The following is a 144179-nucleotide window of genomic DNA, read 5'->3' as shown; positions in this document are numbered from 1 at the left end:
CATATTCTTCATGACCAAAGTTGGAATTGAAATAAAAAAGGAAAGTGAAACTTATGCTCGTCTCCCTCTCCCTCCGGTCCACATTAATACAAATGATCCCAATACGTATGATTGTATGAAAAGATCTTAAAATCAATACAAATGTATTTATTATAAACGTTAGTCCTTAACATCTATCACTGTGTATATCACCATTCAAACATCTTTTAAAAGTTGAACAAACCCCACACAGCTCAGTAAAGACTGTGAAATGTTGACTTTATTTGATCATTTCAGTAAAAACTAACGTTCATATTTCTCTTTTTGATTATAATACTGATGAACGTTCAAAACAAAGCACTTTGGCAACTTACCACATACGTTTTAAAAAGCTTAATAAGCACCGTAACTTTCATGATATCATTTCTCGTTCATAATCGGTTGTTTCCGTGAACGGCCGACTGTTGTGTGACGGCAAGGCAAATGCCGCGGCCGCAAGGCATTGTGGGGCAGCATTTTCTCCTCTCCTTTAGGTTAGGGAGGTCCAGTGGTTCCTAAGCTAAAGGAGGTTATAAAGGAAGTTTGAAACCTCCTTTCCTTTCATTTAGAGAATTGGAACGGCACTTATCATGGCTGCCACTGAGGGACTTCCGGGTCATTTCACTCCGTTAGGAAGGTTCTTAAGCAAATGGACTATTCGACCGCAACCTTGGTGTGAAAGCGCCTAAGGTTGTAACCTCAGCCATTTGATGTAAATATGATCCCATGTGCTCTTTATTTTGCTTAACATTTTTAAAATAGCTGTGGTGCATATACAGTCCTCTTATGTGGTCCTGTCCTTAAATTGTAACCTTTAAGGGTCTGTTTGAAGCAAGTCTTCTGGATAGATAAACCTCTAAATCCATATAATTTGTTCTAGGATTAGACTTTAATTATGAACGCAGACACATTTTTGAAATCATTCGTATGCTGCCCATCTTAAAATATTACAAAAATGCTGGAGGAAGACCTCGCTGAAATGTTTGCATAGTTGAACAAAGACAATGTCCATGAAAGAGGAATGGTTCAGTTTTATACCAGAATAAGTACACACATTAACGCAAAGTTGACTTTTCCTGCTTCTCCTTTTTTTTTGTTCCGTTAGCTGTTATTATTCCGTGGTTTTTGGTATGTTTTGTCTTGAGTGCAGTTCTTGTTACTGTATCATGACTGTTTAGAATTTTTAATATTGAACATGAACATGAACCTCAAAACATGCGCAAAACATGTTTATTTGACGTGTTCATACAACTAAAATAACACTGACCGCTGTAATAGATCAACTACAAATCTGTCTTATAACAGATCTATTGCTGCACATTAATAATAATAATATTAATACATTTTATTTGGGGGGCGCCTTTCATAGCACCTGTTAGCAGAGTAAGCATAACTTCATTGCTGTTTAGCATCCAAATAAGCGGAGGAGTAACGAAACATCAGAGACAGTGGCATTTCATTCAACGGGCCCTCCCATTGGAGGCGTGGCTTTATTTATACCCATCATTGACCTTTAACCTGTTACGCTATTGGCTTCCAGTCATGCACAACAAATAACACAAATTGGTAACATATTTACCTGAATGTTAACACCCCCACTTGATAACACATTTGTGGTCTTTTAACAAATAAAAACATTATAAGGTTCTCTACCTTACAGAAATTGTTACTCACCAAACATAAACTTTGCAAACTTAATCAACTTAAACTTTGGTGCAGGTTTTGTCATAACATCTGCCACCATCTGGTCTGTTGGACAATAAATCAGATTTGTTTTTCTTCTGTGACATCTTTACACATGAATCAGTTTGATCAAAATCAATGCCAAGGAAATGTTTTAGTTTCCCCAAGTCCTTCATCCTGAATTTAGCTGTGAGCATCTCTTTAACAACTTTCAATGCATTGTTATCACTAGCTGCAATGATTATATCATCAACCCATATTATCATTATCACTTTCCAGTTTTCAGTTTCTTTTGTGTAAACACAATGGTCAGCAGGGTTCTGTAGGAACTCATTTTCACTCAGATACTCATGTAGCATTTTGTTCCAATTTCTACCTGACTGTTTAAGCCCATATAATGACTTTTCTAGCTTGTACACCAACTTTTCACCTTTACTAGATTTGACCTCAAAACCCTCTGGCTGGTCCATGTATATCTCACAGTCTATTGGTGCATGTAGGTAAGCAGTTTTAACATCCATTTGGTGTAAAATCTGATTTTCCTGTGCTGCTTTTTGCATTAACACTCTGATACTGGTGAGGTTAGCGGTAGGTGAAAATGTCTCATCATAGTTTTCACCCCTCTTCTGACTGTATCCCTTGGCTCCATATCGTGCCTTGTATCTTTCGGATCCATCAACATTGGTTTTGATATCGTACACCCATTTACCCCCCACTGCTTTCTCATCTTGAGGTAAGTTGGTCAGGATAAATGTGTCATTCTCTTTTAGTGATTGCATTTCTTCATCCATTGCAATAACCCATTGTTTTGACTCAGATGAAGTTACAGCCTCCCTAAATGTTAAAGGGATATTGCACATTAATCTGTAACAATAGTCAATATTTGTCAGTAGCTGATCCTCACTCTCCTTACCACATACACTGTCACATAAGTAAGCTGGCTTCTTCCTCACTCTTGAAGGATAACGCCTAAGCTCACTCTTGTCTTCTGTCTCTGTTACAACAGGTATAGATACTGGACTTACGTTAGTATCACGTTTGTTTTTGCCAGATTTGTTCTGTACCTCAAAATCATCATCAGAGACGGTTTCTGTTTGTGTTTCTCTTTCTGAATTGGTCTTGGTCACAAACTTCACAAGTCTAGATTTTTGCACTTTTCCACTGTGAGGGAAATATACCATGTAGGCTGGACTATTTTTGTCATATCCAACAAAAATTCCCTCTTCACACCTTGAGTCCAGTTTCTTTTTGTCTTGCTTATAAGCATAGCACACTGACCCAAACTTGTGCATTCTGGAAAGGTTAGGCCGTCTACCTGTCAGCATAAAGTAAGGTGTCTGTTTTGTGCGGTTGTTAAAGCATCTATTCCTTACTACAGCTGCTGTCTGTACTGCATAGGTCCACATACTTTTTGGCATCTCATTTTCTATAAGCATGCACCTGGCCATGTCAAAAAGTGTGCGCCAATTCCTTTCAGCAGTGCCATTTTGATGTGGGGAATACGGTGCTGACTTTTCATGTCTAATCCTATTACTGCATAGTAATGCTTGGTAATGTTTCCCTGTGAACTCTGTGCCATTGTCTGACCTGATACATTTTACTTTCCCGTATGGGGCAGTATCGGCCAGAAATCTCTCTGTTGCTTGCACTGTGTCACTTTTGTTTTTAAGGAAATACACAAACACTGCACTGGAGTAATCATCTGTGAATGATAAAGCATACTTAAAGCCTTCTCTGGATTGCGGATTTATTGGTCCTGCTATATCTGTGTGCACCAACTCTAGAGCTGCTTTGGCTCTTACATCAGGCTCCCTGTTCCTGGTTTGGGTAAACTTCCCTTTAGTGCATACATCACAATGTGGAGGTTTGTTTACCTTACCCTTAACTGACATGCCATTAACAACATTCTGTAACTTCTGAATATCATCATAATTACAGTGTCCCAGGATCTCATGCCATGTCTGTAAATCATAACACCTGTTGCATTGGTCATCACATTCATCATTTACTGTGTTCAAGAAATAAAGTCTGTTCAATTCATAAATGTGAAATGTTGTACCGTCTTTGTGTTGCAGGACGTCTTTGCCCTGCTTGAAGGTTACCGTTGCTCCTTTGGTTGTAGCTGCTTTCACAGAAAAAATGTCTTGGGGGTACGATGGGATGTACAACGCCTTCTTCAGAGTTGTTTTGTGTCTTTTCCCCATGCTGTCCACCATAATAATAACAGCGTCCCCTCTTCCTTCTGCTACACCATTGCACCTGGTACCATCAGCTAATTCCACACAGTGGGACTCAGCCTGGAAGTCGTCATCAAACCTCTTGAACTTTGTTACATCCGTGACGATATGTGAAGTCGCCCCTGTGTCCACCATCAGTCCTCTCTCGGTGATGCTGCGTCCTGGCTGGACCTTGTTGTCCACGTCGTTGACTCGGAAAGCATACTCCTCGCCAGTCGTTTCATCCGAAGCTTTCCGCGCGTCGTCCTCCCGTCGCTGCTTCCGCCTGCAGGCTGCATCCCGATGCGTGTTGCTCTTACAATGACTGCACCACAGCTTACGTTGGCACGTTCCGGCCTTGTGTCCACTCAGGCCGCATCTATAACAAACAATGTCTGCACACTTGGTTCCTTTATCCCATGCTCTTGGTACAGAGGGTCGTCTCGCTCTCAACTGTTCCCGCGCCCTCATGACGTTGTCCTCTGGTGGCGGTGTGCGCATTCGCTCAGTATCCTCATAGCTGCGGAGCTTAGTCTTAAATTCAGCAAAACTTATTATCCGGTCAATTTGCGTGATGTGTATGGCGAATGGTTTAAATGATTCTGGCAGTCCCTTCAAAACCATTGCTACAAGAAGCCCATCACTTAATTTCTCCTCCGCGTTTCTCAAAGCGGTGATGGCGGTCTCTGCACGTATTATATACTCCGTCACACTTTCACTGCTTGACTTTAGGAGTGATGTCAGTTCAGTATATAGGCTGATAATACGTGGTTTACCTGTGCCTGCATAATAGTCTCTTAAAATCTTCAATGCCTGCCGACCATTATCCGCCGCCTCCCTCATTACAAGGGACAAACTTTTGTCATCAAGAAATTGGATAAGCTCTGCATAAGCCTCTTCATTTTTCCTTTCATCGTCCGCCTCTTCATCTTCCTCAATTATGTCCGTAGGACTCCTTAAAATAGTATTCTTCAGTCCCTGTAAGCGAAGATGGCCCAAGAATTTCGTCTCCCACAGTTCATAGTTCTTTTCATCCCCGTCAAACACTAACCGAGACCAGCGGGTACTGGAACCTGCGCCCAACCTGCTCATGGCGTTAGCTTAGCTTGCTAATCCACCACACGTGCTACGTTGCGACTTTCCATCGGTGGACAAACGCCGGAAATACTTATTTGGGTGTCTCTGGGCCCATAACCTGTTAGCAGAGTAAGCATAACTTCATTGCTGTTTAGCATCCAAATAAGCGGAGGAGTAACGAAACATCAGAGACAGTGGCATTTCATTCAACGGGCCCTCCCATTGGAGGCGTGGCTTTATTTATACCCATCATTGACCTTTAACCTGTTACGCTATTGGCTTCCAGTCATGCACAACAAATAACACAAATTGGTAACATATTTACCTGAATGTTAACAGCACCCAAGGACACCTTACAGGGCATAGGGTAATATAGGGAAAAACTGTGGATTTAATGAAATGTCAGCCGGGGTAAAACAAGACAAACAACAGGAAATGGACTACAAAAAAACACAGGGTACAGTTTATAATGAGAATGCCAGTTTGAACAGATGGGTTTTGAGTTGGGTTTTGAATGTTGTTATGGAATCAGACTGTCGGATATGTAGTGGCAGGGAGTTCCAGAGTCTGGTAGCCGAGCAGCTGAAAGCTCGAGCACCCATGGTGCTGAGGCGAGAGCTTGGGATGGTGAGAAGTCCTACGGAGGAAGAGCGGAGGGTGCGGGAGGGGGTGTACTCCTGAAGGAGCTCGGTGATGTAGATGGGGGCTAGGTTGAGAGCTTTATATGTGAGTAGAAGGTTTTTGTATTCAATACGGTAGCGTACAGAAAGCCAGTGTAGCTGAGTGAGAATGGGGGTGATGTGGATGAGTTGGTGCGGGTGATGATCCGGGCAGCAGAGTTCTGGATTATTTGCAGTCTATTAATGAGTTTGATGGGAAGGCCAGTCAGAAGTGCATTGCAGTAATTAATCCGGGATGTGACGAATGAGTGGACCAGGATTTCAGTGATGGGTTGGGACAGAGATGAGCGGAGTCTGGAGATGTTCAGAAGATGGAAGAAGGCAGTGCGGATGATGTTTTTAATGTGTGGTGCGAATGAGAGGCAGCCGTCCAGAATGACACCGAGGCTTTTCACTTGGGCAGAGAATGGTATGGGGAAGCCGTCGATGATGATGTTTGGAGCTGGGGTGTTTTGTGACTTGGTGAGGGTGGATTTATGGCGCATTTCCACTACACGGCCTCGCTCGGCCTCGCTCGGTATGGCTAGGCCTCGTTAGGACTGGCTCACTTTATGCTGCGCTTCCATTACAGTTTAGGAACTGGGGTAGTATCTATAGTAACGCAGTGTAGGCGGAGCCGTGACGTCATCTTCAATGAGAACCCCAGAAAAACAACACAGCCGTTAGCTGTTAGCACTCAGAGCTCACAGCTCCTCATATCTGTTCAGAAACTAGACAAAAGTTAAACAAGTACAAACCACAGACTGTCTGTGTCATGGCGAATACAGTCGCTGCTTTATTTATGTCTGTATAGGCCGTTGTTATGAGTGTGGACGGTCGGAGCATATACTGCGTTAGCTTAGCCAATCTCCATTCAGAAAACACGCATTTTAAAAGGTGTTTCGCCTGCCGTCTGTCTGCAGACTTGTCAAAGCATTAATTCATGGTTTTTACTAACCGGTATCAGTATGTTGTTACTTCGGCATCATTTTGAAACGTGTATTACAATTAAATCACGGTCAAATATGTCCATCTTGTTGTAGTTGTAGCCCCCTTGCCAGCGATTCTCTCTCTAGTTTAGCATACTCAGCCCGACTCAGCCTGGTTGTCTCTGGCCCTAGACCCACGATTTTATGAGGCCAGAAAAACTGTGAATTAAGACCCGCCGGCCGGTACTAGGCCAAGTGGAAACGCAACCAAAAACGGGCCGCTGACGTCACAGCCCTGTTAAACCGTGCTCCGCGCTGTAGTGGAAACGCGCCATTAGAGCCAATGAGCAGGGCCTCAGTTTTGCTACTATTAAGCTTCAGGAAAGTCCTGCTCATCCAGCTCCTGATGTCCTCAAGGCAGGTGGTGAGGGAGGGATACATTGGCTTAGTATACATGTAAGATAAGGAAACCAATGTGGGTTGATCCTTTAAATCATTTATTTTGTTTAAAATATATACCCTCTTATAAAATAGGTTTACTTTTATTAGGTTTTAAGACTGTTTTGAATCGCTTTAGGCATTGAGATCATCATTGTTCTTGTTCACACTGGCCGCATTCTGCGTAAATATATTGTATATTGTGTCATGCAAGGATTTTTATTTAGAGTTTACCATATCTGGTAGCTATTTTCGAAAAGATGGTCTTATTACAAAGTTCCCTCTTTTTGTTGCTTAGCTCAGCAAGGAAACTATTGAAATATAAAGAACATCATTTGCACTGAGACTTAAGAAGATACTCCCATGAGAGACAGTTTAAGCTAATAGAGAAACAATTTGAATGTTTCCTTTCTATCCATACCCTGGACAAATCTATAATATTGATCCATTGGAGTGTTTTACGTTTCCTGTTTAATTATGTAGCAGTTCAAACCATCAATAATTGACAGTAAAAGCATATCAGAAAGACTATAAAGAACAGGCTGGAGTTGTGTATAGTTTGGCACTGTATTTGGTAAACTGGGAAAATACCCCAAAGTTCAATGTAGTAAATGAACAGGATGTAAACAGGAGAGCTGTTAGAGAAGGCCATGTTAGCACCTTAGATTCTGTTGAATACATCTGACCAAATCTTTGTGTCTGATGTTTCTTTGAGCTTTATCTCTGGGTGTGTGTGCATTGCAGAGACAGTGTACAGGGTATACAGAAGCAGATAGAAGCTAGAAAACCATTAAGCAATAACTCCATTACCAGCTTCATATTTCACCATCATTAATACCAAATAAACCAGCTGCAGTGGTTAATGTTGCACTGCATTAGAAACTTTCCTAAAAACAATTTGGTTCAGCCAAATGCTGTGGCTGACTCAAAGTCTCTGTGATGCTTAATACTTTAGAATAAATTAAATAGAAACTCGATGCCATTACCACAAACTACAACATTCTGATTTCATCTTATTTATTGGGAGAAAAACGCTTTTCTGTGTATGGCTCACACTAACCACTAGTGATGGGAATTCCGGCTCTTCTTGGTGAGCAGGATCATTTGGCTCGGCTCACCAAGAAGAGCCGGCTCTTTCGGCTCCCAAACGGCTCTTCAGTTTACCACATATACATTTTATAATTCAATCAAATGTAGCCCTGTTTTGACTAATGATTTATATGTGTACACATATCACTTAAATTATTCAATACATCCTTTGTACTGAAGTATTCAAAAGTAAAAATGACATGTTTAATATCAATGATTTGCTGTGGCCAATTGTTTTCATTGCATTTACAGACCCTTGTAACTCTCTGATACCACCCAAAGAATGCACTGACTTGCTTGTAGAACCACGCTACACAAAGCAGCTACAGCTACTGTATCGACATTTTAAAATTATATTTAGAGAAAAAGCCCTGACAAAACAGCAGGGCTCTATTTCAGTATTATCTAAAGAAAAAAAGACAGCAACAGCTGACATCAAATCTTTGCTGAGCCTAAAGATAATCATAAATAAATAACATAGTGAAAATAAATATATTGCAATGCTCAAAACAGCAGCATCCAACCGTCTCTAATCCTTGGATATTACATGTCACTGCATGCATGCACGGAGCACCCGTAGCGCGGAGATCATCATATCATTCTGTCTTGTATTAAATGACCGCGTCTTGTATTAAATTACAAGTTAAATTACGGCTCCCGTCGTTCACTTAAAAAGAGCTCTTTCGCTCGTTCACATCACTACTAACCACCCGGCATTTTAAAAATGTTTTAAAGATTTAAAGATATTGTTTCTGCTTGGGAAAAACATGGAAGATCCGAGAGTATCCTGTATTAAAGTGTGACACAGGATTCACATCAGAGATCACATCATCTGTTTACAGATACTGGAGGGAACTACTGTAACTGTGTTCAAGTTTTCTAAAGACTTTTGTTACTCCATATGGAGCTGTGGGAAGTCTAATCAAATGTGTTGGTTAGGTCTGAGGTATGGGTCTCAAGATTTCAATTACAAATCGAAAATCGATTAAAAATGAGTTTTCAATTTCAATTATCAAAATTAAAATCAGGATCAGTGAGTCTCCAAGTATTTATTTTTCTCAAACCTGACACGCCCAAAGAAAACATTATGAGTGATGTGAGGTTACTGAAAGAGTCCCCTGTGAGACGACTTTAAGCCTCGATATGATTTCATCTGTTGGGCTGTATAAAGATTCAATGCCAGGACAGCAGCATGTTGACTCACCTTTGGAGCCAGGCTCAAGTGGCAACATCCTTCAGAGGAACCTTTCAGGAAATGCAGAGGTTTCTTAAGGTCATTGGCTGGAACAGTGGACAGCCTTCATCTACATTCTACATCACCAACCTCAGGAACACTTTATAAGCCATCAATTTGTACTTAACAAAGTGACCCTGCTACTGAAGAGACGAGTCTTTGTAAAACAGGACTCAACAGCTCCTTGAGTCAAATGGAAATGAATGATGGAAGAAAAGTAAATATATGAGTTAATGATAAACTTATTTATTGCTCAGGTATGTTGGAAACCTTTGAGTATAGTGATAACCTTTTGCTGCTGTGCACATCCACACATACCTTCCACATGACGAGCTCCCCAAATATACAATTAACATAGACAATTAAGAAGAATATTTTAAACCTTTTCCATATTACGGTAACAGACACATTTGAAGTGAAACATGGTGGTCACTCCCTCAAAAGCCTGGATTTATTACAGCATGATGATCTATATTTATTTCTTAAAATCCAGCGTTTGTTCCAGCCAAAGACCACTGAATCAAAACACTCACCACATCTGTGTTGACACATATTTTATAACATATTTCCGTCCCTCTAGTCTTTATTCAACCAACAAATGTAATTGCCTTGCTCTGTCACTACTACAGAGACATGTTGTTCTCTGGTTCAAATATGTGTTCAAGGAGCAAACATACCATGTACACACACACACACACACACACACACACACACACACACACACACACACACACACACACACACACACACACACACACAATGAAAAACAACAATGTACACACACACACAAAATCACATGCACACACAACACTGTTCCTGAGATCAAATACATTTATTTCGCTATTCGCTACTTGTCCTCTCTGTTAATGCATGTTCTCCATTCTACATGTCTTATGAGCTCTTACCCCCCCCCCCCCCCCCCACACCAACTGCCCCCAGTCTATTTCCTGTCTCTCTGTCTCTAATATTAGTATTTATTGTGGGACTATTCTTGACTTTGTTGGATGTAGCATGTTAATAATAATAATAATAATGGGTTCCATTTATAAAGCACTTCATATTCGAATTCAAATCCCGAAGTGCTACAGGCAGTGAGCAATGTTATTACTTTGCAGTATGCTAGTATTGTTGATTGTTAGTCATGTACTCCTGTAAAGAAGACATGATATCGCGGATCACATTCCCTGGCTGAAACATGTGAAGATCTTGCTTATTTTTAACAAACCGTGGTTGGGTTCTCACCTTGGGTCTTTTCCAGGTGACTGTGCCGATGCGGTTGTTCTGGTAGAACAGAGACTGGTCAGAGGTGGGGAACAGAGGGTCTTCAAACAGTCTTCCATTCTGCCGGCACTGCCTCCTCAGTGCAGAGAAGGACTGGCCCTCGTATGGAACCACCATGCCCTGCAGACGGAAAGTGAGCTCGATCAGTCCCTCTCATGGTTAACATCCATACTGAATCTGTCCAAAATGTCACCACTTCATCATTTGAACAGCCTTTTGAAACATTTTTGAAACTGTCAACTGTATCATATAAATACAAAAGTGATTTGTTTTGTAAAGTTAGTGAAATTGAATCTTCATCTTCTCCCCAAATGAATGTCAATGCACTTCATGCACCTTTTTTGAGATCTTCTATTGTTGTCGATTTACGACTCAGGTTTTTCAATCCTCAAATAAAAAATGAGGATAAGAACAACAGACACACCTACTGACTGTCCAACTAACTAAATATGGAAGCCCATGGTTGCAATGAGGACATGTGTTCAGATTGAAACTCGTAAACTCATATTCACTGACTGCAGATATGTGTGTGCCTCTGAGGCTCACTGTGGTGTGATCAAGATTAGTGAGCAGGATATCCTTCTCCTTTAAAGTAGAAGTCTTTTATCAGTGCCACACACACACGCACATGAAAGTCCAATACACATTACATTAACCATCCCACTGGTCATGTGACACCTGATCACAGTTTCATGCTGCAGCAGCATCAAGAGAAGGCCTGCAGAAACGTCCTGTGTGTCCCACCATGTTGAGCAGCAGATAGCAGGGTGGACATGAAAGAATGCTCTTCTTCTATGCATGATCACTTTGTTAGGGAGATATTGAAAAGGCATCCGTGTCACTGGTTTAACAGAGGTTTGAAAAACCCTCCTCATTGCAGCCTGTGAAAAAAACATTCTTCGTCCTACATTATCATTCCCGCAGTGAGACTGCGTTATCTCGCTGAGCAGGCCTCAGCCATCTTTATTATACTCTGTTATTCTGACTAAAGCCTGAAGAGACATTGAGACAAAAACACATCAAGGTCTGACCGGTGCTGACACACAAACACAAATCTGAAGCTACACATCCACACAGAGTAACACTCTGACAACAGGGTGGTATAGTACTCTACCTTCTGTACTGTATTAAAATAAAGCACAGTAATAGTACTTCAAATGTATACTAAAGTGTTTCCATTTTATGCAGCATACAGACAAATGAAGCAGCAATATTATCAATAATCATAACAAAACACTGAGAGGGAACATTTTACTGTAGTTTACTTTAAGTACTTCAATATTGCTGATAATGACGGGTTTTTACTGGTACTGCTACTTTTCCCTAACTACAGGATCTGAATATGTCTTCTACCACAGCCTGACAGGAAGTGTGGGGCTCAGTCAGTAATTACATCAGTGTCAATTAAAGGCACTCCACACTGATGCTGAACAGAGCACAGAACAACAGATCATATCATCTGCTGGGGCTGTCCGTTTCAATTTTTTTTTTTAAAACACCAAGAAATAACAAAGCAACTCGTCTTTCAGGAAACAATGTCCTGATATTCCTCACTCTGAACCGAGAAAAAGAATCGGTTGGTAATGGGGAAAAACCCTTTAACAGTGGGCATGGGCGGCGCCAGAGATTTCTTTTGGGGGTGCTGTGGGGTAGCTTGACGTTTCATAGAGGGTGCTCAAACATTTAGGGTTTCCCATTAAGGTACCGGGTGCTACAGTGGAATGTTCTACTGCAACACTCCCCACACGCACAGTATATCCGCGATCCCAGTGGGGGGTGGAGCTAACATCCTCTATGATCCCCCCCGGGAAGATTTTTTTTTAAATATTGAAGTTAAAAGCATCAATCTGGTGCACAAATGAAGAGATCTATGGATACATCTCAACACCCATATGAAACAGAACTGTAAACAGATTTTCTATTTCTTTATGGATATTTTACAAATCACTCCCCTTTTAAACTGTATTCTTGTTTTACTGTCATATGGTATTTCATACCTGTTTTTCATTTATGCTCTTATTTTTTTATAACTATATTGATCATATAAAGGTGTGCCTTGGAAATACTTGTTTACATAAATGGTGATCAAACTGTTTGAGACCCACTGAGATAACTTAGACCAGCGGTTTTCAAAGTGCGGCGCGCCCCTGGGGGGCGCCAGAGAGCTTCAGGGGAGGCGCAGCGTGAGAAAAAAATAACGAGAAACAGTGAAATCTAGCTAGTTAACTTCAGCTAACTTTATGCGAGCGGCAACATGGATCGATTTTTAGTGAAGTTAGGTTACCTAAAGTCAAAGACGCACTCATTGTTCCCACTAAAGGAGGCAAAGTTGACGTTCAGTGTGTTGCCGGGAGCATATAAGGAATTATCCACGATGTTGAAAATGTTAAAAAAAAAAATTAAAACATTTTTTTTTTTTTTTTTTAAACATAAAGATAAAAAGGTTTGAAAAAGTTGTTGTTTAATGTTTTAAGGAGGTGACGCTACTCAGCCAATCAAATTGGTGCAGTCAGTGAGTCAGCACGATAGATTCAAACACACAGAGGCGAGACAAGAGGAGAGAAACAGTCGGAGTCATTTCAAATGGTGTGCTCAAAAAAGAGAAAGGTAGACAGCGAAAACAGAGCATTTAATGACATGTTCTCTTACTGGACCTCTTTGAAATGCAATTGAATACCCCTGCATTATAGCAACAACAACAATAATAATAATAATAATAATAATAATAATAATAGCAATAATAATTGGGAGGGGGTGCATGGCTGTTCTTATGTTCTCTGAGGGGAGGCTCACCTTCCCACACTTTGAAAACCCCTGACTTACGCAGCGTCCACACGGCAGCGTGCGTTGAAGCTTGCCGGCGGGCGTGTCTGAAGCTCGACCAACAACCAATCACATGAATCTCCCGCCCCGGACACACAAGCACGCGGTTTGATTGGCTAGAGCTTGTACTGGCATATGATTTGATTGGCTGACGCTTCCGTCGAAGCTTGAAAAGTTGAACTTTTCTCAACTTTTGAAGCGAGCAACGGAGGCAAAGCGAAGCGACGGAACCACAATGCAGTTCGGCAAAGCGTGACGTCACCCCATTCAAAGTGAATGGGAAGCTGCGTTGAAGCTTGAACGAACGCCGCCGTGTGGACGGGCCGTTAGACTAAAGTTAACTAAACACTGAGAGAGTCCTTTACCTCACTGAGCTGACGTTATCTGACAGGAGGAGAGGACTTTCCCTTCACCTTGTTGTAGAAACAGCTTATAATATCCGTTAGCGCAGCTAGCTAACCAGATGCTAACAATCTCCGGTACAGGTGCTCTCTCTCTCTCTCGCTCGCTCACTCGTGCCAGACACACAGAGCCGAGCTTGAATGAAACACCCAGAAGTACTTGTACTGTACTGTACCATATCATTTTTTAATCAATCATTTTTCAAATTGTGAATTTCACATATATATAAAAAAAAACATACATTTCTTGGGGTTGCTTAGCAGTTGCTAGGCCAAATGTTGCTGTTGCTGTAGCAACTCCAAGCTACCGCCTGGCGCCGCCCCTGACAGTGGGAAAGTACTGTGGGGCTTAAAGAATGAAATAAATGTGCATCTGAAAAGGATGTAGGGATGATAAAAATCAAACTGTGCCAGAGTGAAGGTAACATTACAAAACATGTCTAAAGGAAACGACATGTTGTCTCAGAGAAGGAACTGAGCTGACCCGCAATAAAGCATAACTGGGGAATGACTCACCATCGCAGGGGGGGGGGGGGGGGGGGGGGGGGGGGGGGGGGGGGGGGGGGGGGGGGGTCTGTGCAGTTTGATACACATAAACAACACTAGTATTTGTCATGTTTGTCACTCTCACATGTGACAGTGAGACAGCACGAACCAACCCAGGAGTCTTTAACTGAAGAAGCTTAATGGAGCGCAGCCAGCGTTATTATTTACACATGTGATATGTCAGTAAAAAAGGCCTATTATATTGCATTTCATTCGAATACATAAAGGGAAACTCTCAACAATGACTTAACAAGCAAATAGTGTAGACAGGGTATGAGGTTACTTTCTCCCTTGAATGTTCCCTTAGATAAGTTTTGATTAATCCATGAATTGTGTCGTCTAAGACATCCCAGGAAAAGTTAGTTGCTTCGAATGTATTTATTTAATGTTCCTGACCAGCAGTCCAAAGATATACTAGATATATTTTACATTTACCATGATAGAAAACTGTACATTACTGGTAAACTGGGTTATTGCAAATTATCTAAAAACAAATCATCTTTAAATAATTCATCCAGCAACAATTTTTTACTTGGTCACAGTTACTCAAATGTAAGGATTTGCTTTTTGAAATTGTTGTTAACAAAAAATATTGTTTGATCAGACAGAACAAGCAATATATTTATTTTAGGCTGATTATCGATCAATAGTTCACAGTTTGACTTTTGGCCAAAACTCCCCCGGTGGGCAGGCCAGCTTGATTCTCTCTCAGAGGAGATAGTGGTTATGAAACTCTAAACTCGAGGACACCTGTTATTTCTGCCTGCACGGGTCTCTCAACAGTCTTTACAGTAGAGCTGAGAGTCTTGTGGACTCATAAGCCTGCATGTCTTCCTGTGTGATGATGCATGGGCCACATAGAAGCCAGCTAACAGTAGTGAGATTAGTTTTTGAACCAATCTCTATATAAAGAGTTGTTGTGAGAGTGAGGGTATTCAGACTGCACCCCAATCATTATGCCAATAAAGCGGTTTATGAGCAGTTTGCAGAAAAGAAAGGGCTAGAAATCCATTCAACAAAAAATGTGGTTCTTGTAGAAGTTTTTTAAACCCAATCCCAGCATGAATTTTCTTCAAGGTTTTTGTTTCTTCATTAATGGTATTTTTTACAATTTGTAATCAATTGTTGGGTCTAATGTTCTTAGCCCTTATGCACTTTTCACAATCAATGTTAATAAATTAAAAAGAAGTTTACCCTTCAGGTACCTCTGGTGTTCTCCACAGACACAGGGTTCGATTTTGGAGCGAGCAGTAAAGGAGGGAAACCAACCAAACACGGGTGTGGTTTCATGTGGGCACAGACCACAGAGATATGTGCCAGCAAACAACAATAATGCAGATTTCAAAATATCACATTTTAGATGATTTATTACATGAACGGCCTGAACATATTGGATGTACCCAAATGCAGCTGTAAATCAGTTTGCTGGTCTCAGTTTGCTCAAATTGACTTACCCCTAGATTCCACCGGGTCCGTCTGCGGCGCGTTACGGACGCGTTACGGCTGCGCCGCGGTGCTCAAGGTGATCGCGGCCACTCTAGTCAATGGGTGCTATTCCACCACACGCGGCGCGTTACGGCTCAGACGCGTCCCAGAAGCGGCTCGGCGCAGGGCTTTTCTAAAATTAGGATCGAATCCTATTTTTGTCGCGGCGCAGCCGTAACGTAAGGTCGGGCAGGCAGGAAGTGGAACGTTCAGAGCTATATAGACCTATATATATACACACACACAAACTAATTTTGCAGACCCTATCCCTCCGTAGTCTTTCAAGTAGGAGGAGAAATGCCAGCGTTCTCCTCCGGTTTACAGGCACTGTGTAAATTATATATATAGAATAATTATGATGATGAATGCATTTTTTTTACCACTAAAATACAGCAACACATCTTTGATTCATGTCGTTTATAACTGGAATATTACAGTTATTATTAACTTTGTCTGTACAAAGTAGCCTGACCAGGAAATATGCCCAAATCAACAAAAACTGCGAGCCAGCAGGCAAGACTCTCCGCTTCTGAAATGCTTCTGAAACGCGCCTGGTAGGGTATGACGCCGGAGGAGGCCGGACCAAAACCGCGGCGCAGCCGTAACGCGGCGCAGACGGACCCGGTGGAATCTAGGGGTTATAGACACATTTTGTAGAAGAGCTGTGTAAAGACACAATAACAACTACACCGGAATTTGGGAAATCGTTGCCTTCGCAGTAAAAGTGCAGTGTTTGGCACGGTAACAACAATGTAGGGAAATGGAAACATAAGCCGCTTTTAATACATTGTGACAGAAATATATTTTTCATTTTAGTGTACTTTCCTATTATTTTGCCTTTGATATCTAGTCTAAAATGTAGAAATACTGTAGCAATGTCATTACTGATGCATTCATATGTTCACAACCTAAACGCTGTAGCTTTTATTTCAGCCATTCTACATAATAAGTCCTTTACCTTTGGTATTCAGTATTAGTAGGTTTTAATGTCAATGCCGGTATCTCACTTTTAAGTATTTCTACACTATTATTTCTACTTTTACCACAGAACACTTCCTCCAGTAAAGCATTTTATTTTGAAGGCTCCTGGCGGAAGTATATTTGGTTCCACCAGTTAGCTTGAAAGATGGCAAGTTTTATTTTAAGTAAATTTTTCATCTTCTTTGAAAAGGCGGAAATCAAAACCTGGGACAACGTTTCATACTTTGTTTTATGATTAATAAGACAAAGTAGCGTTATTGTCTAACGCTACCAAGAAAAGTTTCATAAATCGTGTCTACATGCACTCATTTAGAGTTAAAGTGTTTCGAATTCAGCTTTACAAGAGTTGAAATAATTTTTCTTCAACTTTTCTAAAGCAGAAATAAAAAACATAGCGATGATGCTAGTAGACTTAGATTAGTGAAACGGCTTTATTAGAGCTAAATTACCTCCAACTACATTATATTTTTAGTTTTTACCTGAGGAAACTTTTGGTTTAAGGTCCGCTTCACGGGTGTCTCTCAGCGGCAGCTCCCCCTGTTCTCCCGGGAGGATGTGGAGTGTTTCCTCCTGTCTGTCGGTCCTCAGCTCGGCGGTGTGTGAGGAGCTTCTCAGCCGGGGTCCAGTTTATTAGTGTACAGCCTACAGCGGCCTGAGAATCTGACTGACTGAGGAGGAGGAGGAGGAGGGCGCGAGCCAGACCTGTGGTGCCTTCAGGTTCAGCACGGAAATATCGGAACCACTTACTACCAGTGGTGGAACAAGTATTTAGATTCTTTACTTGAGTAAAAGTACCAATATAAAATACTCAACTTCTAAAAGTACTACATCGAAGTACGATTAAAAGCAAAAGCAGCAAATCTTCACATTAAGAAGCTGGAACTGTTAAATATTATTTAACAGAAAAAACCTCTCAGCAAAATTGCTGCCAACTAATTTCCTGTTTACCCGCCCATGATTTTACTGGGATGTGATGTTGGATGGTTTGATCTATACCAAATAATCATATTTTAAAAGTCTTTCCTAAGTATTTTGTGTCAAAATCTGAATTAATAAAGTAACTAGTAAATAAATCTGTCAAATAAAGGTAGTGGAGTAAAAAGTACAATACGGTCTTCCAAAATGTAGTAGAGCAGAAGTACAAAGTAGTGTACAATGAAAATACTTGGGTAAAGTACTAGTACCGCGAATGTGTACTTAAGTACAGTACTTATGTAATTACTTATTTTCCACCACTGCTTACTTCTATATTGTTTTTTGGGAAAATGATACTGGCATCACCCAACATAAATATGCAATTTACAAAATGAATGATATATAAACAAATATACATACACACATAGTTAATTCAGTAGAAGCGAATTCTCACGTCTGTCCTTCCTCAGTGGGACCCTAACCAGTCTGACACAAGGATGCAACATCTGGGAAATGTAGCACAACATCTACAGACATATCCTCAGATGTTCACCACATGTTAAGCAGCTTTTGTCAGGTCATCTTATAAACAGTTATAACATGAAAGACCATGAATAAGTAGCACAGGATGAGTAGTAATAACCTACAAATGTTTAACCGAGGAGTAATAATAATAATAATAATAATAATAAATGGAATTTATAAAGCGCCTTTCACGGGACCCAAGGTCGCTGTACATGGTGGACAGACAAAACAAAACAGACAATGAGGAGCGAACAAAACAAGAACAAAATAAAATAAAATAAAGGAAGCCAGGGGACCAGGAAAGGACTAGGGTCCGAAGGCCATGGACCCTAGAGTAGCAAACCTTTCCCCTACATGTTTTAAATCATAGAAAAATAGTTTATATTATCAGATGATTTAGTCTTAAGAAATACTGTATTACCAATGTTTGAAGAACTATTAAGTTATTTCATTGTAAAAGTCGTATGCTACAAGAAAAGATCCTGCATTTTACGGATGGTGAAAAGTATTCATAGTAAAATATTCTAAAAGTATCAAAAGTAAAAGTAATGACCCATTTTCAGAATTATATTTATACTACTGATTTGTAATTATTGATGCATTAATGTGTTCATCACTTCATTTAAAATATAAAATTTACCATATGCTGCCAAAAGGATGCAACAACTGCACAATGCCAAACAACTTGCTTATATTAATATATGCATATTGGCAGTGATGATCTTTTTAAATGAACACATAGTATGTATAACTACACCTACAGGTAACCAACAGTGAAATAAAGTGGATGTGTAGTTACGAAAGTTGTCAGATAAATGTAGTGCAGCTAAAAGTAGAATATGTCGCTCTGAGATTTAGTCATGTAGAAGAATAAAGTTGCAATAAATGATAAATACTACAAGTACTTCAAAACAGTGCTTGAGTAAATGTGCTTTGTTGCCCTCCACTACTGTTGTTTACACTGAGAGAAATAAGCCAAACCAGAATAGAGTGCCACAGTGACGCGTCCTAAAACCCGGAAGTAAGTTTCTTCCGGTTCCCTCGACAAAACGCAATGCAATTTCTCCATAGGATTTTGGAAAATAGCTCGAAATAAGGTCTGTGGTTGACACACATTTAAGAGACGGATCACGTTTTGTTCATTCGGATAATCTCCACATGTCTACACTAGTTTTATAATTTTCGATAGATTTATGATTAGAAAATTATAAAAGTAGGGTACCGTAGACATGTGGAGATTATCCGACTGAACAAAACGTGATCCGTCTCTTAAATGTGTGTCATCCTCACTAGTGTCCATCAACACGGTCGCATTCACACCAGCCTTGTATAGTCCAGTTGAATCGAACCCTGGTGGTGCGTTTAGCTGCTTGGTGCGGTTCGTTTGGGTTGGTGTGAACGCAGTCCGAGACCTCTGAAGTGAATTAACAACCGGACTCTGGTCCGCAGGTGGTCTCGGAGTGCTTGCTAGTGAACTCTGGAGCGGTTCATCGCTGGTGTGAACGCAGTCCGCACCAAAACATAGAAAGTGTAGTATTTACACGTCACAAGAACGCGGTTGTTTAGTTAAAGAGTGAAGCAGAATGAAGTGTTGAATAGTGTCGTAACAGTAAAAATGCTCCGTCAACTATACATAAAAGTCAGAGCCACCTGTCGTCTGTGAAACCCCCCTCCTTACTGCAGAACGTCTCTCATTATGTGTTATAATTTTTTTAACGGACGTTGTCTGATTATATAATCATATGCGCGGGCCGCTAGAGTCTGTTGATCTCCAGATTAACAGCTGCATGAAAATAACCTGCCGAAAGTGCCGATGCTCCATGGCGGAGGCTCCGGTAGAAATTGTCGGGATTTGCGTTTTTACCCCCTTAATGTCTGACCAATGGTTGAACAGCATTTCCGTGCACATGACTTGTGCTTAAAGTTAAACAAGGGACACTACCTACTACTACGGGGAAACTAATGGCGCGTTTCCACTACAGCGCGGAGCACGGTTTAACAGGGCTGTGACGTCAGCGGCCCGTTTTTAGTTGCGTTTCCACTTGGCCTAGTACCGGCCGGCGGGTCCTAATTCACAGTTTTTCTGGCCTCATAAAATCGTGGTTCTAGGGCCAGAGACAACGAGGCTGAGTCGGGCTGAGTATGCTAAACTAGAGAGAGAATCACTGGCAAGGGGGCTACAACTACAACAAGATGGACATATTTGACCGTGATTTAATTGTAATACACGTTTCAAAATGATGCCGAAGTAACAACATACTGATACCGGTTAGTAAAAACCATGAATTAATGCTTTGACAAGTCTGCAGACAGACGGCAGGCGAAAAACCTTTTAAAATGCGTGTTTTCTAAATGGAGATTGGCTAAGCTAACGCAGTATATGCTCCGACCGTCCACACACACAACAACGGCCTATACAGACATAAATAAAGCAGCGACTGTACTCGCCATGACACAGGCAGTCTGTGGTTTGTACTTGTTTAACTTTTGTCTAGTTTCTGAACATATATGAGGAGCTGTGAGCTCTGAGTGCTAACAGCTAACGGCTGTGTTGTTTTTCTGGGGTTCTCATTGAAGATGACGTCACGGCTCCGCCTACACTGCGTTACTATAGATACTACCCCAGTTCCTAAACTGTAATGGAAATGCGCCATAAAGTGAGCCAGTCCTAACGAGGCCTAGCCATACCGAGCGAGGCCGAGCGAGGCCGTGTAGTGGAAATGCGCCATAAGGGTCCGTTTGAGTTTTGCCCGTGTGAACGCAAACCGAACCTTCTGAAAAATGTAACAATGTAACAAACTGTCGTCTGGTGCGCACCTGAAAACGGACAATTAGGTGTGAATGCGACCTAAAACAGGGTTTGTATCACTCCATCTGCTGAGTGCATGGTTGTGTTTACATGTCCATATATCACAGACATTGTTGTTCAAATCAACATGATTTTCTGGATGTTTGCTCCTGTATAGTTTTAAAACAATCACATTTGTACTTTTTGTCATTTTTATGACCTGTGTCCTGTTTTGTCTCTGAATGGATGTCCTGTCTGTCTGTAACTGTGTGTCCTATGCATATCTCTCTTGACAATGGCCGTATCTAATTTCTGGGATTTCCCCTCCTCGACTCCTCGGTCCTCCGGTAGTGACCCAGAAATGAATTTCAGCGCGCCATGTTGAAGGACATCTAATTTCTCTAAATGCACTTAGAGGACCGAGGATCGAGCGTCGAGGAGGCTCTCTGGAGGAGCTATAATCGAGGATACACTGATGGGTCCTCCACGGCTCCTCCGTGGATGCATTTCCGGCAACAGAGATGTTTCAAAGAGTCGTGACGCACGGCCGGACTGATCTCAGCCAATGACAGCCCTGCATGCATCCCCTGGATATTATTTTATTAACTGCTTTCATTGCGACGCGATGAGAGAACAGCTGTGAGGTCAGTGCAGAAAGCAGAGCAGTGTGTATAATATTGTAACGTTCGACAATAGGAGTCGGAAACAGGCTTCAAGTTATTGGGTTTAATAACTCCTTTGATCGCATACGGTTACAGGTTACAGGTTGCAGGTTGCAGGTTCATCATCACTCCGTACTCCACTCCCTAAGGCCCAATCCCAAACCACTCCCTCGACCCTACCCCTCCGGCTCCGTGACGGAGTGAACTCCGTCTGTAGCCACACTCGCAGCTGAATGAAGTTCCCTCCATTAAGGGTTAAGGGTATAAATACAGCGCACCGCATTGGGACGGCCTCCCCTCTCTCCGGCAGAAACAGGAAATGCCGCAACTGTATGTAACAACAGTTTCAAATCAGCATCTCTTAGACAAACAATTTAAATTAAGAACTCAAATAAAACTCCAAACATCTTTCATTGTGTTACTTTTTCTGTAAAGCTCTATTAGTTTTAAACCTGATTTTTATAAGCTTCTTAGTTTTTGCAACAATCTGTAAATATACACAACTTTATAATAAAATGCACACATTGACCTTTTTCTAGACTAAACACAGGTATGATCCTAAATTAAAAACATACGAGGTTATCATGAGGTTGTTAACATCGCAGTTTATCAGTGGATGTTTGCTGGAACTACTTTTTAACAGCGTGTTTCCTGACGGACACACACAGCATGACTCCGGTCAGGTAGAGACCGGTCTCCAGTCAGCACCGCTGCAGACTCGCTGTTTGAGGGCTTGATAGCCCACTCCCCCTCCACACCGCTCCACACTCGTTGGTTTGAAACAGCACTTAATGTGGACGACCCTCCGCACGAACGCGCAAACGGAGGGGTAGTGTGTAGGGGTAGGGTGTAGGGGGCGATTTGAGATTGGGCCTAACTCATACACACAAGCAGGCTCAACGTCACAACTTCCCAGCCCTCCCCCCTCTGCTCCCCCAACCACAGGCCTGCACACCAACCAGCATTACTGTGCAGCTCTGTGATTGGCAGAGAGACGGGGGACGCTTGAGTGACACACCCAGCACCCTATACAGGGTCGCTACAATATATATCACTCAGTATAACAGGCCTACTCTCTTTATTTGCTTTAGTACAGTATAGATAGTAGATATCTACAAACAAAGAGTCGATATTTTTCTAAAACCATTTAGTGCTTCACATAATAAAATACACAACGGCTGTAGCCTGGTTATATGCTTCAGGAGCTGTAGGCGTGTGTGGTGTAGGTGTGTGTGGTACAGTGTGTGCGTAGATGCAGCGGACAGACAGGTCTCAGTTGGTTTGGTGTCCTCTGCTTACTTTTAATACTTGTAAATAAAACTTTTGGCCCGTAATTTATTTTCCTCATTGTAGCGACCAGAGAGGGGGGGGGGGGGGGGGGATATATCCAGTCTCTGATAGTGTTACGTTATTATGAGAGTGCTCTCATACTTGTTTGATTCTGAAATTGTATATATTTATATAAATATATGTGTGTGTATATGTCCGCATCTGTAGCCTGTTATTGTCTCATTATACCGCACTGTGAATGAATTAAAAGTAAATATATAAGTCGTCATGAACACATCTGTCCATCAGACAGAGGCCGTTTCTCAATCTCGAGGATGCTGGCTTGGTAGTCGCGTACTTCCAAGTCACTTCCTTCAGAAACGAAGCAAGTATGCTTCCAAGCCACGGCTTCGGAAAACGAAGAAGAATGGAACAGGCTAACAAGTGTGCAGGTGTGCGTCATATGAGAGGCCCCGCCTTACATTTTCCGCCACAGATTTGGGGAAATTGGTCCGTGCGCAAAGCATTGTGGGGATTTTAAGGACGCGAAGTCTACCCATGTGCAGCCTCGAAATTTCCCCCAAACCAAGGACGCGGCCTCGGTGGAATTCCAAGTATGCTGGACATTGGAACGGTCCTGCTGCGCCACTTGATGACGTAGCATCCTTGAAATATTGGCTTGGAAGCCAATATCCTCGCGATTGAGAAACGGCCAGAGGGCTGCTGTGCCTCCTGTCATCATTAATGGACGTCTCTTTAAAATGACCGCTCAGAGGAGAGGAGTTCTCATTTCTCTAACCGCCTGCTGCTTCCCCTCCTCTCTCCTCGGCTCCCCTCCTCGGCTCCTCGGCTCGCATCTCCTGTGGGCGGGACTAAGACGCGAGGATAGGAGTCGAGGAGGGGAGTCGAGGAGGGGAGTCGAGGAGGGGAAATCCCAGAAATGAGATACGGCTAATGTGTCCCTGTGTCTCAATCAGTATAAATAAACATCAAATAAACCATTAAGAATGAATTTCCTTGTAAGGGTCTACATGGTTCAGAGTTTAACTTTTGTATGAAAGGTGCTGTACAAATAAAGCAGAGTTGCTTTGAGAACTGTAAACCCAGAAATAATGGAGCATCTTTAACATGTCATGACTATTGAAAGGGGTTTACATTAGCCGCGTTCACACCGGAGTACTTTTACCCCGTACTTTTCCCGTTTAGTTCCGTTAGTACCCCTTATGTCGCGTTCACACCAAAAAGAGTACTTAGTGCCGGGAACTTTTACCCCCATTAGCCGCGTTCACACCAAGTACTTTGCCGTACTTAGTGCCGGCACTTAGTGCCCCGGCACTTATGACCCCAGGGCACTTAGTAGGCTACAGATCGCGTTCACACCGGAATAAATTCCCTGAGGGAAGATTACGTAAATGAGCCGCTGACGTCACTTCTTCTTCTTCTGCTTTGGGTTTACTGGCAGGCCGCAAACAACTTCACGGTGTATACTGCCACCCGGAGTCCCCGGCCGGAAGTCCCCGGAGTTGGGGACTGGCTTCAGTAGACGCTGCTGGGACTCCCAGCAGCGTCTACTGAAGCCTTCAGAGTAAATCGCTAGAGCGCCGACACCTCCTCATCTCCACCGCTCCCATGTTTTATTTTGTGTTGCCATAAGTTAGTCTCTCTGCATTTCTGTGCTGGGCAGTGGCGGCCGGTCCATAGGGGCGCTAGGGGCGCCGCCCCACCTCTTCTAATATTGAAAAAAATAAAAATAAATAATAATTAAAATTAAAATAAAAAAAAAAATATATGTTTAAAAAAATATATATGTTTTTATTTTTATTTTTAATGAACAAGGTAAATATTATATAATTGGTATCAGTAAAATGTATAATCTACAATAAAATCTCGTTTAAAATTGTGTTACGATGTCTAAAGTTACTGATAAATCACATGTTTCCTGCCTGGCCTTGCCCATGCACCTTCTCTCGTCTGGGCGCTAAGAGAGGAGCCTTCAACCAGTGCAGCAGCAGCCACCAGCAGCTGACTGTTGCTATCTGTAACGTGTAAACTATGCCGCGAAAATATAATTTCAGCCAATCAGCGTCGTCAAAGATGACGGTCACCGGGCGCCAATGTCAGCGCCCAGTGCAGTCTGTGAGTAGTTTGGACAGTGACTCGTATCCGGTTGACGCAGTAGTTGATGAGGATGGCTTCGTGTGCAGGTGGAGTCTCCGGACCTCGGTCCGCGCCTAATTCTGTTCAAGAGCTAATCTCCAATCCTTTCGAAAGGAGAAGTTTGGCAGATAAATTGTTGCTTAAAGACCTTGCACCGGACCAACCCGATTTGAATATATCGCAGCAATCTCGTGAAAAAGACAACATTTATACACGAGGCTTCACAAGTAGCTGGTACACAAGAAAGGCTTGGCTAGCTGGATGCAAACAGGTAAATGCTGTCTTTTGTTTCCCATGCTTGGATATCACTTTATATGTAGAGAGGAGGTTTCCCATGGTTGTTAGAAGTTTATTAATAAGTGGGCATTTATCACAGAAGTGATTGTTCTGTCTCCACGTTTGTTGCATTGTCTGTGATGTATTTTCCAACGGTTATAGCTCCTGTTCTGTCCCAGCAACACTACACGGTTTGCAGCTCCACCACATTTTTGGTTTATCTTCGGTGTCGCTTAAAATCTGCTTCCCATCGGACTAAAACCTCCACGTAATCTGAAGACAGATACTTGAAGTTATTTAAACCTTTTGCAAACTTTATGTTCTTTCTTGCTCTAGCCTTGCCAGTTACATTGTACATAACACATATATTATCATTATGCTAACTGGTTGTTCGTGTTAGACGATGTAGCTTTTTCATTTCTGAGTTATTGCTATATGTAAATAAGCCTGTTTGTAAATAATCCTCAGAGAAACAAAGAAAAAACACAATTTATGACATTTTGTGCTGTGGTTATTTTTTTAAATTGCATTTATTCACAGTTCAGTTTGAAATGCTGTAGTGACTTGTATTGAACCACTTAAATATTTATAATTAATGCTACTGAAAAGATGCTATTAATTTTATATCTCACATGCAGTTCACTGTAAAGCTACTTGGTGAAGGTGTTTTAAGAAAGAAAAAAACAGACCAGTTCTGAGAACACAAATTCCTGGTAAAGTAGTAGATGTTCAGGTTGATAAATAATATTTTCCACACTGAAGATTATGGAGGTATTGATCAGTCTTCTCATATTTTTAAGCCTCGATTTCTCCTTTCCCCCCCCCTCTAACATCACCAGAAGTCATCATTTAAGGGGTCATTTCTCGGACCCCCCGGGTAGGTCACTTACGGTACGTCAAGAGCCCCACCAAAAAAAAAGACCACCGGCCGCCACTGGTGCTGGGCTAATGCTAATGCTAATAATGCTAATGCGAGGATAATAAAATGGCGGCTCTACAAAACATTTCAGAGTTGTACGGGGCGTGGTTTGCAATTCGCCCAGCCAATCAGAACTGGGGCACTTTTTTCCCCCAGGAAAGTACCATCTCCCAGCAGGCAATAAAAATGGGGCTAAAAGTTCCTGGCACTAAGTACTCTTTTTGGTGTGAACGCGACATAAGGGGTACTAACGGAACTAAACGCGAAAAGTACGGTGAAAAGTACTCCGGTGTGAACGCGGCTATTTTCAGTGCCTGCTAGAGAGGTGGTACCAAAAAAGTACCAAATAAGTACCAATTTCTATTGGCTGGGCGAATTGCAAACCACACCCCGTAAAACTCCAAAGAAGTTTTGTGAAGCCGCCATTTTATTATCCTCGCATTAGCATTATTAGCATTAGCATTAGCCCAGCGCAGAAACGCAGAGAGACTAACTTATGGCAACACAAAATAAAACATGGGAGCGGTGGAGATGAGGAGGTGTCGGCGTTCTGGCGATTTACTCTGAAGGCTTCAGTAGAAGCTGCTGGGAGTCCCAGCAGCTTCTACTGAAGCCAGTCCCCAACTCCGGGGACTTCCGGCCGGGGACTTCGGGTGGCAGTATACGCTGTGAAGTGGTTTGTGGCCTGCCAGTAAACCCAAAGCAGAAGAAGAAGAAGTGACGTCAGCGGCTTCATTTGCCTAATCCTCCCTCAGGGAAAAGTACTCCGTTGTGAACGCGATTGGTACTTAGTGCCCTGGGGTAATAAGTGCCGGGGCACTAAGTGCCGGCACTAAGTACGGCAAAGTACTTGGTGTGAAAGCGGCTTTTAGCAAGAGAAATGGGAACGTTTGCCTCAAGAATGTTGTTTAGCACCACTGACCTCTGGTGGGGTCCGTGGTAATAACATGAATCACAGACACTTACCACGGCCAAAAGAAATTCACAAATAATACCAATGCATGTCCTGCACAAAGGCAAAAGTGGAAGGGCCGAAAACAGAGAGCGACACAAGCAGTCTACTGTCTACCTCGGGCCCTGCATGGAACTCAAATAATCTGTTCTGACTCAAGTGGATCGGAGTCCACAAGGTCAACACCACAACTAGCCTATAATGACAGTGGCACAAAATATTGTTGAGGTCAATTCCAGGTTTTTTGCATTGATATCAAAATCCATCCACCAATCTCTCTCCAAACAGTCTCTGGGGCTGATCTGGTCTCTGAGTCATCACTGTGGATGCAGGCTAGTCCGAGCGGAAGGTGCTACATTTGTATGTGTTTTATTTATAAATGTTTACATGGACTGCCCCCCCCCCCCTCCCTTAGGGGAATTCATCCACAAAAAACACACTGGACGCTGCACTAGGTCAGAAACCAGAGGAGACTGTGAAGTCCACCACAGACGGACCACTTCTGGACAAAATGTCCTCTCCGTTAAAGGCAGCTCTTTGTGGAACAGCCTCCCTACTGAGATACGGGATTGTCCCACTCTCAATAGTTTTAAAGGACAACTCAGGGAATGGTTGAGAAACAAACAGACGTGTAATCACCGCTAGATGCACTTTAACACAGGGGTATCTCCTCTTGCACTTTAGGTAGCTCTTGTATCTCCTCTTGCACTTTATATGTCCTAGCTGCTACATTGTACTGCCATGTCATAAATACTTGTGTATGCTGCTCTTGCTCTTTTGCACTTTTTGCATATCATGTATTTTGTTTTTGCTATGTTTGTAAAATGTAATTTTCTTAAATGTTTAATGTTTAATGCGGATGGAAATTAGCTCAAAGCTAAATCTGGCACTGTTACGCTTGACACATTTTAATGTTTTAAGTGTTGTTGGAGCAGAACACCTATTGTGGTGGCTGATAGCCACCCCCTCTGCTACGCGCCGTTCGTTGGATGAGGCTGAAATCTCTATTAAATAAAGAAAGGAATTGAAAACACCGGAATCAAAAGTTATAACAATTATCTGAGTTTACTGGTAGGAAACCAAACACATATACAAGTTATACAGAGTACTCCGGACTTCAGGCTTGTGATGCGGTTTTACAGGTAGACAGACCAGCTTTCAGAAAACGAGAAGTATGGCCTCCAGGTTTGTGATGCGGTTTACCGTCTTCTAGCACCAGCTTTCAACAAACCAGAAGCATTTTACATTAAAAAACAACAGTATTCATACTCATATTTTGGGGCGGAGATGGGTTGACTTTTCCCTTCCCCTTTTACTCCAAAGCGAATTAGAGAGTCCGTGAGGAGGAGCTGTATGAGCTGCTCACATCCCCCAGGTGTCCTTACTGGCTGGATTCACTTCTGGTCGGGTTCAATAGTTCTGACCAGAACGTGAGATTCCAAAGTTTCACAAGGTCAAAAGTCAATCTTTATCTCTGCCCCGGTATTCACTCCCTTACTTTTCCATGGGAGTTTTTCACATAAATTATTCTTTCTCATACAATTAAACCTTTGTGCACATATATGGATGTCCTTAACGACCTTAAAAAGAACATCTGTGTGTAGGGGTGAAAAGGAGCGGTGTGTGTGTGAAACAGGATCTCTGGGTCAGTGAGTTGTAAGAGAGAATATCATTTCTATATATGTGATTACTTAAAACCGTTCAAACAATACATGTTCACTAAAATACAATTCAAAATAATACATGTTTACTTCAATACAGTGTAGAATCATATCTTTTTACTTCAGTGTTCATTGCTGTGCATTGTCCCTGCCAAATAAACGATTAAATAAATAAATAAAATGTAGGGTAGCCTATATGGCCCTATATAATGGCACTAAATCAGATTTCTGTGCTTTCTCCACCGGAAGGGCACCCGAGGGACCAGGGCCGCCCCTCCCTACAGGCCGATCACGCAGACTGCGTGGGGCCTCATCTTGCGGAGGGGGCCTCATCTTGCGGAGGGTTCTTCATTTTGCGAAGGGAGCATCATCTGAAGCGCAAATGCGGCGCACCTACTAAAGCGCACCACAGTTTCGCCGCTGCGAGGCTGGCCAGGGGCGCCACAAGTTGGCCAGGGGCGCCACAAGTTGGCCAGGGGCGCCACAAGTTGGCCAGGGGCGCCACAAGTTGGCCCTGCGAGGGACTTCTTCAAGTTTTCTTTACAGTACAGGCGGCCCCCAAAAGGTGTATTTTCATGTTTTCTCCACTGGTAGGGTTCCCTAAAGGGCAGTTTATAATGTTTTCTCCACTGGAAATGCAACCAGTGCCCTCTAATGTCTTCTCAAATGTAAAAGACACTTTGTCATGTTTTCTGCACTGACATTTTGAGGCCACTTCCTCACATTTTCTCTTCAGAAACAGCACCCTAGAGGGCAAATGATTATGCTTTTCCACTGGAATATCACAGTGGCTGAGATTTAACATGCCTTCTTCTCTGGACGGGCACCTTAAAGGACACCTTATCAAATGTTCTTTACACAGAGGGAAACTGGAGGGCACATTATCATGTTAAATCTACCTTAGCTATAGCTAACAGAGGCCTGCTGTAGAACAGTAGAACGTTGACTTTATAAACTCTGCCTCTGCCTCTGAGATGCTATTAATCTTTAACATCATCATCATCCTGTCATGTGAGGACTGCACTTTACACTCTGCAGAGGAGACTCTTCCATCAGACGATGTGTTCACACTAAGGAAACACCGCTACGCTTAGAGGAAATAACACAAGCTGTCAGAGGTAAATATCGCACTCTGTATGATATATATTCTTTGTTTGTTGAACATCCCTCACATTTTGTCTGGTACTTCAGAGAAGTGCATTTTTGATTTTGATTTTATATTTTTCTTAAATGATGAATTCCCTTAAAACAGGTACAGCATGTGTCGTGGCTTCCTTCCTTGTCTTTCCATCAAGCCACTAGACGCCTTAAACAGACAGTTCTAACTCGTTTCTTTCCTTTGAATTACTCACAGTTTGAAGTGTTGCTTGGCCTCCGATGGTTTGATGTTGCGATGTGTTTGCTCAAAATAAAATAACAAACTTTTGCACATGCAACAAAGAAAATAGGCCTTTACAATATTCAAAAGAAATAGGCAAAACTCAAATAAAATAACAAACAATTTAGGTATTCTTTCTTTCTTGATAATGCTTATATAACTTCATAACTTAAAGGGTACTACGATTTGTATGTACGTGTACGTGACGTGTACGTGTGCGGTTAAAAACTGTTCCTCGACGGCGTCTCTCAACAGGTTGCCCATCACTGTGGCTTTAGCGCAGGCGCCGTGGGAATTCTAGTCCTTTATAGTGCGTTGACTACAGACGTCACAATTAGGTGGCCTTTCTTATAAAATCAAAATACTGGCTCTAACAGCATGTTATGGTCAGCCAGCCCACTATCACACTGAAAGGTGAACCTATTGGGCTTTTTTGGGCCACTACCTATGGCCACTACATGAGAGCTAAACAAATGGAAATCGCAACATAGGCGAGACACTAGAGCAAAAACATTGTTATTCATGCTCTGGTACATTTTGAGTTTGGGTTATTTGACCTCTTCAACATGTCCCCTTTCAAAAGGATCTTTTATCTTTGCACTTCTATAGTGACTATACTTTAGATATGTGGAACAGTGTAAACACTTTGTGTGTCCAGGATTTGCCCTAAATTCTCCAGAAGTTTTGCATTATACAACTCTGAGAAAATATAGTTTTTTTGTATGTAATCAATTGGAGAAGTGACATAGTGATATCAATTAGCTTAAGATTTTCACCTTTACCTTTACTTTCTTGCAAATTGCCATTCATTTTGTTTTGTTCTGAGGCCTAAATCTCCACTTCAGTAGCCCTAACATACACCAAAGGTTGTTCAGTCCTTTCTGTTAATGCCTAATTTTGAGCCTTTTATATCTGTTGTCAGTGTAGGTATGTAGTGATACAAATATACGTCCTTTTGTTTCATCTGTTGACTCTAATGACAACAACAATGAAACAAGAATCTTTAACCTGTCTTTATGAAATGTTCAGATTTCTGTTACACAAATGCAGTGAAATTGTTGTATTGAGAACATTTCTAATTTGCATATTTACATACAAAATGTAATACAAAATACATTTAATTTCATTGTGATATCTTTAAGTATTTATATATTATTATTTTTTACCTTATTTACCTAATTTCTTCCCTATAAAGTTATAATGTGAAACATGTTAGCACACTGTGTACAGTCATTTAAGATCCAACCACTAGAGGGCGAAGTCCTGTTTGTGTCCATGTGATGAATGTTGCACCGTCACTCTGTGTGTCTGGAACTCTCTCTGGAGTTGCTTTGAACAGAGCTCCTAGCTGGATCAGAGTTTTCATGCTGCAAGAGTAATTCACTGAGAACCATAAACACACCTGAATTGTTTCCTGTATGTTCAGAATGTTTACCAGGTGGTTCACTTTCACTGCCTTTCTGTGAGCCGCTGATGGCCGCGGCTCTGTGAGCGTCGCACCAACCTGCAGGGTCAAAGGTCATCCAGAGGCAGAGCTGACTCTGAACTGTGGAGACGGAAAGAAAGCAGGTCAGTAAAGAGGATGGACACAGGCTTCTCAGCACGAGAGTATCATCAGCATCATCCACCCCGCTGCACCATGTGACCTGTGCTCCATGGGTTGTAGCTTCTTATTGTTAAACATTTATTGTTTAAAAATAAATATTTTTCAGCATTATGTCAGTGTCCTTGTTTTAGTTGATTTGAGTGTTTAAAGGCAGTTTCAGGTACCAGGTGATTTGGTATTTATCAGAGAAAGGTGGAGAAGTGACTTTTTATCAGAAAAGGCATCTGTTCTTTTGCACCAGCGTTAGGCGTGGAAACCCCTGAAGTCACATTGAACTTTTATTAGAAATCTCCTTCTTTAAGACACTTAAAAGCTTTAAAAGTGATGAGTTGTGTATTTACTAAGGTATTGAAAATATCTTAAACTGTTTCCCACAGACCTTTTTCCAATAATCTTAATAAAAACGATGGACTTTTAGACAAGGAAACTGGAAGTGCAAAAGTCATTCCTTCTCCTTCTGTGTTTGAGGACTCAGTCCTGCTTCTGCTCATCCTTTCTGCAGGTGTGGTTCAGTACTGGCACACCCCTTTTGGAAACCTTCAGACCCCTGGTTTCCACAGTAACATGGACCCCGTCTTCATGCTTCATGATGGAAGCCTGAAGGTCCCCAACCCCAGCCTCTTGCACCGCGGCCTGTACTACTGCCTCCTGCAGCACACAGAGGGAACTGCACTGTGGCCCTACGAGCTGAGTGTGGGTCAGCGCAGTGATGAAGAGGAGCAGGAACACAGCGGAGGTGAGGAGCGTGATGAGTTCAGGTTCAGGAGGGACGTCGGGTCCTTGGAAGAGATGCAGGCAGGCGTTTCAGACGCTCACTTTGCAGGAGCTGTGGCGGCTTCAGTTCTGCTGACATTCGTGGTGGGCTTCAGCGCTGGAGCTCTGAGCATGACCCCTGTCCTCAGGTCAGTCCAGGCCTTTGTTTACACTGGGATCAGATTCATAACACTTTTGGTCATTATTCTTTCATCCACAGAATTTTAAATAAAGGTTTTGCCCGGATAATTTTTTCTCAAGACACTTTGATCTTGACCTTTGACCTCCAAAATTGTATGAGCCAATTATTGAGTCCAGGTGGATGTATGAACAAAGTTTGAAGAATGTCTTCCCTTATTGTTCCTAAGTCATAAACACAGGACAGAGAAACCTGAGATCAGATGTTGCTCCTCCCTCTCCTCTCAGGGCCTCCCTCTCCTCTCAGGGCCTCCCTCTCCTCTCAGGGCCTCCCTCTCCTCTCCTCAATCAAAAACGTTAAATAATAAACATCACCAGGTAACTTCCCAAATGGATCGCTGATAGATATTTTGTATTTCTGAGGTTTCTAAAAAGTGATGTGTAACTATGCAAATAAGGCAGTTTGTAATAAAGAAAAGAATCTACAGTGAAAGTGAGTGAAACAAACGGCTTCATTTCTGAAAAGATGATGTGTAATGTGCATCATGTCCTCTCCAGGTGTTTAGGGAACCTCTCCACGAGTTTTCAATCACAACGACAACACACAACTGACTCTGAGGTCACCATGGCAACACTATCGCCCATGTACGACAACCAGGCGTGGGACAGCGACGCTGACTCTGCTCATTGTTCAACCATGGAGACCACCATTACCCCCCCCACCAAACCTCAGAGAAGCTTCCGGGGAAAACGACAGGAGCAGGAAACCACGGCCTATCTGGAAGGATGTGACAACATGAGGGAGGAGGAGGAGGAAGAGGAGGAGGAGGAGGAGGAGGAAGGAAAAGGTTTGAAGGGAAATAATGAAGAGTGTGATGGGGAGGCAAAGGAAGAGCAGTGTCATCATTTGTATGGAGGCGAGGATGGAGGCGAGGATGGAGGCGAGGACGGAGAGAGTCAAACCCAAACAGATGAAGACACGGCTAGTAAAGATGGAGAGGAGAAAGAAAGTAGAGAAGGAAGGGAGGGAAAGACAGAAGTGAGAAAGGAGGAAGAGGTGGAGGAGGCAGATAGGGAGGAAAATAGCAGCAATGAGGATGGAGAGGAGGGGAGAGGAAGTGAGGAGGAGGAGGAGGAGAGGAGGAGAGATGGGGAGGAGGAAGATACAGACAGCAATAACGATGAGACAGGAAGTAACAGAGTAGGAGGAGGAGCAGAGACTCCGCCCCCTGCAGGCCGCCCCAGACGTGTCCTCCGTCTGTACCAGTATGACGAGGACGGCCAGAGGTTCGCTCACCTTCCACAGCCGTCCCCAGAGGAGCCAGGCCCCCCCCCCCAGGCTCAAGCAGCGCTCCCTCTCTCTGACACGTCTCAACACCATCATGGCCACCGCCTCGGCAGAGCCGCTGGGCACCAGAGAACCGGGGGGGGGGGGGAGGGGGAGAGGCTGCACTTCCACATGGAGATATAACTGTAAAGTCATTTGAAATGAAAGTGTGTTGTTCATGTTGTAACTCACATACATCTTAGGGAAATGAGCTTCTTAAAAGTGTGTCTGTGTGCCTAGGACAAACTTTCCCTTTGTGCAGATTCGTGCAATATGTTCAGCTTCCCCTGGTGGAAAGACCACCCTTGCTGTAGTACGCACTCTCCAAGTTAATATGATGCCATTTGACCTCAGTGGCCCCTGAGCCTTCAAAGCACAACCAACCAAGAAACAGCTGTGTGTGAAGTATCCACCTGTTGATGATGAATACCTGCTCTGCACCCGACTGCAAAGCTCTGTGCCCCGATCCCTTAGAATCGATTTTCTGTTACTGGAGAAATACTTTTAAAATGATATTAAAAAAAACAAACGACCATGGGGTTGCAAACCTGAAACAAAACAAGCGGCCAAACCTCAAGGTTCAAGACATAAAAGTCATACTGCACACTTCTTCAAATGTGATGCCATTGATCCATTAAAATCAGCTGATCAGATTTTGAGCACTTTGGGATGTCACAATGTTTCTCGGGCTTGTGTAACCATTAGCCAATCAGCAACCAAGGTAACCCCCCCCCCCCCCTTATCACCTGAATCTCCTCCCGTGTTCTTTGTAACCAAATGTCTCTCAGAGGGGCGTGGGGAGGGGCTCATTACTTTCATCTACAGTAACAGACAGAGAATCAGTACTTTGGAAACAGGGCTGAAACAGAGGGGATTATGGGTAATGTTGCAATGATCCGTTTGGTATTTGGAGCCAAACACTCCAGAGACATGTTCTGTATATATCTGAGACCTATAATATACTGATGAAAAAGAGTAAATTGGGCACCTTTAAGTACAATGTTGAGACTTGTAGTCTACATAACTAAATGTTATGCTACTTTGTACTTCTACTCCACTACAACTCAAAGGTAAATAGTGTACATGTATGTATTGGCTTTAGTTACTTTCAGTCAGTACTTAAAGAGACGTGAATAAAACAAGTTTCATCAATTATCCACAAGCAGCTCGTCATACTTCCAATTCCTTTTTATTACTGTGAAAACATCTATAAACAAGACACAAAATGGAAAATAAAATGTTAACAAGAAAACATAAATTCCAAATCTCTCTTCTTATTTTAAGAACATTTTCTTTTCTCCAAATGAACACTATAAAAGTCGACTCAGTGAGAGAAAGGGCTGCCCCATACAGGGAGGATGCTGTAGTCCGTGTGTCCGTGTGTGTGTGTGTCTGATCTTTTTCTTTAACAATGTGGTTTTTGTTTCTCTCCGTCTTCTTTCGGTGTCGAGTTGTCTGCTACGATGCTGACCAGGATTTCTTCCATTCCACAAACTCGTCGAGCAGCACCGGCCCTGCAGAGAAACAGATATTAACACGGCCCCTGCTTTAGGAGGATGTTGAATGGGAACCTTTCCAGACAAGGCATACTTGCATTATCAGGTTTGACATTTGGACAGATGTTATTAAGGTGACGCTTTTATCCATCAATACCGTCTATACTGCAGACATGCCTCCTGGAGCCATTTGGGGTTCAGTATTTTGCCCATGGACACTTCATCATGTAGACTGTAGGGGCTGGGATCGACCTGCTGACCCTCTGACTGGAAAACGCTAAGATTTTTCTAACCCTCCCTGAAAACCAGTCGGCATGTTTGAAGAGCATATGTTGGTTAAAAAGGTTTCCAAAATAACGGAATAATATGTATATCATATCCCCGTTATTTTACAATATCTATACATTTCAAAAATGTATATTGAATTATTCCCCCTCCCCCATTTTTAAAAATAAAATATTAATGTCAATTAACACACACTTGTTTCTATAGACTTATTTTGCCGTGAAAAACAATGCCACAGTGAGAATAACGTGATTGGGGTTCAGAGCCAAAGTGCGTTTCATCGATGGAATACCGATTACTGTGAAGTCCTGAAACTGTGCAGCGGGCTGACCTTTAGAGGGAATGGAGAGGAGCAGAGAGGCTAAATACAGGAAGCTATCATATTAGCATGTTGCATCACAGTGTCCTAGAACTGCAGCAGAATGGGACCACGCATTCCTCTCTGCTGCCCCAGAGAACAGCAAGAAGAATAGAGCCAACGCACCATCATGGTTTCATAATGATAGAAAGGAGAAACTATTCTATGTTCTAACAGTGTCTCTCCTTGCATGCCAAACGTTGGTGTCTAAAGATTGAGTCATTTTATTTTTCTTCTTAAGGAGCCATGACAGTTTGAAATGAAAATACCACATTTTGTGTCTGTATTATAATGTTTAGTGTTTATTTCTGTTCAAGTAATGTTATTAAAGACAATTATCATAAAAATAAGAACTCATGGCCCCTAACACATCACGTATTAGGGGCCATGAGCACCCCCCCATCCTGTCGGGAGGAGTGACTGTATTCCTCCTAAAGCCTCAGAGTGGGGGGGGCGGTGAAATCACAGTTAGAACTCGAACACTCACAAGCTCCGTCTTCATCGTAGTTACTGAGGTCTGTGTTGATGGTCCGGCTGAACTCCAAGACGTTATACCACTGGTCCTTATTCATCCCCTTGTACTTGGACTGCTGTGGAAAGATGATTGGAAAATGTCTCTCGGGGGTGGCGTCAAAGGATTTCTTCAGACTTGTAGAATCAAAATCCAAACATTTAATAACCAAAACGTTTCCAGCTCCAGAGCATGAAAAGTCAAAAAGCCTATTCAAAAGATCACGGCATGTGTTTACTAGGGCTGCCCTCCACTAAAGATTTGTCGACTAATAGTGGTAAATTCAGGCGATTAGTCGACTAATTGTGGCACGTTTACGATATATATTATGAAGATTAATATAATTTTGTATTATTTTAAAAGCATCATTATTAAATGTCAATAGAGGATTTGAACACATAAAAAAGGACATTATGTAAAGACCTGCTTCCATGAAGCAAGCAAACAGGAAACACACCAAGTACTTTGCCGTACTTAGTGCCGGCACTGATTACCCCAGGGCATTTAGTACAGATCGCGTTCACACCGGAGTACTTTTCCCTGAGGGAAGATTACGCAAATGAGCTGCTGACGTCACTTCGTCTTCTTCTGCTTTGGGTTTACTGGCAGGCAGCAAACAACTTCACGGCGTATACTGCCACCCTGTGTCCCCGGCCGGAAGTCCCCGGAGTTGGGGACTGGCTTCAGTAGAAGCTGCTGGGACTCCCAGCAGCTTCTACTGAAGCCTTCCGAGTAAATCGCCAGAGCGCCGACACCTCCTCATCTCCACCGCTCCCATGTTTTCTTTTGTGTAAGTTAGTTTCTCTGCGTTTGTGCGCTGGGCGAATGCTAATGCTAATAATGCTAATTCCAGCAAATACAATGGCGGCTTCAAAACACTTTTCAGAGTTTTACGGGGCGTGGTTTGCAATTGGCCCAACCAATCAGAACTGGGGCACTTTATTCCCCCCAGGAAAGTATCATCTCTCAGCAGGCACTAAAAATGGGGGTAAAAGTTCTCGGCACTAAGTACTCTTTTTGGTGTGAACGCGACATAAGGGGTACTAACGGAACTAAAGGGGAAAAGTACGGTGAAAGGTACTCCGGTGTGAACGCGGCTATTTACCTCCAGGAACTGGCTGAAGACGGGGAAGAGAGGCCACGTGGTCGCCAGTATCAACGACAGCATGGACTTAGCCGTGTCCATGTCTAAACTCCTCTGGTCCTTATCCTGAACAACACCACCACAGACAAGAGACATTTATATTACACACACACACTTAATGTAAGTATCCAATATTCATAACACTTTTGTGGCCTTAGAAACATGTATTATATAAGTGACCTTTTATTCTTTCATTTTTGTAAAGTTAATGATCAACGGAGTTCACCTTGCATTATAAGTGCGTTATATTCAGGGTGTGCTCTTATGTGTAGTACGGGGGCACACTAAGGCTGAGTGGTAAACAGTTAGGGACATTTTAGCTTATAGACACTTTTTTTTCTTTCTTTAAAAAATAAAAATAGAAAACAAAGAAATAAACCCAAACTCACTCTGGCGAAGTCAAAGGCGTATCTGTAGACGTTTTTGAAGACTGCAGAGTCGTTGAGCTCGCTGCGCAGGTAGTCCAGTTTGTTCTGTAACCTCTCTGTGCAGTCACACCTGACACACACACACACAACAGGTCAACAACAAACCTAAGAGAGCATTATGTAGATAAAATTGATACAAAATAATGAAAATGATCTCTTTTGTAACATACATTTTAACCCCTGTGCCACTTTAAAAATGTGCAATGATGTCCTTAGAGGAAGGCCATGTCACAAAATTAGGTAGATTTACCACTGCAGAGGTACATCTTAACAGAGTTTAATGTTTAGTAAATACAGGGGGTATTTTTTTATTTATTTTTAGTCTGGGAAATGTCATGATTAGCAACAAAACGTAATTTGACACGTTTTCTTTTTTTTTTGCATGAAACCGGAAATGAACATGTGCTTGTCCCTTAGCATGACAATTGGCGCAATCTGGTGGAAAACAGTAAAAACTACAATTTCCAAGCCAGGGCCTTAGATTGTTTATTAAATATTAAGTGGAAGTTAAAATAGAAAAAGTCACTCACTGTAATAACGTCATTCCCCTGAGCCACTCCTCTTTTGTGAAGAAGCCCATACTTGATGCTTCTAGATGCCAGGCTAAAACTAACATGATAATCTGCAAGAGAGAACCACTCCATCAACACTGGACCGTCCAACACAGAGTTACCCGAGGTTGTAAAAACAACACAACTCTCATAATGCAGTAGAATTAAAAAAACAAAACTAGTTTCAAATTATTATATTCACATCATTTGTTAATAGGTTGTTTGCCAATACATGGCAAACTAAAAATATTATTCAACTACATTTTGACCTTAAAGAGTATAACCAAAATGCAACAGATTCCAGTCAGAGTATTTTTCACATATACAAAAAAAGAAAATCTAAATGAATAGATCAATCCATAAACGGAAAAAAAAAAAAACAGGTGCTGCATTCCTATACAAGAAAAATAAAAATGAGCTCCGCCCTAAATGAATCCAAAAGTTAAATCGTGCTTCTACACAGCTAACAACAATCTAATGATATCATTCATAAGAGCAGAATGGTACGAGGTTAGCTAGCACCTTAGGGGTTTCATTACCTGCAGTGGAGTATTTTCAGTCTATTAGTACTTTTACTTTAGTAAAGGATCTGAATGCTTCCACTCAGCTCTCAATGAGGAAGGACTAAGTTTAGTCCTGGGTTAACTGAGCATGCTACATTGGGCCCAGTTGAGGACTAAGCAGCCGGAGGACTCACATTCTCTGGTTCCACTCCGATGTCTTCACAGAACCTCTCCATGGCCTCCGGGCCCACCACCTTGTCGGCGCCGGCGTACGCGTGGAACCAGGCCAGACACTTCTTATTGGAGAACAGCCTGTCCCCGCTGACCGGCCGCGCCCCCCGGATCTGAGGCCTGGTGAAACTACAACACACAAACACCCCGTAGGTGTTCAATTAATACACTTTTTCCTCAGAGATAAACATGCTTTGAAGTGCGTTATACCCGCCATGTTTCTTTGTCTGTGGAAGGCAACACGTTACCGTACAAAGAGGTTTGAGGAGTAAACACATCCTCATCTCTGCATACATGCTGTGTTTTCTATGCTGAGGCAGTGATGGGGGGGCTATTAGTGGCTCACCACTCACATTCCATCAACACACACACCAGAGTTCCCGTTAGCCGGTAATTACCGGACTTTGACCGGTAAAATATGCTGAAGACCGGCAAATCTAAATCTCGCCGGTCAAAATAATTTCCCCTTAGTTAGCACAATACCGCATCAGTTGCACCACTTATGTGAGACAAGAAGAGTATGTGACAGACAAGAAGAGTATGTGACAGACAAGAAGAGTATGTGACAGACAAGAAGAGTATGTGACAGACAAGAAGAGTATGTGACAGACAAGAAGAGTATGTGACAGACAAGAAGAGTATGTGACAGACAAGAAGAGTATGTGACAGACAAGAAGAGTATGTGACAAGAAGAAGAGTATGTGACAGACAAGAAGAGTATGTGACAGACAAGAAGAGTATGTGACAGACAAGAAGAGTATGTGACAGACAAGAAGAGTATGTGACAGACAAGAATAGTATGTGACAGACAGAAGAGTATGTGACAGACAAAAGAGTATGTGACAGACATATGACAGAGTATGTGACAGACAAGAAGAGTATGTGACAGACAAGAAGAGTATGTGACAGACAAAAGAGTATGTGACAGACAAGAATAGTATGTGACAGACAAGAAGAGTATGTGACAGACAAGAAGAGTATGTGACAGACAAAAGAGTATGTGACAGACAAGAATAGTATGTGACAGACAAGAAGAGTATGTGACAGACAAGAAGAGTATGTGACAGACAAGAATAGTATGTGACAGACAAGAAGAGTATGTGACAGACAAAGTATGTGACAGACAAGAAGAGTATGTGACAGACAAGAAGAGTATGTGACAGACAAGAATAGTATGTGACAGACAAGAAGAGTATGTGACAGACAAGAAGAGTATGTGACAGACAAGAAGAGTATGTAGATCTGATCGATATGGACATAAACGCGAGTAAAGTCTAATCTGACGGGAGAGATCAGCTGCTGCTGACGAGTCGACACGCATCTCTGCATGATCACCTGCAGCGGTGAGCGGAACAAAACACACACTTCAGGTTAGAATATCACGTAGCTATTTTAATTACCTCTCAAACTACCTAAACTAGTTATAGATATGTTTAGTTTTACTGTCGGGTCACTCATTACTGGATCCGCGAGCTGCATGATACTGACGGGCTGTCAGGAGAGGGAGAGAGCGCTCCGTTTATTATAAGTTACTGTACACTTTTGAATAATGTAGTTAATCTACTAGAATTAGTTTGTTTAATATCAAATCATATCAATTTGTTTTAAAGCTCAATAAATAACAAAGAAGACCTTTGACCGGCACTTTTCTACTTTTGTCCGGAAGATTTCAACTTTAACGGACATGTTGACCGGCAAATAAGTATTCTAACGGGAACTCTGACACACACACACACACACACACACACACAAACTCTCGAGGAAAGTGAGAAGGTGAGGGGTTCAGTATGTGCCCTGCCAGATGAAAGATAACCCAGCCACGTCCTGTTCAGCTCAGCCCCCCCCCCCCCCGCAGAGCCTCTGAGTCAGCGGCTGCTCACTATGCTTCATGCAAAAATGTAAAGATATATATTCCAGCCTCAAAAATCAGAGGATTTATAAGTTTTCTTTATAATTGGTACTGTAAAGGCTCAACAACAAAAAAATAGTGTTCATCACCTTGGACTGAACGTTTAATCGTACAAACAAAAATTAAGAATAATCAACTAAATTAATTTCATTGCAGCCCTAGAATAAGATGCAAGTGACAAAAAGAGTGGGGGGGATTTCATGTGATACATTAGGCGCTTTCACACCGAGTACTTTTCCCAGGAATAGTTCTGAGTTCCTGGGATTTTGCGTTCACACCAAAAAGATCTGGAACTATAACTTTTTTTCGGGAACCTTTTCCCCCCTTTTCAGTCCCTGCTAGAGAGCAGGGACTTTCCTGGGAGAAAAAGGTTCCAATTTCTGATTGGCTGGGCGAATTGCAAACCACGCCCCGTAAAACTCAGAAAAGTTTTGTGAAGCCGCCATTTTATTTGCTGGCATTAGCATTATTAGCATTAGCATTAGCCCAGCGCACCAACTGAGAGAGAGACTAACTTATGGCAACACAAAATAAAACATGGGAGCGGTGGAGATGAGGTGGTGTCGGCGTTCTGGCGATTTACTCTGAAGGCTTCAGTAGAAGCTGCTGGGAGTCCCAGCAGCTTCTACTGAAGCCAGTCCCCAACTCCGGGGACTTCAGGCCGGGGACTTCGGGTGGCAGTATACACCGTGAAGTGGTTTGCTGCCTTCCAGTAAACCCAAAGCCAGAAGAAGTGACGTCAGCGGCTTCATTTGCCTAATCCACCCTCAGGGACTTATTCCGGTGTGAACGCGATTTACTAGATAGTTCCGGAACTAAAGATTTCCGGGGAACTAAGTTCCGGGAACTATTCCTGGGAAAAGTACTTGGTGTGAAAGCGTCTATTGAGTCCATTTACCTCGTAATTTTACATTTGCGCTCATGATCATCTGCATCAGGGAGCTTCCTCTTTTTCTTCACAGGCATCACTGAACCTTTGATAGGCTTTGCTAAAAACAAGAAAAAAACATCTTGTCAGGGGGTTATGAGATAAACATCTGCCCTACACAAGTGGTTATGACAATTTATAATCATCCATCTAAAGATATGATGAAATGTGGAGGATGAAGGTCATACCTGTGTACTTCTGGCTGCCTTGGCCATTCAAATCTAAGAGATTCTAGAATAAAATAAATCACAATCTCAGGTAAAAAGCAACACGCTGTGAAATATGTTATCCAGTCAGGGGTAACCAGAATGTACCAGCACAGAGGCTGAGCAATGAACTAAAAATAAATAAATATATATATATATATGTTTAAAAATAAACAGGACTACTTACGAGCTTGTCCAGCGTAACTGATGCTGAGCTGATGCCTGTCAGACGGCACTGATGGATGCTCCAAGTTGACACCTGTGGACACCTGAATAGTGACATCGCAGCTGTTATTAGTACTCATAGAATGATGAATTTGATGATAACAAAAATAAAATACATTTTTCAATTTATTTTTGTTCCAACCTAGCTGAAAATGTGGTCACAGGTTTTTGAAAGAGTCTCATTAGCACAATGTAAAACATGGTGATTTGCCTACAGAGCAAAACCAGTGTCAAAATGAAAAGATGGTGTCAAAAATTGGTCTCTAGATTATGGCATATAAAAAAAAAGGTAAGAATGTCAAAGCCCAATGTGATTTCTTTTGATATCTTGTTAGGTCAGTTCTGAACCCAAAGATCACTTTAATATGATTTAAAAATGGAAGAAATCTCAATATTCCAGAGGCTGAAAACAGCATCCCTGTCATTTGTGTTTAAGTGGACCACTGGCATGTTTTAGTGTTTTTTTAAAATTCCATTTTATGTTCACACATATTTTGCTTATTGAATACAATTATTGTATCCAGTGGAGGACGATACTCGAGTACCTTTTTTCAAGTATTTAGTCAATATTGAAGTACTTGTATTTCCGTTTCGTGCAATTATATACTTCTACTTCATCTCCGCAGGAAATATTTCACTTTTTACTTCAGATTATTCATATTACCTAATAAATGATGATGTATTTTAAAAGGAAAAGCTACTAAAGCCAGTAGTATACAAAGTACACATTGAGAAACTACAGTATTAAAGTGCTCTGACATGTGTTCATTAGTGATAAAACAAAATCATATAATATTCTGTAATAATATCACACTTTTGTTGTAGATCTTTAGCATAATAGTACTTCTTGCAACATGTTGGTGATAATAATTATTTAATTTGAATTAATCAATTCAGACTTTTAGGTTCAATGGCTTATTTATTGACTATAATAATACGAGTAAGTATTAAGTAGTACATTAAAATAAAATCTCACTTTAAAGTTTACAAAGAAGAAATTGAGTTAGTATGTGAGCTATTATAACAAAATGTAATGGTGTCTGAAGTTATTTTAAATGTAATTGTTGACCACGGACCTGTTTAATGCAACTGTACATTTTACGAGTTCTTAGGCTATTCAGTAATTTGCTATGTAATATCTTAAACTGTATCTGTTTGGTTTGAATCATTCCTGTTGATCTGTATTATTCTAATGTTGTGGTGTAACTGATTTAAAACTCAAAGTAAACGGCTGTGGGACTCTTCCGTTGATGCTAGCTTAACATGGCTACCGAGGTTAGGATGACTAATGTTTCACATCCAGAGCAGACCTCGATATGGTTCAGCACCAGAGGAACCTGGCGGACAGCCTCACACACATTGTGATGTTCGTTCTGTTAAATGGCTCACTTTGCGCTGGGGGGGGGCACTTCTTTTGTCTGTAAGCTAGCGGCGCTACACTGCTAACGTTAGCACATTTTTTAACACCCAGGCGTCAAAGGCTCATGAAATCTACCATTCATAACGAAGTACATCATTATTGCTCTTACTAATCGACATAGAGGAAGTCATTTAAAAACTTCCAACCACTTACCTATTTCTTACTCTTTGGCTGACAAATCAGTTCCACCTGCTTTGCTACACCGGGGTCTATCCTGCTGTCGCCGGCGTTTCCGGGGCAGCGGAAGATACCACTGCTGCTTTATGGGGGGTAAATGTAAGAGAAATAAACGTTCCAGTGACGAGGAAATTCTTTGCATTCACACGTTTTTACGTCGACCCTATTAGAAAACAATATTTCGAATATGATTTAAGTAAATAATGTTTTATTTTAGGCATTTAGTATTCCACGATAAATATAAAAGCTATATATAACGACCAACCGGCCGGACTGAAGAAAGTGAACCAGCCTCTTCTTAAAGAAACAGTCATTTATTTTTTGCATTCACATGTGTTTCTGGACTCCAATACACTGACCGATGAGACCCAAATAATGTGAGGGCTGTGTACTGTCGATTAGATGGGTCATGTTATTACCTTTATATACACAGTCTATGGATGTGACCGGATGTCTTCTCCAAGGGAAAACCTAGAGAAATGGTTAATAAAGTTATTAGAAGAACAAGCTGCTTGCAGTTTGGGTTAAAATAAGAAGGGAGTCGGGACATATTATCATGTAACGTTTGTGACATAAAACGTGAGGTAGTTATTTACTTACGCAGTAACGTTGTAACTTAGTCATGTCCTTAAATTAAAATAAGATTTCACAGCAGACTGGAAGTCCACTCAAAGCCCTGCCACAGAGGAATCCATTATTTAACAACACACAAGTCAATACAGTTTATAACAAGCTGCTGCTGTTACAGCCTCAAGCAAAAAAGGCCAAACCCTCAATATCACCTATATTATGTGCATGTTTTTGCAGAGAACCACATTTTAGTTACTGGAGATAAAGTCTCTTTTTTTAAGTGAAAAAAACAGCTCTACAGTTGTTTACAGCTTTATTTTGCCATGGAAATAAATTATTCAACCTTAAAAACCTGTGGGGCTGATAAGGGGGGGGGGGGGGGGGGGGGGGGGGGGGGGGGGGGTACAGGTTATCCCCATGAGAAAAACACAGCAACCATAAGAGCCCACCTCACAGGACAAAAACACTTTCAACTCTTTTAAAGGGATGTTCAGGTGTGATGAAGTTGGGTTGTATGAGGGACTAGTGAGAGAATGATCTACACTAGATTGTAGTTGGAAAGCCCCATGTTAGAAAAACAGACAGGAGTACCAGCACTGCAGCGAAGCCATGGCGACATGAAGCTGATGCTGGGGAACCCAAACGTACCAATGTCTTGATAACACAAATAAGCCAACCCTTTGAGGCAGTGTGAGCCAGCAGCTTCTGTGCTCAGCAATTTCAAATGAGTGTTTTTGTCAATGGAGTCTGGTTGTTTTGCTACACAGAAAGACATTGCATGGATACTTTCTCATCTGAAAACATTTTATAACTTAATGAAGTGACCTATTAACAGCTTTTAGCCTGGCTCAAAATATGGCAGGTTTTTCAATATTGGGGTTTAGCCTTCATGTGAAACGAAGGTACAGAACTGCAAACCCCACCCTGATGTTCCTTCACTTTCAGGAAGTACCATCACCCAACCAGGTACTTTGGGGGGGTCAAATGCAATGAGTTCCACTAAACCTTTGTTGTTATTGCGGTACGAAAAAAACTATAAAACCCCTCTTCAAACTATCCCTTCCACCTGGTCTGAGGTGAAACAAGATGTGTGATGATGAATTAGAATTCCCAACTGGCTTATCTTTGACTGCTATAGAATGTATAGGGCCTGTTTAATGTGTCTATAATATTATTCCTCATGTGCTCTCTACTGTGAGTTGGGTGTGTACATAAATATGTTTCCATATATTGACTGATGGGAAACCAAACTGTGAGTCGTGTTTTCTTTCATTGTTCTGTTCTTTCTTGTTTTAGGAATCATTAACTCAGGAAACACATACCTTACCTTTTTACATCTTTGGATATGGGCATTGACATTTGTAAACTAAACTGCTACTCGGTATACACCCTAATCATTTCAATAAACAAATCTACCTGAAGAAATAGGCTAAAGGTCTACCTAAAGAAGGCCACAGAGTTGAATACTTTTGTCTCGTCACAGATTCAGTCAGGCTGAAATCGAGTCCGAGCTTGGTCTGCATCAGGCTAGAGGCTGCTGAGCTGCAGCAGGTTCAGTGTTTACAGCAGCACGCTCTCATGAAAGATCACGGGATCAACGTTATTATAATTCATCTGAAGATAAATACCAGAACCATATTTCAATGTAATACTTCCAATAGTTGTTGAGATACCTCTGCTCTCTTTAAAGATTCCAGACTTCTTTGACAAAAACAGTTTTTTTGCAGTTGCTGATAAACTGATTGGCTCGTTGGTGTTATTGTGTGACTTTGGTGAGCTGTAACTACAGCAAGTGGCTCAAGACAGCGCAGATAACAACATTTTAAACTGATAGATTATTTTAAGGTTGAGACTTTCCTGTGGCTGTTTTAAATACGTTGGGTCATGAACGTGTGAGTAATACACTGACAGATAATTACCTCTCACAACGCCTCTTCCAAACATCACAACTAACCCTTTAAAGGGCTTATGGGGTCGATCACATTAATGAATTATTGAAATTCCAAAAAGTCCTTATTTCCTGGGACTCATCTCACTGTGCTCCATGATGAGAACACTTTCAAACAGAACATCGTCTCAAAACTGAGCCACGTCGGTGCATAGAGAATAAACCTGCATAATGGCATCGAGTTGGGGGTTTGTTCATCTCAGTTCTAAAATAAAATAATGATTATATGCTAGCACATACGAAAATAGTTAATACTGAAAACACAACTATTTTGGCTTTCAAGTGGGTCAAATGCAAATGTGATTATTACCAACTTCCTGGTTCTAGTTACAGGAAGTGAGAAGCTATGTCAGCATTTGAATAAACTGAGTCAAATCATTCATAGTGGGAAATGATTTCAATTAGGCTGAAATATGTGTGTCTTTTTTGAAGTGAAGTTTGAACACAGGAGTTAGTACTGTATCAGCCATATGAATGTACACCTTTCCAAAAACAAAACATGAAAAAGAAAACTTTTCAAATACAAAGAAAGTAACATTCTTTATAAATATAGAATAAATATAAAACAAATTGAATCCCACACATTCACTGTTGTCTTTCTTCTTCCTCACTGCTCTGGTGTTTAGAAATACAGTCAGAGCACATCATTCACTAATCATGTCACATGACATTGTAGCATTACTTGGGAGAAATGTGTGCTTTAAATCATTTAAATGCAGTGTTTATGTAATGCAAAGTATTTCATCCCAAGTGATATTGTTGCTTTGACTCAGCAGCTGATTCTCCCCCTGAACAGACCTTGTATTCACTTGATGGAGGAGTCATCCTTTAAATCCATATATTCATGTCTGAGCAGCGACAACGTAGAGACATTTCTGAACAAGTGTGAAAATACACACTGTGTCCATTTTGGGGGGACAGTATTGCAGTGGCTTTAGCCCAAAAAAGAGTTTTTGAAAGTGCACAACCCTGTGAACAAAACAAAGAAATGTATTATGTAACATTTTCCCTATTGAAATGCCTAAAAATGAACAATGTTATATATTGCGTATACTTACGCTCTAAGCATGCGGGACCTATGAATATTGTTCTCGTCGTGTTTTTGTACATATGACCTCCTTAACCTCAGCTAATTTCCAATGTTTTCTCTTACACTTGTGTTTTTCTTTGTAATTTATTATTCTATACAGCCCTAAAGAAAAACCAACATTTAATTAGTGTCTGGTTTGATTCCCCCACCATCTCAGACACAACCACACATTGTGACAGATCCTTCAATTAACAAATCACAGAGCAGCATGCTGTTGAAAGTACACACACACACACACACACACACACACACACACACACACACAACACACACACACACACACACACACACACACACACACACACACACACCACACCACACACACACACACAACACACACACACACACACACACACACACACACACACACACACACACACACCACACACACACACACAAACACACACACACACACACACACACACACACACACACACACACACACACACACACACACACACACACACACACCACACACACACACACACACACACACACACACACAGTTTGGCAAAATACTCCTCTGTAGTTTGAACTCATCTCTGTCTCCGTGTCCTCTCCTCCTCAATGCTCTCAGCGTTCACTCCCAGTTTTCTTGCATTGTTATTCCAAAAAATAAGACAAATGTAGAATAGGAGGGATGCAGAAGGGCTGCCACTGAGAGGTGCAGCTGTGGCATTAGGTGAAAGCAAAGATTGATCAGCTCGTCCTCCTCCCAGCTCCTCCTCTGCAGTCCATGGCCGACAAAGTAAGGCAGGAAGTATTTCTGTCTGTCTGTTTGATGGCAGCTGCTGGCAGACAGCGGCCCTCTCCTCTCACTAACACTAGAGGGCAGCAGGACAGACTCTCACCACCATAACACACTGGCGTCTCACAAACACAGAAATCTCCCCACTTTTGTTGAAAATGCTCTTCCTCGTCCTTCAACACACATCCTCGTTTCCTTCTCCTCTAATAGCGTTTCAAAGCGCCGCTCACAGGCCAGGGGTAAATAAGAACAGAGCGCATGGTTCCTGGCTCCTAGGCCATGTAGAGGAAGGTGTTGATGTCCGTCTCGTCCCTCTTTATGTACTTGTGTTCGATGAGCCACTCGATCTGCTCCTTGATCATCTTCTTCTGAGGCAGGAACATGTTCTTCAGGATCTCCACCAGCTCCGTCTGCAGCTGGGCGTTACTGATTCTCTTCCTCATCTTCATGATTTGGATGATGGCCTCCTGGATGAGAAACAAGATAAACAAAGCCTTTACAATGTTTCCGGACTGTAACTGAACACAAAATCATGTCCAGCTTGGTATTTGAAAGAAACGTCCTGTTAACCTTTTTGAGGATAGCTTGAATGTGTATTATAAAATGTATTTTCGTACCTGAGTCCTGAGTATTCTGAGCTGAACGATTCCCTCGTTCTCCTCTTCTCTCATTCGCTCAGTGGTCAGCTGCAGCCGGCCAATCAGATTGATCTTTCCACGCTTCTGGACTTTGGAGTTTTTGCTGAGAAAATAAGACAGACACAGATATCAGACATTGCATCGTCTGCTGGTTAAAGAGTTGAAGTGTAGAGCACACCCGACATTGCTGTTTTATCTATGGGAATAAGAACTTACATATTTTGTGATAATTATCATTTCACAATTATTTACATAATTCAAAGAGCAGCAGACTTTGGAAATAATGAAACCTTTTGTAGATCTCTGGACTGAATGAAAACCTGGATCAATGGGGACATGCAGGTTCTCAGGTTTTACCAATGAAAGACTTTACTCAGGGTTCAAGAAACGTGTTGTTTTTTAGATAACTTCATCAGTTGTCAAATGTTGAATTAAACGCAAACTATTTCTCCTCTTTGACAGAAATGTGAATGTCTGTAAGTTGTGGACAAAAGAAAACATTAGAGGAGGTCATACGACTGATCTGCATTCTTTTTACATGTATTTATAACAACAAACTAATCAATCAATAAAGAAAATAATTGACTGTTAGTTGCATCCCATTTGAAAAGAAAAATATTGTCCTTATTTCTAAAGATACCATATCATACATGATCGAGAACTCCTGGTTGACGTAGAAGATGGTGCTGTCTGTGAAGTCTTTGGGGGTGCTGACAGAGGGGTCATAGGTCAGCACCTGTCTCTTCAGCTTAGGAAACGCCACCAGAGACTGCACACAGAGGAGAGACGAGGTCAGCTTTACATATTAAACACCATCAGTGCCAACTTATTAACAGTGTGATTGCATTTGAACAAAGTTTGATCAGATGCACAATGACTAATATGACTTAGTAAATATACTGCGCTTTCCAGTCTCTGCGACCCCTGAAAATGCTTTTACACATAGTAAGCATTCACACACTTATATATGGCTGTCAGAAAACACAGAACACTATTCAATTAACAGTAAGCCTTGTAAATGGTAAGTAGACTGCATGGCTGTCCTGTTAAACTTGAGTTTGATCTCAGTTGCAGCAGATGGCGTGGTGGCTCTGTGGTGCAGGAGGTCTTTTTTTACCGACGAGTGGCAAAGAATACATTAAGCATGCTAAATAGTAGTAAATATCTTATAATGTCTTCTTCTAATATAATTGGTTTGAAATGGAGCATTTCAATGATCCCTAGTCTCACCCAGAGTGTGCGCCGTAGTTCTGCATCGGGCAGCTCTGTGGCCAGTTTCAGGTTGTCGAAGCTGATCCTCTCTCGGGGCCTCTGGTTCCAGGCGAACAGCACGGCGAGCTGGAAGGTGGTCACCTCCAGGTCGTACTGCCCCACCTCGTTCTTAAAGGTGATCTGAGCACAAGGGAGCAGAAACAAAAGAAAAGGTGAGAAGAGAAGTATGTGGCTACACAGTAGATCCACTCCACTTTACATCCACTACCGTTATGCTACTGCTACCAGCTAGTTCATTAAGATAAGCAGTCTGCGCAGAGGTGGAAGAAGTATTCAGATGCTTCCCTTGAGTAAAATACCAAAACATGTCAAAATACTTCATTACAAGTAAAAGTCCTGCATTCGAAATCTTACTTAAGTAAAAGTAAAACAGTATCATTATTAGCTAAATGTACTTAAAGTATAAAATGTAATCATTGTGCAGAGAAATGGCCTTTATGCGTGTATATAATTATATATGTGACATTTCTAGATAATATTGTCGCATCAAGTGGCATTTTACTGTTGTAGACACACACAGTCTGATAGACTTCAGAGGGTTCAGAGGGTGAGCTCTGTGACACTCTGTGTGTCTGCATGTATTCTGTGTGTCTGTAGAAATGCTCACTCACTATGCCATTGGACATGAGGTGGTGCCAGTGCAGCTTCCTGCCGCTGTGGTTCCTCTTGTAGAAGTCCTCCACCTCAGGGATCAGGTCCTCCAGCTCCGTGGGCAGAGAGACGAACACCTTCTCACTGCTGCGGGACCACGCTCCAGCGTTCAGGATCTTAATGTTCACACTGTCCGCTGCAGGGAAATATAACGGAAGAACTCTGATAAGTCTGTGTTACGTGGACGCATCAACATTTTAACTGTGAAGGTTAGATTCAAACTGAATGTTAGCTTGAAGTAAATGTTGTCTAAATGCATTATTTTCTTGTTAGAAAGTACCAGAATGCGTAGTTTACATGTTAAAAGAGGATCCCCCCAGACCCCCTGCAGGGGTTCGGTTTGCAAACATCGTTTTCACACCATGTGAGTGTGCATTTGCGTCACTGTGGAGAACAGGCATGTTCAAGGCTCTTAAAAAAAGACGGAGATCCTTGGCTTCCTCAATAATTGTCCCCCCCCCCCAACACATATATAATGGTTCCTACAAAAACAGTCTCTAGCCTGACAGTGAGTCTGTAAATCCTGTCTATACAGGTGTTTCTAGCAAATAGTATGGAGATTAGTGTGTACAAAAATATGGGTGGCGTGCAATACAGTTTTATTTGTATCTGAAAAAAGTGTCCCCACCACTTTGGAAAACAAAGAGACGCCCATGCTCGCAGGTGCATGTCTCGTCAAGAGTTTCACCTTCATGAGGACAAAATAAATGATAGGACATTCATGCACTTTAGAGTGTGTGTGTGTGTGTGTGTGTGTGTGTGTGTGTGTGTGTGTGTGTGTGTGTGTGTGTGTGTGTGTGTGTGTGTGTGTGTGTGTGTGTGTGTGTGTGTGTGTGTTACCTGGTAGTGCGAGCTTGTTGTGTTTGTGCATCTCCTTGAAGACCTGGTTGAGGTCCTCTGAGACCTTGATGTCCTGAAACATCCTGGCCAACTTGTTCACATAGTCAGCAGGCATTCCTACCTCCTACAAACACACACAGGACACAATGAGGAGAGCAAAGGGGAAATTAATTCACCAAACCTGGTACAAAGGCACAAAACTCTTGGTCAGATTTGTGGTTATTTCATTTGAATAATACAAAAACAATTGGATGAAGGAAACGGTTGTTTTCATTTGGATGCGTTGTACCCCCATTGGTGCATGCGTCAGCATTGTCTGCCAGATGCTGTCATAGATGGACTTTTTCACCAGTTAAAGCCACATCTTTATGATGCATATTAGATCTTGATCGTTTTACCTGAATATGTTTTAATGGTTTTGATTGAGACCCCTCTGAGTAGTAAATTACATATTGTAAATAATGATCATTATTCAGAAACATATTACTTAAAGTCTTGTTCAAATTTGTAAAATGACACAAGAACATCCATGGATAACAGATGGTACTCCTGCCTGTTGTTCCCCCAAAGATGTCCTTGCTCCTTAGTACAGCTCCTAAACTGTGGACTCACAGTCTGTGTGTGACAAAGAAGGGTAATGAAAGAGAACTCACTCTCAGCCACTCCACCATGTTCTCCTCAATCTCGCTGTCTGCTGAAATGTCCAGAATCAGGCGCCGGGTCAGATGTGCTTTGTGGTAACGCATGAACACGTCTTTATTCTGAACGTACTTCAACACCAGCAGCTACAAGGAGGAAAGATAAAAACAGGGTTTGAATTTTCGAGGATTATAATCCAAGCACTTTGAAGGAAAAGTAAGTGTAAGAGTGTCATCAAGTGCCTTTACCCCGAGGTGTGCCTGTTCAGGCTGTAAGGACAGAGACTCACCACTTCTTTGAGCTTGAGCTCAATCTCCTCTGAGGTGAGTTTCTTGCTGAGCGTGGTTTTCCTTAGCAGCATGTCACAGTAGTTAGCCAGCAGCTCCGGACACTTGGACTCCGGCTGAGTCTTCATACCAACACTAGATGGATGGACACACACAGACACACAATTACACAGAGCTGGAAGATGAAAAAGTACAGCATTCCATTTGTCACATGACGCTCTGTTCTGACCTTGAGTTTTCATCCCTTTTCTTAACTGCAGTGCACCCACGCCACGGTTAGATTTTCTTACTCATCTTGGTCTCAATATGGACCAAAATAATCATGATTATGATTTTTGGCATAAAGGAGTAGCCAAAAGAACTACAAACACACTACGACGTTGTGACTCAATCAAACAGAATAAACTATCTTGCAGTGACACTTTGAACACTGGATCATTTCCTTAGTGACACCGAGAGGTTTCCTCACCCCTTCTGTTTGGTTGGCAGTTCCAGTTTGAAGATGGTGGCGTCATTTACCACGGCCTTGTAAGCCTGCAGGGGGAAAAGGGAGGATCAAACAACAGTTTGTTTTAGTGACGAAAATGTGTTAACTTTGTAAAATAATGTGTTAGTTATACTTTAGATGTATCAAAAGTCAAAAGATACTGAAAATGTTTAATGTTTAGTAATGCTATTTATTCCTGGTCCTATTAATAAGCATTATTAGTAGGTTATAAATCCCCTTATAAGTCCTGATAAGATTTGTATTAACAAAACAGTAAACGCCTCAACAGCAGTGCCAACTGTTGTTGGACTGCCCCCCCCCCCCCTCCCTTAGGGGAATTCATCCACAGAAAACACACTGGATGCTGCACTAGGTCAGAAACCAGAGGAGACTGTGAAGTCCACCACAGACGGACCACTTTTGGACAAAATGTCCTCTCCATTAAAGGCAGCTCACTCTGGAATAGCCTCCCAACTCAGATACGGGTAGGGATGGGTATCGTTAAGGTTTTAACGATACTACTACTTTTATCGATACCGCTTATCGATCCGGTCTTTAAACGGTACTCTTATCGGTTCTTTTGGAGAAAAACAAAAACAAATTGTGAACAAAATTAACATTGCTTTTTATTTAAATTAAATGCATAATATTTCACATCAAAAGAAACAACAATGTTTTAACAAATGGTATTAACTAATGTGATGACAGAACTGTAAACAGAATAGCTGAAACTTTAACAAATTAAATAACTCAGTTACCTCTAATCATTAACCCATGTTTGTATCATTGAGTTAGCTCCGTGTGTTGCTGCTAGCATACATAACACCTGACGTGGAAACGTTACTCGTGGATGGGGCTACAGAGCTACTAGAAAGACAGTCGAACCCCGGTGCATTTCTCCGTCTGAATGTGGAGCACTTTTGCTAAATGTTTAGACAAATTAGAAACCCCCCTAGAAACCAACAGACGTGTAATCACCGCTAAATGCACTTTAACACAGGGGTATCTCCTCTTGCACTTGATGTAGCTCTTGTATCTCCTCTTGCACTGTATATGTCGTAGCTGCTACATTGTACTGCCATGTGGTAAATACTTGTGTGTGCTGCTCTTGCTCTTTTTGCATATCATGTATTTATTTGTTGCTATGTTTATAAATGTCATGTTCTTATATGTTGGATGGAAATGAGCTCAAAGCTCAAATCCGGCATATTTACACTTGAAGCATTATTTGTGTTCATTAATGTGCATTGTCCCTATTCAAATAAACGATTAAATAAAATGAAATAAATCCACTTGTAACTGTTATCCATTTCTGCTTTAAAAGAAAACAGACAGAAACAAGTTTGGTATCCTGGTGTATTCAAACCAATACAGTGTATGAAAAGGTTAGGAAAGGCAGGAACATAAAGGAATAAGAAAATAAAATGCTTTCAAAAGTAAAACAAGGGAGGCTCTACATTAAAACATTAAGGAAGGGACTTAAGGTAGATCAGTCTGTATCTCTGCTCTGCTTTTATTCCAGCTGTGAATGAAGTTAACCAAGGCTGCGTTGTTTCTGAGGTCCTAACGTTAGGGGTGTATTCCTGTTCTGTGAAGACGAGCAGATCATTGGTGTAGGACTCAGACAGCTGTAGGCTTTGACTATCCAACAATGACCTTTGCTCACTTAAGATGCAAATACAGTGTGAGCAGGAATGAACTGTATGACTTTAGCACTGAACATTATATGTCATGTGTTTCTTGGTTGTCTCTGGAGGTCACATTGCACAGACCTTGTCTCTTGCAGTGAGGAAGCGAGGGTCGTCCTGGAAGGCTTCCTTCACCAGCTTACTGAAGCGGTTAAACAAAGTCAGCAACTGCTCAACGTACTTCTCCGAGTCCTGGACGAACAAACATACAAACATTTGGAAATAATGCACATGTTGTAAAGATACCCTCTTTCATTAATGTTAATGTTGTTCACTACACACTGTGAGAACTCAATAGTGTTGAAGTTCATTTGCTTAAGGAAACAAATCAACTACAATATGGGTTTTAGATCTGGGATATCTTAAATGAATACTCCACACTAAATACTTAACAATTGGGTTGTATTGATTTTCCTTTTAACAATTGTTACGTAATAATAATAATAATAGTGTGATGGGAAATGTTGGCTGGACTAAGCAAACCCTGTGAAGTGTCACTAAGGGCTTTCTGTGTTCTCATTATTTTCACAAAATATTGTTCTACGTTTTCTTCTTTAAATACATTGTCCTGATCACAATTACATACTTCACATTTTCTTGCTGGACCTTTACATGTAACGGGGCTTTCTAATAGAATGGTCTATTAAAGCAGGACTTCTACTGGTAGTGACATTTTGTGTGTGTGTGTATGCAGGGCCGTCCCTCCCTACAGCCCGATCATGCAGACTGCGCGGGGCCTCACCTCGCGGAAGGGGCCTCATCTTGTGGAGGGTGCCTCGACTGAGCCGAAAATGCGGCGCAATTATGGCACACACTACACGGTCGGCCTCGGCCACGCTCGGTACGGCTCGGTACGGCTTGGCCTTAACAGGGCCGACTCACTTCATGCTGCGCTTCCATTACAGTTTAGGAACTGGGGTAGTTACTATAGTAACGCAGTGTAGGCGGAGCCGTGACGTCATCTTCAATGAGAACCCCAGAAAAACAACACAGCCGTTAGCTGTTAGCCCTCAGAGCTCACAGCTCCTTATATATGTTCAGAAACTCGACAAAAGTTAAACAAGTACAAACCACAGACTGCCTGTGTCATGGTGAATACAGTCGCTGCTTTATTTATGTCTGTATAGGCCGTTGTTGTGAGTGTGGACGGTCGGAGCATATACTGCGTTAGCTTAGCCAATCTCCATTTAGAAAACACGCATTTTAAAAGGTTTTTCCCCTGCCGTCTGTCTGCAGACTTGACAAAGCATTAATTCATGGTTTTTACTAACCGGTATCAGTATGTTGTTACTTCGGCATCATTTTGAAACGTGTATTACAATTAAATCACGGTCAAATATGTCCATCTTGTTGTAGTTGTAGCCCCCTTGCCAGCGCTCCTCTCTCTAGTTTAGCATACTCAGCCCGACTCAGCCCTGTTTGTTGGCCCCGATAGAACCACAATTTTCTCGGGCCAGAAAAGACGTGAAAAAGTGGCCCCGGGCCGGGCCGGGCCGTGACTAGGCCTAGTGGAAGCGCAACCAAAAACGTGCACGGCACGACACGGCACGCTTAAAGCGAGCTCCGCGCTGTAGTGGAACTGCGCCATTAGTGTGGTGCGGCACGGTGGTGCGAGGCTCCACTAGCACCCCGTCCCCGTCGACGCTTGCGAAACGGAGGCTCATCATATAACTTTGCGTGGGGCCTCATGTTGGCCAGGGACGGCCCTGTGTGTGTGTATGTGTATGTGTATGTGTATGTGTATGTGTGTGTGTGTGTGTGTGTGTGTGCGTGTGTGTGTTTATAATAATAATGGGTTTAATTTATAAAGCACTTCATATTTGACTACAAATCCCGAAGTGCTACAAGCAGTGAGCATGAACAATATATAAACAGTATACAACACGGTAGAATGAATAAAAAGCAATACTTCACTGGCTCCCCGTTTCACACCGCATCCAACACAAACTCCTGGTACTCATCTACAAAGCCCTCCACCACCTGGCCCCCCCCTACCTCACTGACCTCCTCATCCTCTACCAACCACCCCGGTCCCTCAGATCCACCTCAGCCGGTCTGCTTTCCATCCCCAAGGCCAAACTCCGGAGCTTTGGGGACAGAGCATTCTCTGTGGCAGCCCCGAAGCTCTGGAACTCCCTCCCCCAAGACCTCCGTGAGTCCGAGTCCCTCACCCTGTTCCAGTCCCGCCTCAAAACCCATCTCTTCAAATCTGTATACCCATAAGCCCCCCCCCCCACTTCCTCCTGACTGCTTTCTGTTTTTTTTTGTTTTTTTTCTGTTTTGTTTTTGTTTTGTTGTTGTTTTGTTGCCTGTCCTTGTCTGTCTACCCTTCCCCAAATGTAAAGCGTCTTTGGGTCTTAGAAAAGCGCTATATAAATAGAATTTATTATTATTATTAATACAAATAAAATAAAATGAAAGGGTAGTAATAAATGAAAGGTCTAGGCAAAGGCTCTTTTGAAGAGATGGGTTTTGAGGCCTTTTTTAAAAGCCTCCACGGTCTGTGGTGCTCTCATATGGTCGGGGAGAGCGTTCCACAGTCTGGGAGCAGCCGAGCAGAAGGCCCGGTCTCCCATAGTACGGAGCTTGGTCCTGGGGGGTTTGAGGAGGTTGGAGTTGCTGGAGCGGGTGGTCCGCAAGGAGGTATGGGTGGTGAGGAGTTCCTTGAGGTAGGGAGGGGCAGTTCCATGGACACACTGGTGGGTGAGGACGGAGACCTTGTATTCGATCCTCAGTTCCACGGGGAGCCAGTGTAGAGATTTAAGGATGGGGGTGATGTGATCATATTTGCGCACCCTCATCAGGATCCTAGCAGCGCTGTTCTGAATGTACTGGAGCTTCTGGATGCTTTTGTTAGGGATCCCGATGAGGAGTGCATTGCAGTAGTCAGCCTGGAGGTTTGTGTGAGTGTGAGTGTGAGTGTGAGTGTGAGTGTGAGTGTGAGTGTGAGTGTGAGTGTGAGTGTGTGTGTGTGTGTGTGTGTGTGTGTGTGTGTGTGTGTGTGTGTGTGTGTGTGTGTGTGTGTGTGTATGTGTGTGCGTGCGTGTGTGTGTGTACGTACAGTAGTGATGGTCTCTGCAGCAGCCACCATGTCAGCGAGGCCAGCGTTACAGATGTGGTCCTCCAGGTCCTTCAGCATGGGCTCAATGCCGCAGGGGACCTTGTCCATCAGAGAGAACATCAGGTGCAGCCCTGCTCCGGCGGGGCGGGGGGGGGGGACAACATAATTAATATTAGCTTATATTCAGGCCTATTATTTTAACAATTAGGTATGGCACTACCAGCAGACTGTTCTCAATAAGTCTTTCTTTGAAGCTGTGAACATCTGCATCATGACTGTGTCGATGAAACTCTTATGATTATTGCACAACCACTCCGAGCAATGACTGAAGTTTGTTTATCACAAATGTAAAATCAACATTTCCTGTTCCACTCAATTCATTACTTTCCAGTATTATTTTAAGGCAAAGGCAAAATTATACAATATTTAATTGTTTATTAACTTAATGTCTAGTAAACTCACATCTCTTACTTAAAGTGGACCTATCATGCTATATTTAAATGATATATTGTAGGGCCATACCTATATAAGGTATATTTATACGTTTCTGTTTTCAAAATACCAAACAGATCATGCATTTTAGCCATGCCTCATTTCGCTCTATTTGCTGTTTGCTGTCTACGGGGCTGATTCTGCTGACCACGCCCCCCTGCAGGAGAGGGGAGACGTGCTCTGATCAAGTCAGAAGAGGGGGAGAAAAAGAAATCTCCGTCCTCCGTGTTTTATTATATTATTATATAGAGTCATTATTCATTTGTTTTAAAGCTCAATAAATAACAAAGAAGACCTTTGACCGGCACTTTTCTAATTTTGTCCGGAAGATTTAAACTTTAACGGACATCTTGACCGGCGAAAGAAAACCTAACTGAAACTCTGCCGCACGGTCCCCTCGTTCCTTGGAAGAGGCGGAGAGGTGGGTGTTTAATAATAATAATAATAGATTTATTTTATATAGCGCCTTTCAAGGGACCCAAGGTCGCTTTACAACTAGTATAGGAAAAAAACAAACATAACAAAACAAAAGTCGGACAGACAAAACAACAGATCGATTAGGGGCCGAAAGCCTTTGCAAACAGATTGGACTTGAGGGCCCTTTTGAAGGCGTCTAGTGTGGGGATGTTGCGAATCTCCGCAGGGAGAGCGTTCCAGAGGGTGGGGGCTGCCACACTGTAGGCTCTGTCCCCGAAGGTTCGCAGTTTGGTGCGGGGGATGATAAGCAGGCCAGAGTCTGAGGACCGCAGGTTCCGGGGTGGGGCATGTGGGTGAAGGATGTCCGATAGGTACTGGGGGGCAAGGGCATGGAGGGACTTGTAGGTGAGGAGGAGGATTTTGTATGATATACGGGACTTGACCGGCAACCAGTGTAGGTGGATGAGGGTGGGAGTGATGTGCTGCCACGGCTTTGTGTGCGTGAGTACCCTGGCAGCACAGTTTTGGACATACTGGAGCCTGTCCAGGGTTTTTTTGGGAACCCCGAACAGGACACCATTGCAGTAGTCCAAGCGAGTGGTGACAAATGCATGCACGAGGGTTTCGGCAACCGACTCCGTTTGTCATCTGCTGGTGGACTAACCGGAGAGAATTACAGTGCTTGCCTCGACGGGGAGGGATTGCATTGAATTAAAGCAGCGGGAGCAAACGGCCACAAAAAAAAAGCCACAGCGGAGAATAAACAGAAGGGTAACCATGGTAACTATGGGCGGGAAGTCTTCTTCGCTGCTTTTGTGGCAGACTACAGCGCCACTTACAGGCCTGGCATATGTACTACAGCGTCTCCAGCGCTTTCGAGCGGCAATGGCCGGCCGTGGCCCAACCCCACATTCCCCTGATAGGTGGAGAGTTGGCCCAATAGCCGTAGCGCCACCGTCCTGACGTCAGGGCAGTGTTCAAATCTGGATCAGTTTTTATCAGATCCGTTGCAGCCCCTTTTTTAGAGATTTGGGTATGGAGGAAAATAGAGAGGGTTGTGTTTTCTGACACTTGGTGAGTTCCCTGGAACACCGGGGACACATATTCATGTATAAAAGACGTACAAAAGTGCATTTTGCATGATAGGTCCCCTTTAATTTGAGGTAATCTATGATACATCCGGGCATTTCAGGTGAAAACTAAATCCACATTAAGCCATTTTACAGCACTACAAACTCAATTTGAGTCCTTCTTAGGATGAATCCTCAGTGGTAGGGAGAATGTTGAAGCTATTGAACTTCCTATTTACAATGACTCAAATATGAACAGTATGTTGACATGCATTTAAACAGAACCTGCGTCTTTTACATTTAGCAAGTCTTACTTTTACATTCGAGATAGAGAAAAAAAAGATGTCAGTGTGTGCAGCCGTACTCACTGTCTGTTTCGTTTCGTTTGATCATCCCAGGACTTTCGACTAGGATGGTCTCTTTGAACGATGTTACCAGAGCATTCACACAACACTCCATTAGCTGAGGACACACAGCAAGCACATGGGGGTTAGGGAAACTGACATGAACGCCATCATGTCAAAAAGTGAAAATACAGGCAGGTCGGCAGGGTGTCAATAGATAGATATCAGCACACCCATTTAGTGGGTCATAAGTGAGTATTGAGAAGGATTATTTGTGTGCCAGTGGAGGGCAGTGCAACCAGCTGTAACCACAACAATGACATATTATAATAAAGATGGCAAACACTTTCCTGTTTACACTCAATTTACATTCAATTAATGTCTAACATTCATTCCAACAAATCCTGACTTTCTAGCTGCTAAAGGTTGTACTTTCCCCATTAACCTGTCTCTAACTTTGTTTGCAGTTTGATGTTTTTTCCAGAGCTTTGTTTGCTGTTCTAGGCCAACAAACTGTACGTAATCTGATAAGAGGACCAGAAAACATCTGATAATTCAGATCCTCGACACTTACTGCTTGAACAGAGTTACATTCGCGACGTGTCTCGAGATATCTGAGTGCTCTCTTCTCCTCTTCTCTTAGTTTTGTATCTGCCTGCAGGGAAACACACACCAAAGAAATCAAAAGTTATTAACAACAACTACATCTCCCACGTGGCTCCATGTGTCTGTTATTACCACAGCTCACATGAAACTACTGGATTAGTGGAGGAGCTGTCATTACATAGCGTAAATTAATTTGTCGGCACATGTCGGGACCCCCTTGAAAACGAGATGGTGCATCTCAAGGGGTTTATCCTAATAGATACATTTCATATAACATTAGTAGCAATCATCCCTTCATTAGAGCATTCATTAGTGACATTATTTTCCACTTTTCAACCACATCCCTCAAACTAACACTTTTACTTAATAATAAGTGTTATTACAGCTTACATATTTCATGTAGTTCTGTACGCCATTCTGTTGCAGGTAAGACGGTGCTTGTGTTCTGTAAAACCTCTCTGTGGAGTCCAGGTAGGCTTTCTCAAAGTTATCCCTGTAGATCTGCAGCTTGTCCTCTGGGTTGGAACACAGGTTCACTGGGGGGGGGAAGAGCATATTGAACATGAATATTTACAGTAGATCTACAGAAGAAGTGGTTTATTTATCAATTATTGTACTTATTTGTTTTTCTGCACCTATTAGCAATAATAACGCCTTCCATGTGTTGTCATATGGTTATCTTACCATAGGACTCCCGTACTCCTATGACGAGCTGCGAGTCGAAGGCCTCCCCCTGCCTCTCAGCGTGCACCAGCTTCATGGCGCTGTCCTGCAGGCGACTCTTAATGTTGGAGAAGATTGACTCGTTCCACGTGTCCAACATGAGCTGAAAAGTAGGTGAGGGCGGTCTAAGTTAGAGCAGTAATAAATGTGTATCAAGAGGAACATCCATCCATCCATCTTCTCCCGCTTATCCGTGGTCGGGTCACGGAGGTATCAGTTCCAGCAGAGAGCCCCAAACGTTCCGTTCCCCTCATCAACCAGCTCTGACTGGGGGATCCCAAGGCGCTCCCAGGCCAGCCAAGAGATATAATCCCTCCACCTGGTCCTAGGTCTACCCCTCGGTCTCTTCCCAGCTGGACGTGCCTGGAACACCTCCATAGGGAGGCGCCCAGGTGGCATCCTTACTAGGTGCCCGAACCACCTCAACTGGTTCCTTTCGACGTGAAGGAGGAGCGGTTCAACTCCGAGTCCCTCCCGGATGACTGAACTCCTCACCTTATCCCTAAGGGAGACGCCAGCCACCCTGCGTGTGTTAAATTGCTTTGGTTTTTTATGATTTAAGGTCCCTTTACTACGGAAACCCATCCATGCCAGTGGAAATTAAAGATTAAAAATGAGCCTTGTGATGAAAAAAAAGATGACTCAGTATCTAAACATTGTGAGGAACTTCCTAAAAATAATGATTTAGTAGGTCAAAATAATGAAACTTTTTAAACATTATAACTCAAGGACATTTTCAAAAGATATTCACTTTTTTTATTTTGACACATTAAGATGGTTTTATTTCCCATCACATTGGAGGAAATGGGTTTCTTTCTTGTAACGCCATCTCTTACTTTATTTGATCTTTTCTCCGTCTGCTTTTACCATCAATTGTCCAAGAGTGGTTCGGCCTACCTGCTGCTCCCCTCTTCAGGTATTTACTTCCTCATCACATTGTTGAGCTTATAGTTGCTCAGCTTCCCTCTCCCCATCCTGAGCCCCTCCTCGTCTCACCTTCCGTACAATGCTGTCCTCCATGTTGGTTTTCTTGTTGCTGCCCTGTTTTCCCATGAGCGTGATCTCCAGCTGACAGAAGGGTTTGGGCAAGATGTCGCACTGGGTGAAGAACTTCCTCCACTCCACGATGTAAGCCTTCAGCAGCGCGGTGTCATCCTGGTGGCTCAGAACCCGCTGCCATGACAACAAATACCAGCAACAGTTAGAGGATATAGAACAAATAAATACTGAGAATGTTATTTCCCTGCAATTATTGTTCTGCATGTTATTGTCTATAAAGTTTTTTGAAGCAAATGTGTTAATGAGAGGCAGCATCTAGACAATGGACCAGTGCATTCACTTTATTATAGAGTATGGATGCTCTGTGGAACAATGCTGGAGTGTGGAGAGTTTTGGAAGGCCCAATCTATCCATCCTCCTCTTCTACTTGAGCAACTGCAAACTGGGGCACAGTCCTTGATGCACCTTGTGATGTGCTTAACAGGGACCATTTCTATTTTCCAAACAACTAATGTGGTTTTTTTTGTAGTATAGTGAAGTCCACAGCAAATCGTAGCTCTTTTGTTCTTAAGTGGATAGGTGTATGTTATAGATTTGTATAGGTTCATTTGACAAAAGTAAAGGTAAAAACAAGACTGCATTTACAGCATTGCAGTCATACAATTCAGTTGTGGAGAATACAGACACAAGTACAGTAAAAGCTAACTTCCATTGTGGACCTTTTTGACTCTTAAGACTTTGTGCATCATCAGGAACAAATCACAGCATGACACATCCCAGACTGAGAAAAGACAAAAGCATTGAGTATACAGCAAACAATACCAGGTTGGAGTTGTTTTCTCAACAACAACAACAACAACAACAACAACAACAACCGCAGCAGCAGTGCCATTTCATAAACACTGGCATAATTTGTTAAAATTCCAAATGAACTGATATTTGTTAGTTATGATCATAAATACCAGAACAGGAAGCCAGTGTTGATTTGTGATTTGTGTTAAGGTAATAGTGTCAGTCTAATTCACGTTGGGATGTCCCAGAGCGAGGGGAACGCTCCTCTCCTTTCTCACACATTCCGCTGATTCATTTTTGGCATCCCTTTCAATATTTAACTTTTGTAAAGAGCATTTTCTGCCGTCTATATGTTCTATAATATCAAAATGTAAACTATTGTTTGATGTTGGATGCTCACATTGTGCATGTATAGCAATAGCTTGAAATGAATGTATTAAACAGCTAGCATGAATAAACATTGAGAACATAGAGAGGGGGTGCTGCTCAGATCATTATGGTGCTTGTTTGCTTGGGTTTTTTGTTTTTTAAACCTTTTTCCCCTGTTATGCAAAAGAAAAAAACGTTTTCAAAGACCTTTCTGATTTAAGAGAAATCACCTTAACTTTAAAAAGTGGCTTTTCTTTGTGCTTCCAATTTAATAAAGATATTTGATTTGTTTCTTTGTGGATAAGAAAGGAACATTCAGCATTTCCGTTTCCCTCTCTGCATGTTTGACCCTGCACTACTGCAGCTTTCAAGTCAATCTGCCTGCTTTCAATTGTGACTGGTGTGGTGTTGAGAGTGATACAGGGGGTCAGGGTGCTTAGTAGGACACGATAGCAACATGTTGGATTGCCATCAGGTTGACATAAAGGATTGCATGTCTTCTCACACACACACACACACACACACACACACACACACACACACACACACACACACACACACACACACACACACACACACACACACACACACACACACACACACACACACACACACACACACACACACACACACACACACACACACACACACACACACACACACACACACACACACACACACACACACACACACACACACACACACACACACACACACACACACACACACACACACACACACACACACACACACACACACACACACACACACACACACACACACACACACACACACACACACACTTACAGCCTGTGCTTGTTTTATGAAGTCTAGGATGTCCTCTTTAAGAGCTTGATGGATTTTAGCTGGTCCTTTATCATCCCATAGACACACAGCATGGACGTCTCTGGGGAACAAGAAGGAAATGGGACATCAATAAAGTTTATTTGAAGTGGGTTAGTCAAACTGTGAACCTTAATCTCTGGGACACTTTTGTTAGCCTTTACTCAACATGTTACAAACACAATTCATATATATTTTCAGAAATATCTCCTGACATAATATATGTAATATTAAACTCTACTTGTTCCTGTGCCCTCTCCTCATACAATATCGCAAGACGAAATGAAGAGAAATCATCCACTTCCTCTTGTTGAACCCTTAAACTCTCCACACTGCCCACTCGGTTGTTTTAGGCGTAGGCTCCACGAGGACGAAAACGGGTTGAATCCGCATATTTCTCATGCGTATAGCCCTTTAAGCTCGACGACGCCGTAAGGGAAACGTAGAAACATACCCCGCAAACGACAACGGGTCCAAAGGTGGATAGATCTGGGAACGGAGCGCTCTGGGGGGGTCCAACGGGGCCGTGGGGTCGCCTATACGGTCATGCGTTTCATAGCCCCGCCTCTCCCCGCCTCTCCCCACCTCTGCTGCTCACCTCCGCATAAGTACACTGCACACTGAATTCAGATTATTTATCTTTATCTCGATATGAACATAAACGCGAGTGAAGTCTAATCTGACAGGACGGAGACACGCAGCTCCTCCCGCTGTGATGCAGCGAGAGCAAAACACACACTTCAAGTCAGATCACCACCCTTAGCTATTTTAATTACCTCTCAAACTACCTAAACTAGTTATAAATATGTTTATTTTTACTGTCGGGTTTACTTACTGGATCAGCTGCTGCATGAGGAAGCATGAAGATTTAAACTTTAACACACATTGACCGGCGAAAAACTCTGCGCGGTTCCCTCGGCCCCCACCGCGGAGAATAAACAGAAGTGCAGCCATGACAACCATTCTTCTTCGCTGCTTTTGTGGAGGAAGTTGCTGCTTTTGTGGAGGAAGTTACAGCGCCACGTACAGGTTCGGCATATGTACTGCAGCTTTTCCAGCGGTTGGATGTAAACGGAGCCGTCTCGTGGAGCTTGACACAATCCGGTGTATATTGCGTGTGGTCGGAAGCTTTTTTGCGGTTGCATTTGCGTTACTGAAGTAAAAAGATATGATTCTACACTGTATTGAAGTAAACATGTATTATTTGAACTGTTTTATGTAATCACAACGGTTTATGGGTAATCATATATATAGAACTGATATTCTTACTTTCAAACTCACTGATCCAGAGATTCTGTTTTCACAACACACACCAACTTGGCCTTTTTCACCCCTAAAAGCCAGATGTTGGTTTTAAGTCGTTAAAGACATCGTTAAATAGGTGAGGAAAAGTTTAAATGTCTGAAGGAGGATAGTTTATGTGAAGAACCCAGGGGAAGGGAATGTAGAGTAGATAGGGTGGAGATAAACGTTGACTTTTGACCTGGTGTAATTTAGGATCTCACGTGCTGGTCAGACCTCTGATTGAACCCGGCCAGAAGCGAATCCAGCCAGTCAGGACACTTGGGGGAGGTGATCAGCTTACACAGCTCCTCCTCACGGACTCTCTGATTCGCTTGGGAGGAAAATGGGAAGGAAGAGTCGACTGATCTCCGCCCCAAAAATAGATATGAATACTGATGTTTTTGAGTGTAAAAATGCTTTTTGGTTTGGTGAGTGGTTGGTCCTGATATCTGTGTCCGCATCGCATCACAAACCTGAAGTCACTTTCATCTCGTTTGATGAGTTGGTTTGGTCCTGACGCCTTTATCCGCATCGCATCACAAACCTGAAAGTCCGGAGTACTCGAGTACTCTGTATAACTTGTATATGTGTTTGGTTTCCTACCAGAAGTAAACTCAGATAATTTGTTATAACTTTGATTCCGGTGTTTTCAATTCCTTTCTTAATTTAATAGAGATCCAGCCTCATCCAACGAACGGCGCGTAGCAGAGGTGTTCTGCTCCAACATTACTCCGATGCGTTTTGCCGTATTTGTTCTCGTGGAGCCGGGGCCTTAGGTGAAACAGTAAGTCAGGTGATTCTTTGTCATAGCCCAACATCACACATTTCATCAAGGGGCAGAACAATGTGTGAAGATAAGAACACCCTGTGCTTATACTATGCCCCTTCCCCCAAAACAAGGGGAAAACTTAGCCCAAGTATACAGCTCTGTAGGTTGTTGTAAAGGTTGAACATTAACAACAATCATTTAATCTTCCTCTCACCTGCAACATACTGAAATCATTTGTTTTACATCAAGTAATAGCAGTTGAAGGGATTTTATGGAAATCTTGAAAAAATGTGTACATCATATTGCTATTATCTATTCTACAGTATATGGCATCTAGGTGTTTGCTACATTTAGATGTGTTCTCTGCTTCCTCTTGAGAGTCATTTAGATCTAGATATTAAGATTTTTTTAAATCATAAAATAAATGTGTGAATCTATGTTTGTACATGTATTAACATTGAGACTAATCTGACTAGAGATAATGGCCTCAGGTCAGCGTCAGAGACATAAGGCGGTAAAGCAGTACGTATGTTGTAAATATAGCACACAGGGAAACTGATATTCATTTGGTTTTAGGAGGCTAAATGCTCCTGTCTGCTTCTTCAAACTTATGCATGCCAAAGCCTTTACATTATACAACCCCCCTACAAAAATCCCAACTATCCCTTTCAGCTTTGTAAAGAAGACTCTGTGCAATCCCAGGTTATAATTGGGAAACAATCCAACAAGGCTAACCTACAACTGTGTGTCATTGTGTGGGGATTACAACTAAACCTATCTATAGCACGTGTGTATCTGCTTAATGCACTCAAATAGTTGGCTGTGATTTGTGAGCGGTCTTCAGGATCTGAGACAGCAGCAGCTGTGCTGATCCTGCAGTGGAACCCTTTGAGGTAAAACAGAGGAAAGTAAGGAACAGGTCAGAGTGCTTCACTTACGAGAACAGGTCGAACCACTGTTGCTTGGTGACGGCTTCCTGTCTGAGCAGCTTGAGAACGATGGGCCGCATCAGATCCCACTTGTCCTCAAACTGCAGGGACCCCTTGTTCTGGAGGTGAGATATGGGATGGGTGGAGAGGGAGGAAGAAGAGGAAGGATGAAAACCAGCAAACACAAAGGAGGTGTTGGGTGAGAGAAGGAAAGTGAAGACAGAGATGCAGAGATACACAAAGACATGCATAAAGACTGAAGACACATCAAGGGTTGTGAGTTATCACACTTTTCTCTGGGGGAAATTGTACAAACATGTTGAACAGGGACGTGCACAGACATTTGGAGGGGCTATTGCTCTAAACTGGAAAAAGGGCCTCCCCCGATAAAAAACACAAGACCTTTTGAAAATTGTAACTTGTTTTTAATATAAAAGAAACCAAACGATTATTACATCAACTAAATTGATCAGTAATTCACATCTCATAACAAAATAAGCTAAGGCGACTACTTGCATTCGGTAACTTGATTTTAAAAATGAAAACCAGGGACATTTTTTGTTTTGCGGTCCATATCTCATCAAAAATATCTAATGTTAGTAACTATTAATGACAAAATGGGGACAATTCTGTTCTAATGTAGTTTGACCATTGTAACTGCTGTGCAGACATACATACTGATAAAATAGGGCCTCTAACTAATTACCTTAAAGGTAGGGTAGGTAAGTTTGAGAAACCGGCTCGAGATACACTTTTTGTTATATTCCATGGAATGCTCTTAACATCCCGATAGCAATGAATATCTTAAGTGCTTTGACAAAAAATCCATAAAAAAATGTCATCTGTGGAAGCCGTACTGTAAAAAGCACGACCAATCATTTTAGCCGGCCCGGCTAAAATAACTGGATGGCCTACCTGCCTGTCAGCCTTCCATGTTCCATCTGTGCACAAACTTATCTCGTGCCCTCATTGGTCATGTGCGCGTTCGTGTGTGTTGGAGGAGGGGCTCTGTAAGGAAGTGGCAGATTTTTTCCGGTTGTGTATTTTCAAATTCTTGCGCACTCGAGCCGGTTTCTCAAACTTACCTACCCCACCTTTAAATAAACTCACTAATTAATGAAACCAGTTCAATACGCATTATTCTTATTCTTATCATTCTTTATGAGCGCAGTAACGGTAAGGTATCTAATTACTTATTTATTTAGTATTCCATAACTTAATAACAGAGATGGTCAAACTAAAGTGGTAGAGATGGCAGAAATCCTACAATGAAGCGGGACAGTGAACTGTTCACCCGTGAAAGGGCGATCAAGAAAAGAGAGCGAGCGGCCCCATTGAGGGAGTTTACAGATGAAAAGACACAGAAAGACAGAAGCACAATAACAACAAGTAGGCTATATTTAGGTGTTTTTTTGTAAATAACCGACGGTATCAAGAGGAAGTAAAGTCCCCTGGTTTGTCTCTTATACCCTAACTGCCATGATGAGACAACTCAAAATTAAGTTTCCAAAATCCGACACTGAGGTGGTCTTAACGCACCGGCAGATGACAGCGCTGACAAAGTGTGTTTCGCGCAGCGAGACGCTACAATACTAATTGTGGGCTTATCATATTGATTCGGCCACAACAGAAAAAATAAAAACAAACTCTCGCTCTCTCCAGAGGGGCAGGTCAGCCAAAAAGGCCAAACGGGCCGTTGCCCGGGCAACATTAGCCCGTACCTGTGCACGTCCCTGATGTTGAATGTGAAGAGTGGTTTGATTAGTGGGTATGCTGCAGTTTAAATGCTTTGTGAAGGACAGGTGCTGGTGGATCTCTACTTAAAGATCTCCACCTGTTCCACCAGCCGTCCCTCCAGCTGAGCGGGCCAGAGAGAGGGTGTGGGGGGGGGTGTCAACTAATCAGGCATATGGCATTATTTAAAAGGTCCATTTCTCATGGCCATTTCTACTGATCATAATTCCATTGTTGAGGTCTACTAGAATAGATTTACATTGTTCAATGTTCCAAAATCACATTGGTTTCTCATACAGCATCTCTGTATAGTATGTGTATTCACTCTCTGTCCTACACGCCTTGTTGGAGCTCCTGCCCCCCTCCCTATGAGCCCACTGTGCTCTGATTGGTCAGCTCGCCCACTCTGTTCTGATGAGTCCACCACCGTTACAGCGGAACATCAGTGTTTATGTGTTACAATGGCGTTTGTTAGCAACCATAAAATGACACCAGTAATGACAAACAGATGAGAATGCTGCGTGGGGTCTGGGGGCCGTGTTGGCAGGACATTGCGGGGCTCGCTGCTCCGCCCTTTGAGGCTCGAGGAGCGGACAGTGTGAGCTGGATTACTGGTGTCATTTCCTGGTTGCTGTGTGGGGTCTGCGAGACAGCGAGACACAGCGGAACTCAGCCTGAGCACACACACACACACACTCACAGCCTGGCTGTGTGCGGAGATCAGCGGAGATTCGCTGAGTCGCGGCTGAGAAAAGATAAGGCTGAGTGAGTGTGCGTGCCGGCGAAGCTCCGCATCTGAGAAAATATAAGGCTGAATGAGTGTGTGTGTTTGAGGAGCTCCACGGATTGGTCCATTTGGACCTGGGTATCGTTACGTCACTATACTGAGGAAGAAAAAAATGGAAAAAGAAAAATCTCCAATGAGGCGTTCTGGGGCAGCATAGACAGGTCTTTTCTGTGTTAGAGTTGTACTCGCTACAGGGTGTACTTTGAGGGTTTGTGACTTTGCAGACCGTTTACATGCAGAAAAAGCTACATAACACACAAGGGGACAGGTAATAACCGGAAAAGCATGACATGGGACCTTTAAAAGAGCAACACATTTAAGAAATGCGTTCAGACGTGTTGTTTTTTTCCACTGGAACTAATTTGTTGTTACAAAGAGGGCACCGTTGGAAACCGACCACCAGGTACCAGTTCAAAAGTGACGGTAGCCGGGGCTCCTGGAACGCTCTTCAACAGGTCTATCTGCCGAAGGACACCCGGGAGGCCAGTTAGCGGCCCGGGGGCGGGCTGTGTCGGTCATGGTGTGAACACACAGCGCAGGGAACAGCAGAGAGGCTGCTGGGAGCTGCTGTGTCTCTGGGCCTGGTGGACACTATGGAGAATTATTCTGTCTTGAGACAAGCTTGATTCATTAGCTAGCCGAAATAAAAGCGCTAGCCTGTTAGCAACATTTCAAGCAAGTGAAGCTGCTTGGTATCTTGTGTCCAAGTCTATGTCCCCTTCGAGCCCCCTGCTCCCCGGTGTTGGGTTCAGGTCTTCATACGGTTCTTGTGAGGATACTGTTGTTGTCGCCGGGATGCATGATTAGATAACCCGTAGCCTACGGTTCAATTTGGTTAAAGGCGGAGACATATTGTTTTTTTTTTAAGCATGTGGGTGCAATTTGTGTCTCCGACACAACACAGGACTTTAAAAACGACAACGGTAACAAATGTGACTTCAGTCGCGCCTATTTGTGCGCTTATTTAATATATTTACACTATTAGTGCATACACGTGTATGCCACAATAGGGACTACACAATTATATACACTAATAGTTCAAACATACAAAAACGAATAGTTCAAATCTGTTCGCAAATATGGGAAATAACATATATTCAAGTGCTTCTTACCTTTAACAAATTAGACGACGCCATGTTTCTTCAACTTATCGCCTCGCGGAATCTCGCGAGACAGGTGCTACAGCTGCCTCAGGATGAGGTCATGGGAACCCTCACAGCGCACACTCATACTGACAGGGGGATACACACTCTGATCCTTTACTGCAGTAACAGTTCTGTTATCACACTGTGGAAATACTACACTTCTCTTTATCCAAGGCTGTCTCTAGTATTTGACTGGTTCACTATTGTTTTCCCTGGACAGGAAGGGTATGAAGAATTGTATACCTGTAAAGTAACTAAAGCTGTCAGACAAATGTGGACACGTATATATGTCATGGAGTAAAAGTAAATCTACACATAAAGGAAATATGCAATAACATAAATTTACATCAAATAAAAACAGCCTTATGTACTCGTTTAAACATTGAGAATCCTGCAGGTAACATTCCACAATAAATTAATCAACACTTTATTCGGCAAATATTACCTATATTGAGACACCATTTTACAAATCTTGTGGATTCTATATTGTACACAGATCTACTCTCCCTGACAATTTACTGCACTACCTCATGAAGGATTTGTACCACTGGACTTATTTTCACATTTATTTACACATTTCTTAAAATGTGTTCAGTTTTTTTTATTTCATGGAGATAGTTTCCCATCTGATTCCCATCTTGTGTGATGAGTTTGGATCTCCACTACTCTTTCTGAGGTACAGTTAGATATCTTTGACAATGCTGCCTCCTCCTGGTTTCATTGTACACCACATGGCATCAAAGTAACCTCCCTGTAAATGACATGATTTATATTATCAACAACTTGAGAAAAAGTCAAACTAAAAAGTGACAGCATTAAATATACTCAAAGAACAGAGCAGAAAAGTACTCTGAATTGCCCTTTTCAGAAAACATGATATTTTTGGATGATAAATATTGATGCAGTAATGTGTTCATCACGTTGATGTTGCAACCAGTAGAGCTTTTGGTTCATTTGAGTTACTTTATAGCCCTATAATAATATAATATATAATAATAAATCATAATTGTTTAGTTGGTTAATATTTTGTATTAATAATTTAAAAGCAATCAAATACATATATTGGAGTCAAAGCACATTTTTGCCACTAAGTCTAGTTTAAAGCATACAATGTAAATACTTATTTCACATATTTTATTTGACTGTCGTAGCTATTTTCTCTATTGGAGTTAGCTGTTTTAGTGAAGTGGTTCATACAGTTGTATCCTCTCCCAACACAGGGTCTCAGCTGAGGGGTCATGAGTTGATTCATCACACCAGTTTACTGTATTACAACTTATATGTTTTTATGCCACATCTTATTCTGAAAAGTGAACTACGAGTAACAAGTACAATATCTCCTGACATATGTTTTGAGTAGCATTCAATGGTGACTTCATTGTGCCTTAATACTGTACATGGTTTAATGAAGTAGTTAGTGTTCACTAATGTCATTTTTATAAATAAACGATGATGAAGCACATTTTCCCAACACCAGTTATAATCCCATCAGCAGATAGTAGGTGAGAGTAAATGACCAGAGGAAGCTAAGTGATTCGTGTCTTTCATCTTCAGTGCTTATCTCCAAGTGCTGCAGGCTGCCTTTAACACATGAGAGATAGATGAAGGAGAGAAAGTAGTCTTTGCCCTCTGCAGCCGTTAATCATTCAGTGAAAGTGAAGGAGTTCAAAGCTAGTAACAGTTCAACTCAGAGAGAATTCCTCCTTCTCCGGTGTGGCAACATGGCTACTGATCAGTCTGAGGATGTCTACAAGGACCTGAGCAGCGGCAGCCAAAGCAGTGGCCTCATGGAGAGGATCAGGACGTTCAGCCCCAAGGAGCTCTTCACCTGGTGAGTGAGAGCAGGAGGAGCAGGAGGAGCATGAGGAGCAGGAGGAGCAGGAGGAGCAGGAGGAGCAGGAGGAGCAGGAGGAGCATGTTAGCACTTTGAACAGTAAAGACAAGCTGTTTCTATGTTTTCAGTCAGACTGTCAAACTTCTCCATTGATTAAAATCACCAGTGGTCCAGGAAGTATTTAGATTCTTTACTTAAGTAAAAGTACTAATACCACAATGTATAATACCACTACGAGTTAAAGTCCTGCTTTCAGAGCCTTTCAGAAAAATGAAATTAAAGTAGGGATTCAAAAAGTAAAAGTATTTATTGTACAGCAAAGGTTACTGTCACTGCTTTACTATTATAATGATGATTAACTTTACCGCTGCATTCATTTATATGTTGCATATAACTGCTCTAATTGTTTAAGGTTGTGCTTTTTGTCTCTCCTTTGTTGGGTGGTTTAATGTACAGCAGGTTGTTGAACTTCTACTTGTGTTACAAAAGTCCTTCATTCAAAATGTTCCTCAAGTAAAAGCAGAAAAGTATTATCATCAAAATATAGTGAAAGTAGCGACAGTAAAAGTAGTCATTGTGCAGATTGGTCCATTTCAGAATAATATATATGATATGTTTTATAATGATTGATCATGAAAGTGTTCTCAAAGCTGGTAAAGGTGCAGCTAGTTTGAATGACTTTGTATACTGCAGGGTAGCTTGTGAATTTACTCCAGGTGGAACTAAAGTCTGATTTAACACTTGATTATATTTCACATCATTCATCCACATCTGTAAAGTAACTAAAGGAGTTAAATACATGTAGTGGAGGAAAAGTACACCATTTACATCTGAACTGTAGAGGAGAAGAAGAACGAAGTAGCAAACAAATAAAATACTCAAGTAAGGTATAGTATCTAAAAATTGTGCTTAAGTAGAGTACTTGAGTAAATCTACTTATTTACTTTACACCACTGGTAACTAAAGATGCCAAATGAATGAAGTGGAGTCAAATTAAAATATTAGCTTCCAGAATGTAATGGAGTAGAAGCAGTAAGTAGCATATAATAAGTAAATGTATAAGTGCTGACATGTTCTGCAGAGCATAACGTGGAGCCCTCTGTCTCTCAGGCAGTTGGCCAGGACACTGGCCATGGGTCAGGGCCTGGCGGGGCTCATCTGTGGGACGGCCATCTCCTCCCAGTACCTGGCCTCCAGCTTCCATGTGAACACTCCCATGATGCAGAGCTTCCTGCACTACATCCTGCTGTGTCTCACCTACACCACCATGCTGCTCTGTAGAACAGGTAACACAACCCCAGGGACCAAACACACAAGATAATGTGTGTCATTCAAATGACAGTATATGCTATAACTCTGGCCAAAAACTAAAGCAACAGTGTAACAAAAACAGGCGTCAGGGATGAAATGCAACAAAGTAAATTCACTCATTGTAAATGTGGGGGAAACTTCTGAAGCAATTGGAGTCAGGACTCAAAGAGACACGATGGAGAGCTGGAGCTTTGATGGCAAACACTGACGGTTCATTTGGAGCTTCAGCCGGAGAATTCACAAGACATGTCACGGGCCACGGTTTGACCACACGGTAGAGATGCCACAATCAATTCTGAAGAACTCTACCCCAGACCCATGTATTTAGCTAGTTCAGAGAGAATAATCCACATTGTGCATAACAAGATAGAATCATAACACCTCTATCAGCTGACGCCAACAGGCAGGAACAGGGAGACAAAACACTGAGAGCACAGCAGCCAAGGTAACAGGTGCGTGTGCTCAGTCAGGACAGTATGAACTGATAAACCTCGGTCACAGTTATGGGCCTTGGGAAATATTTCCCCAACAGTAAATGTATTTCATTCTACTCCACTGTAAGTCAGCAGTGGTGAAGGGGAAATACCATAGTCCATAAATACTCTATCAGAAGTCAAAGTTCTGAGTTCAAAATATGGCTCCTTTCAGGGTGTCATATTCATAAAGATATGATATTATACTGTTTATCACCGACAAATACATCTAAGACAATTATACAGTAAAGGTAGAAAGTAGAATAAAATAAATAAACTCAATGGTTAGATTTTTTTCTTACAGTACTTGAGTAAATGTACTTAAATACATCCCACAACTGAAATGTTGTTCTACTTATTACTCCACTAACTTTTCTAAAAAGACTTTAAAAGAATATAATGGATTCTTATAAATAATACATAAATACATTCCTAACAGTTATAGTTGCACCTTCACCAACTACAACAGCAACATACTAACACATCAATGCATCAGCAATAATATTCACATGTATCCATTTCATGTATGACATTACATTTCAGTTTGTTGGTTCAATGGGAAAATGATTGTGCAAATGTTGTAATAATGAAAGAAGTAAGGATGGCCTGCAACAGGGGAGCAGCAATGATTCAGTGTCTAACAGTTCTGAGGCTTGGTGATGAAACATAAATGTCGATACTGAAGTTCAGGTTGCTCCCCTTTAAAACGTAGGGGATGGCAATATTTTACAGATCCTGAGGAAGCGCTGGTGGAAGTACCTCCTGCTGGGGCTGGTGGACGTGGAGGCCAACTACGCTGTGGTCAAAGCGTACCAGTACACCACCCTCACCAGTGTACAGGTGGGTGCAGGCTGTGTTTTTGTGTGGTTGAAGCCTTTGTTGTGAAAAGGGATCATATTTATTTAAAAATGTTACCTTAAAAAAAAGTGATAAAACATCTCTTTTGAATCTAAATCTTCAGTTCTGATAAATTACCAAATATGAATTAATTTGAAAACGTTTCTTACTATTTTTATGAAAACCACAACATTTTGAGTAAATATGTCAATTATTAATATTATCATAGATTTCGATGCATTGCATCAAACACTATAGCAGCAAGGCCCCTTGTAGACACCAGGGAAATAGCATTTGCCCCATATGGCAGACGTGAGAAAAGGGATCAATCTTTTCAAAATGAATGTATGTTCAATTCTGTGAACAGGGATCTAGATGGAAAGTCTAATTAAACAAAATGCGTGATTATATGGTGCAAAGGCCGTGGGATCAGACATCGTAGTAAGCTAATAAAACCAATATATTTACAATAACTCAATGCAAGAAGTTTTAATTACATTCCTTTGGGACGTTTTACATGCAGGCTCCGTATTTTTGTTTGTGTCAGTAAAGCACAGATGTTTATCAATCCATTTGAAATGCTTGAGATTCCTCTTTTCAAAGAGTTAGAACTGTTATTTGAACTTGTGTATGTAATTGATCTGTATTTATTGACATTTGTGTTTCTATTTAAATCTCCAGCTGCTGGACTGCTTCGTGATCCCTGTCCTGATGCTCCTGTCCTGGTGGGTTTTAAAGGCTCGCTACAGGCCGGTCCACTACGTCGCCGTCTGCATCTGTCTCATGGGGGTGGGGGCCATGGTGGGGGCCGACCTGCTGGCTGGAAGAGACCAGGGCTCCAGTAAGAATTTCCCTCAAGGACTGACTCACTCTCTCACAGAGTAAATCAACGCCCGATGAACTTAGCCAATAACTCTTTGATCAGGGCCTGCTTTTATTAATCTGTGACCTTTCATATTTAAACTGAAACTGTCTAACACATGACAGAAACACTCGTGTGTCCCTTGTGGTGTCCTCAGCCTCCAACATCCTGTTAGGGGACGGTCTGGTCCTGATCAGTGCCTCGCTGTACGCCGTGTCTAACGTGTGTCAGGAGTACACGGTGAAGAACCTCAGCAGGGTGGAGTTCCTGGGCATGGTCGGCCTGTTTGGCACCATCATCAGCACCATACAGATGTAAGTGTGTGTGGGTGTGACCAGGAGTCTCATCCAACATGTGGTTCATCTAACAGATATCCAGCCTATGAGGGGACCACCCACTGGCCCTTGCCCCCAGAGGCTTATCGGCGCCAGACCCACAGCAGATGGGTTCTGAGATGTTGTTATTTCTTCTCTTTACCCAGGGTAATCCTGGAACGTAAAGAAATTGCTGCAATCCAGTGGAGCTGGCAAATTGGTCAGTACTCCTCTGAACAGAAACACTTTGAAAACCAAACATCAACAATAATGCCAATGACCAGCTATTTCCCTAGTGGTAAAAAACTAAATTGAACATGAAGAGGCTAAATGTAATCTATGGCTCCATATTGACTATCTGTTGATGACCTGCACAAGCAATGTGTGACCTTTATACCACAGCATCAGTTCAACCAAAGCATTTATTTTTTATAAAATCAATGTCTACGTCTCTTAACAGTTGTGCTCCCCCCTCAGGGCTCCTGTTCGCTGCCTATGCACTGTGTATGTACACTCTGTACAGCTGTATGCCCATAGTGGTGAAGCTGAGCAGCGCCACCGCCGTCAACCTCTCCCTGCTCACTGCAGACCTTTTCAGCCTCTTCTGTGGGGTCTTCCTCTTCCAGTACAGTGTGAGCACACACACACACACACACACACACACACACACACACACACACACACACACACACACACACACACACACACACACACACACACACACACACACACACAGACAGACACACACACACACACACACACACACACACACACAGACAGACAGACACACAGACAGACAGACAGACAGACAGACAGACAGACAGACAGACAGACAGACAGACAGACAGACAGACAGACAGACAGACAGACAGACAGACAGACAGACAGACACACACACAATGTGGATTATTCTGCTGCTGAAAGAAGTCCTAAAAAACAAATCCACTATTTCGTCCTGTTTGAGTAACATTCCCCCCCCCCCCCCCCCCCCCCCCCCCCCATCTGGGTCACGATGACCATCTGAATGTTATGACAATACAGCAGCATCAATGAATAACAATAATTGTTAAAGTGCAATCTTGTGTCAAGTGTTTTTACACAGCTGCATGCATATACACAGATTATGAATGTATGAGTCCAAAGTGCTTAAATGAATTGCCTGCAAAAAGAATATTTAATCTGAAAAAGTCACTCATGCGAATTTACCATTTTCTTCTGCTTCCCTGACTAGCACCGCTAACTGAAACAGCCATTATTAAATCCATCTACTCTAGTGAGGTAGCGTACTTGTAGAAACCTTCAATTCTTTTTACTATAAGATTATCTGCTCTACTTTATTGGCAGATTTAAGATCCTCTCCTGACATATAAAATAATATACTTTGAATTATAATTTGCGCCTGTTGTGATGGTTTCTACATTAAGTTGATTTACCGGGTTAAACTTTTTATTTTTACATCTCCTCTTTATTCCTTATTGAAAAATATATTCAAAGGTTTAACATCTCAGAAAAGATAAGATAAGATAAGATAAGATAGGACTTTATTTATCCCGAAGGAAATTGTTGTGCCAGAGTTACAATACACAAGATCTCTTCTACTTTACTCACTTTTTAGTCAATTCTCATGTGCTACAGGTTTCAAGTTTCTACATCACATTTTTGTAAGTGGCATGTTGGACAATGATTGGCTCCAGACTAGTTGTGATGTCATAATCCCAAACAGATGAAAACGGGGATTGTATTGATGTACCCTTACTTTGCTCCTGTCATTACATATAACCCCCCTCCTCTCCCCCTCAGTTCTCCGGGCTCTACTTGGTCTCGCTGGTGATCATCCTCATTGGCTTCATCACCTTCAACGCTGTGCCAACACCCACTGACCACACAGACCCCGCCACCGCTTCTTTCCCCGTCTGTGAGGACGGTTACTATAGTTACCCTGTGGCCTATCAGAATGACATCATCAAGCAGGAGGTGGCTGTGAGGATCAGCACTGAAGGGGAGGGGGAGACTGAGGAGTGGAGGAACGACAAGGAGAAGAGGAGATCAGGGAGATTTAAGGAGGATGTTGGACTCAGCACTAAAATGTGACATACGTGTCATTTAAATTAAAAAAACCATTTATTTATTTATAAAATGTTACTTAAAGGAACACACAATACAGACATAATGAGAAGATAAAAGAGCACATACAACAGTGGTACCGTACACATAATGTTTGAAGACATTGTTCTTGCTACTGATGTTTTTGTGGTCATCCAAGTTGTGTTGCAAATCTATTTTATATGTTCATTGTTAGCAATAAAAAGTCAGCTGCCTGACTGTCCTTTACCCACTGACTCCATGAAACAGCACACAACCTGTTTTGCTCAAAAGACGGGAACAAGATTTACACAAATACAACTCCTCACTCTACGCGCTACAGACAAAGAGGATTTGCCTCATTGGGTGTTCCTGACGCTATGTATTTTTGATCACTAAGCAGTAATATTACTATACACTGCTTTATTGACCTTAAGTACAATTTTGATGTACTCGTACTTTAGTTGAGCGTTTCCCTTTTATGTATACTTCCACTCCACTACATCTCAGAGCTATGTATTGTATATACCTTTATCTGACAGCTTTAGTTACTTTACAGATTCAGATTATTAATACAAAATATAAATCAGCTAATACATTCTGATTTGATTTATTATTATAGCTACAAAAGTATATTCAGTTATTTAAATTACCTCCATCTTTAGTAGTTACTTACTAAGTAACTTGTCAATTGCTGCCAGTTAAATACTGTAAAGGTAATCACAGTATTTACAGGTTTTTATTTACAGTAACAGTGTAAAATGTACCACTGGACCTCCCTAACCTAAAGGAGAGGAGAAAATGCTGCCCCACAATGCCTTGCGGCCACGGCATTTAAGACGAGGGAATGTTCGGTCGTTCACGGAAACAACCGATCATGACAGACAAACGAAGATCATGTAAGTTACCGCTGCTCTCTTAAGCTTTTACATTCTTAAGCCATAACTTGGCAAAATGCTTATATGAAATGACTGTTGTGAAATTATCCAGGTAAAGTTAACATCGTACTAAAACCTTTATGCTCAGTTTGCATTAGGCTATTTCATTATTAGTTTCCAGCGTTGTACCATGCAAGCCTAATATGATGTATTTATTTCTGTCACAGATGCTGAAACCCGTGCACTAATTAGTGCAAGGGTGAACATGGAGCACATGTTCAGTGGGAAACGAAATGCTGCCAAATCAGGCTGGGAGTAAGTTCATCTATATTTGTCTGATAAAATGTTTTAATAAATGTGCATGGTGAATTAAGATAATTTGTAACTAAAGGCAGGTTGTGAAAGAGATGGGTCTGGAGGGCCAGGTGACTGGTCCACAGGCATCAAAGAAATGGGACAACTTGAAAACAAAATACAAGGTAAAGCAAATCACATGGCTGGGCACTGCGGTGGGTTAGTGTTTGTAGATATTATGCTACAGACTTAAACTGGTGACCACAGCCCCCTATATTAAAATGTGAATTTGCTTAGTTGTTTACACTTGTTAACATTTAAGGCGTAAGCAATTACACATTTAGAATTAGTACAATGTTTTGTTTGGTGTGCATTTAAATACTAACTAAGCACTCATATACGAACAAAGCACTTATATACAAACTAAGCACTTATATACTAACAAAGGACTTATATACTAATAAAGGACTGGCTTATCTAAAGCCAGTTGAGTAGCACTTGAAATGCTTTGGCTCTATGAAACCTAATGTACTTATATGATTCTGTTTTCTTCAACTGTGTATCTTCTTGGTCAAATGCACTTATTGTAAGTCGCTTTGGATACAAGCGTCAGCTAAATGCAATGTAATGTAATGTAATGTGATTTTGCCCTCACTGCCTTTTAACTAACAGTCTGTTATCTGTGTTGTCAATAGGAGTTAAAGAATCCCCCAACTGGGACAGGAACAGACGGGGGAGAGGCCTCAGCAGCTACCTGGACATGGTTTGAGGCCATGCATGATGCAATTGGGGGAAGGCCATCAATTCAGCCTCCCACCCTAGTTGCCTCATGCCCATTGGCAAGCCATGGCCAGACTGCTGCTGAGGCCTCCACCTCTGCTGAGGAAGGGCCTTCTCAAGTTTCCCTCAGCAGTGAGGAGGAACCCGTGCCCTCCACCAGCTCCCAACCACCTCCTAAAAGGCCAAGGCGGAGAAGCAGCGTTTTGGCCTTCCTGAAAAAGCAGGCAGAGAAGGACGAGGCCTGTGATAAAGCCCTCTATGAGCAGAATGAGCGGCTTGTCAATTGAATTGCAGAGCTTGTGAAAAAAAAATAACAATAAATGTTGAACTTGTTGAAAACACTAAAGTGGAGGTCTTCAGTTGATGATTTGGATAACACTCAGAAACAGTGCTTCAATAAACAAGCACCACATGTCATAGCAGCTTTCTCAAATACAATACAACAGTTACTTTCAACAATATTTGTGCTATAAATGCTAAATAATGACTGTTGTGTAATGACAAACACTACATGCAAAATGACAGACCCACTCTAGTGAAATATATCAGCCAAATGTTTATTTAACAACCAAAAACTTACCTCAGAGGGTTTTCTAATGTGTACAGTGTACGACACCCTCTGTCCTTAGACCCTTGCAGCCAATGAGGAACAACTCCCAAAAAAAAAAACCTTTTAACAGGGGGAAGAAACCTCAGGGAGAGCAGCAGAGCAGGGATCCCTCTCCCAGGACGGACAGACGTGCAATAGGTGTCGTATGTACAAATAAACATGACAAAAATAAAACATAACGGGGTGAACATCAACGAAAAAGATGGAGCTTAGTTGCTTCCAACTGGAAAATGCTGCTGCAGCAGGAGTAGCAACAATCCAAGCATGGCAACCTGTACCACAAGAGACACAATAACGTGCATTAGTAACATGTATTTATGGGGAATGATTGCATATTAAAAAAAAAGAATGATGTAAGAAATCCATTAATATAGTTACTATATAAGGAAATAATCATGGTCATTTAGGTGTGGAGGATGCTGATGTGGGGCTGACACGTGTGCTGCCAGTCTGTCCCTATAGTGCTGACCAGCATGTTCATCCCTCTGCACAGGTCCCTGTGGAGGTAGCAGCACTGGATCCTCTCCCTCAGTTGGCTCCAGGATGTCTCCAGCAGTGAGGCAGATGTTGTGGAGCACTGCACACACTGCTATCACCTTAGGGGAAAAGCTGTGATCCACTTCCAGGGCCTTGAAGAAGATCCCTCTCCACCGTGCCTTCATCATCCCAAAAGCCCTCTCCACAACCGATCGGGCTCTGGCATGGTGTCGGTTGAAGCGCGCCTCCTCTACCCCTCAACGGTTCCCGGTACGGTGTGATGAGGTTAAGAGGTTCCCTCAGGCACGGGTAACCTCCATCCACCACAATGTAATGGCCAGCTGGTGGGTAACAGCCCCTCACAAACACTGGACTGTTCCTGAGCACCCTGGTGTCGTGGACCGAACCAGGGTAGCCAACAAAAATGTCCAGGAATTTGCCATAACTGTCACAGATTCCCTGAAGCTGGACAGAGAAGAACAGTTTCCTGTTCAGGTAATCCTGTGCATGGGGGCTATTGGGAGCCTTGATGCGGATGTGGCATCCATCTATAGCTCCCACACAGTGGCTGAAGGCTGGGCTGTTGGCAAGGCGATGAAAGCCATTGCCAACTTCAGCACACTGTGCTTCTCCAACAGACATAATATTGCCTCACACATCCTGTGGACAATATCAAAAACTGTGGTCTTGGGCACATCAAAGACCCTGGAGACAACCGAATAGGACAACCCATGTGCCAGCCAGTAGACCACCAGGAGGACCTCCACATGCTGAACCCAGCCATGGTTCTTCTCCCTCCTGAGAAGGGTCATCAGGGCCTCAATGGATTCCCTCGACAGGCGGTAGTCAAATGTAAGATCTATGGACTGATCCATATATATTTGTACCACAGGGACATGGTGGTTGAGGTTGGCATAGATGTTGATCCTCTCCTGTAGAAGACAAAACAGGTGTAAATAGTAAAAGGCACATGGGAGGAGATAGCCTTCAAGTTTGCTATAAATAACCAATACTGGAAATATGTTTGTTGGCTATAAACCATAAGACAATTTTCTGTCAGAAAGCCCTCAAAGCTAACTTCACCCAGGTACACAAAAACACATGAAATATACAGGAACAGTTTCAGCTATACTCTTGATAGTATGTGCAATGTAAGCATGCTCTGTAATCTATCATTAAAACCAGTATCAGAATCCACTTACCCCTTGTAAACACACTGCCAGCCTCTGCAGTCGTGCTCTCCTTCTCTGAATATTTGCTCTGTTGTTTTGCAACACAGCAGCCACAAGCTCCATTTCTGCCATCTTGCTCTGAAACTGTGATACTGCCCACCTGCTCTTATATAGGACACTAATAGGGTCATTGAGCAACTTACTATTCAGCTGGGTGATTATTGGTTATTCATTGAGTGCAACAGTGTTGGGCCTGTGCTCATTTGATAGTAATATCTTTGGGTAAACAACTATTTTGTCCCATAACACATCAATAAGCCAATACAGCTTCAAATCTAATTGAGACTTTTGGCCAGATTTTAATTCAACATGTTATAAACTTAAGAATGGTGATATGTACAGCAATACAAGGTCTAACACGGTTTCCATCAATTGTTTTGTATGTTGCCAGGAGGGTGAGGTGAGTGTGAGCAACAATTATCAATGTGACAACGATTTTCTTTCACTTTACTTATTTGTTTTAATTTCAACCTTAATGAACAACATATTGTTCGCTGTTGCACACGTTCATAAAGCATAAAACAACACAATAACAGCGCTTATTAATGATGCGCTTATAGTAGTCCGCTTTCGGAAAGTTGTAGTTCAGCAGACACACATTTATGACCTCCGCTGGCGCATCATAAACACGTCGGATAGTGAAAGTGCAGTCGGATTCTCTAAAGTACCGCAGTCTCTTCTCCTAAATCCTTTTGAATTCTCCTATCCACTATCCCTTAACCCCGTGACGTTTCACTCAGAGGTCAAGGAATAGACGATAGGGTTAGAACTTAGGAGCTGTTTTTTGGACTATTCGACCGCAACCCGGGTCTTAAAAATATATATCTACTAAGTATATAAAATATCTAGTATAGACAAACTAGTAATTACACTGCATCAAGATTATGTATATTAAGAAAAAGATGTTGGTTTATTTAAGATATTTTAGCTATTCTAGAAATGGGGTTTTTCGGTTGGTTCTTTCTTTTTTGGTTACTGTGATCTTCTACAGAACATTGTTGGTTACTGTGATCTTCTACAGAACATTGTTGGTTACTGTGATCTTCTACAGAACATTGTTGGTTACTGTGATCTTCTACAGTACATTGTTGGTTACTATGATTATCTACAGTACATTGTTGGTTACTGTGAATATCTACAGTACATTGTTGGTTACTGTGATTATCTACAGTACATTGTTGGTTACTGTGAATATCTACAGTACATTGTTGGTTACTGTGAATATCTACAGTACATTGTTGGTTACTGTGAATATCTACAGTACATTGTTGGTTACTGTGATCTTCTACAGTACATTGTTGGTTACTGTGATCTTCTACAGTACATTGTTGGTTACTGTGAATATCTACAGTACATTGTTGGTTACTGTGATTATCTACAGTACATTGTTGGTTACTGTGATCTTCTACAGTACATTGTTGGTTACTGTGAATATCTACAGTACATTGTTGGTTACTGTGAATATCTACAGTACATTGTTGGTTACTGTGAATATCTACAGTACATTGTTGGTTACTGTGATCTTCTACAGAACATTGTTGGTTACTGTGATCTTCTACAGTACATTGTTGGTTATTGTGATTATCTACAGTACATTGTTGGTTACTGTGATTATCTACAGTACATTGTTGGTTACTGAGATCTTCTACAGTACATTGTTGGTTACTGTAATTATCTACACTACAGCTAGTGAATTAATTTCAGTTTTCCGCACTCTCGCGGGACTATCTCCGCAATGGAGCGAGCTTAAGTTTAGATTGCATGATATAGCCCAGCGCAACACCTTCGTCCAACATGTTGCCACTTGTTTTTACCATTTTCAGGCGATTTGTAATCTGCTCTAGAAAAACGATGTGTTTTTTAGGATTTCAAGAAGCATATAGAACAAACAATGGATGCATTTGATGAACATTTATCCATGCTGAAAGTAGATTTAGATGTTTTAGGAGTGAGATAGAGATTATTATCTAATATATGCATCCGATGAAGCATTGCATGAAGTCTGTTGATGATCAGAGGCTGTTGTTGGGGCTGCATAAATGTTTTTTTATTTTTGTTTTGTAGGCAGACCATGCAGGCCTTAGAGAGTTAAACTTGGGCCTGCGACCATAGGTTTACTGTATTTTGTTTTGAAAATCCACAGCGGAGGTTTGTGTCGTACTACATGTGGTGTATTTTGCATATCTCTCTGTAGTCTGTTGTCTCGGACATAAACTCCGTAATAAATGTAGTCTACATTTCCTAAGAGGTGTAAAACCTGAGTGTTTTTTTATTGGTTAAGTGGTCCTTGGTATGAAAAAGTTTGAGAAACACTGCGCTAGTGGATTGTCAACGGGGGGAGCCTCGCTGCAGGGAAATTATACAGATGGCTAGTCCGCCCCTGAAAAATGTCTATGCACACGTTATTATTAATAATTTAAAAAAATGAAATTGATAAAAAAAAAAAATCGCGACCCCCACTTTGGGAACCCCTGTTCTAAAGTACATTGTTGGTTACTGTGAATATTTACAGTACATTGTTGGTTACTGTGAATATCTACAGTACATTGTTGGTTACTGTGAATATCTACAGTACATTGTTGGTTACTGTGATCTTCTACAGTACATTGTTGGTTACTGTGATCTTCTACAGTACATTGTTGGTTACTGTGATTTTATACAGTTGGGACATTACTACTGCTATTTCTACAGTAACTCCAGAGTTGCTGTAATTTTTGGTTGGAAACACGGTATTATACTCTAAAATGGTATACAGTAATTTACTGTGCACAAACACTGTAAATAACTGTGGATTTCACAGCCATTTTTTACAGTGTGTCAAATTGCTATTCTTACTGACGTAAAACATCTGAATAAAGTATTGCTATATCTGATTACTTATGTAACTGAAGAAAATATACAAAATCCTCTTGATAAGAAAAATACATAATTAACAGTGATGGAATAGTAGTACTAGTATTATTAATAGTAGTAGTGTAAGGAGATACACAGTCCGTACGAGCGGCGCTGTGAAAGTCCATGGCCCACCTATGCCAGAGCCAGTGGCCCACCGAAGGCAGCAGCCCACCAACGGCAGCGGCCCACCGGGAAAAGTCCAGAATCTCCCGATGGCCAATCCGAGCCTGCTCACACACACACACACACACACACACACACACACACACACACACACACACACACACACACACACACACACACACACACACACACACACACACACACACACACACACACACACACACACACACACAACTGAAACCAAAATCATTTACAGACATATGTAAAAATCTCTCATACACACATGTGAAACCAAACGCTCTCACACACACACACAACAGCGTTGCAGTGGGGAAGAAAAGCAATGTGGAGCGGCACCTCACCACTTCATAAGGAGTTTAACCGTGACACTTTTAGAAATCCCGTTTGTGTCCCCCCACTTTACAAATAGGCCTATGTTTATTATTATTTTTTAACGCAAGCCGTCATCGCCACGGAGGAGCACACAGCCTCTGTGAGCGAGGGAGACAGAGAGCGAGAGAGCTAGAGAGAGCACACCTTTATCTATTTAATATAGCCTAGTTGTAAAAAATAAAGTAAGAAATCATTCCAATGTGTACTATAGGACAGTAAAAAAAAAAAAGAATGTTTAAAAGGGGAGTGATTAGTAAAATATGCATAAACAAAAAGAAAGAATGCTAACTAGGTAACATAAGATAAGAATAAACAAGTTTAAATGATTTGTTATTGGTTGTGATCATATTCTAAAGATGTTTGGATTATTGAAAAGTATACAGCTCCCTTTCATCTGAGTGTTGAGAGCTGTATCCATCAATTCATGTTGTGCTCAAAGTGCACCAGATTGATGCATTTCACTTCAACATTTAAAAAAAAATTCTTCCCGGGGGTGCATGCCCCCGGACCCTCCCAGAGGAGGTGAGGACCCCCCTAGAGGATGTGAGGTCCACCCCCAAATAAAGAAGGTTAAAATAATTAAATTGAGTACATTTTATTTGAGTAAACACTGAAAACGGGTCCCACAGACCCAAACAGCACACAAAGGTTAAAGGTCAGCATATCATCATGTTAAAATGTGCTAAATATATACACTGCAAAAAAAAAAAAAAAGGGGAGTAAAAGTAGCTGACGACTTGTTTTATTTTTTGAAAGTAGCTCTCATCCTAAAAAAGGTTGGAGACCCCTGATATAGAACGATACATTTGACAATTTTAAGCTTGGCCTACCATTTGATTGGAGCGATGAGGAACAGGTGGGGCTTGAAAAGGCCCACCTGTTCAAAGTGGGGAATGACAGAACAAGTTTGAGAACCACTGGATTAATGATAAAGACCTAGAGGACATTATACAACATCTAAAATCCTCCTCCTGCTGCCTTGATATTATACCAACAGGATTTTTCAAAAATGTTTTTCATTGCATGGCCTCAGATCTACTTCATATAGTAAACAAGTCTCTTCACTCAGGTGTATTTCCACAGGCCCTGAAAACTGCAGTCATTAAACCAAATAATAATCTAGATGATTCAGTAATGAACAATTACAGGCCCATATCAAACCTGCCATTTCTAGGGAAAATCATTGAAAAAGTTGTTTTCAACAGTTGAGTAATTTTTGCATTTAAATAACTGTTTCGATGTGTTCTAGTCAGGCTTTCGTCCAAACCACAGCACTGAGACTGCTCTTGTTAAGGTCTTCAATAGGCGCGTTCACACCAAGTACTTTTCCGTATTTAGTGCCGGCACTCAGAGCCCCGGCGCTTATTACCCCAGGGTATTTAGTACAGATCGCGTTCACACCGGAGTACTTTTCCCTGAGGGAAGATTACGCAAATGAGCCGCTGACGTCACTTCGTCTTCTTCTGCTTTGGGTTTACTGGCAGGCCGCAAACAACTTCACGGCGTATACTGCCACCCGGAGTCCCCGGCCGGAAGTCCCCGGAGTTGGGGACTGGCTTCAGTAGAAGCTGCTGGGACTCCCAGCAGCTTCTACTGAAGCCTTCCGAGTAAATCGCTCTACAAAACATTTCAGAGTTGTACGGGGCATGGTTTGCAATTCGCCCAGCCAATCAGAACTGGGGCACTTTTTTCCCCCAGGAAAGTACCATCTCTCAGCAGGCACTAAAAATGGGGGTAAAAGTTCCCGAGATGAAGTGCTCTTTTTGGTGTGAACGCGACATAAGGGGTACTAACGGAACTAAACGCGAAAAGTACGGTGAAAAGTACTCCGGTGTGAACGCGGCTATTGACATCAACTTCAGTGTTAGTATTATTAGATCTCAGTGCTGCGTTTGACACTGTTGACCACAACATATTACTGGTTTGAATTCTACTTAAAGGACAGAAACAGCTTTGTTTCTATAGGTAAATACACATCGGAGTTGACAAATATGACATGTGGGGTACCTCAAGGCTCCATCTTGGGGCCTCTTCTCTTTAAATCTACATGCTACCACTGGCTCAGATAATGAAAAACAACTAAATAAGTTACCATAGCTATGCGGATGACACACACATTTACATAACCATTTCACCAGGAGACTATGCTCCAATTCAAACACTGAGTAAGTGCATTGAACAAATCAATGACTGGATGTGTCAGAACTTTCTCCAATTAAACAAAGATAAAACTGAGGTAATGGTTTTTGGAGTAGGGCTGCAACAAACGACTAATTTGATAATCGATTCATCTATCGATTAATGAAACGATTAATCGACTATTATGCCTTGCACAATTTCTCAAACGCTCTTATTTAGCCATCAACTTTTAGATTTAGCTTGAGGTTGTTTTAGGCATGTGGAAACTAACAATGAAGACAATAAAGATGAATACTTCATTCAAAAATACATGTATTATTAAATTAACTAAACAAATTGTGAACAAAATTAACATTGCTTTTTATTTAAATTAAATAAATAATATTTCACATCAAAAGGAACAACAATGTTTTAACAAATCGTATTAAATAATGTGATGACAGAATTGTAAACAGAATAGCTGAAACTTTAACAAAATAAATAACTCAGTTACCTCTAATCATTAGCCCATGTTTTTATAATTTTGTTAACTCCGTGTGTTGCTGACGTGGAAAAGTTATTTGTGGATGGGGGGGCTACAGAGCTACTAGAAAGACAGTCGAACCCGGTGCATTTTGTTGGAGCAGAACACCTATTGTGGTGGCTGATAGCCACCCCCTCTGCTACGCGCCGTTCGTTGGATGAGGCTGAAATCTCTATTAAATAAAGAAAGGAATTGAAAACACCGGAATCAAAAGTTATAACAATTATCTGAGTTTACTTCTGGTAGGAAACCAAACACATATACAAGTTTTACAGAGTACTCCGGGCTTCAGGCTTGTGATGCGGTTTTACAGGTAGACAGACCAGCTTTCAGAAAACGAGAAGTATGGACTCCAGGTTTGTGATGCGGTTTACCGTCTTCTAGCACCAGCTTTCAACAAACCAGAAGCATTTTACACTCAAAAACAACAGTATTCATAATCATATTTTGGGGCGGAGATGGGTTGACTTTTCCCTTCCCCTTTTACTCCAAAGCGAATTAGAGAGTCCGTGAGGAGGAGCTGTATGAGCTGTTCACATCCCCCAAGTGTTTTTACTGGTTGGATTCACTCCTGGTCGGGTTCAATACAGCGAATCAGAGTTCCGACCAGAACGTGAGATTCCAAAGTTTCACAAGGTCAAAAGTCAATCCTTATCTCTGCACCGGTATTCACTCCCTTACATTCCCATGGGAGTTTTTCACATAAATTATTCTTTCTCATACAATTAAACCTTTGTGCACAAATATAATGATGTCCATAAGGGCCTTGAGAAGAACATCTGTGTGTGGGGGTGAAAAGGAGCGGTGTGTGTGAAACAGGATCTCTGGGTCAGTGAGTTGAAAGTGAGAATATCATTTCTATATATGTGATTACCCAAAACCGTTGTGATTACTTAAAACAGTTCAAACAATACATGTTCACTAAAATACAATTCAAAATAATACATGTTTACTTCAATACAGTGTAGAATCATATCTTTTTACTTCAATTTCTCCGTCTGAATGTGGTGCACTTTTGCTAAATGTTTAGACAAATTGCTTGTGTTACCGCCCTTACATGCTTAACTCTTATTGAACTATTGGCAACGAGCATTGTCCACCTCAAGAAGGGTAACATTTAACCAGTGGCGTTTTCTCCCGGAGGCCAAGGGAAGCCAGGCTTCCCCTGTTTTTTCGGATTGTAGTTATAATTTAAATAAATAAATAAAAACACTTTGTTTTGTTTCGATAATTCTCCTTTGCTGTGTGTTGCTGCCGGCCCGTCTCTCCCCCACTCTCATTGAGTATTTTACAAAGAGTGAAACAAACAGCGCCCCTCTAGATGTTATGGTGAAACAGTAGATTGCATTCACTGTTGCGAGAGGAGGCCAGCCGAATCGGGCTTCCCTTGGTGAAAGAAAATGGAGGGATTGACCAATCAGATGAGGCCCACGTGATGCCCCTGCCAACCTGTGATTGGTCAGGGCCATGCCAAGGGAAGCCAGCCGCCTCTGGCTTCCCTTCAGAGGCGGCTGGCGATTTGATTGGACACTGCCATCCAATCAAATCACATCAACATCAGTTTTACTACGTACTGTAGTAGCCTACTGTAACTGTCATCACCGCCATTTGAAATTATCAAGCAAATGAAGCATTATGGAGGGTGGAGATTTGGCGTACTGCAGCAACTAAAAATTAAATCAGATGACAGGCCAATGCCCACACTCGAGCTGTGTACACAGAGGAAAAAGGGAGCGAATCGGACGTTCAATGAGGACAATTATGTCCGCACGGAGTGGCTAACTGGAAGTGCTAAACTTCAGCGTCTATTTTGCTGGCCATGTCTTCTTTTTGACAAGGATTCGTGCTCCCTGAACAATCCTTGGGCAACTTCAGGATTCATCGACCTTGCCAACCTGTCACGGGCAATTGAGAGGCACGGTAAATCCAAAAATCACATAGATTGTGCTGTTTCGGCTGGAGAGTGCGTGCGGACCTGTCGGTTAGATAACAGGCGTGTGCAAGTCCTGCATCTGTGTGATACAAATGTGTGTAAAATGATACCGGGCGCTGTAATCACTCATCTGGTTACGTTATTGACCACCCCCCCCCCCAACCCAAAAAAATGGGCTTCCCCTAAATTTTTCCCCACGCCACGCTACTGCATTTAACCACACCTCGGAGCGCTTCTCTCCGCCATCCCCGCCGTGTGTTGCTGCATGTAGCAGCCGCGTGTGTGTAAACTGCCCCGCCCCCTCGCACACAGACGGGGGAGAGAGAGATCTCTCGCCTGGATTGGAAAGATCGAAAATACACCATAGACGCATTTTTTTGTCTTTTTGCATATTAGAAACGAGTTGGCGACACTAAGACTGCGATATAATGTTTATGTAGCAATAATGCATTTGACATATATTTTTTAAATGTCTCCAGTACCGATAAAAAGACCGATAACGTTGGAGTTTAACGGTGCGTAAAACACACGTGATGACGTCACCAACGAATCGACGACTGAATTAGTTGGCAACTAATTTGGTCATTGATTTTAATCGATTAAGTCGATTCGTTGTTGCACCCCTAGAGCCAAGGCAGAACGTATAAAAGTTAGCGCTGAGCTTCAGTCTGCAATGTTCAAAACAACAGATGAAGCCAGAAATCTGGACTCTCATGGACTCTGACCTGAGTTTCAACAGTCACATTAAAACAGTTACTAAATCAGCCTACTATCACCTAAAGAATATATCTAGGATTAAAAGACTAATGTCACAGCAGGATTTGGAAAAACTTGTCCATGCTTTTATCTTCAGTAGACTGGACTACTGTAATGGTGTCTTTGCAGGTCTCACTAAAAGATCTATTAGAAAGCTGCAGCTGATTCAGAACGCTGCTGCTCGAGTCCTCACTAACACTAAGAAAGTGGATCACATCACTCCTGTTCTGAAGTATTTACACTGGCTTCCTGTGTGTCAAAGAATTTATTTCATAATACTGCTGCTGGTTTATAAAGCATTGAATGGTTTTGTCACAAACGAGCTGAGGACCAAAATGCAAAACACGGGGAAACCAGGGATAGTCTGTAACCAGCTTTATTGAAGGCAATAACTGGTAGGAGACGAAAAGGCAGGTAGTAGGCAAAGGGCTGGTCGGGGACAGGCGAGGGTTCCAGGAGAAGGCAAGACGGGAGTCGCAGGTACAGACCGGGTCAGGGAGCAGGCGCGGCAGAATAGTCCGGGTACAGGCAGGGTCAGGAATCAGGCGAGGCAGGCAGGTCAGGGACAGGCAGGGTCGGAACCGGGAGAGCAATCTGGGAAGTAATGCTGGAAAGACTGGCATGCTGCAAAGTACGATCTGGCACTGAGGTGAGAGTGAAGTGGGCCTATATACTACTGGAGCTGATGGGTGTAACAGAGTGAAAGAGAGACAGGGTGTGGCTACCAGGTGACTAAGGAATGTTAATGCAGAAAATAGGTGAGTGAGAAAGCAGACTGTGACAGAACCCCCCCCTTAATGGACGGCTCCCGACGTCCAAGACAAACCTACGGGGAAAAAAACAAATAAATAAAAAATCAACAAAAAACCTACAGACACCGGGTGGAAGGTGGGGGTATGGGAAAGGTTAATACTCATCTGAGAATGCTCTCTCGGCCTCCCCCTCCTGGAAATCCTCGTCCTCCTCGACTGAAGACGCCTCCCCCTCCTCCTCGATGAAGCCCCCGGTCCGTAGCCGACGAGTACCCCCCGGCTTAACGCCTGGCTGAGCGTGGGTCCTAGAAGGCTGCTCCGGGTAGCGCAGGTGGAAGTCCCGGATGAGTTGAGGGTTGAGGATGTGACGAGCAGGAATCCACTGCCTCTCCTCAGGACCATAGCCCTCCCAGTCCACCAAATACTGAACCCCTCTTCCTCTGCGTCGGGAACGAAGTATACGACGAAGGGTATAGGTCGGACCCCCATCGATCATCCTAGGGGGTGGTGGTGGGGGAGCGGCGGGAATCATAGGACTCTCCCGGACAGGTTTAATCCTAGACACGTGGAAGGTGGGATGGATCTTCATGTTCCGGGGCAAACTCAGTCGAACTGCTGCAGGGTTAATGACCTTGACGATCTCAAAGGGTCCAATAAATCTGGGCGCTAACTTTTTAGACTCCACCCGAAGGGGAATGTTTTGAGTGGAAAGCCACACCCTCTGGCCTAGCTGGTACACAGGTGCCTTGGTGCGTCGGCGGTTCGCTGATGTGGCGTACCGGTTAGCAGACTGAAGCAGAGTAGTTCGAGCCCGCCTCCAAGTCCTCCGACAACGTCTGATGAAGGCCTGGACAGACGGACAGGTAACCTCTTTCTCCAATGCAGAGAACAAAGGGGGTTGAAACCCGTATGCACACTGAAAAGGGGAAAGACCAGTAGCGGAACTGATGAGTGTGTTGTGGGCATACTCCACCCACAGGAGTTGTTTAGACCAGGTCGTAGGATGATCGGAAGCCATGCAGCGGAGAGTGGTCTCCATCTCCTGATTCTTCCTTTCAGTCTGACCATTGGCCTGTGGATGGAAACCGGAGGTGAGACTGACCGTCGCCCCGATCAGTTCACAAAACTCCCTCCAAAACACAGAGGTGAACTGGGGCCCCCGGTCGGAAACCACATCAGTCGCCAGTCCGTGAAGGCGAAAAACGTGGAGAAGCATAAGTTCAGCCGTCTCCTTAGCTGACGGGATCTTAGGCAGGGGTACGAAGTGAGCCATTTTACTGAACCGATCCACCACCGTCAAGATGGCAGTATGTCCGTGGGACGGTGGAAGACCAGTCACAAAGTCCAACGAAATATGTGACCATGGGCGACGTGGAACCGGTAATGGATGAAGGAGGTCAGCTGGCGCTTGGTGAGAGGGTTTGTGCCGATTGCACACAGGACAGGCGTTCACAAACTCCCGGGTGTCAGCCTCCAGCGTAGCCCACCAGAACCGCTGCAAGACCATCCCTCTGGTACGTTGAATCCCAGGGTGGCAGGAAAGTCTGGAGCTGTGAGCCCACTGAAGCACCTCAGCCCTCAAAACCTGAGGCACAAACAAACGGTTAAGAGGACAAGAACTAGGACCGGGTTGGTCCACCAACGCAGTCTTAACCCTCTCCTCAATCTCCCAAGCGAGAACACCGATCACTCGAGGAGCAGGAAGAATAGTGTCCGGGATACCGCAGGTGTCTCCCTCCCTCCCGAACTGCCGGGACAAAGCGTCGGCCTTCACGTTGCGGGAGCCCGGGCGGTAGGAGAGGAAAAAATTAAACCGGGTGAAAAATAACGACCACCTGGCTTGCCGGGAATTCAGTCTTTGTGCCGACCTGATGTATTCCAGGTTCTTATGGTCGGTCCAAACCTGAAATGGCAGTTCTGTCCCCTCAAGCCAGTGTCGCCACTCCTCCAACGCCAACTTGACTGCTAGAAGCTCCCGGTTCCCCACGTCGTAGTTTCTCTCCGCCGGACTCAATCTCCTCGAAAAGAAAGCACAGGGGTGGAGCTTCTGATTCTCACCAGAGCGTTGTGACAGGATGGCCCCCACCCCTACGTCAGAAGCATCCACCTCCACCACCAACTGACCAGCAGGGTCTGGTACCTGTAGGATAGGAGCCGACGTAAACCGGCGCTTGAGGTCCTGAAAAGCCTCCTCTGCTGCATGGGACCATCTAAACGTTACCTTAGACGAGGTCAGGGCGGTGAGCGGGGCGGCCACGGTACTGTAGCCACGGATGAACCGTCTGTAAAAGTTAGCGAATCCTAGGAAACGCTGCAGCTCCTTCCGGGAATCAGGAACCCGCCACGAGGTAACCGCTGAAACTTTGGAGGGATCCATCTCCACACTTCCTTGACCCACGATGTAGCCAAGAAAGGCGACCGAAGAAGTGTGAAACTCGCACTTCTCCGTCTTGACAAACAGCGAGTTCTCCAGAAGTCTCTGGAGGACTGTCTGGACGTGATGGATGTGTTCCTTGAGGGTCTTTGAAAAAATCAAAATGTCGTCCAAATAAACAAAAACATAACGATCCAACATGTCCCGGAGTACGTCGTTCACCAACGCTTGGAAAACTGCAGGGGCGTTGGTAAGTCCAAATGGCATCACCAGGTACTCGTAGTGTCCTGAAGAGGTGTTGAAGGCGGTCTTCCATTCATCCCCCTCACGGATTCGTACCAGGTGATATGCGTTTCGTAAATCCAGCTTGGTAAAGATTGTTGCTCCCTGTAGTAACTCGAATGCTGACGAGATGAGTGGCAGGGGATAACGATTCTTTACCGTGACGTCATTCAGACCCCGATAGTCAATGCAGGGTCTCAGGGTCTTATCCTTCTTCGCCACAAAAAAAAACCCTGCTCCTGCGGGTGACGTGGAAGGACGAATAATTCCCGCAGCCAGAGAGTCATTGACGTACGTCTCCATGGACTTCCTCTCCGGTGCCGAAAGTGAGTACAACCGCCCCTTGGGTGGGACTGCGCCCGGATGTAGCTCAATAGCACAGTCATAGGGCCGATGAGGTGGGAGAGATGTTGCCTTAGTCTTGCTAAAAACCTCCTTAAAGTCCAAATACTCCGCCGGAACCCCTGTGACATCCGGAACCAGGTTAATATCCACAGATAGTTGAGGTGCAGCGGCCTGCTTGAGGCAAACCTGATGACAGGAAGAACTCCACCCTAGGATGGACCCAGTTGACCAGTCAATGTTCGGGTTGTGGCGGCGGAGCCATGGATAACCCAAAATCAGAGGAATCTTGGGGGACCGTAGCACATGAAACTGGATTGTCTCATGGTGGTTCCCCGACATGAGCATATGGACCGGTGTCGTCTGGTGAGTCACCGTTCCCAGCAGGTGACCGTCCAAAGCATTAGCCGGTACCGGCTGGGGCAACTGAATCTGTTGAATGCCCAGCTGTAGTGCGAGCTCCTCATCAATGATGCTGACATCTGATCCGGAGTCGATAAACACAGCCAGAGCCTGAGGTGTGCCTCTCAGGAGAAGTCGAGCATGGCACAAAGGTCTTCCATTGGGGATCAGCTCAGAGGTTCGGCCCACCAGTATACTCCCCATTACTGATGGGCTCTGCCTTTTCCCGGACAACGGGAAACAAAATGTCCAGCCTGACCACAGTAAAGGCATAAATTCCCTCTTCGACGTAACTCCCTCTCCTCAGAGCTAAGACTGGTACGACCCACTTGCATGGGCTCGACCTCCCCGTACCGTGAGTCAGAGTAGGGATGGGAATTCTCCGCCGAAACCGGAAGTTGAAATCTCCCGGAAACCGGAAGTTGTTGTCGCGAGCGGCGGCCCGCCGCTCGTGTCTGTTGCTCTTCTCTTCGTGTCTGAATTCGTCTGTCGATCCGAGAGGTGAGCTCGATCAACCCATCCAAGGAAGCAGGGAGATCATAGGAAACCAGCTCATCTCTCATATAATCCGCTAAGCCTCTCAGATATGCGTCACATTGCGCCGGCTCGTTCCAGCTACTACGGCGGCTGCTGGTGCGGAAGTCAATAGCGTAATTCACCACCGTGCCGGAACCCTGGCTCAAGCTCAGCAGACCTCCGGCAGCATCGGGACCCAGACGAACGGAACCGAACACCTTCCGCATCTCCGCGGAAAAAGCAGCAAAAGAGGCGCAGGCTGGAGTCTGCTGCTCCCACTCTGCAGTACCCCATAAGCGGGCTTTCCCCGTCAAATGATTAACGGTGAAAGCTACGCGAGCCGCCTCGGAGGCAAAGGTGTGTGGCTGCAGTGAAAACAATATGGAACAGTTTGTGAGAAAAGGACTGCATCCCTCAGGCTCACCAGCGTAGCGTTCCGGAGTTCCCACACGAGGCTCCGGAGCGTATCCAGTCGATCCAGAGGCTGGAGTGAACATCGGAGCTGCAGGCGGAGGGACGGTAGCAGCCATGCTAGCGGCTAGCTGTTGTACGGTGGCGGCCATCTGTTGCATCTGGGAGGCCAGGTAAGCCAGCGCTTGTTCCTGGGTTGAGGTTGCCTGGTGGGTCTCGGTAGCTAAGGTAGCTATCGTGACCTCCTGTCTTTGGATGGCTTCCTCAACCCTCTCAAAGCGGTCTCTAGGAGACCCGGTGTTTGCTTGGTCCATTTCTGGCCAGATCGTTCTGTCACAAACGAGCTGAGGACCAAAATGCAAAACACGGGGAAACCAGGGATAGTCTGTAACCAGCTTTATTGAAGGCAATAACTGGTAGGAGACGAAAAGGCAGGTAGTAGGCAAAGGGCTGGTCGGGGACAGGCGAGGGTTCCAGGAGAAGGCAAGACGGGAGTTGCAGGTACAGACCGGGTCAGGGAGCAGGCGCGGCAGAATAGTCCGGGTACAGGCAGGGTCAGGAATCAGGCGAGGCAGGCAGGTCAGGGACAGGCAGGGTCGGAACCGGGAGAGCAATCTGGGAAGTAATGCTGGAAAGACTGGCATGCTGCAAAGTACGATCTGGCACTGAGGTGAGAGTGAAGTGGGCCTATATACTACTGGAGCTGATGGGTGTAACAGAGTGAAAGAGAGACAGGGTGTGGCTACCAGGTGACTAAGGAATGTTAATGCAGAAAATAGGTGAGTGAGAAAGCAGACTGTGACAGGTTTAGGCCCAAAATACATGTCTGACCTACTGCTAAATTATGAACCATCCAGAACTCTCAGGTCTTCAGGGACTGGTCAGCTTTCTGTCCCCAGAGTCAGAACTAAACCTGGAGAAGTTCAGTTATTATGATCCAAATATCTAGAACAAACTCCCAGAAACCTGCCGGTCCGCTGCAACTCTGACTACTTTTAAAATCCAGGCTGAAGATTTTTCTTTTTGCCGCTGCTTTTAATTTAACTATTCACATCTTAAACTGCACTGTAACTTTTATTCATGTATTTTTTCTTTTAAAGTTCATTTTATTATCTTTGCTTTTTAACGACTGTTTTTAAATGCCATTTTCTTAAAGATCCCATCATATGCTTTTTTGGTTATTACCCGTCCCCTTGTGTGTGATGTAGCTTTTTCTGCATGTAAACGGTCTGCAAAGTCACAAACCCTCAAAGTATACTCTGTAGCGAGTAAAACTCTAACACAGAAAAGACGTGCCTATACTGCCCCAGAACGCCTCGTTGTAGATTTGTCTTTTTCCATTTTCTTCTTCCGGGGCCTATTGACGTCACTAATGGCGCATTTCCACTACAGCACGGAGCGCAGTTTAAGCGTGCCGTACCCGGCCCGTTTTTGGTTGCGTTTCCACTAGGCGTAGTTCTGGCTAGCGGGTACTTTTTCAGTTTTCTGGCTCTCCAAAATCGAGGTTCTTTCCGGGCCAACAAACGGGCTGAGTATGCTAAACTAGTGAGAGAATCGCTGGCAACTACAACAAAATTAACATATTTTACCGTGATTTCATTGTAATACACGTTTCAAAAATGATGCCGAAGTAACAACATACTGATACCGGTTAGTGTAAACCATGAATTAATGCTTTGACAAGTCTGCAGACAAGACGGCAGGCGAAAAACCTTTTAAAATGCGTGTTTTCTGAATGGAGATTGGCTAAGCTAACGCAGTATATGCTCTGATACTCACAACAACGGCCTATACAGACATAAATAAACCAGCGACTGTATTCGCCATGACACAGGCAGTCTGTGGTTTGCACTTGTCATGGCGCATGAGGCTCAGGTTTGGGAAGGCTAAATAACGTTTTTTACCTGACGCTGCCCGCCTCCAGCGTCTATAGAAAAGAGATCAACTCAGTGAAAGCACCGCCTGCTGACCAATCAGAGCTCAGTGTGCAGAGTTTAAATCTATCAAGTTATATTACAGGATAAAGGAAATAGTTTAAACTGCCGTATGCAGAGAAGACGCCAACGTGTCGCACTTATCATTCATATCACATCATCAATCAGATCATCGATCATATAATATCATAATATATCATATATTTCCTTATCTGAGTCAGCTTCTCGAGCCGTATCTGGCCGTGCATCACTTACATTGTCACATACTATATGCAGAAGTGTTATTTTAAGCAACACATTAAGTTGACGAAACATTCAACTCAAATGTAATTACAGTCAGATCCACTCGTGTCTTAGATGGGGCAGTGATATCATAAAACTGTTGTACGCTTTCAAACACTCGGTAGTTTATTTATTTTTTAACCAGTTGTTCTGTATTCACCTTGCAGGTGACACGATATGCCCCTTTCACACCAACGCGTTTCCAGCTCCGGCTCGGAGCTGGAGCCTGAAAAGTACCGGTTTTTCCTGTTCACACCGCAGAGGCGCCGCCTCTTAGCTCCGGAATGCGGTTCACTTCCAGCTCCAAAAAATTGTCGGTCTAGAGGCAAGAGCTTCGGAGCTAAGAGGCGGCGTCGCTTACGTCTCTCTTACGTCGAGGCATGCAGGAAACTAAACCCACCTCCCCTGAACATGCCATGGGTCGACTGAATAGTCTCGTCATGCCTGCCTACAAGCAGTAGCGCTGAGCAAAGTGACTAGAAGGCAACCACACACTTATAAAAAAAAAAACACTTTATAAAGTCAGGCAACACTAACCAGGCTTCGTGTGATTCTGTTTATTTGTACCTTACTTTGACCATCCGTTCGCTGTTATTGATCATTGTGGAGAGCAGGCAGACGTTTTGTTTTTATTATAGCAGCTATCGGATGGAATCAATACAGGGCTGTACAGGTTGTCATGTCCGACTATCACAAGTAGAATCATAATGAAAAATACGCCGGTAAAAAGTGCCTGTAGAAAACGGCTTAGCAAGTAGTCAGTTTAGCTTCGGTTGCTATGCTAACATCACCCATGTTATACCAGAGAAACTTTCATAGCAGCGTTGTGATGCCAAACAGCGTCAATTCAGACTGACACACATTCACTTAAGGGGAACTGGGGATATGTATCAGCTGCTTGTGTGACAGTCAGACAGTGAATACTTTAGAGCCGTGTGAGCTACCCGGAGCTAACGGGAGAATAAACTCCCGTGGAAGAGCAGCCAGCACTGCAGCGGTCGGTAAATGCCGCTGAAACACATTAATAAACAATGAACCACGGCACTCTGGAGAAAAGTATATGGTTGGAGAAGTAGTTATTTAATTTAATCTGGCTTCGTATGATTAAAAGTAACACAATCATCGACCCGACGCAGTCCCCCGTTGTTGTTGTTGTTGTGAGCTCCGTTGGGGAGACAATCAGCCATGTAAACGGTGACGTCATGACGCAGCAGCGGCAGCTCTGGGCGGTGTGAACAGAGCGGGAGCAGAAAAGGGAAACCGGAGCTGAACCAGAAAAGCTCTAGCTAGGAGCTAGAGAGGGAAAAGCGCTGGTGTGAAAGCCGCATATGTGGCTTGTATCCTGGATTATATGTTTAAGTCATGGATGTTTAAAGTTCATATTTGTCTAATATTAGTTTACTTTTCATTAATGAAGTATGACGCTGCGCTGTCAGTACACTTGTCCCTGTTTGTGATTGGTCGAATGTTGCTAACCCCGCCTATTGCGGCAGTAATCTTTCAAACAAAGTGCCGCGAGGGACTAAACAAGAGAAAAACACTGTGGACGCGCAAAAACTCAGTCTTTCCAACAGTATGCGTTTGACCTTTTATTTTTTCAAGCAAAAGTTCAATAGTCCATATCCATATATTCTTTTATGCGTGCATGTGTGCATGCGTGCGTGCGTGCGTGCGTGCGGTCAACAAAAATTGTCCTTCTCCAGCTCACTCCCCCTCCATCTATCACAAAGTATGCAGGTAAAAGCAACCGGATATAACCGCAAACGTCACCACACCAATCCTTTGACACGCCCACCACCTATAGTGACTCAAAAACATGTACCGTAATAAACACAGAAACTACTACTTCAAATGTGGCTCCTACATTCCGGCCCCTAATTATATCAACATAATAATTACACAACTGAAATATGATGTAGGAGACAATCAAGGAAAAAACTTTTAAGGATAAAAACGTCCTTTGTTAAAGTGTCCTTTTCTTCTTTAGGCAAAAAAAATAAATAAATAAATAAAAATATATAGTTTGTTAGCCTATGAAGGAGTGATCTTTACTATCACTTGGTAAAAAGTCGGAAAAAACGTCAATGTCAAGGTCTATGAAGTTCAATACCCCACTAATTTCCTCACGGCTCTTCTGCTTCCTGTGGAAGGCAGATCTTTGTGATAGGCCTGTCCAGATAGCTAGTTTTTGTCTTCACTCGCACCTGACGTACAAGTCCTCTTCTGTCTGGAATGGTTTGTACAATCCTTCCTGTAAGCCATGAGTTGCGAGGTGCTGAGTCATCGACTATGAGCACAATATCTCCTGGTATGAAGTTGCGCTGGACATTTGACCACTTCTGTCGTTCCTGGAGTAGAGGCAAGTACTCCTTAATCCATCGTTTCCAAAACAAGTCTGAGATGTACTGAACTTGTTTCCATCTTCGACGAGCATATATGTCCTCTTTATGAAACAGTCCAGGTGGAAAAGATGGCTTGGTTTTTAGCAGCAAAAGATGGTTAGGGGTTAGTGCTTCCAAGTCATTGGGATCTGTGGATGCTCTTGTTATGGGACGGCTGTTGATGATGGATTCGGCTTCACAAAGAACCGTGTGAAAGCACTCTTCATCAAGGTTCTGTGCCTTCAGGCTGGAATTCAGAACCTTCCTCACAGATCTGATCAACCTTTCCCATACTCCTCCATGATGGGATCCAGTAGGGGGATTGAAAGTCCACTTTATTCCTTTCTGAAGGAGGGTGTTGTTGATTTTAGCAATATTCAACCTTTCTATTGCCTCTCTCAATTCACGCTCAGCTCCGACGAAGTTGGTTCCATTATCTGAGCGTAATTCCAATACTTGTCCACGTCTTGCGATGAAGCGTCGAAGAGCATTAACAAAGGAATCTGTATCCAAGGATGAAGCTACTTCGATGTGGATGGCTCTTACTGTTAAGCATGTGAAGAGAACACCATACTTTTTAACTGTACTCCTTCCTCGCTTGACCTCAAAAGGTCCAAAATAGTCAACTCCCACACGAGTGAATGGAGGTTCATCTGGAGAAACTCTGTCTCGAGGTAAATCTGCCATTTGCTGCATTCCTGGAGCTCCATTTAGTCGCCGACAAACAATACATTTTGACAGGGTTTTCCTTATAGCCACACTAGCACCAGGAATCCAGTATCTTTGTCGCAGGCTAGATAGCATGTGGTTACGACCACCGTGTCCCACATCTTGGTGTACTTGCCGTAGAATGATGTCAGAAATGTGAAGATCTTTTGCCAATATAGCAGGATGTTTAGATTCTTCAGGCATTGCTGCTCTACTGAGACGTCCTCCCACTCTCAGAACACCATCTTCAAGTACTGGGTTGAGTTTGTAGATGTGACTAGTCCTTTTCACACCTTCTCCCTTTTGCAAGCCTTTGATTTCCTCAGGAAACCTTTTTCTTTGGCAAAAGCAGATCATTTCTTTCTCAGCTTTTCGGAGGTCCTCAATAGAAAGAAAACCAGAGACCACCTGAGCCTTGATAGTCTGCATTTCCTTTTTCATCTCTCGGTCTTGTTGTTCCTTATTCAAGCCAGACTGAGCAAGAGTCAGACTCAATTGCTTCCTTTTTCAACCTGAGGATCCAACCAACCATCTTCTTCAGGTGGATCCAAGAAGAGAAGTGATTGATCAATCGGGTTACAGCATCCATCTCTTTTTCAACCTGCACAGCGTTCACATTCAGACTTATCTTGACCTCAGGGTCTTCTGGTGCCATTTCAGAGCCATCAGGGTTCACAGGCCACTGTTCTTCAGGTCCAGTGAGAAACTGAGGTCCAGACACCCATGTGTCATCTTTCAGGAGCGTTTCCACTTTGACTCCCCTGGAAGCCCAGTCGGCAGGATTGCTTGCGGTGGGAACATATCTCCACTGAGATGGATTTGATACGCTGCGTATTTTTGAAACCCTGTTTGCGACGAAGGTTCGAAACCTTAAGGTCTCATTACTGATGTACTTTAATACGGAAGTACTATCAGTCCAAAAGATGGAGTCTTTAAGTTGCATTTGCAGCTCCTTCCTACACATCTTGTCCATACGACTTGCAACCACGGCAGCCGTCAATTCCATTCGAGGGATGGTTATTGGTTTCAATGGGGCCACTCTAGCTTTTCCCATAATGAAGACACAGTGCACTTGTCCTTTGATGTTATGTAATAACAGGTAAGTCACTGTTCCATAGCCGTCTTCACTTGCATCTGCAAAGTGGTGTAGCTGAGCAGAGGTCACTTCCCCAAAATCCACCGGTTTTAGGCATCTGTCAACTTTAAACTCTTCGAGATTGCAGAGCTCCTTCAGCCAACTTTTCCACTCTTGTGCAGCTGAGGCTGGTATAATATCATCCCAACCAAGTTCCCTTCTGCACAAGTCTTGAAGAATCATCTTGGCTGATAGGACCACAGGTGCCAATATTCCTAATGGGTCAAAGATTGAGCTGACCATGGAAAGGATCCCTCTTCTGGTTATGGGTTTGTCCTTGATCATGATCTTGAACTTAAAGACATCTGACTCAACACACCACTGTACGCCCAATACTCTTTCCACAGGGAGTGTGTCATTATCCAAGTCCAGATCCTTAACTTCTTTCGCTCTCTCTATCGAAGGTATAGCAGCAAGCACGGTACGTCTGTTGCTAATCCACTTTGTGAGATGAAAACCCCCATGAGCACAAAGGGCACAAAGGTCATGATAGAGTGCCACTGCCTCCTCCTCTGAGACCACAGATGTTAGACAATCATCAACATAGAAATTGTGCAGGACAGTGTTGATTACTTTGGGGCTGAACTGCTCCCGATGGTCCTCTGCACACTTTCTAAAGGCAAAACTAGCACAACTTGGCGACGATGTAGCTCCAAACAGATGTGCAACCATTCTGTGCTCTTCTAAGTTCTGATGATGATCTCCATTTGGCCACCAGAGAAACCTCAACAGATCTGAATCCTCAGCTGGTACTCGAACCTGATGAAACATGGCTTCAATGTCTGCCATGAGTACAACAGGTTCCTTTCTGAATCTTGTCATGACTCCAACCAGTGTGCTGGTAAGATCTGGTCCCTGTAGGAGCTGCGCATTCAGCGATGTTCCCTGGAATGTAGCTGCACAGTCAAATACGACCCTGATCTTTTTCTTCATGGTGTGGTATATACCATACCCTGCCGTCACTGCGTTCCAGATCTACAACTTGCACTTTCTCTGCATAGCCCTTTGAAAGGATGTCATTCATGAAAGCGGTGTAATCAGCATGAAATGAAGCATCTTTATCAAACCTTCTCTTGAGGCTCAGTGTACGTTGTTCTGCTACTCTCCTGTTGTTTGGCATACTAACATCCCTTTTCCTTAAAGGTAAGCCAATACAGTAATGGCCATCCATCAACTTAGCAGACTTTGTGACGTACTCCATAAAGTGACAGTCCTCTCTTGACGGTCCCATCTGCTCATCCTGACTGCATTCAGGGAAATCAGCCTTTAGCTGCTGTTTCCACAGATCTTCAAGGTTTGCAACAGATATCCTATTGACAGTGACATCTGGCTGTCCACAAGTAATTTCACTACTCCTGTCTCCTCTGAGAGGTCCATTGACAGTCCAACCCAGCATAGTTTTGACTGCGTATGGGCCCCTGTCTACACCCCGAATAACTTCCCATGGCTCCAGTGCCTCAGGAACATTAGTCCCAATCAACAGGTCCACATCTGAATCAATCTCAGTAATCATTACATGTTTCAGGTGAGGCCATCTCTGAAGGTCTTTCTGCCGAGGAATGTTGCCTCGATGAACTGGCATAGTTTTCTGGGTGTAGGTGTCAGGCAGCTCACAATAATGACTGCTGTCTAATCCAGCCACATGCAGGTCAGAAACAATGTGACTTCCAACTATTTTCTCCTGACCCATTGTCCGAAGGAGAATGTCTGTTCTTCTTCCCCTGAGATTCAGTTTGTTCATCAGCCGCTCCGTGCAGAATGATGCTGAGCTCCCAGGATCCAGGAAGGCATATGTTAGGAATGTTTCATGTCCCTTCTTAGACTTTACTTGAATAGGCACTATGGAGAGAGTACAATCTGGCTCACCGGCCCCTGTAAGACCACTGGACTGAACGGAGATAAGAGCACTGCTTATAGCTTTTCCTTTAGCTTGCATTGTGTCAGTTTCTTTCTCTTTCTGATAGATATGAAGTATGCTTGGGTGCTTTAGACTGCATACTTTGCACGAGAGGCGTTTCCTACAGTCTTTACTCATGTGCCCAATACACAAGCATCCAAAACACACACCGTGTTCCCTTAAGAAAGCGATTTTCTCACTATGAGCCTTTCTTTCCAGTTGGAAACACAGATCCAGTATATGTCCACCTCCACAAAACAGGCAAACACTTGTACCTAGTGAGCCTCTCTCCTTCATTCTTATTTCAGGTTCCACTTTCTTTTCCGCTGTCGTAATAGTAGTAGCAAAGCTGCTTCCCCTCATCCTTGAACGAGGTTCAAACTTAGCTTTCCTCACATCTTTGTTGGCTGCTGGTGGAGTATCCTGTATATCTCCAAACAGTGGATCGCTCACAATATCCACCTGTCTTTCAATGAAATTAACAATATCCATGAATGTAGCTCTCCGGCCCTGCCTTTTCTGTAAATCATAGGCCAGAGTTCTCCATTTGTCCCTATATTTGTAGGGCAACTTTTTTATGATGGCTAGCATATTGCTAGGCATGTTCAACTCACACATGTATTCAAACTCTTCCATGACGTTGCAGCATCCTCTCAGAAAGAGACCGTAAGCTTGCAGAGCTCGCACATCTTCTACTTTTATTGGCTGCCATGAAAGAGCCTTTTCCATGTAGGCCGAAACAATTTTCTGTGCATTACCAAAATGCTCCTGTAGCAAAGCCTTTGCTTTGGCATATCCTCTGTCATGGGGCATATGCTGACAGCTTCTGACAAGCTCCAAAGGCTGCCCCCTGGTGTACTGTTCGAGAAAATACAGGCAGTCTTTAGGGTTGTGAGTCTTCTCCTCAATGCTGTGCTCAAAAGCTCTTATGAATGCTTGATATTGAAACGGAGAGCCATCAAAAATCTGAATTTCTTTTTTAGGCAGAAAAGAAAGAGACTGTTGCTGAACCAACATGGATGTTATTTCATTTTGTCTTTCCAAGACATTAATTAAAGGATTCTGAGCACTGCTGCTTGGTGCCGGTGCTGCTGGGTGATTGCTTTGTTGCTGTAACTGTGGATGTGATTGTGATGAACTTTGATGTATATTGGCCTCTGAGCTTCTTGTGGCTTGATGTTGCAGATGTCCATATTCTGCTTCATGTTCTCTGTGCAAAAACTGTACGTCAGACTGACCACCTGTAGGCCTGTTTGTGTCAGGCACAAATGTTTTTGCTCCAGCACTGAGTATGGCTTCCTTTCGTCCCCTTTCCAAATTAGAATGCATGCCATTGGGACTCACAGATGTGTCACTTGCAGCACGAGACCTTCCAGAGCGTCTTAGCACATTCATTTTAGCCCTTGATGCAGCTATTTCCACTTCCATTTCCAGTTGCTCCCTCTTTTTCCTGAGCTCTTCCTCTTGTTCATCCAATGCATGTTTGTCTTTTAATAACCTTTGTCGTGCCAAGAGAGCGGCCATGTCAGCCTCAGCTTTGGTGCATGATGATGTAGTTGAAACACTGGACCTGGTTCCAGCAAAGCTCCGCTTGCGAGACCCAATGCTTCGTATGTTTGAAACACTGTCGCTTGGTTTTATTTCATCTTGTGCTTCAGAAGTTTCAACATTTCTCCCAGAGTGTTTTGAAACATGAGACATACTTTGTTGGTGTTCATCAGATATCTCAATTGAGGGAACATGTGCAATGGTGCTGCTCGGTTGTTTCCCAGTTTCAGAAAGCCATTGCTTGACATCGTCGATAAATCCATTATTGTATTTCAGTGTCTTGGCAAACCATACATTTTGTTTTTCCTGTTCGTCTGCAGGAAGAAGAGGAATTACAGACTTGTGTAACAGGGTGGTTTCTTTAACCAGTTGAATTAAATGCTCAAGTTGAGTTTGTATTTGTGAGGCATTGTCATCCCTTTGCATGAGATCCTTCATTGTTTTAATCACACTTTTCATTTTGTGAACCTTTGATTGACGTTCCTTTTGGAGCTTTTCCATTTTATTTGCCAAAGCCTTGGCAGTGAGTATCGACTCTCTCTTCTGTTCATCCATTTTTGCCACATTGACATCTGAATTTGATCCACTTATTGACATATCCCTTTAATGTTTTAATGAATGAACAACAAATGCTCCAATCCACACAGCCAAACGCTCAGTAAATCACTGCTGCCGACAATAGACAACCTCTAGCGGCACAAACCACCACACGCAAGCAAAAGTCAGTCCCCAATGGACACGCAGCAGTAACTATGCTAACATCACCCATGTTATACCAGAGAAACTTTCATAGCAGCGTTGTGATGCCAAACAGCGTCAATTCAGACTGACACACATTCACTTAAGGGGAACTGGGGATATGTATCAGCTGCTTGTGTGACAGTCAGACAGTGAATACTTTAGAGCCGTGTGAGCTACCCGGAGCTAACGGGAGAATAAACTCCCGTGGAAGAGCAGCCAGCACTGCAGCGGTCGGTAAATGCCGCTGAAACACATTAATAAACAATGAACCACGGCACTCTGGAGAAAAGTATATGGTTGGAGAAGTAGTTATTTAATTTAATCTGGCTTCGTATGATTAAAAGTAACACAATCATCGACCCGACGCAGTCCCCCGTTGTTGTTGTTGTTGTGAGCTCCGTTGGGGAGACAATCAGCCATGTAAACGGTGACGTCATGACGCAGCAGCGGCAGCTCTGGGCGGTGTGAACAGAGCGGGAGCAGAAAAGGGAAACCGGAGCTGAACCAGAAAAGCTCTAGCTAGGAGCTAGAGAGGGAAAAGCGCTGGTGTGAAAGCCGCATATGTGGCTTGTATCCTGGATTATATGTTTAAGTCATGGATGTTTAAAGTTCATATTTGTCTAATATTAGTTTACTTTTCATTAATGAAGTATGACGCTGCGCTGTCAGTACACTTGTCCCTGTTTGTGATTGGTCAAATGTTGCTAACCCCGCCTATTGCGGCAGTAATCTTTCAAACAAAGTGCCGCGAGGGACTAAACAAGAGAAAAACACTGTGGACGCGCAAAAACTCAGTCTTTCCAACAGTATGCGTTTGACCTTTTATTTTTTCAAGCAAAAGTTCAATAGTCCATATCCATATATTCTTTTATGCGTGCATGTGTGCATGCGTGCGTGCGTGCGGTCAACAAAAATGGTCCTTCTCCAGCTCACTCCCCCTCCATCTATCACAAAGTGTGGAGGTAAAAGCAACCGGATATAACCGCAAACGTCACCACACCAATCCTTTGACACGCCCACCACCTATAGTGACTCAAAAACATGTACCGTAATAAACACAGAAACTACTACTTCAAATGTGGCTCCTACACCGCCCCTTTCACATGAACGCGCTCTCAGCTGGACAGAGAAACCCTGGCTTGATTTACCGAGTTGATAACCAGCGTCGTAGGACCGCTTAGTGAGATCTCGTTTGTTAGGGTTAGTTAAAGGGCCCATGTCATGCTTTTCCGGTTATTACCCGTCCCCTTGTGTGTTATGAAGGTTTTTATGCATGTAAACGGTGTGCAGAGTCAAAACCCTCAAAGTACACCCTGTAGCAAGTAAAACTCTAACACAGAAAATACCTCCCCAAAACGCCTCGTTGGAGATACGTCACTGCCCATTTGAGTCTTCCATTTAGTTCCGGGTACGGCATGATGTCATGCGGTACCCGGAACGAAATGGACCAATCCCGAAGAGCTATGGCCACACCCAGCGGCGCTGGCCGCACCCTCTGCCAGCCTAACATTTACTGTTGGAAGCTCTGGTTCAGTTCACAATCGATCCAGTCATGCCAATGCCAAGGACCTGTTTCCTGAAATGTGAGGAGAAATCTGAGCTGTTTGTCCTACCGACGGAAGAACCACGACGAAGTCAGTGGTTGAAATTTCTTTTTAACACTGTTCCTTCAGAGGTTCGAAGAACGTTACTGTGTGCGCGACATTTCACAGACGAAAGCTTCCAAAACATTGCCCAGTTTGAGGCCGGATATGCACAGCATTTGAAACTGAAGGACGATGCTATTCCTAGTTTGTTTGGACCGTTTGGAGCAGGGGAAGATTCGGGTACACAACCTGTAAGTTTGCATTGTTATTTGTGTATTTATCAAACAAGGTATCTACCACGACTGTTTAAATGTGTAAACATGTTTCGGACTGCTAAGCCAGTGCTAACTGTGCTAACTAATGGCGCATTTCCACTACACGGCCTCGCACGGCCTCGCTCTGTATGGCTAGGCCTCGTTAGGACTGGCTCACTTTATGGCGCATTTCCATTACAGTTTAGGAACTGGGGTAGTATCTATAGTAACGCAGTGTAGGCGGAGCCGTGACGTCATCTTCAATGAGAACCCCAGAAAAACAACACAGCCGTTAGCTGTTAGCACTCAGAGCTCACAGCTCCTCATATATGTTCAGAAACTAGACAAAAGTTAAACAAGTACAAACCACAGACTGTCTGTGTCATGGCGAATACAGTCGCTGCTTTATTTATGTCTGTATAGGCCGTTGTTGTGAGTGTGGACGGTCGGAGCATATACTGCGTTAGCTTAGCCAATCTCCATTTAGAAAACACGCATTTTAAAAGGTTTTTCGCCTGCCGTCTGTCTGCAGACTTGTCAAAGCATTAATTCATGGTTTTTACTAACCGGTATCAGTATGTTGTTACTTCGGCATCATTTTGAAACGTGTATTACAATTAAATCACGGTCAAATATGTCCATCTTGTTGTAGTTGTAGCCCCCTTGCCAGCGATTCTCTCTCTAGTTTAGCATACTCAGCCCGACTCAGCCTCGTTGTCTCTGGCCCTAGACCCACGATTTTATGAGGCCAGAAAAACTGTGAATTAGGACCCGCCGGCCGGTACTAGGCCAAGTGGAAACGCAACCAAAAACGGGCCGCTGACGTCACAGCCCTCTTAAACCGTGCTCCGCGCTGTAGTGGAAACGCGCCATAAGTTGCTAGCGTTTCCATATCAACTCTAATATCAGCAGATGGCCTTACATACATGTATGTATCTCATAGCAGGAGAATGTCTGCATTCACACACGAAATACTCATAGACAGTATACTCCAGGTGATTTACCGTACAGTCAGTCGCGAAACGTAATTACATTATAGCTGGCGTTCCGAGCGTGTATGCTACCGAGCTAAACAACAAGGCTACTAAGAGCTAGACATGAGTTTGCTCGGAAAAACATTGTTTTTATGCCAGCTACAATGAATGTAGCAGACTACCCATATAAGATTGCAATTGTAAACATGTGCTTGATAGCCTAATATGAACCACTATATGTTGTTCATAGTATAGTATAGCATATTGAACAACTGAACAACTAGCAAACGTAGATTAGCATTGTAATCCAGCTGGCAAGCTGACGAACATCAAACAACTAAGTTTATTTCACACTTCCAGCAGAGACAACGGGGAAATCCCCTCTCTTTGCCCGCTCACAGACCCCAAAGGACGGTACATTACAGTTGGCTTTCCTCCGACGCTGATAGCATGTATAGCTAACAAGGCTAGCTATACATGCTAGCGGGAAACATTGTATTCATGCCAGTTACAATGAATGACCGAACGTAGCAGACTACCCGTATAAGATTGCAATTATAAACACGTTATTGCTAGCCTAATATGAACCACTAGCTTTTGTTCATAGTAGTTTTATTACACTCCATTATAGTTGCCGTTCCTCCGACCTAACGTTCATATCGTGTTTGCTAACAAGGTAAACAAGAAAGCTAGGTTAGCATATTAGCTGGCAAGCTTACTGTGTTGATTACATAGATGGATTAGATAGATCCACACTCCTACCACAACTACTACTAACAAACAACTAAGTTTCTCTAATATTTTGTGATTTGCATTTGATTTCGTCCAGCCAGATCCTGGCGGACAATACATGACGGGGACGGGACTACCACACTGAGGCCTCGCCCTAAAAAGCCCCGGCTGCGATAGGCAAGATGCCGACAACGGGGAGGAATGGATGATATACCGTGTATATATGTATATTTATGTTCATTTTGTACATTTCTAAAAATAAAGTTTGATGGAAATACTTAGTAGGCCTATCCTTTCTTCCCTGAATTATTTGCTCCTATAACATATTATTCATATATAGCAAACCATGATTTGATTTCTCATCAAACAGTAGTAGTTTATTACAGGTAAAAATAACTTACTCTTCTCTAACAACAGTTGTAGGTACAGTTCGGTTAGTTAGCGTATAAAATATACGGCTGTACCGACGCCATTATAAGACTGATGTTCCGAGAGCGAGCCGAAAAAAGCACTGTTAGACATGGGCGGAGCCTCTCTGGTGGTTGACTAATCAGAACAGAGTGGCCGAGCTGACCAATCGGAGCACACTAGGCTCACAGGGAGGGGGGGCGCAAGAGCTCCAACGAGTCGTTTAGTGGAGAGAGTGAATACTGCTGAATACACATACTTTACATGCTGTATGCGAAACCAATGTGAGTTTGGAAAATTGGACAGTATAAATCTATTTTAGTATACCTCAACAATGTAATTATGATCAGTGGAAATGGCCATGACATGGGCCCTTAAATGGCGCGTTTCCACTACACGGCCTCGCTCGGCCCCGCTCGGTATGGCTGGGCCTCGTTAGGACTGGCTCACTTTATGGCGCATTTCCATTACAGTTTAGGAACTGGGGTAGTATCTATAGTAACGCAGTGTAGGCGGAGCCGTGACGTGATCTTCAGAGAACCCCAGAAAAACAACACAGCCGTTAGCTGTTAGCACTCAGAGCTCACAGCTCCTCATATATGTTCAGAAACTAGACAAAAGTTAAACAAGTACAAACCACAGACTGCCTGTGTCATGGTGAATACAGTCGCTGCTTTATTTATGTCTGTATAGGCCGTTGTTGTGAGTGTGGACGGTCGGAGCATATACTGCGTTAGCTTAGCCAATCTCCATTTAGAAAACAAGCATTTTAAAAGGTTTTTCCCCTGCCGTCTGTCTGCAGACTTGACAAAGCATTAATTCATGGTTTTTACTAACCGGTATCAGTATGTTGTTACTTCGGCATCATTTTGAAACGTGTATTACAATTAAATCACGGTCAAATATGTCCATCTTGTTGTAGTTGTAGCCCCCTTGCCAGCGATGCTCTCTCTAGTTTAGCATACTCAGCCCGACTCAGCCTCGTTGTCTCTGGCCCTAGACCCGCGATTTTATGAGGCCAGAAAAACTGTGAATTAGGACCCGCCGGCCGGTACTAGGCCAAGTGGAAACGCAACCAAAGACGGGCCGCTGACGTCACAGCCCTCTTAAACCGTGCTCCGCGCTGTAGTGGAAACGCGCCATAAGATAACTCAAACATATCCAGGGTCTGTTGAACTGGCTTCGTAGTACAGGGCACAGGTGGCTGCATAGCAGCGCTAATGTCAAAGACACAAACATTATAGGCCTACATTATATATTTATTTTACCAGGATGCAGTGACACAAATATTTGGGAAGGCTTAGCCTTCCCTAGCCTACAGTACCCGCCGCCCCTGGTACTTGTTTAACTTTTGTCCAGTTTCTGAACAGATATGAGGAGCTGTGAGCTGTGAGCTCTGAGGGCTCTGTTGGTTTTGTGCCTACACTGCGTTACTATAGTTACTACCCCAGTTCCAGTGGCGGCCGGTCCATAGGGGCGCTAGGGGCGCCGCCCCACCTCTTCCCATATTAAAAAATAAAAATAAAAATAAAAATAAAAAATATATTTTAAAAAATATATATATTTTATTTTTATTTTTAATGAACAAGGTAAATATTATATAATTGATATCAGTAAAATGTATAATCTACAATAAAATCTCGTTTAAAATTGTGTTACGATGTCTAAAGTTACTGATAAGTCACATGTTTCCTGCCTGGCCTTGCCCGTGTACCTTCTCTCGTCTGGGGCGCTAAGAGAGGAGCCCTCAACCAGTGCAGCAGCAGCCACTAGCAGCTGACTGTTGCTATCTGTAACGTGTAAACTATGCCGCGAAAACATAATTTCAGCCAATCAGCGTCGTCAAATATGACGGTCACGGGGCGCCAATGTCAGCGCCCCGTGCAGTCTGTGAGTAGTTTGGACAGTGACTCGTATCCGGTTGACGCAGTAGTTGATGAGGATGGCTTCGTGTGCAGGTGGAGTCTCCGGACCTCGGTCCCCGCCTAATTCTGTTCAAGAGCTAATCTCCAATCCTTTCGAAAGGAGAAGTTTGGCAGATAAATTGTTGCTTAAAGACCTTGGACCGGACCAACCCGATTTGAATATATCGCAGCAATCTCGTGAAAAAGACAAAACTTATACACGAGGCTTCGCAAGTAGCTGGTACACAAAAAAGGCTTGGCTAGCTGGATGCAAACAGGTAAATGCTGTCTTTTGTTTCCCATGCTTGGATATCACTTTATATGTAGAGAGAAGGTTGTTAGAAGTTTATTAATAAGTGGGCATTTATCACAAAAGTGATTGTTCTGTCTCCACGTTTGTTGCATTGTCTGTGATGTATTTTCCAACGGTTATAGCTCCTGTCCTGTCCCAGCAACACTACACGGTTTGCAGCTCCACCACATTTTTGGTTTATCTTCGGTGTCGCTTAAAATCTGCTTCCCATCGGACTAAAACCTCCACGTAATCTGAAGACAGATACTTGAAGTTATTTAAACCTTTTGCAAACGTTATGTTCTTTCTTGCTCTAGCCTTGCCAGTTACATTGTACATAACACATATATTATCATTATGCTAACTGGTTGTTCGTGTTAGACGATGTAGCTTTTTCATTTCTGAGTTATTGCTACACTGAAAAAAAAGTGGAGTGACATTTACTTAGAAAAACCTCTGTAACAATATTCCACGCAGAAATTGTAAGTAAATTTAACAACCTATATTTCAAGTAAATTCTACTTACAGTTCAGAAGTGTTTCTAACAACAGGTACACAAGTAAACTTTACTGTGCTTTCTGTTTTTGTTATTTAAGTGTACTCACTATTGCATAGTATTTTTTACTTAAATATATAAGTAATATTTACATAATATTTCTTCTTCTATTTAATTTTACTCACTATTGCATAGTATTTTTTACTTAAATATATAAGTAATATTTACATAATATTTCGTCTTCTATTTAAGTGTACTCACTATTGCATAGTATTTTTTACTTAAATATATAAGTAATATTTACATAATATTTCTTCTTTTATTTAAAAGTGTACTCACTATTGCATAGTATTTTTTACTTAAATATATAAGTAATATTTACATAATATGTATTCTACCTTTAACAGCAATACCCTGTTAAATATGGGCATACAAAACATGAAACAATGTACTCTTTAAAACAGCAACTTTATGTTTTGAAACACTGGTACCAGCCAGGACTAAGCAACAGTTTACAATGGTTTAAACATATGCAATCTGGTGCACACAGCACCTACATCGGTGCAGCTAAACAGAATGTTAGAACACTTTTTACCGATAGTCTCAGTGAAGATGAAACATTCTTAAAACAACATTCTCTGGCTGATCCTGAGGACAGAATTCACAGTGATCTATTTCAGTACATCTCAGATAAAATGTCCAATGACATTTACAAAAGTGTCATTTTTATGGAATAGGATTAGGGCCATGCTCAAAACATTAATTATTTTAGTTTTCAAGTCAGAATTCCGACTTAAAAAAAAAAAATCACATGTGGCCCTGATCATATTCAGCACATCTATACAGTACAATGACTTTGCAAGAAAACTAAGTGCAATCACTCATCCCTGACATCCCTTGCTTTTAGTGTTATAGACAGGGGTGCACATAACTGGTACGCAGGTACGCATGCGCGGCAACAATCTGAAATGCGTACCGTCACATGTGTCACAAAGCGCATTTGCGTACCGACGTACATGTGAAGCTTTTCCAGAAGGCGGTTAGATCACCGTGCCTCCGTGTGCACAGACAGGGCAGCTGTTAACGTCGGTCTGTACAGCAGCCCTGCGCTAAAACAACTGATCACAACGTGCACACTCTGTAGCTCCGAAGCTCTGTACTGTACTCCACTACCCCCCCCCCCCCCCCCCCCCGTTGACAATCGCCAGAAGTTGGAGTACCAAACACTGACTCCAGGTACTCATCTGAGTACCTCACTGAGAAAGTTGTGTGCACCCCTGGTTATAGAGAATAATTACACAATATGAAGTTGTACAGTGGCCCTGAGAATTCAACGCACTCAAGAAAACATACAAAACACAATCAAATGAAGAAAAAATCTTCACCAATTTGACATGTGCCTCATTGAGCTGCAAATACTCAAAGCACAACAAATGAAACTGTTTCCAGGGGAAACTAAAAAGTGCTGTGTCAAGAACCCCCTAAACAAGGTTTTGAAACATTATCTTAACAATATACAAAACATGTAGTTGTACAAAGTGGGCTCAGGCAAAACATATGAAAAAGGTCACTGTTGCTAGACACCATAAATACCAAGTATTTCCTCTGAACTGCAAGTTGAAGAAACACCTTTGCATACACTTAGGCTACAAGTTTGTTGCACAATGCATGGACTTTTGGAGACATCTTCAGGACATTTAGCTCAAGAAAGAGCTTCTGAAATACCTCAAAAGTGTATTTCATCTTCGGTGGATAACTTAAGTTCATTGCATATATGAAGCCCATGAGCAGAAGGCAAGCCTTTGACACACATCTGCAGTCATCAAGAACCTCACTTCCCTCGATGATGATGGACACATCGGCAGGGCCTTCGTGTGCTGCACTTCCACGGAGGACAACTATTTTCATGACGTGCTCAGCATAGTCCTCTCTGACGATTTCTTTGCTCACATCCTGTCAAAACATGTGAATTGGTGTTGAGATACACTATACTGTACATGTTTTCTTTTAAGTGACTGAATATGCAAAAGGTGATTCATTAGGTTAAAGTGCTGGACAATCAATCAAAATGTTATCGAAACTGCAATATTGCCTACAACAATTTTCAAATCGCAGCAGGTGCGATATTTGTAAAAGGAAAAATGTGTGTCAAAGTAGCATTTTAAATGTAATATTGTCGTGCTGCAGAGATGCCTACACATCATATTCTACAGTCTAAAGAAAACATTTTTGTTTGCTACAAATCCTCGCAAAAATCACACCATGATCATTTAAAAAGGTTTCAATGAAAATGAGAATAATGGTGATCATTTCCTGATATCGCAATTGCAATATCAGTTAAAATAATTGCAATTACATCTTTTTTTTTTAATCGTTCAGCCCTAGTATTTAACTAACTATTGATTTTATAGTTCCTTTCCTTTTGTAGATAAAGACGAGGTAAGTTATGTAGGGAATTTGTAGTCACTTTTTATTTCTTGGTTTAAAAAAGCTGCTCTGTTCCAAGCAGGAAGTAAAAGCTGGTATAGTACTGGATTCAGTTTAGCAAAAATGAGGTGGGATCGGAGGTTTAAAGGCTCAAATCTTCAATTCTACTGAAAACCAAATTATGAATCAGAATGTAAAAAAAGATCATTAGAGAAAGAATGAAAAAAAGAATGAATGGAATAAAGTAAAATGTTTGCTTTTATTTTAAATATATTAAATACCAATTTATTTCATCTAAATGTTAAACTTAATTAAAAAGACATGCCTTTTCCACATACTAGCATGAGTCACTAACCTGTAGAGATATCCATTTACAAATATTGAAGAACAGACAACATGTTTATGGATACAACAATCATCAGAACATTTACCTGGTAGTCTTTGATGAGTTCCTCTGTACTCTCCAAGGAACTCCATCAAGCAGCGGATGATGGCATCTCGTCTATCTTCTACATGTAGCTGTTAAAACAGACAAGTACATTATTGTAGAGAGAAAGCAAAAGATGTTGCGTAATGGTCAATTGAACCTGCTACAAAAGAAGGCACCAACTAGGTGCAAGGATGCAAAGCAGGATCAAGCTGTGCATACAAATGAGTTGATAAACATTTAACTTAAAACCATTTACATGTTTTAGCCTGTAGTGCTTTAACAATCCTGTCCTTTTGTTAGATTCAAAGCTACATGTTTTGCACACCCATCTAGTGGAATCTGAAAAAAACACAAATTAATTCAATTCAATCTTTAAACCTCTTGAAACTAAACCATGTTACAAAAACATTTATGTCAACTTAAACTTCTAACAGTACTGAGTTGATCAACTTACTCTGCATTAGCTGTCGAAGACAAAATTGCTGAATGACTCAATTTCCCTTGGTAACCTGTGAAATATATAGAAAGTACATTATAAATTAATTATGTAAATTACAGAACTTACTGTCTTGCAATTTATTGCTTAAATATGAACACATCAATATACATTCAGAGCCATTTTTATCATGTAAAATGTTATTTAAAAAAATAATTCTATCACACATGTATACATACAACTTGTCACTGCATTCAAGGCTAATCAATACGCAAAGTAAAAATAACGTAATAATACTTTTATCCAAAATACAACCCTTCAATACAATGACAGACCTCCGGTTCTTCATAACTGCTTTATCCATAGCTTCTTAACCTCCTTGTGTTTTTCAAATTTGAGTAAATGTATCACTACATTTACTCAGACAGCAGAATTTATACCTCTCTGAGCTCTGCCACACCATCTCCCTTCCTCCGCCACCCAATGCACACTAAACGCTACTTAAAGGCTGTGCTAATCTGCTATTTTTCGACAGTATTTACATTTAGCTTTGTTTGTATGGTGTTGGCTGAAGACTAAGTGTGACCACATAACTTATCGATGTGACTGAAATTTGGTCGGTAACAGATTAAGAATGTTGGTTTTGACGACTTTTTTAATTTACCTAGCCCTACACAATATACAATTATTTGTAAAGTTACCTCCATGGTCAGGTGTCTTGTCTTGCTGTTGTAACTTGATGCTGTTGTACAGTGAGAGGGCACTGTAATTTCAACAGGCTGCTGGAGGAAAACACCAACCATCAAATGAAATGTTGCCTAAGAACAAAAACAAAACTGAAAAGGGAAGGGAACAGATAAGCATGATTAGCTAACATAATGCAAGCACATCTAGTTAGCCCTATATCATTAAAGTCACTGTTACTATAGAAGACATTGCAATTAATATAAAGTAAAAAAGGATGAATATATATATATATATATATATATATATATATATATATATATATATATATATATATATATATATGAAAGGATGAATATATATGAGACACAGAAATAGTATTGTTATCAGTGGCGGCTGGTCAATAAAGGGCGCCGACCTTTTCCTCCCTAGTGGAAAGTGTTTTGTTTTTCAAATAATGAAATAAATAAAATGAAATGTCACTAATCATCAGAATGTAACTTTAATGTACAATAATGTGTTTTAAACCGTAGGAATACATTCTCTGAGTATGGCGTTATTTTTATCTCTTGTCCTGGGTGGCAGATTACGTCACTTCCGCCGCCTAAAACCCAGGAGCTAATGGTACATTAGCAAAACAAACGCAATTTGTTTGTGTGCAAAAGGTGCACGTTCCCCTCAACTGTTTCAATTGTATTGTTTACTCTCAGTACAGCACCACTTTCCGAACAGGAAATGCACGCTAATACAAAATAAAATCGCAATGACACTTATTATATATATATATTTTTTTTTTTATATAAATAAATAACGATATCTTGTATAGTTACACCCGCTAGACAACAGTGGCGGGTTCGACAAACAACCGTGTTGGCCGGGTGCACCGCGGCGGAGGTGGGGAGGTTCCAGCCCTGAACCTCTACCCCGCTGCGGGACCCGTGGTGGGACCCGTCAGACCGTGCGTCGTCGGCCGGCCGGGAAGGAAGAGACACGCAAAGTGGGGGAAGTCCCCCACCCCAACGCAGCACACCCTCCCGGTCATCAGAGTCGAACCCGCAGTTCGGAAGAACCAACCGCCAGAGCAGCAGAACTAGGCCGTGGGCATGGTGGGTCGCGTTTGCCATTCGATCACAGAGCGGAGAGGAGAAAAATGCAACAAAACATGTCAAAATCTGTTAATATATGGATGAGTGGGAGGGGGGGCTGGACACTGGCCGTGGGGGGACACCCGGACCGGGCAGTGTCCCAGTTAGAAGGAACCGGGTGAAATAGCCAACAAAATAAAAATGAATAGAACCGGGGAAAATGTGAAAAAAAGTGTCCGAAAATAGGCACTCGTGAGGCGGGGAGAGTCCCCTGTCAACTCCCGTTACATTCCTCCATGGTATCATTTGAGCGAAAAATGGCTTTTACGAGAACCAGGCTGGGGGGGTCAAAAGGGCTTGACCAAGGCCGACCCAAAGTGCATGGTGAGCGGACTCATCACCTCCGTGATGAGTCCTTCGGGGGGCCGGGAAAAAAACGTGTTCAGGATCGTCACTTCCTGTACTGCAGGAATCTTCAATAGCCGCGTTCACACCGGAACATCAGCCGTTAGCTGTTAGCACTCAGAGCTCACAGCTCCTCATATTTGTTCAGAAACTAGACAAAAGTGAAACAAGTACAAAACGCAGACTTGTCAAAGCATTAATTCATGGTTTTTACTAACCGGTATCAGTATGTTGTTACGGGCCGGGTCAAACCAAACTGTGCTAAGTGCTGCACTGGAAAAGCGCCAACAGTGAATCCATCGAGGCAAACACACAGACACACTTACCTTTTAAATCGCGCTGTTCATATTTAATTGGAAATATAATATTCCTTGACCACTTTGTCCTTCTCTAGGCTGCAGTGAAACTGACCGCATCACGTAGCGTCGCACATACTGTTGAGTATTTCTTTTGTCGAGCTGGAGCCATGAACACCCCCCTCTCCCGAAATAAAAAACTATTCAAATTTTTAAAAGTGCGCCATAGTTTCCATTATAAACGGCGAATGTTGTCGTAGCCGACAACTTTGAAGCTTCAAATAAGCCATTAAAAAAAATATATTATATCTGATGTGTGCAACTTGCATGAAACCGGGCTAAGTTTGCTAGCACGATAATGAGCTAGTTAACCAGCTAATGTTAGCTAACTTAGCCTTACATTTTTAATAACCAAATACTGACTTCAGCTGACAAGCTAATAGGAATATAACAAGTTAACCAAGCACATAAACATACTCACATGACTCCACATCGATGAATATTCAAATGAAATGGTCGACCAAGCAGTCTTCAAGTTCCACTCAAATGTCAACCTTCTGAGTAGACTGTCCGTGCATGTCTGCGGGGGCAACGTGCGGGAAATACTCTCCTATGACGTCACCCACAGTTAACTTGCATTTCCCATGTACATTTTAATAGCTTTAACAGGTTGTACAGTCAATACAATAATTTAGGTAATATTTACTTGGTGCTATTGTTAAAATTCACTTATCAAAATGAAGATTCAAAATTACATAGAAACACAAGTAACACATTAAATAAAAGGAGACATTTGGAGTAAAATTACTGAAATACTAATGTATTGTAGAATTTAAACATATAATCAAAGTAATATTTACAAAGCCAAAAAGTCCTTTTTTTCAGTGTATATGTAAATAAGCCTGTTTGTAAATAATCCTCAGAGAAACAAAGAAAAAACACAATTTATGACATTTTGTGCTGTGGTTATTTTTTTTAAATTGCATTTATTCACAGTTCAGTTTGAAATGCTGTAGTGACTTGTATTGAACCACTTAAATATTTATAATTAATACTACTGAAAAGATGCTATTAATTTTATATCCCACATGCAGTTCACTGTAAAGCTACTTGGTGGAGGTGTTGGTTCATAAAACATGAACAGTTTTAAGAAAGAAAAAAACAGACCAGTTCTGAGAACACAAATTCCTGGTAAAGTAGTAGATGTTCAGGTTGATAAATAATATTTTCCACACTGAAGATTATGGAGGTATTGATCAGTCTTCTCATATTTTTAAGCCTCGATTTCTCCTTTCCCCCCCCCTCTAACATCACCAGAAGTCATCATTTAAGGGGTCATTTCTCGAAAAAAATGTCCCCCGGGTAGGTCACTGCCGGTACGTCAAGAGCCCCACCAAAAAAAAAGACCACCGGCCGCCACTGCCCAGTTCCTAAACTGTAATGGAAACGCAGCATAAAGTGAGCCTGGCCTACCAAGGCCTAACTATACCATACTAAGCCGTGCCAGGCCCTGCAGTGGGAATGCGCCATAAGTGAATGGGTGCTGCAAAAACTATATAAAGTATTTTTCCATTCAATGTGTGCGGCAAAAAAATAATCACCATGGGACACTGTGCTGACATACCTACCAAACGTCATCTCATAATTCAGAGAGCTGATTGGCTGTAAGTACGTGTGCCGCGAAAATAGTAATTGTGTGTGAAGAGGAGACGAGAGAGAGCAGTTTATAGCGATTCAAATCAGTAAAACGGAAAGAAAATGAATGAAGTTGACCATCTACTTCAGCTTTGGTAAGTTCATTTTATGTCATATCTTTTGTTGATCTTCTGTGTTTTGCCTATAGGCTATTGCTCTGCTGGATCGATTGATATTAGGCTTGTTTGAGACGAGCTGCGGCTCGCCTCGAAAGTAGACGAGAATAGCCGATCGCAGCCGGGGGAGGTCTCAAAAAGCTCGCCTGAAGTCGGACAGCTCGGAGTCGGCTTCTTCTTCTTCTTCTTCTTCTTCTTCTTTTCTCGGTTTTTTGGCAGATTTCAAACAACTTTGCATACTGCCACCTCCGGAGTCGGCTTGACTCGGTTTGCATTTATAAATGCACACGGCATCTATTGCACGTCTGTCCGTCCTGGGAGAGGGATCCCTCCTCTGTTGCTCTCCTTTCCCCTTTAAACTGTGGGTTTTTCTCTGGAAGTTTTTCCTTGTATGATGTGAAACGTAAGGACAGAGGGTGTCGTATTGTCATACTGATATTCTGTACAAACTGTGAAGTCCACTGAGACAAATGTAACATTTGTGATATTGGGCTATATAAATAAACATTGATTGATTGATTGATTGATTGATTGATAAAGAATGGACAAATGTGTTTAATCGTTAATGTCAGATATGTACTAAGTAAATACATTTGTTCCTGCTCAAGATTAGATTCAACTTTATTGTTATTGCACAGATTACAGGTACTGAGACAACGAAATGCAGTTTAGCTTCTAACCAGGAGTGCATAAAGCAGTAAAGTGAAAAGTAATGTACACAATCTACAGAATAAAATATAGAATGAATTGAATGATGAATAAACAGTGAGGGGTATGAATACACTATACACAGTAGCCTAGCCTAGTATGAACAGTGTGTTGTATGAATATGCTAAGATATATAAAGTATGACAACGGTAAGCAGTGCAAGTATAGTATACAAATATATAGATATTCATTTAATGATGATAAACATTGTGGAACAATGATGAAAAATGTGAATGGAAGTGGCGACGTAAAACTGACACAAAACAACAACACACTTTTGCCGAGCCAATTGGAGAGTTTCATCCCCAGCACGGGGTAAAGCCCACCAATGAGCGCTCAGCTCGAGATCCCAGCAAGTTGTTTCCCATCAAGCATTTCGCTTCCTTAGCCCGTGGAGAGAAACTGCGCCGCCTCGCCGCGCCTCGCTCTCAAGTCTGCGGGCGTCTTTGTCCCGCGAGATTTCAACGTCTCATGTAGGCGAGCCTCCAGAGCAAGTCGGACAAAATGACTAACCATCATGCAACGCACTAGCAAGACGTTGATCGCAATTGCGCAGGTCTGCGCAGGTCTCGCTTGTCTCAAACAAGCCTATTGTGACCTCGGTGATGAGTGTCTGTGTTTTCCTTATACCCCCCCTCCTCTCTCTATCGGAACCATGGATAGCCTACAGCTATTTGTTTACGTGTTTAAAAAAGCACCAGAAGCATATATATACACATCTAAGTTGTTCGTGCCCCTCCACTTTTGTACATATAAAAACTATATTTGTATCAAATCACCTTTAAAGTTTATTGACAGGCTCTCGTGCACGGCTCTCCTGTTGACAAACGTGACGTCACTGAGCGGCGTCGTTAGGCGGTGGGGGCTGTGTTGTTGCTGTCATCGTACGGGACGCGAGGAAATCTTTTCACACCGTTCAGCCTCGGATTAAAACAACTGTTCATTAAATTCATACCAACATCGCCGTAAAGGACCCGCTGTTTGCACGTTTTTATTTTCTCATTTCGAGTCAACATGGGGAGCTGCTTAACCGTGGGGCCGAACGAAGCTCTGGTGGTCTCTGGTAGGTTCTTCCTCACTGGGTTTACCGAGCTAAGCTAGCTGTCATTCACATATTAGACTAACGGGCTAGCTACATCGGCGGCTGAATGAAAACGTCAATTATAATCTTGTTTGTAGCCATATAGCTAATCTAAATGCTATTGCCAAATATAATCGGGTGCTTACTGTGCAAAGCAACTCAATTTGTGTTTGTACATTAACGTCAATCACGACAAATGTAAAACCGTAATGCTAAACTCGTTAGCATCATGGCAGCGACGGTGTGTTATAGCTATTAGCAGGTGATATGCGTCAAATATCAGAAATGCTGTCTTTGAAAGCTCTTCATGCAGGCTCACACTGATGATACAGCTAGGGTGGGGGAGCTGATACCCAGTACTGTAAACATACTCAAGTACTGTACTTCAGTAACATTTTGAGGTACTTGGTCTTTACAGTATTTCAATTTGTTGCTACTTTGTACTTCTACTCCAATACTATTCAGAGGTAAATTGTGTACTTGTACTCCACTACATTTATTGAATACCTTTTAGGTACTTTACAGATCTGGATGAATGATGTGAAATATAATCAAGTGTTAAATCAGACTTTAGTTCCCCCTGGAGTAAATTCACAAGCTACCCTGCAGTATACAAAGTCATTCAAACTAGCTGCACCTAGCTTTGAGACAACACTTGAATGATCAATCATTATAAAACATACCATATATATTATTCTGATATGGACAAATCTGCACAATGACTACTTTTACTTTTGGTACTTTAACTATATTTTGATCATAATACTTTTCTACTTTTACTTGAGGAACATTTTGATTGCAGGACTTTTATTTCATTTCAAACCTTTATTTAACCAGGTGGTCCCATTGAGATCATCGATCCCTTTTTCAAGGGAGACCTGCAACAAGTAGGTTACAACATGAAACAGAAAACATCAGAAAACAATAAAGGACATCATACATCATATTTACAGGGCTACATTGACATACCTATCGGCATTGACAAGTACCAACAGTATCAAATAGCATTGCACCTATCCGGGCTTTAAAAACATGCAGTGGAACCAAAATGCTCAGTTTCAAATATATTTGCAGACTGTTCCAAGCAAGAGGAGCTGCGCACATAAAAGCTTTCGTACCTAAGGCAGTCCTTGCACTCGGCACATGTAACAAGACCACATCATGTGATCTTAGGCAATAGGTAACTGCAACTCTCTGTGTGATCAGAGAGCAGATATAAGATGGGAGTTTACCCAACATGGCTTTATATATGAACAAGTACCAATGACTGAGCCTCCGTACAGTGAGTGAAAGTACAAGATCTGAGTACTTTTCTCACCTCTGCTGATACCAAGTAAAGTCAGATGTGGGTATCTAGTGGAGGGCTCAGGGGAAAAAGGAAAAAAAAAAGCTCAAGATACAAAACCTAAGGAGTTTTTTTTAATCGTATTTTCAGTATCCTCATCTGAGGTGTTTTGGCTTAGTTTAACAGAGATACAGTACAAAGATTTTAATGTGTCCCTGTATCGTTTAAATATATAATTGGATAACGTTTTGAAAATGAAACATAACTAAATGCAAACAAACACTCACTACAAGGATGTCCAACAAGGACAGCGCATTTAAGATGAATGCACATGGATCTCTGTAGAAGTGTCACACAAAATATTTCAGAGTTTCTGGAGGCTGTACTGCAGTGTTTCCAATATTTTGGCTGCTGTGACCCCTAAAACACAGCACTTCTAGCTGTTGCTTATTTGATATGATGCAGTAATATACTAGTATCCTACCCAGAAGTATAACACTTTGGATGGAACCATACTGTATAATAATGTTTTGATTGTTTAAGTACTAATGCAACTGTCCCCCCTCAGGTGATTGCTGCGGCTCTGACACTAAGACCTATGCTGTGGGGGGCTGGGCCTGGGCGTGGTGGCTCATCTCGGACACCCAAAGGTTAGAATATACAAGCATAAGGTCTATTTATCTCGCAATAGAGTTTGTCTTTTAGAAGCAAATTGAAATTATTTTGTAACAGTAAATGCTACTCATCATCACAGATAAATGGATTTGACTATAAAAAGCGCTCTGTTCAAACTCATCTTGATAAAACATAAACAGACCCCAATTGAAATGAACTTTTGTCGCCTGCTAGCAGTCTGTAAGCAAGTAAGGATGAAAGCTGGTTCACCATGTTTTCTTTGATATTACACACAGTGTAGTCGTTTCTAATGTTGGTACAAAAGTTCTGTCGGCTTACACATTGACACTTTTCTAAGAAGTGTAGTGTGTTTGAATGCTAAATGTGCCCCATACTTATATGTGCAGTGTCACAGGAGACAGTGGCATTTCTGGAGTTAATTTTTTACAGCAGTCACTGTCGGCTGGTTGATCTCTGCTGAGAGATCAACATTTATTCACAGCCGTTTATATTCCAAAGCGCTGAGCAAAAGTCCTGCAACATGTCACAGATCAAATTGTGAAATATTCCTCAATTCTTGAAAAATGCTCATGTCCAGTACTTGGATTCATGTGGTAGTGGTTAATTAAATTAAACATTAAATCAAAGTGTGTTTATTTACGTATACTATATTACATTTTTGGTTTACGCTAATATCAACTGCCCCCTGAGTGACTTAGAGGGGATAAGACAGATGTCCTTGATCAACAGTGTTTAACATCTACAGATTGTATTCCACACCTGGCTCCCCTCACTCCCTCTCTTCAGTGCCCACTACATGTGCCTTGTTTTTCTGCAGGATCACCCTGGAGATCATGACTCTGAAGCCTCGCTGTGAGGACGTGGAGACAGCAGAGGGGGTGGCCATCACTGTCACAGGGGTGGCTCAGGTACACCAGGGTCCTCTCTCACACACAAAGCTTCACCTGACTTCAACTGTTATCTCTAGGCCTGTGTGAACCTCAATATGTGTACGCTCACTTCAATGTGTCTTTAAGGCAGAATATCAAATAAGTGCAGAAAGATTTAATCTGATGTCTGGTCAGATTGTTTACTTTTTTGTATCACTTAGTCACATAAAGATGGTTAAATGTTAAACTCCTTTATTTTAATTATGTGTGGATGCTTGTGTCACGATTCATTTACAGTTGAGAACTTTTGATGAGCATAATGCAAAAAACGCTCATCACAGAGAGTTTGTAACGTTCTTCAGGTGAAGGTGATGACGGAGCAGGACTTACTGGCTGTAGCCTGTGAGCAGTTCCTGGGTAAATCCGTGATTGAAATCAAAGGTGTGGTTCTGCAGACTTTGGAGGGACACCTGCGCTCCATTTTAGGTATGGACATTCATTTCATTTGAGAACTTGTGTTTGTCACCTTAATACCTGTGTAAATAATTTGTGTTGGGCTGCAACTAACGAGGGGTTACGTATGGTAACCCTTGTTATATAAGCACAGGCGGAGCCCTCTACTGGACTCTATGGGTACTACCTTATCATGCAAGCATTCACCTAGTGAGACTTCTATAGACGTAGCCGGCACCGGGGCGGGCCTACCTGAATGCGCGTGCATCTCACCTTATAAAAGGAGGCCTCGCCTCCTGACTGTCATCCTACACTTCTCTTCAGCGAGCGGTTTAGGACAGACAGTGCCCCGAGTAGAGGGCTCCGCCTGTGCTAATATAACAAGGGTTACCATACGTAACCCCTCGTTATATCTCTCACAGGCTCCGCCCTCTACTGGACTCTATGGGTACAGTGGGCGGAGCCCCGATGTATACACGCGCTGTCCTCCAACAACACTGTTCCACCTCACTGCCCCTGACCGGCTTTCTGGTTAGCAGCCGCTGTACTTCACTCACCTCTACCTCGGTTGTAACCGTGGAGAAGTCTGGGCTGCGGCTGACAGAGCACACTCTGACGCGCTTACCTCGCGAAAAGTGTGCTCGGAAAACAGTGCTGAGGGCTCCCCCCGTCCGCCCATAGGCAGACGGAAAGAGCCCCCAGCCCCGTATGGGCTCACTATGCACCACCTCTCCCGAGTCCCTAAGGAGCCCGGGTAGAGTGCAAGTGCCCCATGTCCCCCACACTCAGACACTGACCCCGTGCAGAGTGTGCGTGGACTATAGTGTGGAGGGCTCTCCCCTCCTGCCCCCATCCACTTTGTTAAGACACAGCTGAGTTTCCATTCCCCATAACATTGTGTTAGGGGACAAGCCCTCAGCTATGAAGCTGTGGTACTCCCTGGTGACCCGTTCCGCCGCAAAACTCCCCGTGAAGGGAAGTTTTGCCCATGGAGGGTCGACACAGAAAGGGCCGAAGTTTTACTGAGGTCCCTGAACGCACCGCCGCGCGCTCTTGTGTGAGCGCGCGCTCCACCATAATGTCCCCTTTACCACTACGGTAAACTGCATTAATCTGAGTCTTTACTCTAGGCGTAGTGTGTTCCCTGACAGTAATACGCCAGCCATAATGCCCCTGTACCCACATAGCGCTCTTATAGCACTTCCTGCGGTTTATCACTCGCATCTGCGCATGCCCACTAGCTACCTCCTTTACAGGAGCTACAACTGGGGCAGCGAGTGGGGAATTTGTACGGTCAACATTGTGTGTGAGTGTAGAATTGTGGAAACAAATGACACTCAGACTTGGATACAGATCAACATCTTTATTTGAGAAAGTATGGATCCGCGGGCACGGGAGCTCCGTTCGTCTCACCGTCGTCTGCCTGAGGGGAAATCAGGGAGACACCCAGCACGCCGAGATTATTAGCCGCAGCTGCCATCTGTGCTCAGAGCCTGAATATTTTGTCCAAATACTCCAAGGTGTCTCGGTCCCGTGGCAGCGGGGGCTCCACGTACTGCCAGATATCTGGCAACGGGGGCGAGACGAAGGCCGGCTGCGCCGGGCCATAAAACCCCTGCCGAAGGCGGCTTACAGGCCTCTGTGGCAGCGGTGGGGGGAGCGGTAAGCCGGGAAGTCCAGACGCGCAGACCTGTGTGTTGGACCCTCCTGGCTGCCGGACCCGAAGGTACCAGACAACGAGGCGTCCTCGTCGTCTTCCTCCTCCGCGAACGCGGCCACCCGGCCCCTCGGGAGGGTGAACTCGAATGGCACCTCGCCATCCAGTTCATCCATCTCCACCACCTCGAGGTCCTGATCTCCCACCTCCACCTGTGGACCGAACTTCACCCGGAAATGATCGCCACGATGTCGGCGGCTCAGCCGAGGGATCATCCGGCAGGCGTTATAGGCCGGCGACTGGCCTAGGCCGTCTAGGCCCCAGGCACCGGAAGCACAGGCGGTGCGGATCAGCCCCCGCGATCAGGCCAGGACATGTCGGGCAGGTCCGATGCTCAAGAAGTGGTGAGTCCATGCTTTCTTTCTCTTTCTCTTATTGACGTCTATGCTCAGTGTATCACTTCCACTCGCTGAAGAGAAAGGGATGACAGTCAGGAGGCGAGGCCTCCTTTTATACTGTGAGATGCGCGCGCATTCAGGTAGGCCCGCCCCGGGGCCGGCTACGTCTATAGAAGTCTCAGTAGGTGAATGCTTGCATGATAAGGTAGTACCCATAGAGTCCAGTAGAGGGCGGAGCCTGTGAGAGATATAACAGTTGTTTCGTTTTCCTTCAAGCTAAAGATTATTCTGCGTATTAATCGTTTGAATGTCAAAGGAGGCGTCTATACATTTCCCTTCTTTCGTTCAACCTAAAGTATAAAATACGACTCAACTCAATAATTAATTGATTTCAACAATGTTGCAGATGATTAACATAGTTATCAAACAGCATATTTTCTTAACTCCAGTGCAGTATTTTCTATGCACATTGTTAAACCCTATTGACTATGTGACATTCATATCTCAAAGGAAAATATGCTTCTCTGAAGGGTTAAGACTATCCTGATGCTTGTTTTTACATAAATCAAAGACATTTTGAGTAAAAAATAAATTTCAAAAGACTGCTGCTAGTTTGTGAAACTGGCATTTCGAATTGCAAGGCACACATGGACATGTGCTATAGAAATGTTGACAAGGACTGTCTTCTCAGGTACCCTGACTGTAGAGCAGATCTATCAGGACAGAGACCAGTTTGCTCAGCTGGTGAGGGAGGTAGCAGCTCCAGACGTGGGCAGGATGGGCATCGAGATCCTCAGCTTCACCATTAAGGTAAGTTACAGCGCTGTGAGAGGCTTCAGAAACAATACCAGCTGAAAGTACTAATGTAGCAAGCGAATGATCACAGGTTAAAGTGGAAATTCTCCAATACAAAGGCAACAAAGCACGTGTTGACATAAGGCGCGTTCACACCAAGTACTTTGCTGTATTTAGTGCCGGCACTCAGTGCCCCGGCACTTATTACCCCAGGGCATTTAGTACAGATCGCGTTCACACTGGAGTACTTTTCCCTCAGGGAAGATTACGCAAATGAGTCGCTGACGTCACTTCGTCTTCTTCTGCTTTGGGTTTACTGGCAGGCCGCAAACAACTTCACGGCGTATACTGCCACCCGGAGTCCCCGGAGTTGGGGACTGGCTTCAGTAGAAGCTGCTGGGACTCCCAAAGTTGCAAATAAATACACGAGCCTCCCAAGGAACAGCTTGCCTGTCCGTCTAATTGAAGAGACGTTATTGAACATTTGGTGAAGATTCATCCTCTGCTTTGCATTTAGCTTATGCCAGAGCCAGCGGCCCACCGAAGGCAGCAGCCCACCAACGGCAGCGGCCCACCGGGAATCTTCCGATGGCCAATCCGAGCCTGCTCACACACACACACACAACTGAAACCAAAATCATTTACAGACATATGTAAAAATCTGTCATACACACATGTGAAACGCTCTCACACACACACACACAACAGCGTTGCAGTCGAGAAGAAAAGCAATGTGGAGCGGCACCTCACCACTTCATAAGGAGTTTAACCGTGACACTTTTCGAAATCCCGTTTGTGTGTCCCCACTTTACAAATAGGCCTATGTTTATTATTATTTTTAGTTTACTTTTATTCACAAAGCAAATAACCTCATTCACCACAGAACACAAAGCATTTTTAAGGCACCACATGGCCTCAAATTCTCCCACATCTTTGGTTAAGCAAAAGTAACTGTAGTCCGTTTTCAGTCTTGCTTTTACCATCCGCTTGAAAATCAAAACTGCATCGGTATCCAATGACTCCGCAACTTTATTCCTCCTGCTGAGGTAGATGGCCATTTTAGCCTGCCCCAACAAAAAATTCAAAAGCTGACTTTTGCACTTTTGCTTCTGGCTGTACCTACAACCCAAAATGAACATTGACTTAGAAAAAACCACATTAAACAAAATCAACATCTGAGCGAGTAACTGAAAAAGACAAAGGAGTCGACCACAATGAAATGAAAGCAATGAAAAATGGTTTCCCTCTGTACACAGAAAGGACAGGCATCAGACACTGTAGGGTTGATCACTGAAACAAACGCATTTACCGCTACCGCAGCGTGGAGAACCCTCCACTGGAGGTCCCCACCCCTCTTAGTCAGCGGAGGCCTCTGAGCCTCCGTCAGGCCCAGGTGGGCTCTCCACTGGGTGTCCACTCACTCCTGGATTCTACTCTGATTCAGCACCTTTGTCACCAAATAATAAAAGGTTTTGTTGGACATGGTGCTAAACTTAAAATCGGTAACATTGTTCAACTTTAACAAAAAACCCTCACAACTGAGATCAGGAAAACATAGCATCTCTGGAAAAGAGTCATTGTCATTTGGAGACTTCAGTCCGTTACAGTGAGCAGCGATCAGTGCCAGCTCTGATTGGCTGAGCTGTTGTTTCCAGCTCTGCAGCAGGAGGCTGATCACCCGGACTGACCTGAGGCTCAGACGTGAGGCCAGGCTCTCTGAGGAGCCAGAACAGTGAGCCACAGCACTCTGGTCTCTCTTTTCTGAGTAGTCCCCACACCTTGAAGAGACCTCCATAGAAACCGAGAGATTATTCAGGCGTAATCCTTTCAGGTCCATGAGGAACAACGACTCAGCCAGACCCAGCCCACCACAGCGCTCCAATAAGGCCCGAGCTACGGGTCTCCAGACCAGGTCAGCAGGTCCAGTCAGGAACCTCTGGACGAACCGGAGCCTGAAGGCAGCCCCTCTGCTTGCCAGGTGAACCAGGCCATGTCCCCCCTCTTCCTTTGGCAGGAACAGGACGCTCTGAGGGACCCAGTGCATGCGGTCCCAGAAGAAGTCCACCATGAGAGCCTGCACCCTGGACAGCAGGTTTACGGGCGGGTCGGTGCATGCCAGCCGGTGAGCCAGCATGGAGGAAACAAGGTTGTTTAAAATAAGGATACGCCCTTTAAAAGAAAGTTTGGGAAGGATCCACTTCCACTTCTTTAACCGGCCTTCCACTTTCTCTATAAGCCCGTCCCAGTTTTTCAAACAAAACGTGTCATCACCAAGATAAATGCCCAGGTACTTTAACCCTGCCCTTTTCCAACCAAGGCCCCCAGGTAAAACAAGCTGTCAATGATGCCTTCTCCTACTGCTAAGGCCTCACTTTTCCCCCAGTTGACTCGAGCAGATGAGATTTTGCAAAAATTGCTCACAGTTTCAGTTAAAACATTGATATCATCTTGTTTTTTAACAAAGACCATTATGTCGTCCGCATACGCAGACAATTTAAAAACATCCCTGCAGCCAGGAAAAGAGAAACCCTGTAACTTTGACTTTAACCGGTGTAAAAACGGCTCTATGGCCAGGGAGTAGAGCATCCCGGACAAAGAGCAGCCCTGTCGGATTCCTCTCTGAGCTTCAAAAGGAGCACACAAACTACCGTTTATCTTCAGTACACTCTCAATGTCCCTGTACAAGACCTGGATCTTGGCTATGAGACCAGAGCTGAACCCAAAAGCTTCCAGCGTCTGCCACAAGTACTGGTGCTCAACTCGGTCAAAAGCCTTTTCTTGGTCTAGAGAAATCAGACCAAGCTCACAGCCCAATGAACCGGAGAGGTCCAAAACATCCCGAATTAGAGTCACGTTGTCAGTTATCAAGCTGCTGGGTACACAGTATGTCTGGTCTACGTGAATGACATGCTCCATCACTTTTCTCAGCCTCGTTGCTAACACTTTGGAAAGCAGCTTGTAATCGGTACAGAGTAGAGACACAGGACGCCAGTTCTTAATCTCCTGCAGGTCTCCTTTCTTAGGGAGGAGAGTGCGCACAGCTCTCCTGCAACTCAGAGGCAACCTCCCGTTACTTAGACTGTCTCTGAGCACACTCAGCAGGTCGTCTCCTATAACCGGCCAGAGAGCCTTATAGAAGTCTGCAGGCAGGCCGTCTATGCCAGGAGCCTTCCCACTCTGCATGCTCTGCAGGGCCTCCTGCAGCTCCTGGGCAGAGAGCTCTGCCTCCAGCTCTGCATGGTCCTCCTCAGGGACGTTAGGAAGGCCCTCATAGAACGACTGCGCCACCTTTGGCTCGGCCTGGAACTCTGTTTTGTAGAGCTCTTTGTAGAACTCCACAGCACACTGACGAATGTCGGCGGACTCCTGAAGCAGCTGCCCTGCATTGGATAGCAGGGAGTGCATCAGCCTCCTCTGACCATTCTTACGCTCGAGACCAAAGAAAAAGTGAGAGGGAGCATCCATTTTCACGATGTTCTGAAACCGGGATCTGACCAGAGCACCCTGAGCAGAAAACCCCAGCAGGTCAGACAGAGCTGAGTTTTTACTTTTGAAAACTTTAACATGTTCTCGCTCTCCTGTTGAATCTGCCAATCCCTGCAGCTCCACCACTTCTCTCTCCAGAGCTCTCAGAGATCTAGCCATGTCCTTTGTGACATTGAAAGTGTACTGTTGGCAAAGCTGCTTGATTTTCACTTTACCCACATCCCACCACTGCTGAAGAGAATTGTACTCACTCTTAGATAAACGGTAGTTTTCCCAAAAAAACTTTAAAACATTTTTTAAATGGTTGTCGGCCAACAGAGAAGCATTAAAGTGCCAATACGCACTATTACACTTAACATGATTAATAAAAACTGAGACTTGTACGAGTGAATGGTCAGAGATTCCCACTGGACTGATGGAGCAGCTTCTGCTTACATTAATGTGATGGTTAAACACATAGACACGGTCCAGCCTAGCCAGAGACAACAGGTCATCTCTAGAGTGCACCCACGTATACTGCCGCTGGACCGGGTGGAAGTGCCTCCACACATCACACAGCTCAAAGGTTTCTGTCAGTCTTATTAAGGCACTCTTTGAGGCAGCATGCGGTTTCTGGTGGTTCCTATCCAGCACAGGGTTCTCTGTGCAGTTGAAGTCACCCCCCAGGAACAGATACTCCTCACTATCACAGGTGCTAAGAGTATCTTTCAGTTTCTCAAAAAACAAAAGCCTCTCTGCGCCCACACAGGGAGCATAGATATTTATAAAACATTTTAACTTTTTCAAATTCAGCATTTATTTTTAACAAGTGTCCTGGGATGACCTCATCGACCGTACAGGAGAAGGGTGTAAAGCCCCTTGCAAAGAGAATTGCAACCCCTCCACTATTGCTGCACTTATGGCTGAAGAAACCCTCCCCCCCCCACTCCCTCCTCCAGTCACTCTCGTTCTCAGCAGTGCTGTGAGTCTCCTGGAGAAACGTCACATTTAAACTCTTGTTTTCTAATAAAGTAAATAAAGATGCTCTCTTAGCATCCCCCCGAGCACCGTTAATGTTTAAAGAGCCCAGCTTTATGTCACTCATAATTAAATTATAGTTGCATCCTAACAAAATCAAAAACCTGGCTGAAGAAAAATAAAAGAGAAAAAATAAAAACAAGATGTACTTATTCATCATTCTTTGCATTTTCCTCTCTAATCCTCTGAAGTATCTTCTTTAACCCTCTCTGGGCCGCTGAAGACAGGTTCCCCTAAGGCTTCTGGGCGCCGCATGAGAGCCCTGGCAGAATTGTGAAATATCTGCAAATCAGCAAAAATATTCTCTAACTTCACCCCCCTCAACCCCTTAGTTTCCGCCAGAAAGGATCTGATCCTCTGGAAAGAATACTCCTCTCCCTTTTCTACCTCAACTATGTCAAAGAATGACTCACTGTCCTCTGAGTCCTCTGTGACTCTCTCTGGCTGAGAGGAGGAACACAGCGACTCTGTCTTTGACACCTTCCCTTTCTGTGCCACACTGCCTTTGCTCACTTCTTCATTTTTCCTTTTGACAGGCAACCTTAATAAATCCTCATCCATTACAACATCCTCCAGAACAGACTCAGCTACTCTGGCTGCAGTGTGCTCACTATCTGCTTCCTGTGTGACCTGAGTGTCTGTGTGTGTGATACCGTGTGTACCTGCCTGTGTGCTTTCTACGCGTGAAACCGTTGGCTCTGCCACGGACCGACTGACCTGCGGTTCCACCACCGGCGTTTCCGCCGCGGGCGCGGGCCCGGCCGTGGACAAAGCAACCGGCAGCGGCTCCGCAGCGGGCGCGGAACCCAGCACCGGCGGCCCGGCCGTGGACAAGGCAACCGGTAGGTTGGGCCGGCTGTGAGCGCGGACACCACGGGCGCGCCCACCGCAGATTTAACTCTGCCATATCCCACCACAGCCCCCACAGCCAGACTACACTCCTCCACCGACACACCGTCAGGTGGAGAGAGCTTGATGGCGTGTTGGCGAGTCAGTTTCTCCAACCCGGCGCAGCTGCCACGGGACGCCATGCTGGGCGGCGTGACTGCAGCTGCAGCCGCTAGACAAACAATTAGACAAACAATTCACCAGTGCAACCAAACAACACCACCAAAAAACACCAAAGTCGGTCAAGTGATGCACAATGACATAAACCAGGGCTTCTCAAACTCCGGGCCAAGGTCCGGATCCGGACCGAACCCTGTGTCCCATTATAAAAAATAAAAAAAAATTATAAAAAATAAAATAAAAAAATGATGATTCTGATGTAAATTAAAGTGGACCTATTATGCTATATTGGAAAAATATATTGTTGGGCCATACCTATACAAAACATGTCTGTGAAGTGTTTTGCTTAAAATACCAAACAGTTCACCCATTGTAGCCATGCCTGATACTGCTCAAACCCCTCTTTTGCAGCCCTGTTAGAGAAACGCGCATATTGGGTCCTTAGCTTTAAAAAAAAAAATCAAAGATTATTTCTGAAACAGTATGGAGCTCTCATGCTTTTTCTCTTGCGAGTTTATCACAAGGTGAGTTCCTTTTTTTATTTCCTGCTCTACAGTACAGGTTAGCTCTGAGTGTTAGCGAGGCTTGCTAATGTAAACAAAGACGAGATTACGTCCAAAACACGTCAGGCATTGTTTCTGATAGCAATTTTCTGTGGGTCCGCTGCCGATTTGACGTCAGATCGGCAGCAAATCTGTTGTACCTCCGTTTTTAAAAGATTTGGGTACGGAGGAAAAGAGAGGGTTTTATTTTCTGACGCTGTGTGAGTTCCCCGACACACCGGGGACACATATTTATGTGTAAAAGACATCACAAAGTGCATTTTGCATGATAGGTCCCCTTTAATGTATATTTTCTTGTGTCTGACGCGTTGTGAGAATGAACGTGCATATATATTTACTTGTGTGCGCGAGCGTGACACGGCATTGCAGACCGCAAGTTAACCGCAAGTTTACCTTGACTTTCTAATGCTTCTAATGCCATTTTTGCCGAGGTTCAGACAAAGAGTGCCATTTCTCCCACTAGTTCAAGCCATCATACTGTATGTATGTATTGAATATGTGTGTGCTTGGACCAGAAGGGGGCCCCCAAATAAGGTAGATTAATCCAATCCAATCCAACTTTATTTATATATATATACTTTACTGGCATTGATCCGGACCATTGACCTTGTATACAATTCACAAGTGGACCTTTAACCAAGAAGTTTGAGTACCCCTGACATAAACTATCGCCCAGAGAAAAGTGAAAGATTATCTTTCGATCCCATTTGAATTGTGCCACGAATTACACATATGATGTTTGTCAATCTTAACAAATATTTTCCATGTCAAAAAAGTCACAGTTTGTCGTAAAACTGTTGAAATATAAGACTATGAAAAATACGCAACTAGAAAGACTACAAATCCCAGAATCCCGGTCCCGCATGCTGGCTCTTACGGAACCGACTAACTTTCACCTCTTTTAATACTTTTCGCCTCATTCTGAAAGAAAGAGGTGAAATGTGCCAACGTGACGGCCGTCTTGGTGTGTGGTGCGAGACGGGAGATGTAGTTCATTGAGCGGTTTCACACAAAAAAAGTGTTACTTCACAGTTTTACGACACATTTAAAAAAAATTGAAAAATTATCTTTTAAATTGACAAACATCATATGTGTAATTCGTGGCACAATTCAAACGGGATCGAAAGATAATTTTTCTCTCTCCATTGACTTCAATGCATAACTTTTCCGAAATAAGGTCCCATGGAGCTCAACCGGAAGGGGAGGGACTTCGCCTCTCTATAGGACAGTAAAAAAAAAAAAAACAGTTTAAAAGGGGAGTGATTAGTAAAATATGCATAAATAGAAAGAAAGAATGCTAACGAGGTAACATAAGATAAGAATAAACACGTTTAAATGATTTGTTATTGGTTGCGATCATATTCTAAAGATGTTTGGATTATTGAAAAGTATACAGCTCCCTTTCATCTGAGTGTTGAGAGCTGTATCCATAAATTCATCTGGGGCTCAAAGTGCACCAGATTGATGCATTTCACTTCAACATTTAAATAAAAAAAATTCTTCCCGGGGGTGCATGCCCCCGGACCCCCCTAGAGGATGTGAGGTCCACCCCCAAATAAAGCAGGTTAAAATAATTAAATTGAATACATTTTATTTGAGTAAACACTGAAAACGGGTCCCACAGACCCAAACAGCACACAAAGGTTAAAGGTCAGCATATAATAATGTTAAAATGTGCTAAATATATACACTGCAAAAAACAAAAAAAGAGGAGTAAAAGTAGCTCACGACTTGTTTTATTTTTTGAAAGTAGCTCTCATCCTAAAAAAGGTTGGAGACCCCTGATATAGAACGATACATTTGACAATTTTAAGCTTGGCCTACCATTTGATTGGAGCGAGGAACAGGTGGGGCTTGAAAAGGCCCACCTGTTCAAAGTGGGGAATGACAGAACAAGTTTGAGAACCACTGCTCTAACCTATATCAATCTGCTGCTCTTCCTTGTTGTTCTTTTTCATCCTTACTGACCGCCAGAGGCGGTGCTTTAGCACTGGATATCTTCTGTCTCGCGCATGCGTAGGTCGAATATTTATATCAACAAAGTCACGTGTGACCTCGTATGACCCCGGAAGGCATAAGTTCCGGTGTTGTCAACGAGTTCAGTTCTTTTTCATCTTCTCGCTGCGCAGGTTACTACTTATGAGTAGAAGCCAAGCTAGCTTATTGAAAATTCGATTCTAGCTCATCGCTACCTGTAGCCTTGTGATCGTCTCGATCGGAGCTGCGGGCTAGAAACTCCCGCCCTCCAAAGGCTGCGACGAGCTGTCGCCTCCCAAGGGAGGGGACCGCGGTGTTCACCGCTCGGACCCCAGGAGCCGGACCGGTTAAGAGCGGACGCTCCTGCACGTCAGTCGGTGAGATCGCTACCATTTTGTGCTATATATTCTCAAGCTAATGAGATAATTGTGTCCAAGTTAGCCGAGTGTTTTCGCTCAAGCTAATTGTTACTGCACTACTGAAGAGAGCGTCTCCGCTCCCCTCTCACTGCACACTTTTGGTTCCTTACCTGTTCCATCCTCCAGTTAGCTGAGTGTTCTCGCTCAGGCTAACTGTTACGACGCTAGTGAGGAGAGTGTCTTCAATCCCCTCTCACGGCGCACAATTGGTTATTTTATTTAATCGTTTATTTGACAGGGACAATGCACTGTAATGAACACTTAAAACATAAAAAATGTGTCAAGCGTAACAGTGCCAGATTTAGCTTTGAGCTACTTTCCATCCACAGTCCCTCACATAAAACAGTTAAGGAAATTACATTTTACAAACGTGGTAAAAAAACAAAATACATGATATGCAAAGAGTGGCAACGACATATAAAGTGCAATGTTCCATCCTCCAGTTAACTGAGTGCTCTCGCTCAAAGTTAAAGGAGAGGTGTCGTGCTTTTCCGGTTATTACCCGTCCCCTTGTGTGTTATGAAGGTTTTTATGCATGTAAACGGTGTGCAGAGTCAAAACCCTCAAAATACACCCTGTAGCGAGTAAAACTCTAACACAGAAAATACCTCCCCAAAACGCCTCGTTGGAGATACGTCATTGTCCATTTGATTCTTCCGGGTACGGCATGATGTCATGCCGTACCCGGAACGAAATGGACCAATCCGTGGAGCCGTTACGTTACGTCCGCGGAGCCGTTACGTTAAGCCCCCGCTGATTGGTCCAAATTGACCAATCCACGGACTTCCTCACACACACATCTGTGTGCAGGGAGCAGGCAGCTCTGCTGATTTCTCCTCCCTGGCTGCAGGCTGATAACAGACAGTTGGGATCGCGGCAAAATTCTCTCTGCAGACCCATTCTCACAGCGTTTATCAACCTTTTTCTTACTCAATATCAAGCCACACTTATTGTTTTTACTTCGACTGTGAGTTTGTGTGTGCTCAGAATGAGTTTGGCTGTGTTTCGCTATGTATGCTAAACAAGGAAACAACACCTCCACGGAGCTCAGCGCGATTCACAACGTCCCGACCAATCAGAGCACACTGTGCTCACAGGGAGGGTGGGGGCGGGAGCTATTGGAGCTCCAATGAGCCGTTAAAGGCAGAAAGTGAAATTCAGTGAATAAAAGTAGTTTACAGAGATGCTGTATGAGAAACCAATGTGAGTTTGGAAAAATGCACAGCATAAATCTATTTTAGTATACCTCAACAATGGAATTATGATCAGTGGAAATGGCCATGACACCTCTCCTTTAACTTGCTACAGCGCTATTGAAGTGTTTCCGCTCCCCTCTCCCTGCACACAGTTGGTTCCTGTTCCATCCTCCAGTTAACTGAGTGCTCTCGCTCAAAGTTAACTTGCTACAGCGCTAGTGAAGAGAGTGTTTCCGCTCCTCTCTCCCTGCACACAGTTGGTTCCTGTTCCATCCTCCAGTTAACTGAGTGCTCTCGCTCAAAGCTAACTTGCTACAGCGCTAGTGAAGAGAGTGTTTCCGCTCCCCTCTCACTGCACACAGTTGGTTTAATGCCCGTTCCATCCTTCAGTTAGCAGAGTGCTCTCGCTTAGGCTAACTCGCTACGGCGCTAGTGGAGAGAGTATTCCCTCTCTCCTCTCATGGCATAAACCCATTAACTGATTTCATTTTTTCTCACCCCAGTTAGCAGAGTGCTCACGCTAACTACTATTGTGCTCACTCCCCTCCACTGCATATTTGTTTCCTGGCCCAGTTATTTACAGTCAGCTGAGTGCTCTAGCTATCGCTATGTCTAACGGCTCTAACACCTGTATGGCTCCTCTTCAACCAGAGGATGGCCATGACCTTTGCCCCTCTTGTCTTGGCCTCGAGCATCTGAGGGAGGGCCTTTCGGAGGACCCGTGCATGAATTGCACCATCATGACTCGTGCGGTAAGAGCTGCTAGACTAGCCGAGGTTGAACTACTGACTGAGGGTGGCCTTCCCCCTGCACAGTCGACTCCAGCCCAACCTACCCATCCTAGGCGTTGGGCTGCAGAGGCTGCGGGTGCACCACCCAAGAAGAGGACTAAGCCTGATAGGCTGTCCTCCAGGGTGGACCTACTCACTACTGAGCTAGCCCAGATGAAGTCACTCCTCTTGGCTCTCCATTCTGGTGCCCGTACAGAGCACGCCGCTGCACCCGATCCACCCGCTGCACCCGATCCACCCGATCCACCCGTGGCTGAGCTGGTTCTAGATGACGATGTGTTCTCGATGGCAGCTTCAGCCACTTAATTTAATGAGTATGACGGGGAGAGCCCATCCCATGCTTCTGGGCCTGGCTCCTGTACCTCAGCTCATGGATCCTCGGAGGAGGCAGATGACGGCTCCATGGGTACAGTCATTCGCATGGCACTGGCTCACCAGCAGCTGGATGCACAGCAGCCCGAAACAGCGCTTGCCAGTGCGTTCTTTAGGCGCACTCCGGCACCCGCCACCTTTACTGTTCCTCCCTCTTGTGAGTATCTGAGGGAGTTACATGCATACAAGTGCCCTCGACTCCAATGTCGGGTCACTGATGACCTGCTCACTAAGGCTTACGATGCAGCTGCGCGCATGGGCCGTATAGGCAATTCCCTCTCTCACCTCATGCTCGCCCTCTCAGCTTCCCTGCAGCAGGATGCTCTCAGCGCTTCTTCTACCAGCCTCAGTGACGCCTCATTACAGGCGTTTGCTCTGATGTCTAGAGAGCTTGGCCGCCTGATGTCCACTCTCGTCCAGACTCGTCGCCAGGTTTGGCTGGCACAGTCACCCTTATCAGAGACATGTAGGAGGACTCTCCGTGCTGTCCCAGTGGAGCCGGGGGAGCTGTTCGGTTCAGCTGAACGAACGGACTGTCCAAGCTAGTCAGACCAGGCAACAGTTCTCAGCTCTTCGCAGAGGCATGCCCCCCCCCCCCCCCCCCCCCCCCCCCCCCCCCCCCCCCGGTAGGCCTAGTGGTTCCGCGTCTGCCTCCCAAGGTCGCTCCCATCCACCGGCTCACCCCGGTGCTCGCCATGGGCCTCAGCGCCCCACGAGGGGGCCGGCCCGCTACGGTCCTGTTAACTCGCCCCCAAGACAGCCTCGGTATCCGGTGCCTAACCGTCGCCCCCCCAGAGCCAGAGGCCGGGGGGCAAGGCACTGAGGCTCTGGGGCCGGCTGTCGGTTACGCTGCATCTGGAATTCGTTATCAACTCAACCAGTGAAGGCAGTGTTCTCGCCCCTGCTCCTGGTAGGCGTGTTGCTTGATTCTAGCAGGAGCCGCCTGGCTCTCCTGTTAAACTTCCTTATTTAACCCAGCTAGGTGCGGGCCTGTCCATCTGCTGCACAGACTCTGCTGTGGGACGCCTTGGCGTCTCCCCAACAGGAAGGACCTCTTGTCTCAGTTGGAGGGTCGGATGTGGCACCCCAACCCCTGCCGTCTCCAGCTGTGGGTCTGGCCACTGGAGGGCCCGACCCACTGCTGAGTGACTGCATAGAGTCTGTCAGGAAGACTATTCTCAAATGCTAGGGCACCATCTACTTGTAGGCAGTACAGAAACAGGTGGAAACTGTTTTTCTGACTGGTGCCAAGGGCGAAATGAGGACCCAGTATATTGCTCGGTGCCTACGACCTTTGAGTTCCTACAGTCCCTCCTGGACGATGGCCAGTGTCCCGCTACCGTCAGGGTGTATGTGGCTGCTATATCAGCTCAACACGCAAGGGCTGACAACAGCACAGTGGGGAGCCATAGGCTGGTATCCCTCTTTTTAAGGAGGAGCTCTGAGGCTTCGCCCCCCGAATATCCCAAGGGCCCCTACATGGGACCTGCCCTTGGTGCTGGATGCCCTATGCTCGCCTCCTGTTGAACCTTTGTTACAGGCAGAACTGAAGTGGCTCTCAGCTAAGACTGCTTTCCTTCTTGCCATCACCTCAGCAAAGCGTGTAAGCGAGCTTCAGGCCTTGTCCGTGAACAGCTCGTGTCTGAGGTGGAACTCAGATGGCTCAGGTGTCACCTTATGGCCGAACACAGCGTTCCTCCCTAAGGTACTGGCACGCTCTCATTTTTAATCGGCCTATCCAGCTGGCACGGTTTGACCCCCCATCAGGAGAGGGGGAAGAGAGGTCAAGACTCCTATGCCCGGTGCGGGCCCTTAGGGCTTATGTCCAGACTACCGCAGGCATACGTCAGTCTGAACAGCTCTTTCTGTGTTACGGTGGTCCTAGAAGGGGCTGTGCGCTCTCAAAACAGAGCTTGTCCCACTGGATCGTGGACGTCATTGCCCAGGCAGACAAAGCGAATGACCGTCCCTTGCCACCCAGAGTAAAGTGCCACTCTACCAGGAGTGTCTCCACGTCATGGGCGACCTTGAGAGGTGTGCCCCTGGAGGACATATGTGCTGCGGCCACATGGGCATTCTCGAGCACATTCGCCAGATACTACAGGGTGAATGTTGCCGCCCCTCACCCGCTGGGTGTGGTCCTCCTGCAGAGTCCGCCTAGGCCATCCTTATAGGGTGAGTATTCAGACTTCCTCGTGACTCTGTTGGTATAGGTCATCCAGTGCTAAAGCACCGCCTCTGGCGGTCAGTAAGGATGAAATAGAACGATAGTTACGTATGTAACTACGGTTCTATGAATACTGGATGACCGCCAGAGTTCTTGGTCACTCGGAATCTCGTGTTTCCGCGAGAAGATTCCATAGAACTGAACTCGTTGACAACACCGGAACTTATGCCTTCCGGGGTCATACGAGGTCACACATGACTTTGTTGATATAAATATTCTACCTACGCATGCGCGAGACAGAAGATATCCTGTGCGAAAGCACCGCCTCTGGCGGTCATCCAGTATTCATAGAACCGTAGTTACGTACGTAACTATCGTTATGTTGTGTAACCAATGAAATGTTCAGTTTCCTTAGGTCTTTTAAAATTGTTGTTGACTGTTTCAGCTCTTATAGTAGATTTTCTGAGTGTTTAATGAATACATGATAATACTTTACGGTGATATTTGCTCCACTGAATAATCACGTATTACATTATTTGTAATGAATCTTTGACTGCTTCTGGAGGGATAAATGGTCTTACTGGAACTGATGAGAAGTTTAAAGCTCACTCACTTTCAGCTTAGAACTGTATTACACATGAACTTGCATTAGAGCCTAGCATATGGGATATACAGTGTGTGTTTATGGGCTAAGCAGCAAGTAAAATTCATACAAACGTGAATCAACACTCACCTCCTCTTGTTTTTAATCTTTCAAATGGGATGTATCTACCGTGGAGGCTGCTGCTCATTAGAGAAGTCATCTCTTATTTTCCATATCTCTAATGATTTACTGGCAGGATGCTCTCTC

The 144179-nt window shown here is 43.3% G+C and overlaps 7 protein-coding genes and 2 long non-coding RNA genes across 10 annotated transcripts in view; 3 read left to right on the top strand and 6 right to left on the bottom strand.

Moving 5' to 3' along the window:
• The window catches only part of capn5a (calpain 5a), a 41831-nt gene extending 24309 nt beyond the window's left edge, over positions 1 to 17522 (bottom strand). The window contains exons 1-2 of the mRNA XM_034132794.1: positions 17340 to 17522; positions 10586 to 10744 (exon numbers count right to left, since the gene is read on the bottom strand). Of these exons, the coding sequence (XP_033988685.1) occupies positions 10586 to 10741 (156 nt within the window). The 5' untranslated portion in view covers positions 10742 to 10744; positions 17340 to 17522. The remainder of the gene's footprint in view (positions 1 to 10585; positions 10745 to 17339) is intronic.
• Positions 17523 to 30008: 12486 nt separating this feature from the next.
• Positions 30009 to 34912, top strand: LOC117484298 (cyclic nucleotide-gated cation channel beta-1). Its single transcript, XM_034132769.1, has 4 exons — positions 30009 to 30102; positions 31789 to 31931; positions 32471 to 32870; positions 33418 to 34912. Exons 3-4 carry the CDS (start codon positions 32533 to 32535, stop codon positions 34328 to 34330), a joined length of 1251 nt encoding a protein of 416 aa, XP_033988660.1. The 5' UTR covers positions 30009 to 30102; positions 31789 to 31931; positions 32471 to 32532; the 3' UTR covers positions 34331 to 34912.
• Positions 34913 to 35356: 444 nt separating this feature from the next.
• On the bottom strand, positions 35357 to 44636 carry dcun1d5 (DCN1, defective in cullin neddylation 1, domain containing 5 (S. cerevisiae)). The gene is made up of 10 exons (XM_034132814.1): positions 44535 to 44636; positions 42924 to 43005; positions 42719 to 42761; positions 42501 to 42591; positions 39657 to 39822; positions 38939 to 39030; positions 38370 to 38478; positions 37942 to 38046; positions 36813 to 36915; positions 35357 to 35700 (listed from the first exon to the last, which is right to left on the bottom strand). Exons 4-10 carry the CDS (start codon positions 42566 to 42568, stop codon positions 35645 to 35647), a joined length of 699 nt encoding a protein of 232 aa, XP_033988705.1. The 5' UTR covers positions 42569 to 42591; positions 42719 to 42761; positions 42924 to 43005; positions 44535 to 44636; the 3' UTR covers positions 35357 to 35644.
• Positions 44637 to 47597: 2961 nt separating this feature from the next.
• LOC117484292 lies at positions 47598 to 48444 on the bottom strand. The gene is made up of 2 exons (XR_004556105.1): positions 48135 to 48444; positions 47598 to 48045 (listed from the first exon to the last, which is right to left on the bottom strand). It is a non-coding gene; the product is annotated as an uncharacterized LOC117484292 (long non-coding RNA).
• Positions 48445 to 48607: 163 nt separating this feature from the next.
• LOC117484331 (cullin-5-like) lies at positions 48608 to 71799 on the bottom strand. The gene is made up of 19 exons (XM_034132810.1): positions 71748 to 71799; positions 68124 to 68233; positions 65097 to 65196; positions 63126 to 63302; positions 62091 to 62232; positions 61797 to 61942; positions 61375 to 61455; positions 60825 to 60918; positions 58478 to 58608; positions 55501 to 55608; positions 53711 to 53775; positions 53244 to 53376; positions 52969 to 53100; positions 52316 to 52439; positions 51436 to 51611; positions 50783 to 50944; positions 50203 to 50321; positions 49532 to 49655; positions 48608 to 49381 (listed from the first exon to the last, which is right to left on the bottom strand). Exons 1-19 carry the CDS (start codon positions 71769 to 71771, stop codon positions 49187 to 49189), a joined length of 2343 nt encoding a protein of 780 aa, XP_033988701.1. The 5' UTR covers positions 71772 to 71799; the 3' UTR covers positions 48608 to 49186.
• Positions 71800 to 73501: 1702 nt separating this feature from the next.
• Positions 73502 to 79808, top strand: LOC117484330 (solute carrier family 35 member F2-like). The gene is made up of 8 exons (XM_034132809.1): positions 73502 to 73611; positions 74725 to 74900; positions 76111 to 76238; positions 76917 to 77076; positions 77255 to 77411; positions 77579 to 77631; positions 77889 to 78043; positions 79212 to 79808. The coding sequence occupies exons 1-8, from the start codon at positions 73502 to 73504 to the stop codon at positions 79500 to 79502; spliced, it is 1230 nt and encodes a 409-aa protein (XP_033988700.1). The 3' UTR covers positions 79503 to 79808.
• A 23562-nt stretch (positions 79809 to 103370) lies between these two features.
• On the bottom strand, positions 103371 to 104978 carry LOC117484313. Its single transcript, XM_034132789.1, has one exon. The coding sequence runs from the start codon at positions 104976 to 104978 to the stop codon at positions 103371 to 103373; it is 1608 nt and encodes a 535-aa protein (XP_033988680.1).
• Positions 104979 to 116081: 11103 nt separating this feature from the next.
• LOC117484291 lies at positions 116082 to 121515 on the bottom strand. 2 transcript variants are annotated; one of them, XR_004556103.1, is made up of 6 exons: positions 121122 to 121515; positions 118872 to 119006; positions 118189 to 118243; positions 117991 to 118073; positions 117736 to 117823; positions 116082 to 116830 (listed from the first exon to the last, which is right to left on the bottom strand). It is a non-coding gene; the product is annotated as an uncharacterized LOC117484291 (long non-coding RNA). The 2 variants fall into 2 exon arrangements; XR_004556104.1 differs by lacking the exon at positions 117991 to 118073.
• Positions 121516 to 124173: 2658 nt separating this feature from the next.
• The window catches only part of flot2b (flotillin 2b), a 26928-nt gene continuing 6922 nt past the window's right edge, over positions 124174 to 144179 (top strand). The window contains exons 1-5 of the mRNA XM_034132799.1: positions 124174 to 124222; positions 126094 to 126175; positions 126979 to 127069; positions 127393 to 127516; positions 130230 to 130348. Coding sequence (XP_033988690.1) covers positions 124174 to 124222; positions 126094 to 126175; positions 126979 to 127069; positions 127393 to 127516; positions 130230 to 130348 — 465 coding nt within the window. The remainder of the gene's footprint in view (positions 124223 to 126093; positions 126176 to 126978; positions 127070 to 127392; positions 127517 to 130229; positions 130349 to 144179) is intronic.

This window comes from Trematomus bernacchii, unplaced genomic scaffold (assembly GCF_902827165.1).
Source record: "Trematomus bernacchii unplaced genomic scaffold, fTreBer1.1, whole genome shotgun sequence".
Lineage (NCBI taxonomy): Eukaryota > Metazoa > Chordata > Actinopteri > Perciformes > Nototheniidae > Trematomus > Trematomus bernacchii.
This window is presented reverse-complemented; position numbering and strand designations above follow the sequence as displayed.

Bases quoted from the DNA above. Each gene is read 5' to 3' on its own strand.
- LOC117484298 (XM_034132769.1), top strand. From the start codon at position 32,533: ATGGACCCCGTCTTCATGCTTCATGATGGAAGCCTGAAGGTCCCCAAC. The intron at 32,871-33,417 runs GTCAGTCCAGGC...TGTCCTCTCCAG, and splicing joins AGCATGACCCCTGTCCTCAG to GTGTTTAGGGAACCTCTCCA.
- LOC117484330 (XM_034132809.1), top strand. From the start codon at position 73,502: ATGGCTACTGATCAGTCTGAGGATGTCTACAAGGACCTGAGCAGCGGC. The intron at 74,901-76,110 runs GTAACACAACCC...TTTAAAACGTAG, and splicing joins CATGCTGCTCTGTAGAACAG to GGGATGGCAATATTTTACAG. The intron at 78,044-79,211 runs GTGAGCACACAC...TCTCCCCCTCAG, and splicing joins TCTTCCTCTTCCAGTACAGT to TTCTCCGGGCTCTACTTGGT.
- LOC117484331 (XM_034132810.1), bottom strand. From the start codon at position 71,771: ATGGCGTCGTCTAATTTGTTAAAG. The intron at 55,609-58,477 runs GTACGTACACAC...TTGTTCGTCCAG, and splicing joins CTGCAGAGACCATCACTACT to GACTCGGAGAAGTACGTTGA. The intron at 53,101-53,243 runs GTGAGTCTCTGT...TCCTCCTTGTAG, and splicing joins AGCTCAAGCTCAAAGAAGTG to CTGCTGGTGTTGAAGTACGT.
- LOC117484313 (XM_034132789.1), bottom strand. From the start codon at position 104,978: ATGAAGAAAAAGATCAGGGTCGTATTTGACTGTGCAGCTACATTCCAG.
- dcun1d5 (XM_034132814.1), bottom strand. From the start codon at position 42,568: ATGCCTGTGAAGAAAAAGAGGAAGCTCCCTGATGCAGATGATCATGAG. The intron at 39,823-42,500 runs GTAAATGGACTC...TGTGTGTTGTAG, and splicing joins CGCAAATGTAAAATTACGAG to TTTCACCAGGCCTCAGATCC. The intron at 35,701-36,812 runs GTGAGTGTTCGA...GTTTCTCTGCAG, and splicing joins CTACGATGAAGACGGAGCTT to GGCCGGTGCTGCTCGACGAG.